Source organism: Siphateles boraxobius, unplaced genomic scaffold, assembly GCF_051911475.1.
Source record: "Siphateles boraxobius isolate OS27281-9 unplaced genomic scaffold, OSU_SipBor_1 204, whole genome shotgun sequence".
Classification (NCBI taxonomy): domain Eukaryota; kingdom Metazoa; phylum Chordata; class Actinopteri; order Cypriniformes; family Leuciscidae; genus Siphateles; species Siphateles boraxobius.
In genome coordinates, this window is record NW_027508816.1 from 3,015,199 (window position 1) to 3,137,186 (window position 121,988).

The window sequence follows — 121,988 nt, forward strand, 5'->3', positions numbered from 1 at the left end:
CTAAGTAGGGTATGTGCCATGTGCCTATACAGACCGGCGCGCTGCTCTGTATTCCCTATGTGTGCTTATGTACAAGTGATGGCCCGCGTGGCTGCCCACCTTATTTTTTCCACTTATGGGGTTCCCCTGAAAGCTCGGGTCTCATGTGGATGCTTGGCGCGCACGGCGTTGACAAAGTGTTCCCGTAGCGTAAGCTAAACTTACGCAATACGAGAGAACCTCTCGTAAGAGAACGATACTCGGTTACTAACGCAACCTCGGTTCTCTCTAGAGAGGGAACGAGTATTGCGTAACCGGCCGTGCTCGTGCCACGAGCGACTTCGCTTCAGTCGACGAAAAACCAGGGAAGTCAGCCTACAGCCCCTAGTGTCATACGCTAAGCCACGCCCATTCTGGCGGGCTGTGATGCTATGAAGGCGCGGGCGCCCTTCATTGGGCGTGATGTCACGCCGGGCGCACTGGTAGGCTGCAGCAGTTGCCCGCAGGGCAGCCAATGAGCACGCGAGATGGCCTGCTCTAGGTCTGCTAGCTGCTGCACTGCGTTGACAAGGAATACAAAATTAAGGATCATTTTTTGGCTTCAGTATCTCGAGAAGATGAATCTTTCCCGTAGCGTAAGCTAAACTTACGCAATACTCGTTCCCTCTCTAGAGAGAACCGAGGTTACGTTAGTAACCGAGTATCGTTATGTTTCAATGGTATTTCACAGTAAATTTGTTTTTTGAACCAATGATTGTGGTAAAGATGTGAATGCACAATGCAATGTTTTGAACATTAGACAGCCTGTGTTACAAGTGATAACCGTTTTGAGTTTTGTGTCTAGAGTTCTGAAAAATGACATCAAGGTTCTGAAAATAGTAGCAAAGTTATTGTAAAAAAACTGTATACTGGCGGGAAACCCCACCTACAACAACAAAAGCAAGAGAAAAGTAAACGGAAAATAGCTGTTTCCCATTATGTGTGTGTGTGTGTGTGTGTGTGTGTGTGTGAGAGTATCCATCCCTCCCCCTCCTCCCATGTACATAACCATGGTGCATCTGGACTTAGGACTGGTGAGTAATGAAAACTGAATAGTAATCTCTGGGCTGTTTCTTTTTCAACAAGTGGGGAAAGGTTAAATCTGTATGCATTTGTTCTGTCACACGGACAGGACGCTCTGAGACGACACTGTCACTCAATTAGATGAGCAGATGTGGGTGACATCTCTCAGAAGACCAGAGTTCAGGTTAGGAAGAACAGATCAACTCGAGGTTTATGTGACGTTTCCACAAGAATAATAACTTCAGCACTGAGAGAGTCAGTGTGTTTAGTGGAAGAAAAGCATCATCTGTGTTTGCTGCTGGTCAGTGTGATGGAAGAAACATGTCTGCTGCTTTAGAGAAATACTGCGGCTCAGTTTTCTGGGTGAGTCTCTAAATCTTCAGATTTCTAAGCTCTGAATAATAATACAGTCAGATTCCACAGCACAACAGGCTAAAGTCATGAGAAATTCAGAAAATAAGAGACAAAATTATATTTTATCCAACTCAGAGTCAAATTATGTTGCTGGGACGCATCAGAATAAGACCTTTGCGTTCTACACAAAATACAGCCCTAAATAGTACGAATTAAACCTTTTTAATATATGATTATTTTGTAAAATATTATTTTGTTTTCCATGACAGCTGACATTGGTTCTGAGCAGGATTATTATTGTTATCTAAAACTATTCAAAACATTTCAGTTCATTTCTTGAAATAAAGCTGAAATAAAATAAAATATAAACATTACTTGAAAAACGTATAAACTAAACGAAAATTAGAAATGTTGCCTTGGAAATAAACTGAAATACGTTGAAGTTGAAGCACTGAAATTATTAACTGGAAATAAATAAATAAATAAAAATAAAGTTGAAATAAAAATAAAAATAAATTAAACCTAAATAGCAATATTAAAAAAATACTAATAAATAATATAACTATATATAACTAATACATTGACAAAAGCACATAACAAAATGACTAAACTTTAAACTAGAATTAATGTGAAAATAAAAATATAAAATAAAAGCTAATTCTTTAGCCTATTAATAAAACGTAAATAAACACTGGTTCTGATCAGTATGTGGATTTGATGCAAGTTATTTCAAGAAAATGTAAAATGAATCCAGTCTTAGGCATAATTATTTTAAAAGTTAAATTAAAGTTGTTTCAATGAAAGTGATTTTATATTATTTTTAAATACAAATTTAATTGATTAATAGCTAGAATTACATTTCCATTTATTAATTTAGCAGACTCACTGCTTTATCCATAATCTTAAAAGATTTTGATATATATATAAAATCCAGGAGAAAAACAAAGAAAGAATCATGACGTAAATAAAGAATCAAATAATGGATAGTGTTAATCATGAAAGACAGACAGAGACAGTTATGGAGTTGTTAGTACATATATATATATACATATATATATATATATATATATATATATATATATATATATATATATATATGGTGCCATAGACAAAATTTGACATGCAATGCTCAGTATGTTCAGATGTTTACCCAGTATACTTAAAACATTAGTATACTTCATGTTCAAAAGATAAAGGTTAGAAAACCGTGGATGACAGACAAAATAAATAAACGTACGGTCTGAAGCCTAATATCCCAAGCTGCAGTTCATAGGTAAAAGGTAATTTATGAAAAAAAAAAAAAACATTCTATGTTAGATCATGACATTGCATGATAGTAATAAAAGCACCTGAGTCACACAGTGTTTTCTGAGTGTAACTACAATAACAGAAGAAACTCACTGCGGTTAAGTAGGCCGCGCGTTGAAAATACACAGTCGAGCCAGCCGTACTTACTTACGGTATGGGTGGTGGATTCTATTTTCTGCTATTTTGCATCTTATTAGGACACAAATAATACAATTCCCTTTCAAGGGAACTTCGAGCTGCGTCAAACGCTGCGGGAACGCCCCTGCGTTGTGCGTCATGAAGCACGTATGGAATCAGCCCAATGGAGAGATGAAACGTCATAGGCGGGTGACGTCATCGACCAGGAAACTATAAAGCACCCCAAAAACACAAGCGCATTAGCTTCTGTGCTTTCAGTCGCGCTACATGTGAATCTGTCCCTGTGTGATATTGTCTGTCTTACATACCCTGCACCACACAAACAATTTATCCCTATATATATATATATTGAGAGATTATGGCGGACGAACAGCAGTTTAGAAAGTGTGTTCCTCCCTGCTCGCGTTATTTAACGAGCGGGGATACACATGATCTTTGTGTTGTTTGTTTGGGAGTTCAGCATGCCCAGTTTGCTCTCGAGGGAGCAGACTGTGAGCATTGCGAGCGTTTGCCGTTAAGGACGCTCCGCTCCCGCCGATCGCTCTTTGAGGAGAGCGGTTCGGTGCGCGCTCCCCGCGGTTCGGGTCCCGCTTCTGCCGAGGCAGAGCGGCGGCGCTTATCGTGGGGATCGCAGATGGATCTCACAGCGGGGTTTGAGACGGGCTCTGCCTTATCTCTCCCTTCACCTGTGAGATCCAGTGCCTCAGTCCCGGGTTCGGAAGCACGCGCTGCGGTTTCTTCCGCTCGGGCTGAGGCACCAATGCTGCAGCTATCCAGTTCTGAGGAACTTGATGTTGTTAGTGTTTAGGGAGATGTGGAGGATTCGCCACCCCACACTCCTGAGAGTGATGAGCTTATGGAGGTGTTAACAAGAGCTGTTGAAAAACTTAATATTGAATGGCCAGTGACTAGACAGGAGTCTGTTTCTAAATCAAAGTTGGATGAGAGATTTTTGCCGTCACGTGTGCAGCCTCCACGCCGGTGCCTGCCGTTTTTCCATGATCTCCACACCGAGGTGTCGAAATCATGGAGAAAACCGGTGTCATATAGAGTGTTTAGTCCCCAGACTTCAACATACGCTAATATTATGGGAGCCAAGGCTCATGGTTATGGTGCTTTGCCTCGTGTGGAAGAGACGCTTGCGAGCCATCTCTCCCCCGAAGCAGCATCATCTTTTAAGGCACCGGCATTACCCACCAAGCCTTTAAGAAACACTTCGGCTTTGGTGGGTAAAGCATATTCGGCAGCAGGTCAGGCTGCGTCATGTCTGCATACTATGTCAATCTTGCAGGCATACCAGGCTGATCTGCTAAGGGACATGAGTGAGAGTGAGGAGGTCAGTACTGACGTAGTTCGCGAACTGCGTCAGGCTGCTGATTTATCCCTGCGTGCCACCAGAGAATCGGCCAAATTAATGGGTCGTTCTATGGCAGCTCTGGTGGCCGCAGAAAGACATTTGTGGTTAAATCAGACTAATATTAAAGAGAGAGAAAAAGCTTTTCTTTTAGATGCTCCTCTTTCTCCCATGGGGTTGTTTGGTGATGCTGTGAATTCAGTTATCGATAAATTCCAAGAAGAAAAGAAACAAACTGCAGCTTTTAAAAAGTTTCTTCCCCTTAAAGTTCATGTCCCTGGGGCTGCTGGGCGGGAGCAGCCCCGGCCGTCTTCGAGCTCATCACATAGAGCGCAGCAGAGGCAGAGTGTCGCGTCTCGTGCTCCCCCTGCTGGACAGTGGGCTCAGCCGCGACACTCTCAGCCGAAGCCTTCACCCAGTAGAACTGATCTGAGGACAGTTATATTGGCTAAGAAGGCTTCGGCTAAGAAGAAGTCCTGACGCCAAGCCGTTCAGGATGCTGAGGGTGGTCCCCACCGAGGCGGAAAGGTGTTCACCTCTTTTTACGGTGCCCATTCCTCCTCGGTGCCCTCAGGGGCTCGTTCTGCCAACCCCGCCTTTATGCCGGGGCACAGACGATCCCAGCGAGCGCTTTCCCGAGGGACGCTCGCTCCCTCTGAGGAGGGTCTCAGAGCGGTCAGACCAGTTGTTCCCTGCCGGTGCGCCGTTACAGGGCGCTGCGTCTGCTGCTCAAGTTACACCAGAGGCCAGTCTCGAGAGGCTGGTACCCTTAGTAGAATTTCTGGCAGAGTGGAAAAGCCTTCCAAAAATATCTCATTGGGTCCTGCAGACAGTAGAAAAGGGTTATGCTATCCAGTTCAGGTGTCGTCCACCAAAATTCAGAGGGGTTCTGCACACAGTGGTGGGCCCCGAGCAGGCTCTGGTATTGGAACAAGAGGTGAAAACGCTCCTTCAAAAAGAGGCTATAGAACGGGTTCCTCCTCCCAGTTTGGAGTCAGGTTATTACAGCCGATATTTCATCGTTCCAAAGAAGGATGGGGGGTTGCGTCCAATTTTAGACCTGCGCATATTGAATCGCTCGGTAGGGAAGCTAAAATTCAAGATGCTCACTATCAAGCAGATCGTGTCTCAAATCAGGTCCGAGGACTGGTTTGTCACGATAGATCTGAAGGACGCATACTTCCATGTGTCCATCCTTCCACAACACAGGAAGTTCCTGAGGTTCGCCTTCGGGGGCGAGGCGTACCAGTACAGGGTTCTTCCGTTTGGCCTAGCTTTATCTCCCCGCACTTTCACGAAATGCATGGATGCAGCACTAGTGCCTCTGAGGCTTCAGGGCATTCGTATTCTCAATTACATCGACGATTGGTTGATTTTAGCTCAGACCGAGCAGATGGCGGTTCGGCATCGAGATGTCGTCCTCGCTCATATCAGAAAGTTGGGGTTGAGGCTGAACGCAAAGAAAAGTGTATAATCTCCTTCTCAGAAGACCACTTTTCTGGGTGTCGTTTGGGATTCGGTATCGATGCGGGCGCGACTCTCTCCGACCCGCATCGCTTCGATTCTTTCAGCTGTGAAACAAGTGAAGCTAGGCCAGCTACTCACTGTCAAGCAGTTTCAGAGACTGTTGGGTCTGATGGCAGCAGCGTCCAACGTTATACCTTGCGGCCTGTTGTACATGAGACCGCTACAGTGGTGGCTCAGGACCAAGGGATTCTCCCCGAGGGGAAATCCGCTCCGCACGTTCAAAGTCACGCGGCGCTGCCTTCGTGCTCTGGTCATGTGGAGAGAAACTTGGTTCCTATCCAAAGGTCCTGTGCTGGGGGCTCTTTGTCGTCGCATAACGCTAACGACGGATGCTTCCCTCACAGGGTGGGGGGCGGTCATGAGTGGTCGCCCAGCCCAAGGTCTGTGGCAGGATCATCATCTTTCGTGGCACATAAATTGTCTAGAGATGTTGGCTGTGTTTCAGGCTCTGAAACACTTCCTAACAGACCTGAGAGGCCATCATGTGTTAGTTCAATCAGACAACACGTCGGTGGTCTCTTATATAAATCATCAGGGGGGCCTGCGGTCTCGCCGGCTTTACAAGTTGGCCCGTCAGATCCTCCTGTGGTCCCAAGGGAAGCTACTATCTCTGAGAGCAATGTATCTCCCTGGGTATTTGAATGTGGTAGCAGACTCCCTGTCGAGGCAGGGGCCGAGGCCAGGGGAATGGAGACTCCACCCCGAGGTGGTGGAGCTCCTTTGGTTGAGTTTCGGTCGCGCCGAGGTGGACCTATTCGCTTCCAAGGAGACCACTCATTGTCATCGGTGGTTCTCCATCACTCTTCCAGCCCCCCTGGGGTTGGATGCTATGGTGCAGCCGTGGCCGAGGTCACGTCTGTACGCCTTTCCCCCGATTGCTCTGTTACCAGGAGTTCTGGAGAGGGTCCGCCGGGACGGGGTCAGTCTACTACTAGTAGCCCCGTTCTGGCCGGCCCGAGTATGGTTTGCGGACCTGATTTCTCTCCTGGACGGTTCTCCTTTGGAGCTCCCGGTCAGGAGGGATCTACTCTCCCAGGCGGGGGGCACGATACTTCATCCCCCCCCAGAATTGTGGAAACTGTGGGCTTGGCCTCTGAGGGGGCCCAGCTCATAGACTCCGGTCTCTCAACCGAGGTTGTTGAGACCATTCTTAACTCCAGAGCTCCATCCACGAGGAAGCTTTATGCCTTGAAGTGGAAACTTTTCACTTCTTGGTGTGGAGAACACCTGCAGGACCCAGTTAACTGCCCAGTGGGTGCAGTGCTGGAATTCCTGCAGGAGCGCTTCTCCACAGGGTTATCCCCCTCCACACTAAAGGTGTATGTGGCGGCACTAGCTGCTTACCACGTCCCTTTCAGTGGAGTTTCTCTTGGGAGACACCCGCTTATAACTCGTTTCCTCCGTGGCACTTTGAGGCTGAGGCCAGAAATTCGTACCAGGGTGCCGACTTGGGATCTGGCCATTGTATTAGAAGGTCTTTCCCTAGCTCCTTTTGAACCTATCGAAGAAGTTCCCGAGAAGTTTCTCACTTTTAAGACTATCTTTTTGCTTGCTATCTCTTCACTAAAAAGAATCGGAGATTTGCAGGCTCTGTCGGTTTCACCCTCGTGCCTGGAATTTGCACCTGGCATGGTTAAAGCTTTTCTGCATCCTAGACCAGGTTACGTTCCTAAGGTTCCTACTAATATTGTTAGACCTACGGTTCTGCAGGCTTTCTGTCCTCCTCCATTTATGTCATCGGACCAGGAGAAACTTAATTCACTCTGCCCTGTTAGGGCATTAGACGCTTATGTCCACAGAGCTGCCCTGTCGAGGAAATCAGAACAACTTTTTGTATGTTTCGGGCCACCCAGGAAAGGGTGTCCGGCGTCTAAACAGAGAATGAGCAAGTGGGTGGTTGAGGCTATCTCACTTGCTTATGAGTCGGCTGGCCAGCCTTCACCTTTGGTTGTCCGAGCTCACTCTACCAGGAGTATGGCTGCTTCTAAAGCTCTTTTGTCGGGGGTTTCCCTGAGTGATGTTTGTGATGCGGCTGGATGGTCTTCACCGCATACTTTTATTAAGTTCTATGACCTAGACTTAAGCTCTACCCCTGGGGCACAGGTGCTCTCGTCCTCTGTGCGCTAGTCTCACATGACGGTCATTTGGTCCTATGGCGACGTGGGTATTCGCGTTCCCGCAGCGTTTGACGCAGCTCGAAGTTCCCTTGAAAGGGAACGTCTCGGTTACGTATGTAACCCTAGTTCCCTGATAGGGAACGAGACGCTGCGTCGCTCCGCCATACTCCCGGCACTCCCGTTAGCGCTTCCTTCAAGCCTATCAGAAGCTAATGCGCTTGTGTTTTTGGGGTGCTTTATAGTTTCCTGGTCGATGACGTCACCCGCCTATGACGTTTCATCTCTCCATTGGGCTGATTCCATACGTGCTTCATGACGCACAACGCAGGGGCGTTCCCGCAGCGTTTGACGCAGCGTCTCGTTCCCTATCAGGGAACTAGGGTTACATACGTAACCGAGACGTTTCATGATTTTTTTTAAAAACATGAGTTTCATTTTATTTTTTATATTATTTTAATGTTTTTAGGCCTATATATGATTTACATTATTTATTACATAATTTATTCATGTTCATATTAATGTTAATTGTCATACATCATTATTATGTTTTTACATTTTTATTGTTAATTTTAATGTTTTATATATATTATACATTAATTATTATACTTTATTTATTCATGTTAATGAAATGAAATATTAATGTTAATTATCAGACATTTATTTTGCATTTTTATTGTTGATTTTAATGTTTGTATATAAAGTATACATTAATTATTATACATCATATATTAATGTTTGTTAATTATATACTTAGATTTTTCATGTTAATGTAAATGGCAAATATGATACAACAGGCTTTTGTTGGCTTTTAATCTGTCAATTATAATTTAATTGGATATATGACTTATAAAAACCTGATCTATGAAATATACATTCATACCTAATGTATGAAATATGCTACTCAAACCCCCCCCCCCCCCCCCTATATTTTACAGTAAAATATATTTTACTGTATAGTTTTGGAGAAAATGAAAGGCAAACTCACCCCAAACGTGCATTTTAACACTTACACTATGTCCCATTTTCAAACACTCATAAAAGGTGTTCCTTCATAGGTTTGCTCATTCTTTCAATAAATTCCGGTTCTGAGTGACCCTGAATATTACTGTTATCAATTGTCATGTCATTTTACTGTATAGTTTTGGAGAAAAGTAAAGGCAAACTCACCCCAAACATCAAAGTGAATTCCAGCACTTGCACCATGTCCTATGTTCAAACACTCATAAAAAATGTTGTTTCATAGGTTTGCTCATTATTTCATTTGATTCCTGTTCAGAGTGACCCTGACTATAACTGTTATCATTTTCATATCATTTTACTGTATAGTTTTGAAGAAAAGTAAAGGTAAACTCACTCCAAACATCCAAGTGCATTCAACACCATGTCCCATTTCCAAACACTCATAAAAAGTGTTCCTTCATAGGTTTGCCCATTCTTTCAATTGATTCCTGTTCGGAGTGAACCTGGCTATTACTGCTATCATTTTCATGACATTTTACTGTATAGTTTTTGATAAAAGTAAAGGCAAACTCACCCCAAACGTGCCTTCTAGCACTTACACCATGTCGCAAATTCAAACACTCATAAAAAGTGTTCCTTAATAGGTTTGCTCATTATTTCAATAAATTCCCATTCAGAGTGACCCTGACTATTACTGTAGTTATTTTCAAGTCATTTTACTGTATAGTTTTGGAGAAAAGTAAAGGCAAACACTTTAAACATCAAAGTGCATTCTAGCACTTACACCATGTCCAATTTTCAAACACTCATAAAAAGTGTTCCTTCATAGGTTTGCTCATTCATTCAATATATTTCTGTTCAGAGTAACCCTGGCTATTACTGTATTTATTGTCATATCATTTTACTGTACAGTTTTGTAGAAAAGTAGAGGCAAACTCACCTTAAACATCAGTACATTCTAGTACTTACACTCTGTCCCATTTTAAAACACTCATAAAAAGTGTTCCTTCTTAGGTTTGCTCATTCTTTCATTTGATTCCTGTTCAGAGTGACCCTGACTATAACTGTTATCATTTTCATATCATTTTACTGTATAGTTTTGGAGAAAAGTAAAGGGAAACTCACCCCAAACATCCAAGTGCATTCAACACCATGTCCCATTTTCAAACACTCATAAAAAGTGTTCCTTCGTAGGTTTGCCCATTCTTTCATTTGGTTCCTGTACTGAGTGACCCTGGCTATTTCTGGTATTATTTTCAAACACTCATAAAAGTCTTTGTATTATAGGTTTGCTCCTTCTTTCAATTGATTTCTGTTCAGAGTGACCCTGGCTATTACTGTAATCATTTGGATGTCATTTTACTGTGTAGTTTTGGAGAAAAGTAAAGGCAAATTCACCCCAAGCACCAAAGTGCATTCTAGCACATACACCATGTCCTTTTTTTAAACACTTATAAAAATATTTCCATTATAGGTTTGCTCATTCTTTCAATTGATTCCTGTTCAGAGTGACCCTGGAGATTACTGTATTTATAATCAAGTCCTTTTACAATATCATTTTGGAGAAAATTAAAGGTAAACTTACCACAAACATCTAAGTGCATTCTAGTACTTAACACCATGTCCCATTCCAAACACTCATAAAAGGTTTTCCTTCATAGGTTTCCTCATTCTTTCAATATATTCCTGTTCAGAGTGACACTGACTATTACTGTATTCATTGTCAAGTCATTTTACTGTGTAGTTTTGGAGAAAATGAAAGGCAAACTCACCCCAAAGATCAGTGCATTCTAGCAATTACACCATGTTTAATGAAAGCTGCTGGAAGGCAATTGGAACGGCAGAACAAAAAATCGGACCTGACAGTACATAGGCTTCTCTACACCCAACAACAGTCTACTTACCATTCTGCTCTGAATACTGCATGTAAGAACTATTATTCAAGCATTATTGGAAATGCTGCAACAAATTCTAAATCTTTATTTAAGACTGTTGACAATCTTCTCAAACCAATTAAGGCCATTGTTCATTCCTCTGCCGACCAGTGTAATAAGTTTCTTCACTATTTCACTGGAAAGATTGAGGGCTTATACAGCTCTTTAATCTCTATCACCCTAGTTGAGCTAATTGATATTCAGCCTTTAAATCCTCCGACCACTACCTTCTCGAACTTTGATATGTTGGGAGTCTATTTTATTATATGTACAGTTAAGTTAGGGCTGGACGATTTTGGCTAAAATCATAATCGCGATTAATCGAGTTACCTCGATTACAATTATTGCACGATTATTTAAAATAATTTCTTTCTCAACCGTCACTGGCAAGGCTTATACTGTAAATATGTTCACGGTTATTTTTTTTAATGAATGAATGCATAATCCTATCTTTGTGATTCTAAAATAAGGAAACACACAGATAGCTTTTAATGCTTACTTATTAAATATTTCAAACAATTGAATCAAACAAAGCATACAATGCTTGAAATAAAAACGTCTTATAAAAAAGTAATTAAGTTTTAATGTAAAAAGAAAGTTTCCTAAAAATGTAGAAAATAGTTCTTTTTGTAAACAAAATAAATTATTGTAAATATTGCCATCTTAAAAGTAAAATATAACTTGTATAAAACTAAAAAAGACTAATCCTTTTCATATTGTGTAGCATTTGTAAATGCTTGTGTTATTGAAACCTGCTTTGTGGAGTGGAGGCACTTGTTGCTGGGCGTTTGTCAGTCTCTCTCTTTTTTCGCGTGTTTCTTTGGTACAAGAACAGGCTCCTGTTGCTGAGTTGACTCAGTGTTTGAGTTTCCTTTCATGCGTTCTACACAGAGATTCCGGAAAATACACAGATAAATAAGTGGCCCGGGATTTGACCTGGGTTCGTTTGACTTTGGTTCATTCACACTGCCAGTGATTTTCCGGAATCAACAGAGTGCGTTCACACAGACACACACAACCCGCAAAGACACGTGACATGTCCCAGCGGCGTCTATTGTTTGCTTATGAGCTGGGATTTCTCTCGAGAAACCACGCTTGTGCATTTTTTTTCTCTGATTCGATCATAAACGAGCGCATTACGAACCGTTTCATGCTGGCAAACGATCCCGGCTTAGCGCCATCATTACGACACGGAATTGATTACGGCTTTTGTTCACACAGCGCGCGTTCCGGCACTGAACACGGCAATGTTACTGTGTCCCCAACCTGGCATCAATCCCGGGTTGTGTTTGCGCTCACACAGAAGGTCTTTGTTCTGGCGATTTTCCGGGATCAACGCGCTGTGTGAAAGGGGCTCATGTTGCTTCAATGTCGCAGACTGGACGGGTCGGAGTTACGTGACTACACACGTGTCAATATGTTTTAAGGGGAAAGTACATTAACACACAGTGGGCGGAAATATTAATAGGATTTAAAAACCGAAATAACCGACATGCTAAAATTACGTTTCTGAATTTGAAACTGAAACTGATTTCGATTATTTTTCATTAATCATCCAGCCCTAAGTTAAGTCCATGAATTCAACAACCAGTATTTTAGATCCGGTTCCCTGCTCAGTTATTCTGAACTTATTCTGAATTGTAAATCGCTTTGGATAAAAGTGTCAGCTAAATGAATAAATGTAAATGCCCCTCATATGACTTCAATTGTGAATATATCATTGAGTTCTGGAATTATTCCTCCAGAATTAAAAACAGCTGCCATTACATCAGTCCCTAAGAAGCCTGTTTGTGATGTTCCTGATTTGTCCAATTACAGGCCTATTTCTAACCTTTCATTCTTGGCTAAAGTTCTGGAGCGTGTTGTGGATATTCAGTTAAATCATTACCTATCACTGAACAGTCTTTTTGAACCTTTTGAATCTGGGTTCAGAAAAGGCCATAGTACTGAGACAGCTCTAGTGAGGGTTGTAAATGATTTACGTATTGCAGAAGATTCAGGTGCATGCAGGATTTTGGTCTTATTAGACCTCAGTGCTGCTTTTGATACTATATGTCACTCTCTTCTGCTAGATAGGCTGGAAAATTGGCTGGGTGTTTCTGGAGCAGTATTCAGTTGGTTTCAGTCTTACTTAGCGAATCGGGCCTAGCTTGTAAGCTTGGGTAATTACAAATCTGACACCATTCCTGTTTGACAGGGAGTTCCTCAGGGTTCAGTGTTGGGTCCAATTTTATTTAACATTTACATGCTTCCACTTGGGCAGATCATAAGGAAATATGGTCTTGGGTATCACTGCTACGTGGATGATACGCAGATTTACATCACCTCTAGTCCTGACGTTCATTGCTCGGTAATAGCTTTGCGAAGTTGTCTAGCAGAGATCAGTTTATGGATGCAGATTAACTTCCTGAAACTGAATGGCTCCAAAACTGAATTGATGCAGATTGGTACAGTGGCGGCTACTCGTAAGGCAGAGCAGATTAGTTTGATTGTTGACTCTAGCATGGTAATTCCAACTTCACAGGTGCAGAATCTTGGTGTAATTTTTGATCCACAGCTAACATTTGAAGCACATGTAAAAAACATCTCAACGGCTTTTTACCATCTGAGAAACGTTGCCTTAGGCCTTTTCTCTCTTTTGCAGACACAGAAAGACTAGATAAGATTATTGTAATGCCTTGTTCTCTGGCCTTCCAGCTAAAACTCTGAGCAGGCTTCAGTATATTCAAAATTCTGCCGCCCGTGTGCTCACTCGTACTTCTCCTCGTGAACACATCACACCGGTGCTTTCACAGTTTCACTGGCTTCCCATAAATGCGAGAATTGATTTTAAAATTCTTATACTAACATACAAGGCACTACATATGACTGCAACAGGGTACCTTTGTGATCTCATCAGCCCTTATACTCCACCACGTTCTCTCCGTTCTTCTAATTCTCTCTTACAACATCAGCCTTGTATCGTTTATACACCCATATAAATATAACTAATTATTATTCATAACGGATTATGATCAATAACTAATAGTTTAATTATTTTCAGAATTTACTGTAGCAGAATCAATAGTATGATCATCAGTTCCTCCAATGAAAGGAAAGCATAAACACTTATTAATTCTAGGAAATATAATATCTTCCTGGCCAAGAAAGACTAATTCCCAGCTAACAGCTCAATAAGAAATAATTCAAGGGTAAAAGCATAGATAGCTTAGATCGCAGTTCAAGACAATAAATTCGTAAGCACATAACACAAGTAATGCTTCTCTTTTCAAATACAAACAATACTTTATTGATTATAAGACTAACACATAAAACTAATATTTAGCACACACACACACACACACACACACACACACACACACACACACACACACACACACACACACACACACACACACACACACACACACACACACACACACACATTCATACGAGTTGCAGAAAGAAAGAGAGTGAGGAAGAATGAGTTTTAGGAGTCAGATGGTGAGATCCCAAGTTTCTATATGCACTTAAAAGACATGACCTGAACGAACCATCAATCATCGATTTAACCCTTCTAGCGTTTCTTAGGCAGGTTATTCAATTTTATATTAAGCACCAGTTCAGTTAAGAGTCTGAAGGCTACTTGCTTGTCTTCGGCTTGATTTGGGGATTCCCTTTTGTCGGGAAAGGGGTTTCCCGGGTCCGTTGCTTGGCTGGCGGTCTCCTCGTGCCTGCTAGATCTTGGGCAGCCAATCACGCGGTGTGTTAGCGGATGGATGAAAGTCTTTGAAGTTGGTAGCGAGTTGCAGTCGAAACGTTTAAACGAAACTTTGCAGCAAAAATTAACTTAGAACCGAGACTTTTAACGGAAAAGAAAACAAAGGAAAATAAAGGAAAAGTGAGACGAGTTAGATGGCTTGGATGAAGCTGTTTTAAACCCTGATCTTGATTTGGGTCATTTGTCTCTATGCGTCTACATCTACATTTAGGAGGTGGCTCTATTTTCTTCTTATTGTAAATCATGCGTTATCTGTGATCTCCTTGCTCTCCAGCTCTAGCAGAGAGAACAAGAGGCCACAGTTTAGCCATTATTACTATTATAATAATGCAAAAAATTTTACCCAGATTTCAATGAAGCCAAGAAGAACATACGATCCCGCCGACAGGAAGCAGGACACACTTTCATTCACACACCTAATATTTATAACAATTATGAATTGTATGGCATCTAAGCATATTAGACAAACACATATATTGTAGAAACAACATAGAATTATGTAGTTGCATGATGTTTGATTATAAGTCGATCGAGAATTGTTCTGGGATGAGTTTTATGGATTTTGATATGTAAAGTGTGTTAGTGTGTAAAGTTTATGGGGTTTAAGCGATTCCACTCTGAGGTCAGGGATAGTTCCTGCTGAAGTCTGTTTTTTGTTCATTTCTCATGGGACCTTGGTCCTTAAGAAAGACGTAGTCTGTTAGTCGCAGGGGTCAGGTGACCTCTTGTTAGGGCCTCTTGTTTCACCATTTCTGAACAGATCTGTCTTGCCAAATTATAAAACATTGACAACGTTCTTCCTTTAGTTAAACAATAAAAAGTATTTTTGGTTACAGACCCTCTGGAGCATAGGGGTGATTTATGGCTTTGGGTTTGGTTGATTATGATCTGGAATGTGAAGCCTCTTTTGTGTGATTATGTATGAACAATCACCTAAAAGCTTCAATTGTGTTTGGTTCATTATCGTAGTCGCTACAGCCTTCATGTTAGCTTAAGACCATGGGGGAAAGAGCCTTTTCATACAAAGCCCCCAAGCTATGGAAAGTGCTTCCTCCTACCATCAGAAATGCACCAACACTGGGACACTTTAAAAAGCTGATTAAGACACATTTATTTAAAGGATTAGTTCACCTCAAAATGAAAATTTTCTAATAACTTACTCACCCCAATGTCATCCAAGATACTACGTCATCACGTTGAAAGGTCATGCTCGATGTCGCCGGCGGAAGTACCGCCCCACTGTTTACAAAGCGACCAATACAATTTGAACTATCCTCCTTCGCACGGTCAAGTGGGGCGGTACTTCCGCCGGCGCCGGCGACGTCGAGCATGACCTTTCAACGTGATGACGTAGTTCCCGGCGCGTTGCAGATCAGCTCAATCTGAACAATTTTATTTAAAAAGTATATATATATATATTTTTTTTTTCTTTTTTAAATGACCTATCGTTTCGCTAGATAAGACCCTCCTCAGCTGCGATTGTGCACAGTCCGTTAAAGCACTTCGAAGACCTTTGAAACTGCATTGATTTGGATTTCAAAATGTTGGTTGTCATTGAAGTCCATTATTCGAAGAAAAATCCAGAAATGTTTTCCTCAAAAAACATAATTTCTCTTCCACTGAGGAAAGAAACACATGGATAACTTGGATGGCATTGGGGTGAGTAAATTTTTAGGAAATTTTCATTTTGAGGTGAACTGATCCTTTAAGGCTGTTTTTCTTTAATTGTTGTATTGCCCCTGTTGTTTCTGTTTATTTTACTGTAGCGCTTTGGGTTTAAGAAAAGCGAATTACAAATAAAATGTATTATTATTATTATTATTATTATGTCCCATTTTTAAACACTCATAAATACGCTGGCTCTGAACAAAAACGCGTTGTGGAAACGCGTTGGAGGTAGGCTAGTGCTTTTTGCCCCTCTCTGCTATTATAGTTTTTCAAGATAACAGAACGACATGGAAGTCTCCATGTAAATAAAGATAAGAAATTCTTCGCTTAAGAGGATAAGTCAGATCATTGGCAGAGGTAATTGTACACAATTGAGGACATATTTATTAATAAAGACATGGATTTTAGATAATAAAATTCTTAAAATCTAGTGTACCTTTACTGCACTTTGATGATTGGGGTGAGTTTGCCTTTACTTTTCTCCAACACTATACAGTAAAATGACGTGACAATTAATACAGTAATAGGGTCACTCTGAACAGGACTTTATTGAAATAATGAGCAAACCTAGTAAGGAACACTTTTTATGAGTGTTTGAATATGCGACATGGTGTAATTGCTAGAATGCACTTTGATGTTTAAGGTGTTTGCCTTTCATTTTCTCCAAAACTATACAGCAGAAAAACTTGAAAATAACTACAGTAATAGTCAGTGTCACTCTGAATATGAATATATTAAAAGAATGAGCAAACATATGAAGGAACACTTTTTATGAGTGTTTGAAAATGAGACATGGTGTAAGTGATAGAATTCAGTTTGATGTTTGTGGTGAGTTTGTCTTTACTTTTCTCAAAAAATATACAGTAAAATGACATGACAATGATAACAGTAATAGTCAGGGTCACTCAGAACAGGAATATATTAAAATAATGAGCAAACCTATAATAGAAAGATTTGTATTAGTGTTTGAACACAGGACATGGTGTAAGTGATAGAATGTTTAAGGTGAGTTTGCCTTTACTTTTCTCCAAATTTAGTCAAATGACTTGAAAATAAATACAGTAATAGTCAGGTTCACTCCTATGAGTTTTTGAAAATGGGACATGATGTAAGTGCTAGAAGGTAAAGTAAAATGTCAAAACTGTGCCCTTACACGTGTGTGTGTGTGTGTGTGTGTGTGTGTGTGTGTGTGTGTGTGTGTGTGTGTGTGTGTGTGTGTGTGTGTGTGTGTGTGTATGTTTTGAGTATCATATTTCATACATTAGGTATGAATGTATATTTCATAGATCAGGTTTTTATAAGTCATATTTGCAATTAAATTATAATTGACAGATTAAAAGCCACCAAAAGCATGTTGTATCATATTTGTCATTTACATTAACATGAAACATGTAAGTAAATAATAAATAAACATTAATACATGATGTATAATAATGAATGTATACTTTATGTACAAACATTAAAATCAACAATACAAATGCAAAATACATGTATGATAATTAACATTAATATTTCATTGCATTAACATGAATAAATAAAGTATAATAATTAATGTATATATATATATATATATATATATATATATATATATATATATATATATATATATATATATATAACATTAAAATTATCAATAGAAATAATAATGATGTATGACAATTAACATTATTATGAACATGAATATATTGTCACTATCGCACTATCCGTGCGTGCGTGTTTGTGTGTGCGTGTGTGCGTGTTTGTCAGAATGCTTCGTACCTGCAGCGCGCGGACCCGGACCTGCCGGTGTGTGTGGAGAGGACGGTTCTGGTCTGGTTCCCCGTGCTCTTCCTCTGGCTCTGCGCTCCGTGGCACTTCACGAGTTTCTGCAAGAAATCTGCCAAAGCTCCGGCCTCAAGACTCTACATCTGCAAACAGGTGATATCATTCATTTCACAAGGTAACACTTTATTTTACTGTGTCGTTGTTACATTTTACATTGATTTACTTACCATAGTACCTAATAACAGTAAATTATGCATATTCACACGCTACTAACCCTCAACCAAACCCTAATCCTACCCAAACTATATAAGTACATGTAGATGTTTAATATTACTCAGTACTTAAATATGTAATTACACTGTAACAATGACACCTTAAAATAAAGTGTAACCCACAACAATCTTTTTAAAACACAGTCAAATAAATGCAACTGGAAACTTCTTACTTTAGTTACTCAGTTCTGAACAATATGGCTGGATTCAATTTCAGAATGATTTTGTTCCAGCTGGAACACTGACAGCCAATCACAGAATTTAAAGAGACAGCGCGCTTATAATAAAGAGAACAATATTTTGTGCTGCTGTTGATGCTAATTTAGTTATAGTTATAGTTATCATTCTTAATGTGAATAGGCGTTTACAGTATGTGTTCACTGGCGGGGAAATAATCAGAAGGGCAACATCCTAACATCCTTTCAAGTGCCAGGACATTACCGTAATCCTACTAATGTAAACACACAAAAATACAACAAATATTACTACAAAGGGCATTGTTATATGTTTAAGTGCATCTTTACAATCGTACTCGGTTACTAACGTAACCTCGGTTCTCTCTAGAGAGGGAACTAGTACTGCGTAATATCTTACGCTATGGGGAAAACCTCTTTTCCACGAGATATTGAAGCCAAAAATTATCCTTAATTTTGAATTAATGTAAAACGCTGTGCAGCAGCATGCAGACATAGGCAAGACGGCTTGCCCGCCTATTGGCTGCCCTGCGGCAGCAGCAGCCTATGGAGAGAGGCGCTGCGTGACACATATCCAATGGGGGCATTTCGCGCCCATTTCGTCACGTCCCGCCAGAAAGGGCGTGGTCTCGCCCTATAAACATAGCTCGATTAGGCTGGTACAACTGCTTTTCATCGCCGAAAGCGAACCAGAGCTGTGCATGCATGGCAAAATACGCAGTACTCGTTCCCTCTCTAGAGAGACCCGAGGTTACGTTAGTAACCGAGTACGTTCTCTTACGAGAGGATCTCTCGTACTGCGTAATATCTTGCGCTATGGGGAACACAATGCAAAACGCCGTGCGTACTGGGATCCGACAGCAAAGTCCCAAGGGCAGTAGCCCGGGGCCTATATAGTGCATAATCACCATAGACTCACAGAGAGTCGAGGAAGAGAGGCTGAAAGCATCATTCCCCATGAAATGGCATCCTACAGGAGCTAGTTATGTTAACAGTGTTTCACGCAGACAGGGTGAACGTGTTCAGCCTGAACTGGGTAATAGTACGGTTATTCAACACCCATGGAGCTGTTTTATCGCTCAGTGAGCGATGCACAAGCGAAATCAGCATCTGGGCCGGCACAGCGGGGCAGATAGCACTGAATTCTATACCAACAGAAGCTTGGCTTGTAAGGCGGGAACCTCTAGGTTGTAAAACCTTATAAATGTAGAGGGTGAGGCCCAGCCCGCGGCCGTACCGATATCGGTAACCCCACTATACCACGCCCAAGATGAGGCCACGCCTCTCATGGAGTGCACTCTGACACCCAAAGGACACTGCAGGCCCTTAGAAGTGTAAGCCAGTGCTATGGCGCCGATTATCCATCTGGATAGGCTCTGTTTTGATGCGGCCAGTCCCTTGGAGCGTCCGGCAACCAAAACGAAGAGCTGCTCAGTCCGTGTGAAGACCGACGAGCGGGACACATAAGCTCTCAGTGCCCTGACAGGGCAGAGGAGACTCGCATCCTTCTCATCACGAACCGGGAGGGCGCACAGGGAAATAACCTGGGCCCTGAACGGTGTGTTGAGGGATGTGGGCACGTACCCGTGCCTTGGTTTGAGTATGACTTTTGAGCCATTAGGCCCAAACTCCATGCATGACGCGCTTACCGAAAGCGCTTGTCCCCTACGCGCTTCACTGAAGCAAGAGCCATAAGGAATACTGTTTTAAGAGACAGATGTTTCATGTCTGACAAATGGATTGGCTCGAATGGACCACCTTTCATGGCTTCCAAAACCGTAGAAAGGTCCCACACAGGGACTGAGGGGGATCTGGGAGGATTCAGCCTCCGAGCTGAATTTAAGGACTATATTTAGGGACTATAATTCCGGGTGAGGATGCCAAATCGAGCCCTTTGCCTGAGAGAGGAGGTCTCTCCTCACCGGTATCGGTCACGGGGCAGTGCTGGTCCGCAGCATTAGGACTAGGAACCAATTCTGGTTTGTCCAGAGCGGAGCCACGAGTAGCACTGGGCATCCGTTTTCCCTGATTCGTTCCAGCACTTGAGGCTGGAGCGAGACGTAGGTATAAAAGCATAGAGGGGGCAGCGGTGCCATACGTGGGCCAGCGCATCCCTGCTCTTGGAGAAAAACTTCGGACAGTGAGCGCTTTCTTGGGACGCGAACAGGTCCACCTGCGCTCTGCCGAATGTCTCCCACAGCAGTTGAATCGTCTGCAGGTGCAGCGACCATTCCCCTGCTGGGACATTGTTTCTGGACAGACGGTCTGGTCCTAGATTCAGGCGACCAGGCACATGCACTGCTTTCAGTGAAAGCAGGTTGTGCTGAGCCAAGACCAGGAGGCGTTCCGTCAGCCTGTAAAGGTTTCGGGACCTGACGCCACCCTGGTGATTTATGTATGCCACCACTGACATGTTGTCCGATCGGACTAAGACGTGGCGGCCTTTTATCTGGGGACAAAAGCGCCATAGCGCGTTGTCGACTACCAGCATTTCTAGACAGTTTATGCATAGGAGCTTTTCCCGTTCTGACCACTGGCCGAAGAACGGCCTGCCCTCCAGCAGCGCTCCCCATCCCGAGGTGGAGGCGTCCGTGGACACCACCGTCACACTCAAGGGAGTCCCCAGACTCACGCCTGACTGATATCAGTCGGCTATTTTCCAAGATTCCAGAGCCGAAACGCATTTCATGTCGACCCTGAGGCGAAACAGACCAGAGGTCCATGCCCGGGGTGGAACTCGCACTTTCAGCCATAACTGCAGTGGGCGTATGTGAAGCAGGCCCAGCTGGAGTACTGAAGATGCCGAGGCCATGAGGCCCAGCATTTTCTGAAACCTTTTGAGCGGGACTATAGAGCCGCGGCGAAAGGATTTTGCGGCGCACTGAATGTCCAGTTCTCACTCTGGCGACAGACGTGCTGTCATAGACAGCGAGTCCCGCGCTGTTCCCAGAAAAGAGATTTTCTGGCTGGGAAACCGCGAACTCTTCGCCCAATTGACTGTGAGACCCAGATTCTCGAGATGCTCGAGTAATGTGGTTCTGTGTTCTAAGAGCTCTGAATGTGATCGAGCTAGAATCAGCCAATCGTCCAAGTAGTTCAAAACTCGCATGCCCTGAAGTCTCAGGGGTGCGAGGGCCGCGTCCATGCACTTCGTAAATGTATGGGGGGCTAGGGATAGGCCGAACGGTAGGACTGTGTATTGATATGCCTGGCCCTCGAAGGCGAATCTCAAGAATCGCCTGTGACGTGACGCTATTTGTATTTGGAAATAGGCGTTTTTCAGATCTATTGACATAAACCAGTCTCCCTGGCAGACTTGCGCGAGGATTTTCCTGGTTGTCAGCATTCTGAACTGGCGCTTCATAAGCACTCTGTTCAGCTGTCGCAGATCTAGAATGGGTCTGAGACCCCCGTCTTTTTTCGGTACCAAAAAATATCTGCTGTATAGCACCCCTTCGCTCTGAGCCTGAGATAAAGGTTCTATTGCCCCTTTGCTCAGCAATTTCGCTATTTCAGCTCGAAGTAGATGAGAAACTTTGTTGTTTACCGTGGTTTCGACTCGCGCCGTGTAACGGCAGGGACGTCGAGCGAACTATAGCAAATAGCCTCTTTTTATAGTGTTCAACACCCATTCTGACACCCCGGGAAGCTTTGCCCACGCATCTGCGTGAATAGCTAGGGGTAGAATGAAATCCGGGCTCTGGTCGCGGCATAGCGGCGGCTGCAGAGCTTCGGTGTGCTGATGTTTACTGTGTTTATAGTGTGCGAGGCGGGAGGCGCGCCGATCACGGCGGGCAGCCTGGTCGTGCTCGAATTCTCTATTACAGGTTGTGGAGAGAGAGCGAGCGGGACAAACCCCGTGGGGTTGAGCGTGACTGAAGGAATGTGGGTGCGGGACAGCGGGCACATTCACTGCACTGAGAACACCGTCAGCTTGTGCTGACCGAATGTGTGTTGGTTTCGTTTTTACAGAAAACGAGGGACCCGCATCGTGTAGTGTTGGTGGGCACTGTGTCGTGGGTGCATTCACTACATTTTTGCACAATCGACATGAGTCGATTTTATTTGTGCTAGCCCTGAACTATGGCAGGCTGTGTCTGTGTGTGGGAATGGGCACTAAGACGTGGGCATTCTTACAACACTCATAACACCATCGGCCGTGGCCGGAATACCAGAAAATAAACTCTTTTGGGATTTATCTGAGTCGCCGTAAAAATGGCATTTGTATGCAGGCAAGCGGGCTGTGGTGCCGGCTTGTTTACTGCGAAATACACTGGAACAGTCACATTGTTTGTAACTGAACGAGCGAGAAGATTTCGGCGGAGTCTGGCCGTGGCGAGACTTAAACACCGTGGGTCTTAGCTGACTGTATGTGTGTTAGTTTCGTTTTACAGAAAACGTGGCACATGCAGTGTGTAGTGTTTGTGGGCACTGGGTTGTGGGCACATTCACTACAATTAATGCACAATGACATGAGTCGATCTCATTTGTGCGAGCCCTGCACTGTGGCGGGCTGTGTTTGTGTGTAGAAATGAACACTGGGCTGTGGGCATTTTTATTACACTCATAACACCATCGGCTGTGGCCGGAATACCAGAAAATACACTGCTTATATGATTTTTCTGGGTCACCGTGGAAACGGCATTTTTGTGCAGGCAAGTGGGCCATGGTACCGGCTTGTTTACTGCAAAATACACTGGAACAGTTGCATTTTCTTGGAGCTGAACGAGCGAAAAGTTTCGGTGCAAGTCTGGCCGTGGCGAGACTAAATTTTATCTGCTGCGAGACCTGCGGATCGAACACAGGTCTCCCATGCGAAGGCTTTGGGTTTTGCCACTGAGCCACAGGGGCTCAGCTTAAAAGCTTAAAATAGCTCGAGCACATAAGAGAGCGTCATCACAGTTTGTGTGTTGCCGTTTGTTTGCAGGCGTGCGTGTTATACAACAGGCTCATTGCTGCAATATTGACATTTTCAGCTGCTCAAACTAAGAGGAGCTGAGAAATGTTTGAGAAATGGAGATTGGTCCGGCCTCGGCGGGACCAAAACGCACTCTTTCCTCATTTCGCCGGTGACGCATGTCAACGGGGGGCGGGGTAGCTTTCTTGTAACGGAAAGAAAGCTAGCCACGCAGCGGGTTTGATGCTGGCCCGTTTCCCTGACGACTCGCGGGCAGAGGGGGGGAGGTCCACAGAGCTCGCCCAGTCCTCACTATCCGACGCCAGGATAGAGCAGCTGGCCTTCTCTACAGATGCAGCTATCTCGTCGTCATTAACGGTGGAAGCGGCGGCGCGCGGCGGCCGTTGTCCGTCAGCGAGCGACTCGAGTGAAGCTGGTGAAGCTGGCGGGCGAACCGGCGAGCTATCACGGGCTGGAGAAGGCTCGGGGCTGTTTCGTCGACCTCAATGGCGGAAGCGGCGGCAGACGGGACTCAAGCGGTGAGGGACTCAAGCGATGCTGGCGGGCGAACCGGCGAGCTTTGGCGGGCAGGAGAAGGCTCGGGGCCGCGCTGGGCACGGCGCTTTTACGGCGCGGCGGTACAGCAGGCTGAAGTGCAGGCTCTGAGAATGATGCCAGGCGAGTACTCAGAGTCACCATCGGCAGTAGCTCACAGTGAGGGCATCCGCCGTCGACGAGAGAGAGAGCCACATGATCCTCACCCAGGCAGGAAACGCAGATGACATGGCGATCCTCTTCACTGAGTGTGGCTCGGCACGAGCCTCAGGATCTATGCATCTTGAAAAAGACGCAGCTCTTTTAGGAGAGGGAGAGAGATGGTGAAAAAATGTCGCCGCGGCGAACACACACACACACACACTTGCAGAAAAGGATATAACGCCGGAAAGCGTAGCAGGTACGGCGGCTAAAGGCGGCGATGCCAGTGACTTCAGACTCAAGGCTCGTCCCGCTGTGTGCTTTTCTCAGACGGCGTGGCTTCTCACTCCGGATCCAGCGATGCGGTGATGCTTCGCTGAAGAGATGAAAATCAGTTGTACCAGTCTAATCGAGCTATGTTTATAGGGCGAGACCACGCCCTTTCTGGCGGGACGTGACGAAATGGGCGCGAATGCCCCCATTGGATATGTGTCACGCAGAGCCTCTCTCGATAGGCTGCTGCTGTTGCCGCAGGGCAGCCAATAGGCGCGCAAGCCGTCTTGCCTATGTCTGCATGCTGCTGCACAGCGTTTTACATTAATTCAAAATTAAGGATAATTTTTGGCTTCAATATCTCGTGGAAAAGAGGTTCCCTTTCGTTGTCACTCCGAGTTACGTCGGATGACGACGAATGGGGTTTCGCTTAGAAAGCCTATCAACTTCGAGTATTACAAAACGAGCCAATGGCAAAGAAATGCCATGGGTCTGCGGAATTTGCATGGCGTAACTCCGCCCCACCTCGTGGGTATAAAAGGAGGAAGCCGGCAGCAAGCAGATATGTTTTCGCTTCGGAGCCAAGTGTATTCTTCTCTCCACAAGCCATCTCTGAATTGTCAGCTTTACAAACGAGTACCTCGAGTGTTGGTGTGACGGCGATCTACGGCGAGAGCGTGCTTCCTGCTGATCTGTTGCAGTGGTCTGCCAGTCGGTGCGTTTCTCCCCGGGTGCTTCAACACTTGAGTTTTCTCTCACTAAAAGAGCTTACACGTCTTTTTAAAGATGTCTCGCCCGTGTACTTCTGGTTGCGGCAGATTGGTATCGGACTCTGATGGGCACGAGCGTTGCATAGTATGTTTGGGCATTGATCATGCTAGAGCAGCGCTCGTGGATGACTCATGTTCTCTCTGTGGGAACATGACCATCGCGTCATTACGGTCGAGACTCGGTGAACTCGCAAGAGTGAGAGTCCCCTCATCCACCCCCCGTCCTGCGGCTGGTGGCCAGGGTGATCTGAGGGTTACGGTCTGGAACAAGGCGCCGACTATGTGTCCGCGACCCCAGCCCCCCTCTTCAATGACGGTGCCCGCTAGTGAACTGCTGATTCCCGCGGGTCTACCCTCTGGTGGCCCACGTGCTTCAGTTGAAGCTACAGAGGAAGATGCCATGTCTGTTGCAGCATCACTTGGCGGGTTTGACTCTTCTGGAAGTGAGGGCTCGTCACAGCTGCCACCTTCCGGTGTGCATACGGCTGTGCTCGAGTCTGATCCGGAGATGACGGCCATGCTTTCCCGGGCAGCCGCGAGCATCGGACTTGAGTGGAGGCCTCCACCCTGTCCTGAGCGCTCGCGGCTGGACGATTGGTTTTTGGGTAAGGCCGCCGACCCTCGTCCTCGGCAAACCCCAATACCTTTCTTCCCGGATGTGCATGATGAGATCTCGAAGTCCTGGAAGACCCCCCTGTCTTCTCGGGACCGCTCGTTGGTCTCATCCGCCTTTCCTCCCCTCGATGAGGCAGCTGCCCGTGGGTACACTGGGCTTCCCCCGGTTGAACGCTCTGTTGCCATGCTACTATGTCCTCAGAGTGCTTCTTCTCGGGGCGAGCCTAAGCACCCATCCAAAGCCTGTAGATTTTCGTCGACCCTGGTGGCGAAGTCTTACAGAGCGGCGGGACAGGCGGCTGCTTCACTGCATGCTATGGCCACTCTGCAGGTCTACCAGGCCCAGATGCTCAGAGACATGCACGAGGGTAGGACAAACCCAGGGCTCTTTGATGAGCTGCGCGCCGCGACCGACCTTGCTCTCCGGGCGACGAAGGTTACCGCGCGCTCCCTGGGTTTGGTGATGTCCACAGCTGTGGTCCAGGAGCGACATCTGTGGCTGAACCTGGCTGACATGCGGGACGCTGAGCGGACCCGTCTGCTTAACGCCCCCTTGTCCCAGGCCGGCCTCTTCGGCGGTGCAGTTGAAGACTTTGCCCAACAGTTTTCAACTGCCCAGAAACATTTGGCGAGCTTTGGCGGGCAGGAGAAGGCTCGGGGCCGCGCTGGGCACGGCGCTTTTACGGCGCGGCGGTACAGCAGGCTGAAGTGCAGGCTCTGAGAATGATGCCAGGCGAGTACTCAGAGTCACCATCGGCAGTAGCTCACAGTGAGGGCATCCGCCGTCGACGAGAGAGAGAGCCACATGATCCTCACCCAGGCAGGAAACGCAGATGACATGGCGATCCTCTTCACTGAGTGTGGCTCGGCACGAGCCTCAGGATCTATGCATCTTGAAAAAGACGCAGCTCTTTTAGGAGAGGGAGAGAGATGGTGAAAAAATGTCGCCGCGGCGAACACACACACACACACACTTGCAGAAAAGGATATAACGCCGGAAAGCGTAGCAGGTACGGCGGCTAAAGGCGGCGATGCCAGTGACTTCAGACTCAAGGCTCGTCCCGCTGTGTGCTTTTCTCAGACGGCGTGGCTTCTCACTCCGGATCCAGCGATGCGGTGATGCTTCGCTGAAGAGATGAAAATCAGTTGTACCAGTCTAATCGAGCTATGTTTATAGGGCGAGACCACGCCCTTTCTGGCGGGACGTGACGAAATGGGCGCGAATGCCCCCATTGGATATGTGTCACGCAGAGCCTCTCTCGATAGGCTGCTGCTGTTGCCGCAGGGCAGCCAATAGGCGCGCAAGCCGTCTTGCCTATGTCTGCATGCTGCTGCACAGCGTTTTACATTAATTCAAAATTAAGGATAATTTTTGGCTTCAATATCTCGTGGAAAAGAGGTTCCCTTTCGTTGTCACTCCGAGTTACGTCGGATGACGACGAATGGGGTTTCGCTTAGAAAGCCTATCAACTTCGAGTATTACAAAACGAGCCAATGGCAAAGAAATGCCATGGGTCTGCGGAATTTGCATGGCGTAACTCCGCCCCACCTCGTGGGTATAAAAGGAGGAAGCCGGCAGCAAGCAGATATGTTTTCGCTTCGGAGCCAAGTGTATTCTTCTCTCCACAAGCCATCTCTGAATTGTCAGCTTTACAAACGAGTACCTCGAGTGTTGGTGTGACGGCGATCTACGGCGAGAGCGTGCTTCCTGCTGATCTGTTGCAGTGGTCTGCCAGTCGGTGCGTTTCTCCCCGGGTGCTTCAACACTTGAGTTTTCTCTCACTAAAAGAGCTTACACGTCTTTTTAAAGATGTCTCGCCCGTGTACTTCTGGTTGCGGCAGATTGGTATCGGACTCTGATGGGCACGAGCGTTGCATAGTATGTTTGGGCATTGATCATGCTAGAGCAGCGCTCGTGGATGACTCATGTTCTCTCTGTGGGAACATGACCATCGCGTCATTACGGTCGAGACTCGGTGAACTCGCAAGAGTGAGAGTCCCCTCATCCACCCCCCGTCCTGCGGCTGGTGGCCAGGGTGATCTGAGGGTTACGGTCTGGAACAAGGCGCCGACTATGTGTCCGCGACCCCAGCCCCCCTCTTCAATGACGGTGCCCGCTAGTGAACTGCTGATTCCCGCGGGTCTACCCTCTGGTGGCCCACGTGCTTCAGTTGAAGCTACAGAGGAAGATGCCATGTCTGTTGCAGCATCACTTGGCGGGTTTGACTCTTCTGGAAGTGAGGGCTCGTCACAGCTGCCACCTTCCGGTGTGCATACGGCTGTGCTCGAGTCTGATCCGGAGATGACGGCCATGCTTTCCCGGGCAGCCGCGAGCATCGGACTTGAGTGGAGGCCTCCACCCTGTCCTGAGCGCTCGCGGCTGGACGATTGGTTTTTGGGTAAGGCCGCCGACCCTCGTCCTCGGCAAACCCCAATACCTTTCTTCCCGGATGTGCATGATGAGATCTCGAAGTCCTGGAAGACCCCCCTGTCTTCTCGGGACCGCTCGTTGGTCTCATCCGCCTTTCCTCCCCTCGATGAGGCAGCTGCCCGTGGGTACACTGGGCTTCCCCCGGTTGAACGCTCTGTTGCCATGCTACTATGTCCTCAGAGTGCTTCTTCTCGGGGCGAGCCTAAGCACCCATCCAAAGCCTGTAGATTTTCGTCGACCCTGGCGGCGAAGTCTTACAGAGCGGCGGGACAGGCGGCTGCTTCACTGCATGCTATGGCCACTCTGCAGGTCTACCAGGCCCAGATGCTCAGAGACATGCACGAGGGTAGGACAAACCCAGGGCTCTTTGATGAGCTGCGCGCCGCGACCGACCTTGCTCTCCGGGCGACGAAGGTTACCGCGCGCTCCCTGGGTTTGGTGATGTCCACAGCTGTGGTCCAGGAGCGACATCTGTGGCTGAACCTGGCTGACATGCGGGACGCTGAGCGGACCCGTCTGCTTAACGCCCCCTTGTCCCAGGCCGGCCTCTTCGGCGGTGCAGTTGAAGACTTTGCCCAACAGTTTTCAACTGCCCAGAAACAGACCGAGGCCATCAAACACATTCTGCCCCGCCGGCCCGCTGCTGCCTCCACCTTGCCGGCCGGGCAGACGCCTCGACCTGTTTCCCGCCGAGGGCGCCCTCCTGCGGCTCCCGCCCCTCCCGCCCGGACCACGCAGCAGCCTCCACCCAGGGCCGGTCACGGAGGAAGCCGTAAGAAGGCGCCACAGCCCTCTCCTGCCCCGCCCCCCGCTAAACGCCGGGCCAAGCGGCGCTCCTGAGACGGGCTGCTCAGGGATGATGATTGTTTCTCAGGAGGTGGTAGCAGGACCACTCCTTCCCCCGGTGGAGGGCCGGGAGAGAATCTTTTGTTCTCCACTCCCCGCTGCTCACCCACGGGTGGGCAGCACCCTAATGTGGTTAAAGACAGAAACAATCCCCTCTTCCCTGAGCTCACAGAGTTCTCGGGCGACACAGAGCGCCGCCCACAAGCCGTGCTCTCCTCGCCCCCCTCTGTCCCAGAGGCGGTTGACACGGCGTGCCGTCCACGGACCGCTTCGCCCCTGTCCCCCTCTGTCGCCAGACCCCTGGCAGAGCAGGCCCCCGCGGGACGACCAGCCTGGTCCTCCCCTGGCCCCCTCTGCCAGGGCGCGGTTGCTAACTGTGCCCCCTCTCCGGGCCGCTATGCCGTCCACATCTGGGCCAGTTACTCCGCTTCGCTGCCCCTCCGGGGGGACGCCTGTGGCTCGCATGATCCCGTTGGTTCAGTTCCTGGGAGCCTGGCTAGAGCTTCCCCGTCTGTCCCACTGGATCGCGCGTACCGTCAGGCTCGGCTATGCGATTCAGTTCGCACGGTCTCCTCCCCGCTTCAGGGGAGTCCGCTCCACTTTGGTCGGTGGCAATGCCCCTATCATGAGAGCAGAGATTGCCACCCTGCTGGCGAAGGGTGCAATCGAGACTGTCCCTCCAGCCGAGATGAGGTCCGGCTTCTACAGCCCCTACTTCATTGTCCCCAAGAAAACCGGTGGGTTACGGCCAATCCTGGACTTGCGCGTGCTGAACCGCTCCCTTCACCGGATGCCGTTCAAGATGCTCACCGCCAAACGCGTTTTCGAATGCATACGGCCCCAGGATTGGTTTGCAGCGATCGACCTGAAGGACGCCTACTTTCATGTCTCCATTCTTCCTCGACACAGACCGTTCCTCCGGTTTGCTTTCGAGGGGCAGGCATACCAGTACGCGGATCTCCCTTTCGGGCTAGCCCTGTCTCCTCGCATCTTCACGAAGGTCGTCGAGGCGGCCCTTGTTCCCCTTCGAGAGCAAGGGGTTCGCATCCTGAGTTATATCGACGACTGGCTGATCCTAGCTCACTCTCGAGATCAGGTTGGCGAACACAGGGACCTAGTGCTCCGGCACCTAGCCCGTCTGGGCCTTCGGGTCAACTGGGAGAAGAGCAAACTTTGCCCCGTGCAGAGGATCTCTTTTCTCGGTATGGACATCAACTCGGTCGCCATGTCCGCGCAGCTTACGAGCGAGCGCGCGCAGTCACTGCTGACTTGCCTAAGACAATTCGAGGGCAAGAGTGCGGTTCCACTGAAACTTTTTCAGAGGCTCCTGGGGCATATGGCATCTGCAGCCGCGGTCACGCCGCTCGCATTGCTTCATATGAGACCGCTTCAGCTTTGGCTTCGCGACCGAGTCCCGAGGTGGGCATGGCAACACGGCACGTTCCGAGTACCAGTTACTCCGACCTGCCGTCAGTTCTTCACGTGGACGAACCTCGATTTTCTCAGGGCCGGTGTCCCCCTGGCACGAGCTTCCCGGCATGTTGTTGTCTCAACAGATGCCTCCACCACGGGCTGGGGCGCCATGTGCAATGGACAGGCTGCTGCGGGCTCCTGGACAGGACCCCAGCGGCTGTGGCATGTCAATTGCCTCGAGTTGTTGGCAGTACGCCTTGCCCTGCACCGCTTCCGGGCGTTGCTCAGGGGTCAACACGTACTAGTCCGTTCAGACAATACCGCCACTGTAGCGTACATCAACCATCAAGGTGGTCTACGCTCCCGCCGTATGTCACAACTCGCTCGCCACCTCCTCCTATGGAGTCAGAAGCATCTGAGGTCGCTTCGAGCCATCTTCATTCCCGGAGCGCTGAACTGTGCAGCCGACGAGCTCTCACGGCTTCAGCCCCTCCCTGGAGAATGGCGACTCCATCCCCAGTCGGTTCAGCTGATTTGGGACCAGTTCGGGGACGCGCAGATAGATCTGTTTGCCTCTCACGACTCGACCCATTGCGCCCAGTTCTATTCCCTGACCGAGGGCACGCTCGGCACGGATGCTCTGGCGCACAGCTGGCCGCAGGGCCGCAAGTATGCGTTTCCCCCAGTGAGCCTTCTTGCGCACACTTTGCGCAAGGTCAGGGAGGACGAGGAGCAGGTCATTCTGGTTGCACCTTTCTGGCCCAACCGGACCTGGTTCCCCGAACTAGTACTCCTCGCGACAGCACCTCCCTGGCCGATCCCTCTGAGGAAGAACCTTCTTTCTCAGGGACGGGGCACCCTATGGCACCCTCGTCCCGATCTTTGGAACCTCCACGTGTGGCTCCTGGATGGGACGAGGCAGGTTTGAGTACCCTACCACCAGCGGTGGTGGCTACCATCACTTCCGCTAGAGCGTCGTCCACGAGACACGTCTATGCGTTGAAGTGGAACCTCTTCGTCAACTGGTGCTCTTCTCACCGAGAAGACCCCCGGAGATGCTCGATCAGTGTTTTGCTTTCCTTCCTTCAACAGGGGCTGGAGCGAAGGCTGTCTCCCTCCACCCTGAAGGTCTATGTTGCCGCCATTGCCGCACATCATGACCTCATCGAAGGTAAGTCGGTGGGGAAGCACGACCTGATCATCAGGTTCCTGAGAGGAGCGAGGAGACTAAATCCTCCTCGTCCTCCTCTCGTTCCCTCTTGGGACCTCTCAGTGGTTCTAACTGCCCTGAAGAGTGCTCCCTTTGAGCCCCTGCAATCAGTCGAGCTTAAGTTCCTGTCTATGAAGACAGCGCTCCTGGTTGCACTGGCCTCCATCAAGAGGGTTGGGGACCTGCACGCATTCTCCGTTGACGAAGCGTGCCTGGAATTTGGGCCGGCTTACTCTCACGTGATCCTGAGACCCCGGCCTGGATATGTGCCCAAGGTTCCTACCACTCCCTTTCGGGACCAGGTGGTGAACCTGCAAGCGCTGCCCTCGGAGGAGGCAGACCCAGCCTTGGCACTACTCTGTCCAGTACGCGCTCTCCGCGCCTATGTAGACAGAACGCAGTGTTTCAGGACCTCAGACCAGCTCTTTGTCTGTTATGGTGGGAAGCTGAAGGGAAAGGCTCTCTCCAAGCAAAGGTTGTCTCACTGGATAGTGGACACCATTGCTTTGGCTTACCAGCAGCAAGGTCGACCGTGCCCCCTTGGTGTGACTGCCCACTCCACCCGGAGTGTGGCGTCCTCTTGGGCTCTAGCGCATGGTGCCTCGCTAACAGACATCTGCAGAGCTGCAGGCTGGGCGACACCTAACACATTCGCCAGATTCTATAATCTCCGAGTGGAGCCTGTGTCCTCTCGTGTACTCGCTTCAACCAGCTAGTACCGGACCCGCTCAGGTGTCTTCGCTTGCTCGCCATTCCACTCCACGGACTGGATACGTGCGATATTTTCCTCAGATGAGCTTCTCCGAAAGCCCTGAGCTCCTCCAGCACTCCTGACGTCGGCGCCAGTGTCTATTGCCTGTGCGTCGGCTAGGTGCCTCCCGTGTGCATGGTCCCTCCTCTGAGCGACCCCCACATGTGTATTTCCACTGTAAGCCTCTCTGAGCGTGTGTCTTTCCCTTGGCAAGCCACCTTGCCACCGCTGGGGTTGAAATATTCCACCTGCGGCTGGACACCCCAGTGTTTTCCATATGCTTCCTTCGGGTCATATGTGTATTCTCTAAGTCCCCCCCCTCCGGGCTGGCATTAATTGCATACTTCCCCTAAGCTTGGGATATGCTTCCCAGTGTACCTTGGTATTCCTGTGTTATATGGAGTCCTTTGTCCAGGCTGACAGGGATCTCGATTTACGCAGGGCACTGGAAGACAGCTGAGAAGGTGGCGTGATTAGACTGGTAACCCCATTCGTCGTCATCCGACGTAACTCGGAGTGACAACGAAAGGGAACGTCTACGGTTACGTATGTAACCCTCGTTCCCTGAGTAGGGAACGGAGACGTTACGTCTGCCTGCCACTTTCCGCTGTACCGCGGGGATCGCCTGAGCTCAGTCTTGGCTCCTCAGCGAAGAAACATATCTGGTTGCTGCCGGCTTCCTCCTTTTATACCCACGAGGTGGGGCGGAGTTACGCCATGCAAATTCCGCAGACCCATGGCATTTCTTTGCCATTGGCTCGTTTTGTAATACTCGAAGTTGATAGGCTTTCTAAGCGAAACCCCATTCGTCGTCATCCGACGTAACGTCTCCGTTCCCTACTCAGGGAACGAGGGTTACATACGTAACCGTAGACGTTTTCCCCATAGCGTAAGATATTACGCAGTACGAGAGATACTCTCGTAAGAGAACCATTATCTTACATTCTTATCATAATTTAAACTCATATCTTTTATGACCTTTTAAAATAATAGTGAATCAGTTTATATATCAAGCTATAAAAACATTTGACATTCATGGACTATTACTCATTTATACTTATAAAATGATTTTTATTGTATTTTTTTGGTTTCCACGATGGAATGTCATTTCTGTGAGCTTTTGCGCACATTTTCGCATGCAGATCCTAGTTTTCCCGGTCGAATGTTTGGGATTGGCGCCCCTGGATGGCATGTGAATGAACGCCACGCTGTTCATCACATTGTTCACTCGAACTCATTTTTATTTTGGTCCATCAGATTGTGTGTGGGCTGCTGTTCCTGACAGCGGTAGCGGAGTTAGCGCTCACTCTGGGAGAGGATTATGGGCCGTCGAGTGAATACACCTTGCAGAAACACCCAGCAGTGTTATACATCAAACCTGTTCTCTTCGCAGTTTCATGGGTACGTTCATCAGTCCTGTGGGCAAGCAAAGACACACAGAGCTGAAGACACTGCATGAATGCTCAAATCAGGTTGTGTGTGTGTGTGTGTATTCAGATAGTGGTGATGTTGTGCCAGGAGTCGATGCGGCGAAGGGTGAAGTCTGTGGACTCCGGGAGCCTGTTCCTCTTCTGGATCCTGCAGGTGCTGTGTGCAGTTTTCCAGTTCCAGACGTTACTGAGGGAAGCACTGGCACAGGTACACAAAACACTCACAGAGAACCAAGATACAGTACAGGAGAATGCATGGCAAAATATCGCTACACTGTAGTCAAGTCACCTTCATTTATACAGTGCTTTTAACAATATGAGCTGTTTCAAAACAGTTTACAGTGGTAATAGGAAATTACAGTAACAGAGATTGTTTTGGCTTTACAGCAGATCTAGAATAAAGTTATTGTCCAGCTAAAGTTAGTTTTGATTGATTCCCTTCCGTTGCAAAGATCATTAGTTATTAACTTAGGGGCCGTTAACACGACACGAACAGAAAACTCAGTTCATTTACATAACAACAGTGTTTAGAGGCTCGAGAACGTAAACCTTGAAATAGGTTTTAAGGTGCATAATTTTTATAGGTGCATAACAATTAACTGTACACCCGAATAAGTTGGCAAAACTCAAATAACTTGATTATCAATTACATCAACTTTTTTTAAGTTAAGAAATTTAACGTTTAAGAATTTGCAGATTTTTATTTTGTAATCATATATTTTAATTGCTCTTAACTTGAAATATATGAGTAAGCTAATTCATACACAACTTAGAATTCTTTAATGTAATCTCAATTTAAATATTTTTAGTAGTAGAAACTAGCTTTAACCAGCTAATTCAAAAAATGCTACCTTGTAAATTTTGGACATAATGCTTTGATAGCATTAGCATAGTATAACACTCGATGAATGTGTACAGCAATATAAAACATTTAACATACACTGTTCTCAAACCGAGCTCACGCTCCGTCACATGATGGAAACCCCCCAAAAACCCAACATAACAGAAACTCTTCTAAACTAGTGTAACAAAACAATAAACGCTACTAAATCTCCCACTGAACATTAATCTGGCACACACAAAAAAACATTATATACGTAACACTTAATTTGAGCATTTACTCTTCCTTTTATATGTCATGGCAAAGCATGCTGGGAAATAGAAATCCCAGCCCAGTTTCAGCTAAATTTAAGTTTGTCTAAATTAAAAGAAATAAGTTCATAGAACTCAAAACAATGAAGCAATTCAACTTAATGAAAATGTGTCTGTTTTGTGAACTCAAAAGCAAAAAAGTTCTAATTCTAGTTAATTTGATGGCACTAATTTGACTCAAACTAATTAATTCTCTTTGAGCGTTAGGGTTTACAGTCCAGTTCCATTATGTTTTAAAACTACAGAGCTTTGATCGTTAAACTAAGCATTTAAATATCACCTTACTAAGACATTATTGGCATGATATTTATATGCATTTTATGCAAGTATTTGCTGTACTATTATAAAGATGGTAATATTGACAAATGCTGTAAAACATTGTTGGTCGTTAAAAGTGCATGGCACAGTGTGACTAAAGCATCAACGCATGTCAACAAACTGATCATTACTGTAAAGTCTTCCTGAAATGTTTTCCCTCAGGATGAAGTGCCGGATGTCCCACATTTTTCCCTGTTTTACATCAGTTATGGACTGCAGCTCATCGCTCTGGTTCTATCAGCCATCGCTGACCTTTCACCTGAAGTTAAAAAACTTTCACAAACGGTACAGAAACCATGCGAGAAATGACACTTGTGATGTCACTTGTAATAAACGTATATTTCACCAATGTACTTTCTCTAATTCTTCACAGAATCCCGAAGCAAAAGCAACGTTTCTCAGCAGGATCACCTTTAACTGGTTTAACAGGTGGATCTGAGTTTATTATGTTCCTTATCTTGCTTTTTTACTGATTAGACTGTCTGCCGATTTTGCAAGTCGCTGTTGTGTCTGTATGACACAAATTAGGTGTATATTATATATATATACACGCATACAGTTCCAACCAAAAATTATTCAGACACCATATATAATTTGTGATATGTTTTTACTAGTGAGTGCAGGACACTATAGTTAATTTATGCAAGTGAGGAGAGCAAGATGTGTGAATACATTTTGGTTTGACTGTATGTCTGGTGTGTTTTTCCTCAGCATGGTCATCAAAGGTTATAAGAGGCCTCTGGTTCAGGAAGACATGTGGGATCTGAAGGAGGAAGAGTCCACTCACTCCATCTGTCAGCAGTTTGAGGACGTTATGACGAAAGAGCTGAGAAAGGCTCGCAGCGTCTTACAGAAGAAACGAAACAAACGACTGGCTTGTGATGATGGTCAGAACGGCTTGGCCAAAGGAGTCAGTCACGATGTCCTAGTTATGGTAAGTTTTAGAAAAATTTGTGTTCAATGCTATTTGCTTTACTGCTAATTTTTAGTGTTGGTTTACTCTGCACAGACTCAAAAAACGTAAAACTTTAGACCAACTTAAAAAAAAACGATGCGGGCACAGTTGTCTCCCGCTCGTATAAACACCATCTTGACCACAGTAACGAGTTTCAAGCTAGGCCAGGCCATCAGTCAAACACTTTCAAAGGGTTCTGGGTCTCCTGGCAGCAGGGTCCTACATGATTCCTTTTGGCCTGCTGTACATGAGGGCCCTGCAGTGGTGGCTCAGGACCAGAGGGTTTTCCCCGAGGGGGAACCCATTTCGCACGATTAAAGTAACGCGCAGATGCCTCCGTTCTTTGGTCATGTGGAAGAAACCAGGGTTCCTGTCCCTAGTTCCTGTGTTGGGGCACCGTGTCAGAGGAAAATTTTGACCACGGATGCATCCCTCATAGGCTGGGATGCGGTCATGGAAGGCTGCTACACCAGGGGTCTTTGGAAGGACCATCATCTTTCATGGCACATCAATTGCCTGGAGATGCTGGCAGTATTTCTGACCCTCAGACATTTCCTTCCGGGCCTCAGAGGTCATCATGTTTTAGTACGAACAGACAATACGTTGGTGGTCTTATATATAAATCGACAGGGGGGCCTGAGAACGTGCCCTCTATGCAGACTGGCGCATCAGGTTCTTCTGTGGTCCCAGAGCAAACTTCTCTCAATCAGAGCGATGTTTATTCCCGGGGACAACAATGTGGGAGCAGACATCCTGTTGAGGCAGGGGATGAGGCCAAGGGAATGAAGACTCCACCCTGAGACGGTGGAGTTGATATGGAGGGAGTTTGGTCAGGCGGAAGTGGATCTGTTTCGCCTCTCACAAGAACACTCACTGTCCGCTCTGGTTCTCCCCAAGGTGCAGATATGGCCGAGGCTACGTCTGTACACATTTCCCCCGATCGCTCTGCTCCCAGGGGTTCTAGAGAGGGTCCGGCGTTACTGGATCAGCTTACTCCAAGTAGCCCGTACTGGCCGGCCCGAGTATGGTTTTCACCCCAAATATTTCACCCTCGGCTGGAGCTATGGAAGCTATCGGTCTGGCCCCTGAAGGGGACCAACTCGTAAATGCTGGTCTCTCAACTGAGGTTGTTGAGACCATCTTAAACTCTAGAGCCCTCTCCACGAGGAAACTGTATGCATTAAAATGGAATGTATTCAACTTATGTTGCAGAGAACATCAGTTGGACCCAGTTAACTGCCAGTGCTGGAGTTCCTCCAGAGTCGCTTCTCTGACGGGCTCTCCCCATCCACGCTTAGGGTCAATGTGGCGGCTATAGCTGCCTTCCACTCGCCTTTAAGGGTGGGCACCTTGGGGAGACACCCACTTATAGTACGTTTCTATGAGGAGCTAGGAAGAGCACATGGGACCTGGCAGTGGTTCTTGAGGGGTTATCCCTGGCACCCTTCGAACCTTTGGATAAGGTGTCTGAGATATTTGTGTCCTTAAAGGTAGCCTTCTTGCTCGCTATCACGTCCTTAAAAAGAGTCGGGGACCTGCAGGCTCTATCTGTTGTTCCTTGCCTCGAGTTCACTCCTGGCAGAGTAAGGGCCATTCTCCACCCTAGACCTGGCTATGTGCCTAAGGTGCCGACAAATGTGGCACGGTCTATAATTCCTGAGGCATTCCATCCTCCACCGCATGTGTCGGATGAGCAAACTAGACAACATTTATTGTGCCTGGTCCGAGCCCTGGAGGTCTATGTTAACAAAGAACCTCGGGCTGGCGGAAGTCGGACCAGCTACTTGTGTGTTTTGGGTCACCAAAGAAGGGTTCCCCTGCTTCAAAACAAACTATCAGCTGATGGATAGTAGTGACTATTTCTTCAGATTATGAGGCATGCAGCTTGCCTTCGCCACTTCTGATAAGAGCCCACTCGACAAGAGGAGTGGCTTCCTCTAAAGCCCTGGTAGTTTCCTTTCAAGAGGTCTGTGATGCCACAGGCTGGGCCTCCCCACACACCTTCATAAAGCAGTACTGTCTGGATCTGCCCTCTACACCGGGTTCACAAGTTCTCTTGTCTTGAGTGTGCCAGAGGGCTTCACACCAGGGCATATTCTTTCAGTGTGGCGCATTGGGTTTTTCATTCCCCCTCGAAAGGGAACATCTCTCAGGTTATGACTGTAACCCTCGTTCCCTGAGAACTGCGTCCCTCGGCCACACTTCTCACGCTCCTGAGAACAACTTGTTCGACCAATCAGAAGCTGATGCTGTTATGTTCTGACTAGTTCATACAGGACATACAGACGCGTCGATTCTTGACGCAGCGTCCCTGAGAAGGGAACGAGGGTTTCAGTCGTCACCCGAGACGTTTTTCTCACTGTATGGTTTTACATTTACATTTATTCATTTAGCTGACGCTTTTATCCAAAGCGAATTACAATTGCTATATTTCAGAGGTCGCACACCTCTGGAGCAACTAGGGGTTAAGTGTCTTGCTCAGGGACACATTGGTGTCTCACAGTGGATTCGAACCCGGGTCTCTCACACCAAAGGCATGTGTCTTATCCACAAAAGCAGCTACTATCATATAATTTTCAATTAGGAGATAAGATTTTGTTTAATTAATACAAATAAAGAGAAATTAAAATTACCTAAATGTTTGTTGTGATATCTTTTTAAAATATGCATCACATTTTCTGTTAAGTACTAACAACAAAAGAAATATGTATAAAATCCACAATAATTTCAGCAGAAAGTAAAACTGTGAAGAGAAAATACTATTTAATCGAAATTGGGTCTCATTTTTTTCTTTCTGTCATAGTAATTAATTGTTTGATTGATTAGTGTTTTGTGATTACCTGTTTTGTATTGAGTTGATTATCTTGTGTATTTAAGAGCTTAATTTCACTCTATTCATTGTTGTGTTGATTGTGGTTTACACACTGTTTTGTTCACCTTCATTCTCTTTCTAGCTTTTTATTTAGTTTCTTTTGTTTGATTTAATGAATGTACGCTGCAATTCGATGGGCTAATCCATCATAACTGTACCATAATCTGTCAAAACAAAGATAATCTAAAGACTAAGTGACAAACTCACAATATTTCTTATTAGGAGGAGACGGGAAAAAAGAAAGACAAAAAGAAAGCGAAGAAGGATTCTGAATCCGACTATCCTCAGTCCTGGCTGATTCCCACCATCGTTAAATCCTTCAAAGGTGTTCTTCTAGAGTCAGCGTTCTTCAGACTCATACAAGATCTGCTGGCGTTTGCTAGTCCACAACTTCTCAAGTGTGTGCTCTGAATTTCTCAATCTTTTCTTGTACCATAAGACTTTAGACTTGGACTTTATGGTCAGCAAACATGAAAAGTTCTCTCAAAGTTATGAACAAGCGTTTGTCACAGTGTGGTGCAGGCAGAAGAAGATGAGGAGTCCAAAGTTCCAATGCAAAGCGTTTACTTACTATAATGTACTTGAACTGATACAGTTTGGCAGAAGGTTCACACACACTAAATACAACAGAGAACGGACAAAGACTGTCAGAACAGAAAGGAACTAAATACATTGATTAACAGAACACAGGTGAAACCGATGATGATGATAATTAACTAAACACAGGTGATGCAGAATTAAATCACAATAACCAGGGAAACAGATGAGTGGTGGGAAAACAGAACAAAGGTGTGACAGCGTTCTTCCAGTAACATTAAGAGAACGTTCCTTTGAATTTTCTGGCCTTTAATAATGTTCTCGAAAACTTTGCACAAAACATTATTTATACATCGTTCAAACATTGTGTTTTTTCTTTCTGAAATGTTTAGTTGGGGGTTCGCCTTACATTTTTAAAAATGTAAGATTTAAAAGTGACATTCCAATAATGTTTGAAGAATGATTCAATGAAATATTGCTTAACATTCACCTAAGCAAGAAAAAACATTTAAAAAACTGGACGTTTTAAATGATCAGAGAACAAAGTTTTTATAACTTAATGGGAACATTAGCAAAACGTTCTTCGAACATATTTTTGTTAACTGGGCAGTTTTTACCAGTTATTAATTCTTTCTGAATCTGGTGGAGAAATATGATGTGTTTTGTCACAGGTTAATGATAGCCTTCGTTCAGGACAAATCGAGTCACGCGTGGAGCGGATACCTGTACGCAGTGCTGCCTCTGCTGGTGGCATTCTTACAGTCCGTTATTCTGCAACAGTATTTCCAGCGATGTTTTGTCCTGGGCATGAAAGTACGCACAGCCATCATGGCCGCCATTTATAAGAAGGTACACTGTTAGATCTGGATATATATCCAAGATGGCGCCGCGGATGGCTGCCTCGGTGTGGAGCTCTCCAGCTATTGTGTTGTTTTTGTTCGTTTGTTCTGCGTTTAGTCATTCTTTTCCTATCAGTTTCACCAAAGACGAACTACTGGACATTAGGAAAAACACACCAGAGACCTTTTCTACAGTTTTTGATTATTCGGACGTTTTGCTGGACATTCTCGTCGGAGGTGCAGCGTTGTTGTTCAAACGCGCGTTCAGACGCAAACGCGGGAAGCGAGCCGGCGCGCTGGTTAAACTCCGCGAGCGCGGCCTGCGCACTGCACTCCCCAGTATTCATCTCGCGAATCTCCGATCCCTTCCTAACAAAACGGATGAACTTCTTCTCCTCACCCACACTAACAAGGATTTTTTAAACTCTGCTGCTTTGTGCTTCACTGAAACCTGGCTGAGTGAAGCCATACCGGACAACGCAATACATCTGCCGGGTTTCCAGCTGTTCCGAGCGGATCGCATCGCGGAGCTAACGGGGAAAACGAGAGGTGGTGGATTGTGTTTCTACATTAACGAAAGTTGGTGTTCAGATGTAACAACACTGAAGAAGATGTGCTCTCCTAATTTAGAGGCACATTTCATAAACTGTAAACCCTTCTACTCGCCTCGGGAATTTTCCTCTTTCATTCTCGTGAATGTTTACATCCCTCCAGACGCGTGCGTGAGCGCGGCGCTACAACAGCTGGCTGAACAAATATCTGAAACGGAACAAAGGTACCCAGACTCTCTTTTAATCATTCTTGGGGATTTTAACAAAGCAAATCTTTCCCGTGAACTACCAAAATACAGACAGCACGTTACATGTCCCACCAGAGACAGTAATATACTGGACCACTGTTACACCACAATAAGAAATGCGTATCACTCCGTCCCACGGGCAGCTTTGGGGCTCTCTGATCACTGTTTGGTTCATCTCATACCGACCTACAGGCAGAAACTGAAATCAGCTAAACCTGGAATACGGACTGTAAAAAGATGGACTAATGAAGCAGAGCAGAATCTACAGGCCTGCTTTGATTGCACTGATTGGACTGTTTTTGAAGCTGCTACCAATGATCTGGATGAGCTCACAGATACTGTAACATCATATATAAGTTTCTGTGAGGATACATGCATTCCTACCAGGACATTCTTATCATTCACTAATGATAAACCATGGTTTACTGGGAAACTCAAACACCTTCGTCATGCCAAAGAGGATGCTTACAGAAGTGGGGATAAAATCTTGTATAACCAGGCCAGAAACAGATTGACAAAGGAGATCAGAGTTGCTAAAAGGAACTACTCTGATAAACTGAAAAAACAGTTTTCATCCAACGACCCATCATCAGTCTGGAATGGCCTGAGGAACATCACCAACTACAAGTCACCATCCCCTCGATCTGTGGACAATCAGCACCTGGCTGACGATTTAAATTCATTTTACTGCCGGTTTGAAAAGCCCTCATTAACACCACAAACCCGGTCTGATCTGCACTTCACACTTTCACCATCACCTCCTGCACTCCAATTATCACTCCCCCCTCCTGCCATTCAACCTGAGCTTAAGGTCTGTGTGGAGGACGTGAGCCGAGTCTTCAAAAAACAGAAGACTAGGAAAGCCTCAGGCCCAGACGGCATCTCATCTGCTTGTTTAAAAGCCTGCGCTGACCAACTGGCCCCGGTCTTCACGCAGATCTTCAACAGATCATTGGAGCAGTGTGAAGTTCCCTGCTGCTTCAAACGCTCCACTATCATTCCTGTCCCCAAAAAACCCAAAATCACTGGACTTAATGACTACAGACCTGTCGCTCTCACGTCTGTGGTCATGAAGTCGTTTGAAAGACTGGTGCTGGCCCACCTGAAGGACCTCACTGGACCCTTGCTGGATCCCTTTCAGTTTGCTTACAGAGCAAATAGGTCTGTGGATGATGCAGTCAACATGGGACTGCATTATATCCTGCAACATCTCGACAGACCAGGGACTTATGCAAGGATCCTCTTTGTGGACTTCAGTTCGGCCTTCAATACCATCATGCCTGGTCTTCTCACAGCCAAACTGACCCAGCTCTCCATACCATCCTCGATCTGTCAGTGGATCACCAGCTTCCTGACGGACCGGCAGCAGCGAGTGAGACTGGGGAAACACACATCCAAGACACTCACAATCAGCACCGGAGCCCCCCAAGGGTGCGTTCTCTCCCCACTGCTCTTCTCCCTGTACACTAATGACTGCACTTCTAAAGACCCCACTGTCAAGCTCCTGAAATTTGCAGACGACACCACTGTCATCGGTCTCATCCAAAACGGTGACGAGTCTGCTTACAGACTGGAGGTTGAACAGCTGGCTGCCTGGTGCAGTTATAACAACCTTGAGCTGAACACGCTCAAAACAGTGGAGATGATCGTGGACTTCAGGAGGAACAGCCCAGCACTCCCCCCACTCACCATCATGAACAGCACTGTGGAAGCAGTGGAGTCATTCAGGTTCCTGGGCACTATCATCTCTCAGGACCTGAAGTGGGACAATCACATTGACTCCACTGTGAAAAAGGCCCAGCAGAGACTGTACTTCCTTCGCCAGCTGAGGAAGTTCAACCTGCCACAGGATCTGCTGATTCAGTTCTACTCAGCCGTCATTGAGTCTGTCTTGTGCGCTTCCATCACTGTCTGGTTTGGTTCAGCTACCAAATCAGACATCAGGAGACTACAACGGACAGTCCGGACTGCGGAGAGGATCATTGGTGCCCCCCTGCCAAACCTCCAGGACCTGTTCTCTTCCAGAGTGAGGAAGAGAGCAGGTAAAATCATCACAGACTCCACTCACCCTGGACACCACCTGTTTGAACTGTTACCGTCAAGACGGAGACTCAGATCACTGGCCACAAGAACATCTCGGCACAGGAACAGTTTCTTCCCACAGGCCATTTCCCTCCTGAACAGTTAACACTCCTCCCAAGGCATATGCCTGTAAGTGCAATACTCCCACTGTTTAGTGCAATATCCTACAACTCAGGTGATACTTATATGTAGATTTATTTATTTATAATATTCAAAACACTGTAAATAGGTTCATAATCTGTAAATCTGAAAATGTCTATTCTGACTAAACCAAACTGTGATAGTTTTATTATCATATATTTATATTTATATTTTTATTTTTTTTATTCTTATAATTTGTAGTATTATGTTTCATGTTTCATGTTGTATTTGTATTTGTATAGTCCACTGGAAGCCTCAGTACCAAAACAAATTCCTTGTGTGTGCAAGCACACTTGGCAATAAAGCTCTTTCTGATTCTGATTCTGATTCTGTTTCGCACCAGTTTATAATCTTCTTTGCAATATTCTGTATTTGCGGTTTTAGATGTCTGCTGTCATTTTAAAGTGCCCCTATTGTGCTTTTTCTGATATTCTCTTTCATGTAGTGTTAATATAGCAGTTTTTGAGTGTAAAAGATCTCCAAAGTTAAAAAGTTAAAAGTGCAGATAAATGGAGTTTTTGTCTCTTAAAAGAAAAAAAGTGATTCTGAACTGAAACAAGTCGTCAGTAATACAGTCTCACTTCCGTAATATACTAATGTAGGTTTGTGTCACGGTGTTGTGCGGGTTGAAGAAGACTGCTGAGTCAAAAGGCTCCAATTTACACGATTTACTAATATAACTTCAGGCAGGTACAAACAGGGAGGATAACACTCACACACACTAAATACAACTAACAACGGACAAAGACTGACTAAACTGAACAAACTAAATACAGACACTGATGAACATAACCAGGTGATACAGATGAAGGTGATTAACAAGACAGGTGATGAAGATGAACTAATGATGATAGGCATGGTAACAGATGAGTGGCGGGAAAACAAAAGACATGTGACTAAGAATGAAAACAAGATCAAGACAGACACAAACGTGACATTACTTGGAGGCGGAGCTGATGACTCCAGGGAGCCGACTGACGGGGGTGGAGCAGGTGATCGAGGAGACCAGGGTGGAGCCGTAGAGCCGACGAGACAGGGCGATGTTGAAGGACTGGAGGGACATGGTGACACCGATTGCTCCAGCGACCGAGGCCTAGATTGGGATCCAGAAGACCGCGGCGGAGCCGGAGCGACCGAGGACCTAGGTGAAGCAGGAGCTCTGGGGTCGTGATGAGCTTTGGCTGAGCATTCTCTTGCTGGGCAGGCTCTGGCCTGGACGGCGCCAGCGGTGAACGCTCTGGGCTGGACGGGACCAGCGGTGAAGGCTCTGGGCTGCGGCGCCAGCGGTGAATGCTCTGGGCTGGACAGCGCCAGCGGTGAAGGCTCTGGGCTGGACGGCGCCAGCGGTGAAGGCTCTGGGCTGGACGGCGCCAGCGGTGAAGGCTCTGGGCTGGACGGCGCCAGCGGTGAAGGCTCTTGGCTGGACGGCGCCAGCGGTGAAGGCTCTGGGCTGGACGGCGCCAGCGGTGAAGGCTCTGGGCTGGACGGCGCCAGCGGTGAAGGCTCTGGGCTGGACGGCGCCAGCGGTGAAGGCTCTGGGCTGGACGGCGCCAGCGGTGAAGGCTCTGGGCTGGACGGCGCCAGCGGTGAAGGCTCTGGGCTGGACGGGACCAGCGGTGAAGGCTCTGGGCTGGACGGCGCCAGCGGTGAAGGCTCTGGGCTGGACGGCGCCAGCGGTGAAGGCTCTGGGCTGGACGGCGCCAGCGGTGAAGGCTCTGGGCTGGACGGCGCCAGCGGTGAAGGCTCTGGGCTGGACGGCGCCAGCGGTGAAGGCTCTGGGCTGGACGGTCTCGGCGGGACGAGACTCAGGCTTGGCAGGTTGTGTTCCGGATCGGGACTCGACACTCTCCAGACACCGGCCGATGGTCTCCCTCCAGTCTAGTCCGGTGGTGTCTGGGAGGTCGATGTGCTGGTTGAAAGTGGCCCCGATCCGGAACAACGTGCACAAGCTCACATTGTCCAGGTCGCTGACGATGGCAATACGGCAAAAGCCCACCACAAAAGAGAAAATTTTTTGGCTCTCCTGAGCCAGGACGATAAATTTAACCCTGTCGTCCATTTTAGGTCTGTTGTTCTGTCACGGTGTTGTGCGGGTTGAAGAAGACTGCTGAGTCAAAAGGCTCCAATTCACACGATTTACTAACATAATTTCAGGCAGGGTACAGGCAGGCAGGCAGGTTCAAACAGGCAGGATAACACTCATACACACTAAATACGACTAACAACGGACAAAGACTGACTAAACTGAACAAACTAAATACACACACTGATGAACATAACCAGGTGATACAGATGAAGGTGATTAACAAGACACAGGTGATGAAGATGAACTAATGACAGTAGGCATGGTAACAGATGAGTGGCGGGAAAACAAAAAGACATGTGACTAAGAATGAAAACAGAAGATTAAAACAGACGCAAACGTGACAGTTTGTAACTAATTTGCATAATGCCAGCTTCTGGTCCTGCCCCGCCCTCAAACACTGTAGACTGAGACTGGAAGAGTTTGGTTCGTGTTGTTCATGTCGAGAAGATGCTGTTTTCCACTTTGATGAGATTGATACGGTAAAACCCATGCCATCGTTACTGTTCAAATCACTGTGTGTCAAGAGCTGAGATTCAGATATGATAATGAATGTTTGCTTTTTGACCAATCACAGCAGGCTGAGCCATCTGACCAAATCACAGTAGAGCAGCTCTCAGAGAGGCGGGGCTTAGAGAGACTGAATCTTCAAACTAACCGTTTCAGACACTGAGAGAAAAGAGCCGATGCAAAATGGACATTATAAGAAAATTCAAGTGTTTTTGACATTAGATGAATGTAAACTTGTTGTATGAGACTCTGAAACAACATTAGAATAGCATACAAGGGGCATTTTAGCAGTCTAATCATTTAGTTGCATCATAACCAGTGGATGATTTTGTGATTTCTTCCAGGCATTAGTTGTGTCTAACGATTCTAGGAAAGAGTCGACCGCTGGAGAGATCGTGAACCTGATGTCAGCGGATGCTCAAAGGTTCAACAACGTCACCAACTTTATTCATTTGCTATGGTCGTGTCCACTGCAGATCGCTCTGTCTATAGCGTTCCTCTGGATCGAGCTGGGCCCGTCGGTGTTAGCGGGCCTGTTGGTGATGGTGCTGATGGTTCCCATTAACGGCTGGCTGGCCACCAAATCCAGGGCCTTCCAGGTGATCACGCTTCATAAACCATCACTCTTATGTTATGAAAGACAAAAGAAAACACAGTAACACTTTCTATGAAGCCCATGCTTATAAATAAATATAAATGGAGCTATAATTCATTATAATTAAGTATTACTATATTATAAATATATTTATAAAGACTCAATAAGACCTATACTGCATTATAAGAACAGTTATAGTTACATTTATATTATTTTTATAATTACTTTTAAGTCATACATTTGCTTTTTGCACATGCACATGCTCATAATCCATTATACACTGATTTATAAGTATTAATTAGTCAGTCGTACGGTTCCATGAATGTATTGTAAAGACGCAGCCTGCATTGCTATAATGTTATTATATTATAGTTAGTGACATTTATAGAAAGCATTCCCAAAAACACAATAGAAATATAATGTACTGTATCATTATCCACTAAGCGCAACATGCTTCTTTTCAGGTGGAAAACATGAAATTTAAAGACTCGCGCATGAAAATTGTGAATGACATATTGAATGGAATCAAAGTAAGTGGTTTCCTACACTCCTCTATCATACAGGACAAATGAAAATGTTTTTTTTATGTGTATTTTCTCATTTCTTTGTCATCTGTGTGGTAGATTCTCAAGTATTACGCCTGGGAATCATCTTTTGAGTCTCAGGTTCAGGCAATTCGAGAAAAGGAGCTGAAGGTGATGAGGAAATTTGCCTACCTCTCATCTGTCTCCACATTCATATTTTCATGTGCTCCTGCTATTGTGAGTATAATAATGTTTTATATACAGTATGATTTTCTATTGTAAGGCACCCCTCAGTTGGTAACACTTTATAATACTGTTCCTTCATTAATGAATAACTACACAGGAACAAATGAGTAACGCAATATTAACACTCTAGTAACTGCTACTAACTAAGAAACTCTGATTAATGAATTAGTAAGTAATAGCGTTCAGATGAATGTGGTAGTTCACTATTAGCTAATCAATAACTACTATTTGTCATACTTCACTGAAGACTAAGAATTACTATATATAGGTTCATAATTAATATTAATAATGCATAATGTATAATATAAGGTAATGGTAGCCCATTAGCCATTAGTAATGACTCCAATGTTACTTCATCTTTCTAAAGGAACTACTCATTATTTGGATCATTATTCTGAAGTGAAGATCATGGGAACACACTAGTAATGACTAAAGTGTTACTAAAACCATTGGAAGGAATTACTATTCAAAATCTTACAAAAATCTCAAAAGCTCACAATGACTTCAGTCAATATTAGTTAGTTATTAGTTATCATGTTTTTCACTTTAGATACTTATACAATTAGTAGTTCCTTTAGAAAGATGTAGTAACACTTGAGTCATAACTAGTGGGTTACCGTTACCTTTTATTATAAATTATGCATTATTCATGTTAATTATGAACCTGTATATAGTAGTTCCTTGGGAAGTATGAAAAACGTCTACGGTTACATATGTAACCCTCGTTCCCTGAGTAGGGAACGGAGACGTTACGTCGGATGACGACGAATGGGGTTTCGCTTAGAAAGCCTATCAACTTCGAGTATTACAAAACGAGCCAATGGCAAAGAAATGCCATGGGTCTGCGGAATTTGCATGGCGTAACTCCGCCCCACCTTGTGGGTATAAAAGGAGGAAGCCGGCAGCAAGCAGATAAGTTTCTTCGCTGAGGAGCCAAGACTGAGCTCAGGCGATCCCCGCGGTACAGCGGAAAGTGGCAGGCAGACGTAACGTCTCCGTTCCCTACTCAGGGAACGAGGGTTACATACGTAACCGTAGACGTTCCCTTTCGTTGTCACTCCGAGTTACGTCGGATGACGACGAATGGGGTTACCAGTCTAATCACGCCACCTTCTCAGCTGTCTTCCAGTGCCCTGCGTAAATCAAGATCCCTGTCAGCCTGGACAAAGGACTCCATTTATCACAGGAATACCAAGGTACACTGGGAAGCATATCCCAAGCTTAGGGGAAGTATGCAATTAATGCCAGCCCGGAGGGGGGGGGGACTTAGAGAATACACATATGACCCGAAGGAAGCATATGGAAAACACTGGGGTGTTCAGCCGCAGGTGGAATATTTCAACCCCAGGGGTGGCAAGGTGGCTTGCCAAGGGAAAGACACATGCTCAGAGAGGCTTACAGTGGAAATACACATGTGGGGGTCGCTCAGAGGAGGGACCATGCACACGGGAGGCACCTAGCCGACGCGCAGGCAATAGACACTGGCGCCGACGTCAGGAGTGCTGGAGGAGCTCAGGGATTTCGGGAAAGCTCACCTGAGGAAAATATCGCACGTATCCAGTCCGTGGAGTAGAATGGCGAGCAAGCGAAGACACCTGAGCGGGTCCGGTACTAGCTGGTTGAAGCGAGTACACGAGAGGACACAGGCTCCACTCGGAGATTATAGAATCTGGCGAATGTGTTAGGTGTCGCCCAGCCTGCAGCTCTGCAGATGTCTGTTAGCGAGGCGCCATGCGCTAGAGCCCAAGAGGACGCCACACTCCGGGTGGAGTGGGCAGTCACACCAAGGGGGCACGGTCGACCTTGCTGCTGGTATGCCAAAGCAATGGTGTCCACTATCCAGTGAGACAATCTTTGCTTGGAGAGAGCCTTTCCCTTCAGCTTCCCACCATAACAGACAAAGAGCTGGTCTGAGGTCCTGAAACACTGCGTTCTGTCTACATAGGCGCGGAGAGCGCGTACTGGACAGAGCAGTGCCAAGGCTGGGTCTGCCTCCTCCGAGGGCAGCGCTTGCAGGTTCACCACCTGGTCCCGAAAGGGAGTGGTAGGAACCTTGGGCACGTATCCAGGCCGGGGTCTCAGGATCACGTGAGAGGAAGCCGGCCCAAATTCCAGGCACGCTTCGTCAACGGAGAATGCGTGCAGGTCCCCAACCCTCTTGATGGAGGCCAGTGCAACCAGGAGCGCTGTCTTCATAGACAGGAACTTAAGCTCGACTGATTGCAGGGGCTCAAAGGGAGCACTCTTCAGGGCAGTTAGAACCACTGAGAGGTCCCAAGAGGGAACGAGAGGGCGAGGCGGATTTAGTCTCCTCGCTCCTCTCAGGAACCTGATGACCAGGTCGTGCTTCCCCACCGACTTACCTTCGATGAGGTCATGATGTGCGGCAATGGCGGCAACATAGACCTTCAGGGTGGAGGGAGACAGCCTTTGCTCCAACCCCTGTTGAAGGAAGGAAAGCACAACGCTGATCGAGCATCTCCGGGGGTCTTCTCGGTGAGAAGAGCACCAGTTGACGAAGAGGTTCCACTTCAACGTATAGACGTGTCTCGTGGACGACGCTCTAGCGGAAGTGATGGTAGCCACCACCGCTGGTGGTAGGGTACTCAAACCTGCCTCGTCCCATCCAGGAGCCACACGTGGAGGCTCCAAAGATCGGGACGAGGGTGCCATAGGGTGGCCCGTCCCTGAGAAAGAAGGTTCTTCCTCAGAGGGATCGGCCAGGGAGGTGCTGTCGCGAGGAGTACTATTTCGGGGAACCAGGTCCGGTTGGGCCAGTAAGGGGCAACCAGAATGACCTGCTCCTCGTCCTCCCTGACCTTGCGCAAGGTGTGCGCAAGAAGGCTCACTGGGGGAAACGCATACTTGCGGCCCTGCGGCCAGCTGTGCGCCAGAGCATCCGTGCCGAGCGTGCCTCTGTCAGGGAATAAAACTGGGCGCAATGAGTCGAGTCATGAGAGGCAAACAGATCTATCTGCGCGTCCCCGAACTGGTCCCAAATCAGCTGAACCGACTGGGGATGAAGTCGCCATTCTCCAGGGAGTGGCCGAAGCCGTGAGAGCTCGTCGGCTGCACAGTTCAGCGCTCCGGGAATGAAGATGGCTCGAAGCGACCTCAGATGCTTCTGACTCCATAAGAGGAGGTGGCGGGCGAGTTGCGACATACGGCGCGAGCGTACACCACCTTGATGGTTGATGTACGCTACTGTGGCGGTATTGTCTGATCGGACTAGTACGTGTTGACCCCAGACCAACGCCCGGAAGCGGTGCAGGGCAAGGCGTACTGCCAGCAACTCGAGGCAATAGACATGCCATACTGCTCAACACTACATGTGAGAATCACTGAGCTTCAGGAGCAACCTTGCTCAACACCTGGGTGTGATAAATCTCACAGAATTTTTCAGGAGCATTTCTGCTCAACATGAGAGTGTGACAGCATGTCCATTGCGCATGGCGCCCCAGCCCGTGGAGGCATCTGTTGAGACAACAACATGCCGGTAAGCTCGTTCCAGGGGCACTCGGGCCCGTAGAAAACTGAGGTTCGACCACGGGGTGAGTACTGACGGCAGGTCGGAGTAACTGGTACTCGGAGGGTGCCGTGTTGCCATGCCCACCTCGGGACTCGGTCGCGAAGCCAAAGCTGAAGCGGTCTCATATAAAGCAATCTGAGCGGCGTACCGCGGCTGCAGATGCCATATGCCCCAGGAGCCTCTGAAAAAACTTCAGTGGAACCGCACTCTTGCGCTTGATAGTCTCAGGCAAGTCAGCAATGGCTGAGTGGAGAAGGCGACCAAGTCCATACCGAGAAAAGAGATCCTCTGCACGGGTCAAAGTTTACTCCTTCCCCAGTTGACCCGAAGGCCCAGACGAGCTAGGTGCCGGAGCACTGGGTCCCTGTATTCGCAAACCTGGTCTCAGGAGTGAGCTTAAGACAGCCAGTCACCGATAGTTCAGGATGCGAACCCCGTGTTCCCATGGAGGAACAAGGGCTGCCTCAACAACCCCTGTGAAGGCGCGAGGAGACAGGGCTAGCCCGAATGGGAGAACAGCGTACTGATATGCGCGTGCCCTGACAGCAAACCGTAGGTATGGTCTGAGTCGAAGGAGAACAAAGACATAAAAGTAGGCGTCCTTCAGGTCGATCGCTGCAAACCAATCCTGTGGCCGCACACATCCAGAAATGCGTTTGGCCAGGAGCATCTTGAACGGCAGCCTGTGAAGGGAGCGGTTCAGATGCGTAGGTCCAGGATTGGCCGTGACCCACCAGACTTCTCCGGGACAATGAGGTAGGGGCTGTAAACCCGGACCTCATTTCGGCTGGAGGAACAGTCTCTATCGCACCCATCGCCAGTAGGGTAGCAACCTCCGCTCTCATGATAGGGGCATAGCCACCGACCAAAGTGGAGCAGACTCCCCTGAAGCGGGGAGGAGACCGTGCGAACTGAATCGCAAGCCGAGCCGATGGTTCGCGCGACCCAGCGGAACAGAAGGGAAGCTCTAGGCAGGCTCCCAACTGACCAGCGGCGTCAAGAACCACAGACGTCCCCCCGGTGGTGCAGCGAAGCGGAATGACCGGCCCAGACGTGGACGGCATAGCGGCCCGGTGTGGGGGCAAGGTCATAACCGCACCCTGACAGAGGAGCCCAGGGAAGGACCAGCGTTCCACGGGGGCCTGCTCTGTCAGGGGTCTGGCGACAGAGGGGGACAGGGGCGAAGCGGCCCGTGGACGGCACGCCGTGTCAACCGCCTCTGGAACAGAGGGGGACGAGGAGAGCACGGCTTGTGGGCGGCGCTCTGTGTCGTCCGAGAACTCTATATGCTCAGAGACGAGAGAGTCAGTTCTTTCTGAATAAGGATTCTTCGCCAGCCCTCCACCGGGGAAAGGAGTGGCCCTGCTACCAACTCCTGGAAGAACTGAGTCTCATCTCTGACCAGCCCATCTCAAAAGTGCCGCTAACCCGGCGTTTAGCGGGGGGCGGGGCTGGAGAAGGCTGTGGCGTCCCACCTACGGTCTTCCAGAGCCAGGCCCGGGTGAATGGGCGGGGTTGGAACCGTAGGAGGGTGCCTTCGGCGGTGGGCAGACTGAGGGATCTGAGCGGACGGCGGGGCCGTCGGGCAGAATAACCTCAATCTGCTCATGGGCGGTCTCCTGCATGTCCATGAGCATCTGGGTCAGGTAGACCAGCAGAACGGTCATGGGATGCAGTGAGGCGGCTGCCTGTCCTGTGGCACTATAGGATTTTGCCACAGATTAGTGTAGACGAAAAGAACTACAGGCTTAGGACGGGTGCTTAGGATTGCGCCGGGAAGCACTCTGAGGACACAGTAGCATGGCAACACAGCGTTCAACCGGGGGGACCCCAGTGTACCCATGGGCAGCGGCCCCTGAGGGGAGGAAAGGCGGATGGGACCAACGAGCGGACCCGTGGTCTCATCATGCACGTCCGGGAGGAAAGATTTTGGGGTTTGCCGTGGACGCGGGTCGGCGGCCTCACCCAAAAACCAATCGTCCCGGGAAAGCATGGCCGTCATCTCCGGATCAGACTCAGGCACAACCGTATGCACACCAGAGGGTGGCAGCTGTGACGAGTCATCATTTCCAGAAGAATCAAGCCCACCTAGTGATGCTGCTACAGACACAGCATCATCCTCTGTAGCTTCAAATGAAAACACACGGGCCACCCTTTTTTTTTTTAGGGTAGACTCGTGGAATCATCAGTTCGCTAGCGGGCACCGTCATTAAAGAGGGGGGCTGGGGTCGCGGACACAGAGTCGGCGCCTTGTTCCAGACCAACACCCTCAGGTCACCCTGGCCACCAGCCGAAGATCGGGGGGTGGATGAGGGGACTCTCACTCTTGCGAGTTCACCGAGTCTCGACCTATATATGACGCGATGATCACGTTCCCAGAGAGAACATGAGTCATCCACGAGCGCTGTTCAAGCATGATCAAAGCCCAACACACTAGACAGCGCTCGTGCCCATCAGAGTCCGATACCAGTCCGCTGCAACCAGAAATGCACGGGCGAGCCGTCTTTAAAAAGACGTGCCGCGTGCGAGCTCTTTTAAGAGAGGAGAAAAAAACTCTGCGATGTTGAAGCACACAGGGAGACACACACACACTGGCAGATCACTGCACAGATCAGCAGGCACTGTGAGCTCGCTGCAGATCGCCGTCACACCAACATCGGAGAGAGAAGCTCGTCTCGTAGAGCGAAGTCAGAGATGACTGTGGAGTGAAGAAATATTCTTGGCTCCGAAGCGAAAACATATCTGCTTGCTGCCGGCTTCCTCCTTTTATACCCACGAGGTGGGGCGGAGTTACGCCATGCAAATTCCGCAGACCCATGGCATTTCTTTGCCATTGACTCGTTTTGTAATACTCGAAGTTGATAGGCTTTCTAAGCGAAACCCCATTCGTCGTCATCCGACGTAACTCGGAGTGACAACGAAAGGGAACTAGTTTTTTTTTAGTTACCACATTTAACTTAGTGCTATTATTTACTAATTCATTAATCAGGGATTCTTGTTAGTTAATAGAAGTTACTAGAGTGTTAATATTGCGTTACTCATTTGTTCCTGTGTAGTTATTCATTAATGAAGGAACAGTATTATAAAGTGTTACCCCTCAGTCAACAGTGGATTGACAGCAAAGTTGAAAATCTATTGAAATCCTGAATGAATGAATGTCAGAAAGCAAGCACCCCCTGATAGACACTGAAGTCATGTGGGGTCATCTTCAGGTTTCTCTCGCGACCTTCGCTGTGTTCGTGTCTGTGAGTCCTGATAACATTTTGGATGCAGAGAAAGCTTTTACCTCGATCTCACTCTTAAACATACTGCGCTTCCCACTCTCCATGCTTCCACAGCTGATCTCCATCATGGTTCAGGTACTGCACACAATCAATGCGTTATTACACTGTAAAAAGTGATCAGTTGACTTAACTTAACTTAAAAAAAATTATTGTCAAGTTCACATTACTTATTTTTTTTCAATCAAGCATTAAGTTTATCTACTTAAAAAAAACGTAGCAAACACGTTGCCCTTAAAATTAAGTAAACTGAACACTTTTTACAGTGAAAAGCTGCTGCCTTAAATTTTTAAGTACAATCAACTTGAATGTTTAAGTCATTTCAACTTAAAATACATTAAACTGACTTGAAAAAGTTAAATCTTGTATAACATTTGATGAGTTAAAACTGTAAAAACATATGTTGTCATTATTTATTGATCATATAATTTTTATAGTGTATATATTTATATTGTTATCTATATGGAAGCATTGGTAACACTTTACAATAAGGTTAACAAAGATTAATAAATACAATAACAAATGTATTGCTCATTGTTAGTTTGTGTTAGCTAATGAACCTTATTGTAAAGTGTTACCGAAGCATTTTATTGCTACCTTTCAATAAGCTTTGTTTGCAGTTATAAACGTAATTTGACCTTGTTCGTAATCTATCTCTATACTTTTTCAGACCGCTGTATCTAAAAAAAGACTTGAGAAGTTTCTGAGTGGCAGTGATCTGGACATGACGGCAATAAAGCATGACGACAGCAACAGTGAGCCAAGAACTCTTTTCAGTATTCTTAGACAAACTGATTTCTGATGGTTTTAGAAAAGCTGACTAATTAATGCAGTAATAATGTGTTCTTGAGTAGTTCAAGTCCAAGATCCCCGCCAGCATATTACATTCTAAGAATGTTTTGCTAACGTTCACATGGTTATGAAAATGTTATTTCTTAATGTTCTCTAAAATGTTTTAAAAATGTTTTTTCTTAATTATGCCAAAGGTAAAGTCCCCTGTAGTCAATAATTTCATCCCTTAACACTGGTGGTCGATTGATATATCGCCACGGCCGTTATATCGGCCGATATTTGGCTTTTTTAAAATACTTTTATTTTGACGGCGCTGCAGCCTTTTATTTTGACGGGCGGCGCTGAGAACACCACACCTGAGAAGAGAACGGCAGCGCCTGAATCTGATCACACAGCGCTCACTCACATTCTCCTTCTCTCTGTCAGTCATATCTAATAGTTTGTTAGACAGAACCGGTGGCTACAGAACTGGTATTCAAAGAAAGTAAATGGTATGTGAAAAAGTAATCCGTTTGCTTTTATATTATTTGTAACCGAAAAGCCAAGCAATCAGGCTAAAATACTTTCTCATTTACCGTCAAAAATTCAGCAAATGCGCATCTACATCATTTAAACAAATCTCTAAATATCTAATAAACATATAATTTCACAAACTTTCCAGATTTAATCGAATCCAGCTGTGATATCTTGTGAAGTGTGCATTTGTAGCCTGCATAAATGTGTTCCTGCGAGTAACGGTCCGTGCGAAGTGAGTAAATGCGAACAGAAGATTATGACAACATTTTGACAACATTTTGGTGAAACCTCTCCATGTTTCAGATCATTTCCTCATTACTTTCAATCTACAACTCACTATCCACACTCCACCAACTCCCCTACCAGTTACCTTCAGACGAAACCTGCGCTCACTTTCTCCCTCCCATCTTTCCTCTGCTGTGTCATCTTCTCTTCCCTCACCCTCCCAATTCTCATCTCTAGATGTGAATACCGCAACGGATACTTTATGCTACACTTTAACTTCTTCTTTAGACACTATCTGCCCTCTCTCCTCCAGGCCAGCACGCGCTACCCCCTCTAACCCCTGGTTATCTGAGGTTCTTCGTGAACACCGGACTAAACTCAGGGCAATGGAGAGAAAATGGCGCAAATCAAAAGATACATCTGACCTGAGTATGTACCAATCTCTGCTCTCTTCCTTTTCTGCTGATGTTCACGCCGCAAAATCTTCATATTTCCACAACAAGATCAATACCGCCTCTAACACACGAACACTTTTCAAGACATTCAACTCTCTCCTCTGTCCACCTCCACCACCACCCTCCTCCTCGCTAACTGCTGATGATTTTGCTAACTTCTTCACTAACAAAACAACAACCATTAGCAGTCAGTTCTCTCCTCCACACACACAGGAACCTAGGCCAACCTCTCCCACAGCCAATAACCTTCTCTCCTCCTTCTCTCCACTAACCGAGGAAGAAGTATCTAAACTTCTCCTCTCCAGTCATCCTACCACCTGCCCTCTAGACCCCATCCCCTCACACCTTCTACAAGCCATCTCTCCCACACTTCTACCAGCACTCACACACATCATCAACTCATCCCTCCATACTGGCATTTTTCCTACAGCATTTAAGCAGGCTCAGGTAACTCCACTGCTTAAAAAACCAACATTAAACACATCACTTCTAGAGAATTACAGACCTGTCTCTCTCCTACCATTCATTGCAAAAACAATTGAACGAGTTGCTTTCAACCAAGTATCATCTTTCCTGTCTCTGAACAACCAGCTGGATGTTAACCAATCTGGCTTCAAGAAAGGGCATTCGACCGAGACCGCATTACTTTCAGTCACAGAAGCCCTGCGGATCGCTAAAGCTGCTTCCAAATCACCAGTTCTCATTCTCCTAGACCTGTCTGCTGCCTTCGACACTGTGAATCATCAGATCCTTCTGTCCACCCTCTCATCACTGGGCATCACTGGAACTTCCCTCCACTGGTTTGAGTCCTATCTCACAGGTAGGTCATTGAGGGTCGCATGGAGAGGCGAGATATCCAAAGCACATCGACTGACCACAGGGGTTCCCCAGGGGTCAGTCCTTGGACCCCTCCTCTTCTCCATTTACACCACATCACTGGGACCCATCATACAGGCACATGGTTTCTCTTACCACTGCTTTGCTGATGACACCCAGCTCTACCTCTCATTTCAACCAGACGATCCCACAGTAGCTGCACGTATCTCTAGCTGTCTGGCGGACATCTCGGCATGGATGAAGGAACATCACCTGCAGCTCAATCTGGCAAAGACTGAGCTTCTCGTCCTCCCTGCCAATCCGTCTCTACAGCACGACTTCACTATCCAGCTAGACTCATCCTCAATCACCCCATCAAGGTCAGTCAGAAATCTTGGAGTAATCTATGATGACCAGCTAACCTTCACACACCACATTTCAAAGACAGCTCGATCATGCAGGTTTGCAATGCACAACATCAGGAAGATCAGGCCTTTCCTAACTGAGCATGCAACACAACTTCTTGTCCAGGCCCTGGTTATTTCTAGGCTTGATTACTGCAATGCTCTTCTAGCTGGTCTTCCATCATGTGCAACTAAACCCTTACAAATGATCCAGAATGCTGCTGCTCGTCTTGTCTTCAACGAGCCCAAAAGAGCCCACGTCACTCCGCTGTTCATCTCCTTGCATTGGCTACCACTCGCTGCTCGAATCAAGTTGAAGGCGCTGACACTTGCTTACAGATTGTCCACCGGCTCAGCTCCCTCCTACTTTCACTCGCTCCTACGGGTCTACATCCCTACCAGAAGCCTACGATCGGCCAAGGAGCGACGGCTCGTGGTGCCATCACAGCGAGGCACTAAATCACTGTCCAGAAAATTCTCATTCACGGTGCCATGCTGGTAGAATGATCTCCCCACCCTCGTCCGGAATGCAGAATCCCTGACAGCATTCAAAAGACAACTGAAAACTCATCTCTTCCGTGAGCACTTAACATAGGAGAAAAAAAAGAAAAAAAAAACTTTTTCTTAAATCTTCGCTTGTCTGGTTTATGCTACTCTGAGCAATGTTTGAACTTGGTATTCTGAGCACTTCTTGCGTTGTTTTTGCATCTCCATGATGACTTGCTTGGTTTAATCCTCAAATGTAAGTCGCTTTGGATAAAAGCGTCTACTAAATGACTAAATGTAAATGTAAATGTAAGATCAGCTTCACAGGAGACGCGATCAAAAAACTTTAAATCCTTCATTTTAAAATATGCTGTGCTATATCCAGTTGCCCACTGTGTCATATTCATGTCGTTTTCACTGTGTGCTGTATGCAGAGGTGGGCACAAATACATCAAAAACTATTTTGTTACAAAATACAAATACTGGCTCATAAAATGTAACAAAATAATATACAAAATACTGATGTGAAAAATGTATTTAAATAAAATACAAGTAATTAGTATTTTGAAAATACAAAAATACTCCCACAATAATCTTAAGTCTTTTTTTTTATTACTGAAAGGTCAATAACACAAATGGTAGCAATAATACAAATATGAGAAATGTGTAAATTCAAAATGGCGAAGAAGCAAAATAAAAAAGTATGGGCATTTCACTAAATCTCTACAGGGCCTGAAATAGCTCCCTCTGACGTAAATGGCATGTATAGCTAAGTTCACATCAATGGTGTGGTAGGCTGCCCTTAATAGCAAAACGTGTTTGATTTAAGCTACGTAGCCATATTATCACCGTTACTCTACTCGTGCCTTAAAGGACAAGTTTCGGTATTTTACACTTAAAGTCCTGTTTTAAGATCGTTTCTGATGAAATAGAATGGTTAAGATTGAAATTTGGAAAATTACGGGTATTACGGAGTAATACCGTACCTCACAGAACATCCAATACAAGTCAATGGAGTTGGACAAAAACTATGATAAAACCTGTTGGAAAGCATCTTTTGCAGCGATTTTTGTGTAAAAATAACCGACCGAGAATTTTCGTCACAAAATCAAAATTCCATTTTAATCATAATATATATGATTAATCATATTAATCATAATATGTGTGGGTTTGTTTTACACACGAGACTCTAACTGCCCTGACCCCGTGTGCCTTTTCCATAGCTTAATCGCGCTGTGTGCGCAATTACTGAAAAACAATAGGATTGATGATTATTTTATACAAAATCAATATCAATATTTCTCATGTAATACGTTTAAAAACGTGTAAAAACTGCAGATGGTGAACGTTATATTGTGAACGCTTTACTTGGTTAGCATGGAGATTTCAGTGGAGTTACGACAGACGCGCTGTTTCATAATAGGTAGGGCCTATGATGTCCTTTTATGAATGACAACACAGTGCATTGGTCTCATAAGGCACAATTATTTTCTCTATAATGCCGTTCAGTTTGCAATATGTGTGTGTGTAGACTGTATATTTGTCACAAAACACTTTACCTTAATGCCATTTTTAAGAATTCAAAACTCATTCACTTCTTGGAGGGAGCCCGGTCTACAGGGTGTCACGTGATTTTCATGCATCTAACCTGGACATTGCCATTGCCAACATCAGACCGAAAATATGACAAAATCATTTACTATGGTGATTTTTCTTAAGTATTTAAGTATTTGAAATACTCCAAATAAACTCCCTCAAAATATTTTGTTACAAAATAGATTTTAATTTTTCCACACCTGCAAAATACAAATTACAAAATACACTAAAGTAATTAAATACGTATTTAAAATACATTTAATTGAAATACTGCCCATGTCTGGCTGTATGTAAAATTAGCGTTACCTTGTCAAAAGTCAAAGTAAAAAAATATGATTATCAGTGCGCATGAAATTACCAGGTTACTGAGTGCCCTGTTACAGTGTTTACTTCCTTTTTATTCACATATTCATATATTTTTAAACAATTACTTTATTTGTGAAAAATACTCTAGATGGCAACTTCTTGAATCTGCAATCCTATTAAAGTATAGGGCCTAACCATGTTTATTTTAAATATTTTTAAATATTTATTAAATTTATCTAATTTATTACGTATTGATTTATATAAATATATAGTGTGTATGTATGTATATATATATATATATTTATGTATATATATTATATGTGTGTGTGTGTGTGTATATATATATATATATATATATATATATATATGTATATGTTTGATATATAAATATAAATATTGGCTTTATATCGGCCATCGGCCACCGTGCTCGCTAAGATATCGGCATCGGCCATCAAAAAACCCATATCGGTCGACTACTACTTAAAACTCATCTTTAATTACCAAAATGACATATTTAAAAAATGTTTCCTTGAAAAAATGTCTTCATGACTTAAAATATCTTGATTGTAACTTGACACCCTTGCCTCATTTAGTATTAGCGGTCTATGAATATGCAAATGAGACCCGCCTCCACTCACTCACTCACTCAGCTCAGAGATCCACTCGTTGACGATCACACGTTGATCTGATTGGTTACAAGGTAGTTTGTGACGTCAGAAACACCAGCGATTTCAAACCGTGTTTTTGAGACTGTCTTTGGTTCACTACAGTTTTAAGGAGAAAATACTCAGCAATGCTGATGAATGTACACATGGTTTGTCTTAAAGGGTAACTAAACATTAAAACAACTTTTTTTAGTTAATGATCTGTAAGAATGGAGCTTCATAAATGCTGTTCATTGATTCCAGTACATTTTTTGATATTTGGGTGTAAAGTGTTTTAATTCTACAATATGGTGTAAGAACGTCTGAGTGCTGCCCTCTTCTGGTTGAACGGAGGCTACTGCGGATGAATTTTCCTATTGGAACTTGTTGTACCCTCTGACGTCAGAGTACCAGCTAACCACGCCCTTGCCTACAGAGAGATTTGTGAGCTTTAGTGGAACTAAAGCTGTGAGAATAAACACGAAACACATGTGATCGTTGTCATGCGCTGAATCCGGCCAATCGTGGAACAGTTGTGTCGTCATCAGAGCTCATGCAGCTGCGCTTGAGAATCTGCGCTGGCTGAGTCCTGCGGCTGCTCTCGAATCGCTCTCGCTCTACTTTAATGGCATACGTCACAGTCATGTCGCGTCGGCGCTGCATCAAGTCGGACAAAATTTCTAACCGGCATGCACTGCTTCAAGTCAGCCACCGATCGGTCTGCGCAGAGCTGCATGAATTCGAACAAGCCTACACTGTTACAGTATGGCCTTCCCAAAAAGGCACGTCCTCGTGCCCTATGACATCAATGAGGTGGGGGGCGGGCGCCCTGGCAGCTGAGGAGGGCGTGGTCAGGAGCAGGGGGCCAGGGCGGAGCAGGCTGTGAATGGAGGCCAGGGCGGAGAGGACCCTTCGGGCGGCCATGGTGGAGAAGACCGGGACCAGCGGTAAAGGCTCGGGGCTGGACGGGACCAGCGGTGAAGGCTCGGGGCTGGACGGGACCAGCGGTGAAGGCTCGGGGCTGGAGGGGACCAGCGGTGAAGGCTCTGGGCTGGACGGGACCAGCGGTGAAGGCTCTGGGCTGGTCGGGATCAGGGGTGAAGGCTTTGGGCTGGACGGGACCAGCGGTGAAGGCTCTGGGCTGAACGGGACAAGCGGTGAAGGCTCTGGGCTGGACGGGACCAGCGGTGAAGGCTCTGGGCTGGACGGGACCAGCGGTGAAGGCTCTGGGCTGGACAGGACCAGTGGTGAAGGCTCGGGGCTCGACGGGACCAGCGGTGAAGGTTCTGGGCTCGACGAGACCAGCGGTGAAGGCTCGGGGCTGGACGGGACCAGCAGTGAAGGCTCTGGGCTGGACGGGACCAGCGGTGAAGGCTCTGGGCTGGACGGGACCAGCGTTGAAGGCTCTGGGCTGGACGGGACCAGCGTTGAAGGCTCTGGGCTGGACGGGACCAGCGGTGAAGGCTCTGGGCTGGACGGGACCAGCGGTGAAGGCTCTGGGCGGTCTCGGAGGGACGAGGCCCTGGACTCTGGGCGGTCTCGGCGGAACGAGACTTTGGACGAAGAGGGGAGACCCGGACAGAACCGAGATCGGGGACTACCTCGACGGTGTAGGACGATCCACTCACCCACAGGATGTTGTCTATGTATTCCCTCAAGGAACACGTGGTGGCAGTAGGTGGGACTTGCCCAAAGAGTGGATCATCCAGACCAATCCAAAGGGAGTGCCTGAGGGCTCCTTCTTTCCAGGACACCTGGTGGGCGAGGTGGAGGAATTACTCAATATAGTCCTCAATCGGGCGGTGATTCTGGGTGAGGTTGAGGAGTAGGTCGATTGGATAAATCGTACGTTTATATGTTTACATGTATAGATAATGTTTTTGTGCTGATGTCATTAATAGAAGCTGCGGTGAGCATGACTGACGGCACGTTTGCCTGGGAAAGAGAAACAGAACCAGTGCTGAAACAGTGAGTTTTGCCCTTACACTCACTATATCTTTACACTATTACAGTATAAAACAGATGCTGCAATGATGATTCAATTGTGATTTAGGATTACTCTGGTGTGTGAGTGTATTTGCATGTGTGTGTGTGTGTGTGTGTGTGTGTGTGTGTGTGTTTGCATGTGTGTGTGTGTGTGTGTGTGTGTGTGTCTGTGTGTGTTTGCATGTGTGTGTGAGTGTGTGTGTTCTATCTAGCGGTTTTCACTCTGGATCTTAACGGATGTGTGTGTTGTTCAGTGTGTCTCTGGACATTGCCCCGGGTCGTCTGGTGGCAGTAGTGGGAGCTGTGGGATCGGGGAAGACTTCACTGATATTGGCTCTGCTAGGAGAACTGCACTGCCTCAAGGGACACATTAATATAAACGTAATCAAACGCATCTTATTATGAAAGATTACTGTAACTCTTCTCTGCCGACTGGACGTTAGTGGTGTGTGTGAGCACTGCTTCCCCACCGTCAGTCCTTGAGTCTTTACATATCAGAAAACTGAGACTGGCGAACATTTAGGGCCCTATCATACACCCGGTGCAATGCAGCGCCAGGTGCGATGCAAGTGTGTTTTGCTAGTTTCACTTTCAGCCCGACGCAGTTTTCATTTCGTTTAATTTATTAAGCCCAAAACTCACCCATTACTCATTGAGAGAATAGGGACAACCCTTTTAGAATGCGGTGCGTGCCGACCATTTTTCCTGTCGTTAAACTAGCAAAAGTGGATTCGGACCGTCCCAAGTGACCCACTTTAGACGCTGAACTTAGATCCTTCAAATAGGGCCCAATGTCACAGTTGGCATATTCAGTGGTGGATGTAGGCATGATTATAAGGTTATAAAAATAAAACCAGCAGGGAATGTTCTGTGTAGGTCTGTGAATGTTCTGGGAAGGTTAGCTTTTTTTACAATAAGAACCAAGAGAGAACGTTTCCCAGAATGTTCTTTTTTGGTTCCCCAAAAAATAACCAAACGGGAACCATATGGGAACATTGGGAGAACGTGTTTGCTGGGCTGCACCTGTTCCTGAAGATTGATTTATCTAAGTAGTCAAGTACAGCTATTATGATGAATGTCATTATTTGCATTGAACTTTATATAAGACTGTAGATTGACATAAAAGACTGCTTATGTTATTTACCAATTTTGAAGGTTGTCGTTCAATTCATGGTGATTTCAGGAGAAATCGCTCATTTATATGGAAAGCCAAATCAACAGAGACTGTCGTTTGGTTCACTACTGTTTTAAGGAGAAAATTGTCAGCAATGGTGTTGACTTGTTAATTTACACATGGTTTGTCTTAAAAGCATATTAAAAACACCACTTTAGCCGCGTTTCCACCGTGGTCTAATGTAGCATGAACATTAGGCAAATTAATACGCTAACGCGCACTACTTTACAGTTCCCGCTGGATTTCATCCTCTGAATTTAAGCTTAATAAAGCCTGAACCTTCTCGTCCATCGGCCGAATTTTTCAAACTCCATTGTTGATTCGAATAGCAAACAACTGTTATTGCATGAATCGCAACAGAGGGTGATTGAAATAAAATGCTGCGTGGAGTCAACCAATCAAAATGCAGCATGAACTCGACCAATCAGCATGTTCAGTTCCCAAGTCCCTTCTCTGAAAGTTCCTGAACTTTGATAAAGTACTACCTAAGCAGGGACTTTCTGAGATGGAAATATTTACCCGGAACTTCATTTAGATCCTGCGGTGGAAACACACCGAGTACCAGCCCAGAGTCCCTACTTCCTGTGGTGGAAACACACCAAGTACCAGCCCAAAGTCCTTACTTCCTGCCGTGGAAACACACCGAGTACCAGCCCAGAGTCCCTACTTCCTGTGGTGGAAACACACCGAGTACCAGCCCAAAGTCCTTACTTCCTGAGGTGGAAAAACACTGAGTACCAGCCCAAAGCCGCTACTTCCTGTGGTGGAAACACACCGAGTACCAGCCCAAAGTCCCTACTTCATGCGGGGGAAACACACAGAGTACCAGCCCAAAGTCCCTACTTCCTGCGGTGGAAGCTATAGACATATAAACAATATTAAAAGCTGGATTTTCACCACAGGGGGACTTTAAATGCAGTTACCAATAACACCACTCCAATACTTTACACCACTGGCTGTTGGTCCTGACAATGCAACGGCAATAGTGCATATTCACTGTATTTAGGCTTTCCACGGCTTATTCTCTCGCCCAGGAAGAGTTCACACATGTGCGGAACGGGAACAGGGGTGGGAAACATTGACATTGAACGTTTGATGTTTGATCTGCTGTGCCCCAGGGCATCAATCTGAGCGGCGGACAGAAACAGCGGTCGAGTTTGGCCCGGGCAGTTTACAGCTCCGCTGACGTGTTCCTTCTGGATGACCCGCTGTCTGCTGTCGACTCACATGTGGGAAAACATCTGTTTGAACAGGTCATCGGACCCGAAGGACTGCTCAGAAATAAGGTACCTGTAGGAGACTAATGTCAAAGTCAATACTCAAAAAAAAAAGCAAATCCAAGGCTGAAAAGTTTACAAATTATAGGCTAATTTCACGGTTTTATTTTCTGTCGGATTTTGTTTACGCTAGAACTTTAATTCTGAGAAAGTTATGAGCAAACGTTCTTCCAGTAACATTAAAGGATTAGTTCACTTCATAATTAATATTTCTTGATAATTTACTCTCCCCCACGTCATCCAAGATGTTTATGTCTTCCTTTCTTCAGTGGAAAGGAAATTAAGGTTTTTGAGGAAAACATTCCAGGATTTTCTCCATATAGTGACTTCAATGGAGTCCAATGGGTTGAAGGTCCAAATGTGAGTTTCAGTGCAGCTTCAAAGTCTCGACACGATCCGTTCGAGGAATAAGAGTCTTATCTAGACAAACCAGCGGACATTTAAAAAAAAAATGTAATATATACTTTTTATCCAAAAAGTATGAAAGAAAGACATGAACATCTTGGATGATGTGGGGTTGAGTAAATTATCAGGAAATTTCAGTTCTGAAGAGAACTAATCCTTTAATAGAACATCTGTTCAAAGTTATCTGGTCTTAAACATTAGCACAAAAAGTTATTCATAAATCATTCATGTAACGTTTTATTTCAGAAACATAAAAAAATAAAAATAATGTTACTACTTATTTCAGAACTTTCAGAGAACATTCAAAAGTAACATTCACAAAATGTTTGAAGAATGATGAAACGGAATGTTCCCTCAACGTTCATTTAACCAAGGAAAAACGTTTTTAAAACATTTTGAGTGTTCAGAGAACATTCCGAAATAACTTAATGGGAACGTTGACAAATAGCTGGGATACTCAGTATATTATTATACATGTCAAAAGCACATTTTCTGCTTGAATTAAATTTTTTCCCCTTCTCTTTCCTTGTAGACTCGTATCCTGGTGACACACGGGATTAGCTTCTTGCCGTATGTAGATGAGATTGTGGTGTTGGTGAATGGGGTTGTGTCCGAGGTGGGATCATACAACGCTCTTCGAGCCAGTAAAGGCGCTTTCAATGAATTCATGGAAACTTACGGCAAAGAGGACAGCAAAGCTACTGGCAATAAAGGTTTGTCTACCATCGAACATTTGCATATTCTGCTGAGCTTCAGATATTGTGCTAATTTCTAAAATATCCATCTTAACACATTCTGAAAGTTTTAGTACAGGAGTTGCAATGTCTACATGATTCATGCTTTATTTCTTGGTGCGAGTTGTCTTTCCTCAGTAACACTTTATTTCGATGGTCCACTTTAGACATTCTACTAGCTAGAAGTAACTTTGCAAATACATGTCAAGTTGACATGTAGTTGCAAAGTTACTCACAGTTAGTAGAATGTCCAAAGAATGACTAAAAACCCAGGGCTTCAATAGGCAAGAGTAAACGTGATAATAACACACAGGTGGAAGTAATCAGAACATTATGAGTCCAGGCAATGGGTTATGGCAAATGCAGTCCATGATGTGATTAAGCAGACGGAAGTAGCACCCTCTGGTGGAGATCATGGGCACTCCAGCTGGTGGTTGTGACAATTTTATTGATTTAGTTTTAATTATATATTTGTTTTTAATTCATTTTTAATTAGGCTACATTTTATGAATTAAACAATTAAACAAACACTCGTAAACATACTTTATCAGAGGAAAACTAAATTAAATAACCTGTTAAACATGATGGTATTATGCAATCATTTAAGACATTTCTCCTTACATGGAACCTTTTTGTCATAAAGTGTTCTTTAAAATTGAGTCAAGAACCCGAGGGTTCTATACAGTACCCCAGTGTAACTTTTTTTAAGAGTATATATAATTCTTTATCCAATGTGACGGGTTATCCAATTTGGGGCAGTCATGGCCTAATGGTAACAGAGTTGGACTGATAACCCAAAGGTTGCTGGTTCGATTCCAGTACCGGCAGGAATATGACTGAGGTGTCCTTGAGCAAGGCACCTAACCCCCAATCGCTCCCCGGGCGCCACTCAAGGCTGCCCGCTGCTCCGGGGGTGTGTATCCACGTTTGCAGTGTGTGTGTGTGTTCACTACTCACTACTCTGCTCCTAATGTGTGTGCAATTACTTGGATGGGCTAAATGCAGAGGTCAAATTCCAAGTATGGGGTACCACACTTGGCCGTCACTTTCACTTATGGACAGTATTAGCCAAACTGAAGACCACGTGTGGTCGTGTGTTGCATTATATTAAAGTTTAATGGGAGCAGATAAAGCAGTGTGGAAATTTTCTTCTCCATTTCTTCAATATTAGCCAAAAAGCATGCAGGGATCCACACTATGGAAATTCACTGGAAACAGAAGACCATTTGGACACACTTGGCAAACTCTTTTTAATATCCAATAAAATACACTAACATTCAAAAGTTTGGAAGAATTATGATTTTTTAAATGCTTTTGAAAGAAGTCTCTTCTGCTCACCAAGGCTGCATTTATTTGACAAAAAATACAGTAAACACAGTTATTCGTTTTTCTAATGTTTTCTATGTGAAAATCTGTGATCAATTTCCAGTGATCAAAACTGATGTTTTCAATGTTGAACACAGTTGTGCTGCTTCCTATTTTTGTGGAAACCATGACACATCTTATTTTTCAGGATTCTTTGATGAATAGAAAATTGAGAAGAAAATAATTTATTTGAAATTTAATCTTTTGTAACATTGTAAATTTCTTTACTGCCACTTTTTTTTACTGATCAATTTAATGCATCCTTGCAGAATAAAAGTATTAAATTCTTTAAAATATATATTTTTGAAAGGTTGTGTGTGTTCATAGATTTGGGATGCATGAACAATAAATAATCTCTAAAGCATTACTTAGAAACAAGTATACTTGAAATGCAGTACGTTTTTGCACTACTTGCATCAAAACACATGTGCACAAGTCTTTATGCACATAAACGATGCGATTGATTGTAATTGTGTGGTCAAACAGCAGCAGCTCAGGAGTCCGACTATGAAGAGATCGACACCCTGCCGGCGGGTTTAGAGCCTCAGGCCGACGGCTCTCCAGAGGACATCGTCTCAAACACAGTGAAGAGAGAAAACAGCCTGCGTCACTCTCAACGAAACGGAAGGTAAACCAAACACACCATCGAGAAACATGTTAGAACAACAAAAGATTGTATTCCAGACATGCACTATTTCACACAGATAAACTGAATGTTGCCTCACTTGAGCAAGTATAGTCGTTGCCAACGCACTAATGCACTCTATAGTCATCATGATCTTCACAAATTCAACTGAAATGCGATAACAGACTTCATTGCAAGAGTGCAGTTCCCTTACGAAGGGAACTCAACGATGCGTCCATCGACGCCATGGGAACGCCCCCAGCGTGACTGCGTCTGAAGCATCTATGTCAACTAGTCCAATGGAAAGAATGAGCGTCACGGGCGGGTGACGTCATGACCAGGATATGATAAAAGCACATCCGGTGCAAACCGGCATTAGCTTCTGTTGCCTCAGCAAGCGATCTGTGTTATACTGTCTCTGTCTATTTATTGTTGTCTGTTGCAATTTATTCGGAAACGTTATGGCGAAACAAGTGTACAAGCAGTGTGTTCCTCCCTGCCCGCGTTATTTAACGGGTGGGGACACACACGAGCTTTGTGTCATTTGTTTGGGAGTGGAGCATGCGGTCTCAGCCTTCGAGGGGGCTGAGTGTCAACACTGTGAAATGCTACCGCTCCGCATGCTCCGCTCTCGCCTGTCACTCTTTGATGAAAAGAGTGGGCAGGCTCGCGATCCTCAGGGATCAGGACCCGCGTCTGCCGAGGCGGCGCGGAGAATGCATTCCTGGGGATCGCAAAAGGATCTTTCGGAGGGGTTGGAGACGGGTCCGCGGGCCTTTTCTCCTTCCTTACCCGGAAGATCCAGCGCTCTCCCCCCGGTGTCGGAAGCACGCACTGCGGTTTCTTCCGCCCGGGGAGAGAGCCCTCCATTACTTCAATGCTCTTCCTCCGAGGAGGTCGATGTTATGAGTATGGAGAGTGAAAGCACACACATGGGGGAAAGAGATTCACAATTTATTTCCCCAGCATATGATGAGCTGGTGGATGTTATGTCACGGGCTGTAGAGAAATTAAATATTGAATGGCCATCTGAGAATAAAGGCGCTCGTCCTAAAAGTAAATTAGATGAGCGCTTTTTATCTTCCACGACATTATCTCCACCACGAGGGCTTCCCTTTTTTCCCGATCTTCATAATGAAATATCGAAATCGTGGAATAAACCTTACTCTTCACGACTTTTTAGCCCTCAAGTTAACACTTATTCGAGAATAAGAGGGCTAAAAGAGTATGGTTATGAGGCGATGCCCCAGGCGGAACAGAATTTAGCCAGCTATCTTTCGCCTGGTCCCGCATCGTCCCTGAAAGCCTCGGCTTTGCCCACTAGACCGCTTAAAGCCACCTCGGTTTTAGTGGGCAAAGCTTATACGGCAGCAGGTCAAGCTGGAGCATGTCTGCACACAATGGCAGTGCTTCAGGCTTATCAAGCTGACCTGCTGGGGGATCTGGATAGTAGTGAGGGAATTTCTCATGACGATATTCGAGAACTTCGTCGGGCTACCGATCTTTCTCTCAGGGCTACTAAGGAGACCGCCAGAGCAATTGGGCGGTCTATGGCAGCCTTGGTAGCTACTGAGAGACATTTATGGTTAAATCTGTCAGAGATTAAAGAAAAAGATCGAGCTTTTTTATTAGATGCTCCGCTTGAACCTTCTGGTCTCTTCGGCGACGCAGTCCACGCGGTCGTCGAGAGATTTCAGGAGTCTAAAAAACAAGCTGACGCTTTTAAAAAGTTTATCCCTCGCCGTGTCCAGCCCCCTGGGGCTGCTGGGCGTGAGCAGCCCCAGCCGTCGAGCTCATCATATCGTGTGCATCAGAAAGAGACTGTTGCATCTCGTGCACCTCCACGTAGAGACTGGAGACAGACGCAACCCTCTCAACCGAAGTCTTCTAAGTCGAAGCCGGATCTGAGGACCGTTCTTCAGGCGAAGAAGACTTCGGTTCAAAAAAAAAAAAAAGGTCCTGATGTTCACGCATCAGGCCTGTGGGGACAGCCCCGACCGAAGTGGAGCGGTGTACACCTCATTTTACGGTGCCCGTTCCATTTCGGGGTACTCACGAGACCGTTCTGCCAACCCTGCCACCCTCGGTGCTTCAGGGCGCAGCGGTCTCCAGCGAGTCGCTGATGCTATGCTGCGGCACAGCATCGGTTTCGCGCCCTCTGAGGGGGGCCTTAGAGCGGCCAGTTCAGGTAGTCCCTGCCATTATGTTTCAGGCTCCGGAATTGGCTGTCTCGATAACACCAGAGACCAGCCTCGAGAGGCTGGTTCCCTTAGTAAATTTTCTGGCAGCGTGGAAGCTTCTGCCGAATATTTCTCATTGGGTCCTGCAGATTGTAGAGAAAGGATACAGAATCCAGTTTGGTTCTCGTCCTCCTCGTTACAACGGGGTGCTGCCCACAGTGGTGCATCCCGAGCAGGCTCTGGTAATGGAGCAAGAGGTAAAGGCCCTGTTAGCAAAGGAAGCTATAGAACAGGTGTACTCACCCGACAGAGAGTCGGGTTTTTACAGCCGTTATTTCATTGTTCCAATAAAGGATGGGGGGTTGCGTCCCATTTTAGATCTTCGTCTGTTGAATCGTTCAGTACAGAAACTCAAGTTCAAGATGCTGACACTCAAACAGATCGCGACTCAAATCAGATCCGAGGACTGGTTTGTCACGATAGATCTGAAGGACGCCTACTTCCATATCTCCATCCTCCCTCAGCACAGGAAGTTCCTAAGGTTTTCTTTCGGGGGCAAAGAATACCAATATCGGGTTCTTCCTTTCGGTCTAGCTTTATCACCCCGCACGTTCACGAAATGCGTGGATGCAGCTCTAGCCCCTCTCAGGCTTCAGGGCATACGTATTCTGAACTACATCGACGACTGGCTGGTTCTGGCGGAATCAGAGCAGTCGGCGGTTCGGCACCGAGGTGTCGTTCTCGCTCATATGCAGATGTTGGGGTTGAGGCTCAACGCCAAGAAGAGTGTTCTTTCTCCAGTACAGAGAACCACTTTCCTTGGTGTGGTATGGGATTCAGTGACGATGCGGGCCACTCTATCGCCCGTTCGTGTAGCTGCTATCCTGACAGCCACCAAAGAGCTAAAGCTAGGCCAGTCACGCACTGTGAAACAGTTCGAGAGACTGTTGGGTCTCTTGGCGGCAGCGTCCAACGTGATTCCTTTTGGCCTGCTGTACATGAGACCTTTACAGTGGTGGCTAAGGACCAGAGGGTTCTCCCCGAGGGGAAACCCACTTCGTATGATCAAGGTCACGCGGCGGTGCCTTCGTGCCTTAATTATATGGAGGAAACATTGGTTCTTAACCCAGGGTCCGGTATTGGGAGCTCTTTGCCATCGTGTTACGATCTCGACAGATGCTTCCCTCACCGGCTGGGGAGCAGTAATGGAAGGCCGCTCGGTTCAGGGTCTGTGGAAAAGTCATCATCTTTCGTGGCACATCAATTGCCTGGAGATGATGGCTGTCTTCAATGCGTTGAGACAGTTTCTCCCAGACCTGAGGGGCCATCATGTGCTTGTACGAACAGACAACACATCAGTGGTCTCTTATCTGAACCGTCAGGGGGGTCTGCGGTCGCGTCCGCTCTGCAAACTGGCGCACCAGATCCTCCTGTGGTCTCTGGGGAAGGTACTCTCCCTGAGGGCAGTGTATATTCCTGGGGACCAGAATGTGGGGGCAGACATCCTGTCGAGGCAGGAGCTGAGGCCAGGGGATTGGAGACTCCACCCCGAGGCGGTGGAGAAAATTTGGGAGTTTTACGGCCAAGCAGAGGTGGATCTGTTTGCGTCTCAGCACACAACGCACTGTCCACTTTGGTTCTCCCTTACTCACCCAGCCCCCCTGGGGCTGGATGCTATGGTGCAGACGTGGCCGAGGCTACGTCTGTACGCATTTCCCCCTGTTGCTCTGCTCCCAGGAGTTCTGGAACGAGTCCGCCAGTACGGAATAAGCCTACTGCTTGTAGCACCACGCTGGCCGAGTCGGATCTGGTTTGCGGACCTGATCCATCTCTTAGACGGTCCTCCCTTGGAGATCCCGATCAGGAGAGACCTTCTGTCTCAGGCCGGGGGCACAATATTTCACCCTCGGCCAGAGATTTGGAACCTGTGGGTTTGGCCTCTGAGGGGGCCCAACTCATAGGGAGTGGTCTCTCAGCTGAGGCTGCTGAGACCATCCTAAGCTCCAGAGCTCCAGCTACTAGGAAACTATATGCGCTGAAATGGAAAGTTTTTTCTGTATGGTGTCACCGACATCATTGGGATCCGGTTAACTGTTCTGTGAACACAGTACTCGAGTTCTTGCAGGAGCGCTTTACGTCAGGTTTATGTCCTTCCACACTTAAGGTTTACGTGGCGGCCATTGCGGCTTACCACGCCCTGGTTGGGGGTACATCGTTGGGTCGAGACCCCCTGATTACACGTTTCCTTCGTGGCACACTGAGGCTGAGGCCTGCAACTCGCACTAGGGTGCCAGCTTGGGATTTGGCATTAGTACTAGAAGGCCTGTCTAGGGCTCCATTCGAGCCCTTAGATTCGGTTTCAGAGAAATTTCTTACCCTTAAGACTATCTTTCTGCTAGCTATTTCGTCCCTTAAGAGAGTTGGAGACCTTCAGGCCCTTTCGGTTTCCCCCACTTGCCTTGAGTTTGCACCGGGGATGGTCAAGGCATTCTTATATCCAAAACAGGGATACGTCCCTAAGGTGCCGACCTTGATTCCGAGGCCTATCGTGCTGCAGGCTTTCTGTCCTCCTCCTTTTACATCTGCGGACCAGGAAAGGCTGAACCTCTTGTGTCCAGTGCGAGCACTGGATACTTATGTTCATCGGACATCTTCTATGAGGAAGTCCGACCAGTTATTTATTTGCTTTGGATCACCTAAGAAGGGTCTTCCTGCTTCTAAACAGACGGTTAGCAAGTGGATAGTCGAGGCTATTTCACTTGCATACGAGTACTCTGACCATCCGTGTCCCTTGGTGGTCAGAGCTCACTCAACGAGGGGTATGGCGGCCTCTAAAGCCTTGTTATTTGGGGTTTCCCTCCAAGACGTTTGTGATGCGGCAGGCTGGTCCTCACCGCTCACATTCGTTAGGTTTTACAGTTTGGACCTGGATGCTGCCCCAGGTTCTCAGGTGCTTAGTGCTTAGTTACAACAGACTGACACTCAGGTACTTGGAATTCTGGCGCTTTGGGTATTCTCGTTCCCATGGCGTCGATGGACGCATCGTTGAGTTCCCTTCGTAAGGGAACGTCTCAGGTTACTATTGTAACCATAGTTCCCTGAGAACAGGGAACGAGACGATGCGTCACCCTGCCATACTTCCTGCATCCCTGTGATCGGCTTGCTTCGGCAATTTTCGAAGCTAATGCCGGTTTGCACCGGATGTGCTTTTATCATATCCTGGTCATGACGTCACCCGCCCGTGACGCTCATTCTTTCCATTGGACTAGTTGACATAGATGCTTCAGACGCAGTCACGCTGGGGGCGTTCCCATGGCGTCGATGGACGCATCGTCTCGTTCCCTGTTCTCAGGGAACTATGGTTACAATAGTAACCTGAGACGTTTTGTGTTCACCAAGATTTATATTCATATTTTTTGTCTTCAGTGTGAAAGTAAGGAAGAACAGTTCTCTTCGAAGTAAAAAAGACTCCGGCGATAAGAAAGGACAACGACTGATTGAGAAGGAGACAATGGAGACTGGAAGGGTACATAATAGGAACTAAAAGCTATTTTGACTCTCAATGTTTTGTCATCTGTTTTCCCCTCAGTAATTGTGCAAATTATTTTTTGATCCATGTACAGGTGAAGTTCTCAGTGTATCTTCAGTATCTGAGGGCGATGGGATGGTGTTACGTCACCTGGAGTTTCCTCATCTACTTCATCCAGAATGTGGCCATCATTGGTCAAAATCTGTGGCTCAGTGACTGGACTTATGATGCCGAAGATTATTTCAACACAACCTACCCGAATCATATTAGAGACACGAGAATAGGTGTCTTTGGAGCCCTTGGAATTGCACAAGGTATGAGCAGAGTACTTTTACAAACAGAATGAAATCGAGGACATTATATTCTTGTGATTTAAAGAGGCTAGTTCATTATTTTGGGTGTACTAGAATAGGTTAACATGCTTTTGTACAAAATACACATAATTAGTGGTGCTTGCCAAAAGCAAGGCATCACTATTGTTCCCTTTCGTTGTCACTCCGAGTTACGTCGGATGACGACGAATGGGGTTTCGCTTAGAAAGCCTATCAACTTCGAGTATTACAAAACGAGCCAATGGCAAAGAAATGCCATGGGTCTGCGGAATTTGCATGGCGTAACTCCGCCCCACCTCGTGGGTATAAAAGGAGGAAGCCGGCAGCAAGCAGATATGTTTTCGCTTCGGAGCCAAGTGTATTCTTCTCTCCACAAGCCATCTCTGAATTGTCAGCTTTACAAACGAGTACCTCGAGTGTTGGTGTGACGGCGATCTACGGCGAGAGCGTGCTTCCTGCTGATCTGTTGCAGTGGTCTGCCAGTCGGTGCGTTTCTCCCCGGGTGCTTCAACACTTGAGTTTTCTCTCACTAAAAGAGCTTACACGTGGCACGTCTTTTTAAAGATGTCTCGCCCGTGTACTTCTGGTTGCGGCAGATTGGTATCGGACTCTGATGGGCACGAGCGTTGCATAGTATGTTTGGGCATTGATCATGCTAGAGCAGCGCTCGTGGATGACTCATGTTCTCTCTGTGGGAACATGACCATCGCGTCATTACGGTCGAGACTCCGTGAACTCGCAAGAGTGAGAGTCCCCTCATCCACCCCCCGTCCTGCGGCTGGTGGCCAGGGTGATCTGAGGGTTACGGTCTGGAACAAGGCGCCGACTATGTGTCCGCGACCCCAGCCCCCCTCTTCAATGACGGTGCCCGCTAGTGAACTGCTGATTCCCGCGGGTCTACCCTCTGGTGGCCCGCGTGCTTCAGTTGAAGCTACAGAGGAAGATGCCATGTCTGTTGCAGCATCACTAGGCGGGTTTGACTCTTCTGGAAGTGAGGGCTCGTCACAGCTGCCACCTTCCGGTGTGCATACGGCTGTGCTCGAGTCTGATCCGGAGATGACGGCCATGCTTTCCCGGGCAGCCGCGAGCATCGGACTTGAGTGGAGGCCTCCACCCTGTCCTGAGCGCTCGCGGCTGGACGATTGGTTTTTGGGTAAGGCCGCCGACCCTCGTCCTCGGCAAACCCCAATACCTTTCTTCCCGGATGTGCATGATGAGATCTCGAAGTCCTGGAAGACCCCCCTGTCTTCTCGGGACCGCTCGCTGGTCTCATCCGCCTTTCCTCCCCTCGATGAGGCAGCTGCCCGTGGGTACACTGGGCTTCCCCCGGTTGAACGCTCTGTTGCCATGCAACTATGTCCTCAGAGTGCTTCTTCTCGGGGCGAGCCTAAGCACCCATCCAAAGCCTGTAGATTTTCGTCGACCCTGGTGGCGAAGTCTTACAGAGCGGCGGGACAGGCGGCTGCTTCACTGCATGCTATGGCCACTCTGCAGGTCTACCAGGCCCAGATGCTCAGAGACATGCACGAGGGTAGGACAAACCCAGGGCTCTTTGATGAGCTGCGCGCCGCGACCGACCTTGCTCTCCGGGCGACGAAGGTTACCGCGCGCACCCTGGGTTTGGTGATGTCCACAGCTGTGGTCCAGGAGCGACATCTGTGGCTGAACCTGGCTGACATGCGGGACGCTGAGCGGACCCGTCTGCTTAACGCCCCCTTGTCCCAGGCCGGCCTCTTCGGCGGTGCAGTTGAAGACTTTGCCCAACAGTTTTCAACTGCCCAGAAACAGACCGAGGCCATCAGACACATTCTGCCCCGCCGGCCCGCTGCTGCCTCCAGCTTGCCGGCCGGGCAGACGCCTCGACCTGTTTCCCGCCGAGGGCGCCCTCCTGCGGCTCCCGCCCCTCCCGCCCGGACCACGCAGCAGCCTCCACCCAGGGCCGGTCGCCGAGGAAGCCGTAAGAAGGCCCCACAGCCCTCTCCTGCCCCGCCCCCCGCTAAACGCCGGGCCAAGCGGCGCTCCTGAGATGGGCTGCTCAGGGATGATGATTGTTTCACAGGAGGTGGTAGCAGGACCACTCCTTCCCCCGGTGGAGGGCCGGGGGAGAATCTTTTGTTCTCCACTCCCCGCTGCTCACCCACGGGTGGGCAGCACCCTAATGTGGTTAAAGTCAGAAACAATCCCCTCTTCCCTGAGCTCACAGAGTTCTCGGGCGACACAGAGCGCCGCCCACAAGCCGTGCTCTCCTCGCCCCCCTCTGTCCCAGAGGCGGTTGACACGGCGTGCCGTCCACGGACCGCTTCGCCCCTGTCCCCCTCTGTCGCCAGACCCCTGGCAGAGCAGGCCCCCGCGGGACGACCAGCCTGGTCCTCCCCTGGCCCCCTCTGCCAGGGCGCGGTTGCTAACTGTGCCCCCTCTCCGGGCCGCTATGCCGTCCACATCTGGGCCAGTTACTCCGCTTCGCTGCCCCTCCGGGGGGACGCCTGTGGCTCGCATGATCCCGTTGGTTCAGTTCCTGGGAGCCTGGCTAGAGCTTCCCCGTCTGTCCCACTGGATCGCGCGTACCGTCAGGCTCGGCTATGCGATTCAGTTCGCACGGTCTCCTCCCCGCTTCAGGGGAGTCCGCTCCACTTTGGTCGGTGGCAATGCCCCTATCATGAGAGCAGAGATCGCCACCCTGCTGGCGAAGGGTGCGATCGAGACCGTCCCTCCGGCCGAGATGAGGACCGGCTTCTACAGCCCGTACTTCATGGTCCCCAAGAAAACCGGTGGGTTACGGCCAATCCTGGACTTGCTCGTGCTGAACCGCTCCCTTCACAGGATGCCGTTCAAGATGCTCACCGCCAAACGCGTTTTCGAATGCATACGGCCCCAGGATTGGTTTGCAGCGATCGACCTGAAGGACGCCTACTTTCATGTCTCCATTCTTCCTCGACACAGACCGTTCCTCCGGTTTGCTTTCGAGGGGCAGGCATACCAGTACGCGGTTCTCCCTTTCGGGCTAGCCCTGTCTCCTCGCATCTTCACGAAGGTCGTCGAGGCGGCCCTTGTTCCCCTTCGAGAGCAAGGGGTTCGCATCCTGAGTTATATCGACGACTGGCTGATCCTAGCTCACTCTCGAGATCAGGTTTGCGAACACAGGGACCTAGTGCTTCGGCACCTAGCCCGTCTGGGCCTTCGGGTCAACTGGGAGAAGAGCAAACTTTGCCCCGTGCAGAGGATCTCTTTTCTCGGTATGGACATCGACTCGGTCGCCATGTCCGCGCAGCTTACGAGCGAGCGCGCGCAGTCACTGCTGACTTGCCTAAGACAATTCGAGGGCAAGAGTGCGGTTCCACTGAAACTTTTTCAGAGGCTCCTGGGGCATATGGCATCTGCAGCCGCGGTCACGCCGCTCGGATTGCTTCATATGAGACCGCTTCAGCTTTGGCTTCGCGACCGAGTCCCGAGGTGGGCATGGCAACACGGCACGTTCCGAGTACCAGTTACTCCGACCTGCCGTCAGTTCTTCACCCCGTGGACGAACCTCGTTTTTCTCAGGGCCGGTGTCCCCCTGGCTCGAGCTTCCCGGCATGTTGTTGTCTCAACAGATGCCTCCACCACGGGCTGGGGCGCCATGTGCAATGGACATGCTGCTGCGGGCTCCTGGACAGGACCCCAGCGGCTATGGCATGTCAATTGCCTCGAGTTGTTGGCAGTACGCCTTGCCCTGCACCGCTTCCGAGCGTTGCTCAGGGGTCAACACGTACTAGTCCGCTCAGACAATACCGCCACTGTAGCGTACATCAACCATCAAGGTGGTCTACGCTCCCGCCGTATGTCACAACTCGCTCGCCACCTCCTCCTATGGAGTCAGAAGCATCTGAGGTCGCTTCGAGCCATCTTCATTCCCGGAGCGCTGAACTGTGCAGCCGACGAGCTCTCACGGCTTCAGCCCCTCCCTGGAGAATGGCGACTCCATCCCCAGTCGGTTCAGCTGATTTGGGACCAGTTCGGGGACGCGCAGATAGATCTGTTTGCCTCTCACGACTCGACCCATTGCGCCCAGTTCTATTCCCTGACCGAGGGCACGCTCGGCACGGATGCTCTGGCGCACAGCTGGCCGCAGGGCCGCAAGTATGCGTTTCCCCCAGTGAGCCTTCTTGCGCACACTTTGCGCAAGGTCAGGGAGGACGAGGAGCAGGTCATTCTGGTTGCCCCTTACTGGCCCAACCGGACCTGGTTCCCCGAACTAGTACTCCTCGCGACAGCACCTCCCTGGCCGATCCCTCTGAGGAAGAACCTTCTTTCTCAGGGACGGGGCACCCTATGGCACCCTCGTCCCGATCTTTGGAACCTCCACGTGTGGCTCCTGGATGGGACGAGGCAGGTTTGAGTTCCCTACCACCAGCGGTGGTGGCTACCCTCACTTCCGCTAGAGCGTCATCCACGAGACACGTCTATGCGTTGAAGTGGAACCTCTTCGTCAACTGGTGCTCTTCTCACCGAGAAGACCCCCGGAGATGCTCGATCAGTGTTTTGCTTTCCTTCCTTCAACAGGGTCTGGAGCGAAGGCTGTCTCCCTCCACCCTGAAGGTCTATGTTGCCGCCATTGCCGCACATCATGACCTCATCGAAGGTAAGTCGGTGGGGAAGCACGACCTGATCATCAGGTTCCTGAGAGGAGCGAGGAGACTAAATCCTCCTCGTCCTCCTCTCGTTCCCTCTTGGGACCTCTCAGTGGTTCTAACTGCCCTGAAGAGTGCTCCCTTTGAGCCCCTGCAATCAGTCGAGCTTAAGTTCCTGTCTATGAAGACAGCGCTCCTGGTTGCACTGGCCTCCATCAAGAGGGTTGGGGACCTGCACGCATTCTCCGTTGACGAAGCGTGCCTGGAATTTGGGCCGGCTTCCTCTCACGTGATCCTGAGACCCCGGCCTGGATATGTGCCCAAGGTTCCTACCACTCCCTTTCGGGACCAGGTGGTGAACCTGCAAGCGCTGCCCTCGGAGGAGGCAGACCCAGCCTTGGCACTGCTCTGTCCAGTACGCGCTCTCCGCGCCTATGTAGACAGAACGCAGTGTTTCAGGACCTCAGACCAGCTCTTTGTCTGTTATGGTGGGAAGCTGAAGGGAAAGGCTCTCTCCAAGCAAAGGTTGTCTCACTGGATAGTGGACACCATTGCTTTGGCTTACCAGCAGCAAGGTCGACCGTGCCCCCTTGGTGTGACTGCCCACTCCACCCGGAGTGTGGCGTCCTCTTGGGCTCTAGCGCATGGCGCCTCGCTAACAGACATCTGCAGAGCTGCAGGCTGGGCGACACCTAACACATTCGCCAGATTCTATAATCTCCGAGTGGAGCCTGTGTCCTCTCGTGTACTCGCTTCAACCAGCTAGTACCGGACCCGCTCAGGTGTCTTCGCTTGCTCGCCATTCCACTCATCGGACTGGATACGTGCGATATTTTCCTCAGGTGAGCTTCTCCGAAAGCCCTGAGCTCCTCCAGCACTCCTGACGTCGGCGCCAGTGTCTATTGCCTGTGCGTCGGCTAGGTGCCTCTCGGTGCATGGTCCCTCCTCTGAGCGACCCCCACATGTGTATTTCCACTGTAAGCCTCTCTGAGCGTGTGTCTTTCCCTTGGCAAGCCACCTTGCCACCCCTGGGGTTGAAATATTCCACCTGCGGCTGGACACCCCAGTGTTTTCCATATGCTTCCTTCGGGTCATATGTGTATTCTCTAAGTCCCCCCCCTCCGGGCTGGCATTAATTGCATACTTCCCCTAAGCTTGGGATATGCTTCCCAGTGTACCTTGGTATTCCTGTGTTATATGGAGTCCTTTGTCCAGGCTGACAGGGATCTCGATTTACGCAGGGCACTGGAAGACAGCTGAGAAGGTGGCGTGATTAGACTGGTAACCCCATTCGTTGTCATCCGACGTAACTCGGAGTGACAACGAAAGGGAACGTCTACGGTTACGTATGTAACCCTCGTTCCCTGAGTAGGGAACGGAGACGTTACGTCTGCCTGCCACTTTCCGCTGTACCGCGGGGATCGCCTGAGCTCAGTCTTGGCTCCTCAGCGAAGAAACATATCTGCTTGCTGCCGGCTTCCTCCTTTTATACCCACGAGGTGGGGCGGAGTTACGCCATGCAAATTCCGCAGACCCATGGCATTTCTTTGCCATTGGCTCGTTTTGTAATACTCGAAGTTGATAGGCTTTCTAAGCGAAACCCCATTCGTCGTCATCCGACGTAACGTCTCCGTTCCCTACTCAGGGAACGAGGGTTACATACGTAACCGTAGACGTTCTCTTTTATACTTATTAGTGTTGCTTGCAAAAGCAAGGCATCACTATTGCTATTGTGCATACTTATTAAGTTGGCTTGTGAAATCCTATTTAAACTTATTAGTGGTGCTTGCCAAAGGCAAGGCATCACTATTGTTATTGCTCATACTAATTAGTGGGTGCTTGCCAAAGGCAAGGCACTCCCTATTGTTATTCGTCATACTTATTATTAGTGGGTGCTTACCAAAGGCAAGGCACTCACTATTGTTATTGCTTAAACTTTTTCCAATTTTTAACAAAAACGGGCCCAAAAAAACGCATAGAAGTAACATTGAGAAAAAGTTTGAAGCCTCATAGCTCAGATTGAGGATTTTGCAGAAACGTGTAATTTACCACATTTGAAGAGGCTGACAGGCTCTTTATGAGCATACCTCACAATGGGGTAAAAGTTGCACCCCTAGCGGGCAGGAGCTGCCCAATGTTTTCCCATAGACATTTTTTCTAGTAACACTAACTATTCCGGACAAAAGTTTGGCGTGCTGCTACTCCCGCAGCTTTTGTCACAGACCCATGAGTGATGCATCAAATCGTGCGGATTATTAAAGGAGAACTCCGGCGCAAAATGAACCTGGGGTGTAATAACACACTGGTACCGAGTCGACTGTTCTCTGGGATTCGTTTTCATGATAATCGAGTGTAAAGAGTTTTATCTCTAAAAACTGTTTAGCTTATAACGCTAGTATATGTTCGCTAGTTAATACCACTAACAAGGCTCAAAATAGCCCCCACACTAACACGGTAGCATAATGAGGGTCTCTACATACAAACCGAAGCACTGAGAACTTTGTAAGTGTACAGACAGTTTAATAATAATATACTTTATAAAGACAGTACCATCGCGGAGCCATCTTTGGAAAACAGTCGCGACCAGTCGAACCACGAACGCCGTGCTACGAGCTGAACTGTGACTTGGAATCTCACAGTTCAGCTCACTTAGCACGGCGTTAGTGGTTCGACTGATCGAAGCTGTTTCCCAAAGATGGCTCCGCGATGGTACTGTCTTTATAAAGTATATTATTATTAAACTGTCTGTACACTTACAAAGTTATCAGTGCTTCGGTTTGTATGTAGAGACCCTCATTAAGCTACCATGTTAGTGTGGGGCTATTTTGAGCCTTGTTAATCATGTTAGCATAATGCTGGCAACAGGTTAATCATGTTGCGTCATATTAGCAAAATGCTAGCAACATGGTAATCATGTTAGCATGATTCTAACGACATGCTAATCATGTTAGCATCATGTTAGCAACATGCTAATCATGCTAGCATGATGCTGGCAACAGGTTAATCATGCTAACGTCATATTAGCAAAATGTTACCATCTTGTTAAATCTAGCTATACACACCCTAGCAAACGGGTGGTGAGTTTTGCCACTGCAAACATCACTTCACATTTTCTTCTGGAAATGTACATTCTAGTTAGTGGGTGCTTGCCAAAGGCAAGGCACTCACTATTGTTATTCATCATACTTTGTTGGAGCCATATTTAGAATTTTTTGCACTAACAGAAATATAAATTAGTAAAGATTAAAGGTGCAGTGTGTGATTTTTAGCGACATCTAGCGGTTCGGCTGCGAGTTGCACTAAGGGATCAGCCCACTGCTCACCCCTCCCTTTCGAAGAAGCTACGGTGGCTAAAGTTGGACAAACATATCGTCATCTGAGACAGCAGAGAATAGCCAGAGTAAGCCAAGAGTGTGTAACATTGTCACTGTTTCTGTACCACAGTCCATTATAAACCACATCATGGATAAAGTTTACAAAGCCATAGTCAGGTGAGGATCAAGGGTCTTAATATATAATATAATAATAGTAATCAGCTGATTGTCTCACAAACGTAACCAGCACATTTCCCCCCACATAGCAAACCCATTATACAGCGAGGGAGAAGAACCACATGAAACTATGCAACTATATATTTTTTCTAACAGGGTAGTAAAATTTTAGCTGGCTAAATATGAGCTGTTACTGTGGCTGAGCTGGTTAAAGCGTAAAGCCTTGTTTAAACTCGACGCGTCCGCATGAACCCAAAGGTGCGCGCGGCAAAAATGGCATGATTGTAACAGCGCGCGCCTCCGCATCCCCTAGACACCATTTACTACACACAATAGGCTTTTTTTCTCTGATTTTGAAAACTCTTCACGATCGACTTAAAATGCTTCCAAGATCGACTTGTCGACCGCGATCGACGGGTTGGTGATTCCTGTAACGTTACTGTTTTACGGTCAATGACAAGAGTACTTATCAGCTGTCTCACAAACCTAACCAGCACATTTATCCCCACATAGCAAAGCCATAACACAGCGAGGGAGAAGAACTAAGTTACATGAAACAATCCAACTACATATTTTACACCACTGACAAGGGAAAAGTCACTACTCACGGTGTTTATGGCTATAGCTTCTAGCTTTCTGCTGTTTCTCTTTCAAGGTAGTGACGAAACGCGCTCTGTAGCGCTGTGTGTTCGCTGTCGGCTACGGTAGAAACATGACGTCACAATATGTCGACCTTCATAGAAGGGAGTGCCTGCGGTTATGTAGATATAAATGTCTCATTCTAAGGTAATAAAAACATTATGGTTTATTAAGTAAGTTCTTTATACACCACTGAAAACATAGTTATGGATGTCATATTGCATTTCTGTTAATATATACTCAAAATTTTTACACATTGCACCTTTAAATTTGATTTATTTATTATGTATTACAAAATATTATGCTTTAAATGTACAAGGGAATTTTATGTTTTATGTTTAATACTTGTACTAACCTGGTCAAGTACATTTATTGACTCCACCCCCTTTTGATGCGTCACTACGATGTGTGAGTGCAGGTGTTCATAATGAAATAGGATTGTTTGGCACAGACAGATTAGAGTATGGAGAGCAACAGTTTCTTCAATCGCATGAAACATATTTTAAGAGATACCGCTGTTCACACTGATCTGAAGTGAAGTGTTTTCTTGGATGTTTATTTTGTATCTTGTTTGGAAAGTAAACCAGAGATTGCGATCAATAAATACGTCTTTTTGTTGTTACGACCGCTTCTCCGTGCGTGCTTAATGGACATGTAGATAAGATACTCCTCATCTAACCTCAAGAGGCTAAAGAATTAAGACCTAATATACAGGTCCTTCTCAAAAAATTAGCATATTGTGATGAAGTTCATTATTTTCCATAATGTAATGATACAAATTAAACTTTAATATATTTTAGATTCATTGCACACCAACTAAAATATTTCAGGTCTTTTATTGTTTTAATACTGATGATTGTCACAGTGGAACACAGTGGACCAACACCAGCAGCTGACATGGCACCACAGTCAGTGATGGTCTGGGGTGCCATGTCAGCTGCTGGTGTTGGTCCACTGTGTTTTATCAAGGGCAGGGTCATAGCAGCTAGCAATCAGGAGATTTTGGAGCACTTCATGCTTCCATCTGCTGAAAAGCTTTATGGAGATGAAGATTTCATTTTTCAGCACGACCTGGCAACTGCTCACAGTGCCAAAACCACTGGTAAATGGTTTACTGACCATGGTATTACTGTGCTCAATTGGCCTGCCAACTCTCCTGACCTGGAGAGGCACCCCAGACCATCACTGACTGTGGGTACTCCAGTGCTGCTTATCTGTAGCCCAGGTCAGGCGCTTCTGCCGCTGTTTCTGGTTCAAAAGTGGCTTGACCTGGGGAATGCGGCACCTGTAGCCCATTTCCTGCACACGCCTGTACACGGTGGCTCTGGATGTTTCTACTCCAGACTCAGTCCACTGCTTCCGCAGGTCCCCCAAGGTCTGGAATCGGTCCTTCTCCACAATCTTCCTCAGGGTCCGGTCACCTCTTCTCGTTGTGCAGCGTTTTTTGCCACACTTTTTCCTTCCCACAGACTTCCCACTGAGGTGCCTTGATACAGCACTCTGGGAACAGCCTATTTGTTCAGAAATTTCTTTCTGTGTCTTACCCTCTTGCTTGAGGGTGTCAATGATGGCCTTCTGGACAGCAGTCAGGTCGGCAGTCTTACCCATGATTGCGGTTTTGAGTAATGAAACAGGCTGGGAGTTTTTAAAAGCCTCAGGAATCTTTTGCAGGTGTTTAGAGTTAATTAGTTGATTCAGATGATTAGGTTAATAGCTCTTTTAGAGAACCTTTTCATGATATGCTAATTTTTTGAGATAGGAATTTTGGCTTTTCATGAGCTGTATGCCAAAATCATCAGTATTAAAACAATAAAAGACCTGAAATATTTCAGTTGGTGTGCAATGAATCTAAAATGTATGAAAGTTTAATTTTTATCATTACATTATGGAAAATAATGAACTTTATCACAATATGCTATTTTTTTGAGAAGGACCTGTATTAGCCTCTACAATTATTGTAGAAACTAGCACTTAAGTTCGACAATGAACTTTCTTCTCAAAGGATTGGAAACTCTGCTGTTCAAGGCCAGGAAAAGGGCGCAATTCTATGAATGAACAAAGCATCAGCTGTGAGTACGAGAAATGCAAACAATACAACTGATCATTGAATGCCACATTGAAAGAATGCTTGGATAAGCATACACAAACAGAGTTTGGAAATGTGTGTTTAAACTAAAGAAAACTACGAGTTAATTGTGGCTTGTATAAAATGACGGACGAAGAGATTCATACGGCCGCGGCGGGCTGAAAGGCTTTTAAATTCACGTATCACAACGCGTAGAGGTAAATTGGGAGTATGCACAAGAAAAATGAACAAAATTAAAGCGCTACATGATAAAGGTGGGAGTGTTGAACAAGTGGATGATTGCGTGGCGTATTGTTTTTTATTCATGACTGCAAAAATGTGCATAATGCAGTACAAGACATTTTAGTAGAGGAAGAGAGGAAAAATGATCATGCAAACTGGTTTGAACCTAAAATTATGGATTTTGATTACTTTATTAACCTGTTAAGCTGCAACCCCACTTTTGAAAAATCCCCAGAAATGGCATACCCAAACTAAAACAGATACAGTTCATGAACCCTTTGTACTAAAAGCAGAAGTATGATCTCATTTGAAAGCTGACACCTGGCAGTTTATTGTAAATGTAGAATTAATTATTGTCATAATGAAAAAAAGGTTATAAATAGCTTCAAAGTTTTGTAAAGTTATTAGAAATGTATTTTTTATGAAACATCTTCATGAAAATAAAATTGAAGTTGGCATTGTATCAATCTGTGAATGCACTGCAGCTAAAGCCACATGTCTGACCATGTTATATTTAAAATTGAAGATGACAAGTCTAAAACTCTGTATTTAGTAAAAAAAAATTCAAGATCATGTTATATGACTTTATTTTGATTAGACTCTAAAATGCAAACAGATTTTTATTGTCATGTTCTAAGCATCTATTCAGTCTATTGTCTCTATTGTTTTGTGGTGCAAACGAGCCCCATTCAGTCTCAGTCTCCCCTGCACACATTCACAGCTCTCCGGCCTGGTTATGGCTCTAAATATGTTTTTCTTTCGTCTTCATTATAATTACTAACGACTGGCTATTCACACTGTTTCAATCACTAATTTTTTTTTCAAAGTTCTCACTTCACATTTGAAACTGTATCAAATGACCTTCTTGAAAAAACGTCTCGGTTACGTATGTAACCCTAGTTCCCTGATAGGGAACGAGACGCTGCGTCAAACGCTGCGGGAACGCCCCTGCGTTGTGCGTCATGAAGCACGTATGGAATCAGCCCAATGGAGAGATGAAACGTCATAGGCGGGTGACGTCATCGACCAGGAAACTATAAAGCACCCCAAAAACACAAGCGCATTAGCTTCTGATAGGCTTGAAGGAAGCGCTAACGGGAGTGCCGGGAGTATGGCGGAGCGACGCAGCGTCTCGTTCCCTATCAGGGAACTAGGGTTACATACGTAACCGAGACGTTCCCTTTCAAGGGAACTTCGAGCTGCGTCAAACGCTGCGGGAACGCGAATACCCACGTCGCCATAGGACCAAATGACCGTCATGTGAGACTAGCGCACAGAGGACGAGAGCACCTGTGCCCCAGGGGTAGACCTTAAGTCTAGGTCATAGAACTTAATAAAAGTATGCGGTGAAGACCATCCAGCCGCATCACAAACATCACTCAGGGAAACCCCCGACAAAAGAGCTTTAGAAGCAGCCATACTCCTGGTAGAGTGAGCTCGGACAACCAAAGGTGAAGGCTGGCCAGCCGACTCATAAGCAAGTGAGATAGCCTCAACCACCCACTTGCTCATTCTCTGTTTAGACGCCGGACACCCTTTCCTGGGTGGCCCGAAACATACAAAAAGTTGTTCTGATTTCCTCCACAGGGCAGCTCTGTGGACATAAGCGTCTAATGCCCTAACAGGGCAGAGTGAATTAAGTTTCTCCTGGTCCGATGACATAAATGGAGGAGGACAGAAAGCCTGCAGAACCGTAGGTCTAACAATATTAGTAGGAACCTTAGGAACGTAACCTGGTCTAGGATGCAGAAAAGCTTTAACCATGCCAGGTGCAAATTCCAGGCACGAGGGTGAAACCGACAGAGCCTGCAAATCTCCGATTCTTTTTAGTGAAGAGATAGCAAGCAAAAAGATAGTCTTAAAAGTGAGAAACTTCTCGGGAACTTCTTCGATAGGTTCAAAAGGAGCTAGGGAAAGACCTTCTAATACAATGGCCAGATCCCAAGTCGGCACCCTCGTACGAACTGCTGGCCTCAGCCTCAAAGTGCCACGGAGGAAACGAGTTATAAGCGGGTGTCTCCCAAGAGAAACTCCACTGAAAGGGACGTGGTAAGCAGCTAGTGCCGCCACATACACCTTTAGTGTGGAGGGGGATAACCCTGTGGAGAAGCGCTCCTGCAGGAATTCCAGCACTGCACCCACTGGGCAGTTAACTGGGTCCTACAGGTGTTCTCCACACCAAGAAGTGAAAAGTTTCCACTTCAAGGCATAAAGCTTCCTCGTGGATGGAGCTCTGGAGTTAAGAATGGTCTCAACAACCTCGGTTGAGAGACCGGAGTCTATGAGCTGGGCCCCCTCAGAGGCCAAGCCCACAGTTTCCACAATTCTGGGCGGGGGTGAAGTATCGTGCCCCCCGCCTGGGAGAGTAGATCCCTCCTGACCGGGAGCTCCAAAGGAGAACCGTCCAGGAGAGAAATCAGGTCCGCAAACCATACTCGGGCCGGCCAGAACGGGGCTACTAGTAGTAGACTGACCCCGTCCCGGCGGACCCTCTCCAGAACTCCTGGTAACAGAGCAATCGGGGGAAAGGCGTACAGACGTGACCTCGGCCACGGCTGCACCATAGCATCCAACCCCAGGGGGGCTGGAAGAGTGATGGAGAACCACCGATGACAATGAGTGGTCTCCTTGGAAGCGAATAGGTCCACCTCGGCGCGACCGAAACTCAACCAAAGGAGCTCCACCACCTCGGGGTGGAGTCTCCATTCCCCTGGCCTCGGCCCCTGCCTCGACAGGGAGTCTGCTACCACATTCAAATACCCAGGGAGATACATTGCTCTCAGAGATAGTAGCTTCCCTTGGGACCACAGGAGGATCTGACGGGCCAACTTGTAAAGCCGGCGAGACCGCAGGCCCCCCTGATGATTTATATAAGAGACCACCGACGTGTTGTCTGATTGAACTAACACATGATGGCCTCTCAGGTCTGTTAGGAAGTGTTTCAGAGCCTGAAACACAGCCAACATCTCTAGACAATTTATGTGCCACGAAAGATGATGATCCTGTCACAGACCTTGGGCTGGGCGACCACTCATGACCGCCCCCCACCCTGTGAGGGAAGCATCCGTCGTTAGCGTTATGCGACGACAAAGAGCCCCCAGCACAGGACCTTTGGATAGGAACCAAGTTTCTCTCCACATGACCAGAGCACGAAGGCAGCGCCGCGTGACTTTGAACGTGCGGAGCGGATTTCCCCTCGGGGAGAATCCCTTGGTCCTGAGCCACCACTGTAGCGGTCTCATGTACAACAGGCCGCAAGGTATAACGTTGGACGCTGCTGCCATCAGACCCAACAGTCTCTGAAACTGCTTGACAGTGAGTAGCTGGCCTAGCTTCACTTGTTTCACAGCTGAGAGAATCGAAGCGATGCGGGTCGGAGAGAGTCGCGCCCGCATCGATACCGAATCCCAAACGACACCCAGAAAAGTGGTCTTCTGGGAAGGAGATAATACACTTTTCTTTGCGTTCAGCCTCAACCCCAACTTTCTGATATGAGCGAGGACGACATCTCGATGCCGAACCGCCATCTGCTCGGTCTGAGCTAAAATCAACCAATCGTCGATGTAATTGAGAATACGAATGCCCTGAAGCCTCAGAGGCACTAGTGCTGCATCCATGCATTTCGTGAAAGTGCGGGGAGATAAAGCTAGGCCAAACGGAAGAACCCTGTACTGGTACGCCTCGCCCCCGAAGGCGAACCTCAGGAACTTCCTGTGTTGTGGAAGGATGGACACATGGAAGTATGCGTCCTTCAGATCTATCGTGACAAACCAGTCCTCGGACCTGATTTGAGACACGATCTGCTTGATAGTGAGCGTCTTGAATTTTAGCTTCCCTACCGAGCGATTCAATATGCGCAGGTCTAAAATTGGACGCAACCCCCCATCCTTCTTTGGAACGATGAAATATCGGCTGTAATAACCTGACTCCAAACTGGGAGGAGGAACCCGTTCTATAGCCTCTTTTTGAAGGAGCGTTTTCACCTCTTGTTCCAATACCAGAGCCTGCTCGGGGCCCACTACTGTGTGCAGAACCCCTCTGAATTTTGGTGGACGACACCTGAACTGGATAGCATAACCCTTTTCTACTGTCTGCAGGACCCAATGAGATATTTTTGGAAGGCTTTTCCACTCTGCCAGAAATTCTACTAAGGGTACCAGCCTCTCGAGACTGGCCTCTGGTGTAACTTGAGCAGCAGACGCAGCGCCCTGTAACGGCGCACCGGCAGGGAACAACTGGTCTGACCGCTCTGAGACCCTCCTCAGAGGGAGCGAGCGTCCCTCGGGAAAGCGCTCGCTGGGATCGTCTGTGCCCCGGCATAAAGGCGGGGTTGGCAGAACGAGCCCCTGAGGGCACCGAGGAGGAATGGGCACCGTAAAAAGAGGTGAACACCTTTCCGCCTCGGTGGGGACCACCCTCAGCATCCTGAACGGCTTGGCGTCAGGACTTCTTCTTAGCCGAAGCCTTCTTAGCCAATATAACTGTCCTCAGATCAGTTCTACTGGGAGAAGGCTTCGGCTGAGAGTGTCGCGGCTGAGCCCACTGTCCAGCAGGGGGAGCACGAGACGCGACACTCTGCCTCTGCTGCGCTCTATGTGATGAGCTCGAAGACGGCCGGGGCTGCTCCCGCCCAGCAGCCCCAGGGACATGAACTTTAAGGGGAAGAAACTTTTTAAAAGCTGCAGTTTGTTTCTTTTCTTCTTGGAATTTATCGATAACTGAATTCACAGCATCACCAAACAACCCCATGGGAGAAAGAGGAGCATCTAAAAGAAAAGCTTTTTCTCTCTCTTTAATATTAGTCTGATTTAACCACAAATGTCTTTCTGCGGCCACCAGAGCTGCCATAGAACGACCCATTAACTTGGCCGATTCTCTGGTGGCACGCAGGGATAAATCAGCAGCCTGACGCAGTTCGCGAACTACGTCAGTACTGACCTCCTCACTCTCACTCATGTCCCTTAGCAGATCAGCCTGGTATGCCTGCAAGATTGACATAGTATGCAGACATGACGCAGCCTGACCTGCTGCCGAATATGCTTTACCCACCAAAGCCGAAGTGTTTCTTAAAGGCTTGGTGGGTAATGCCGGTGCCTTAAAAGATGATGCTGCTTCGGGGGAGAGATGGCTCGCAAGCGTCTCTTCCACACGAGGCAAAGCACCATAACCATGAGCCTTGGCTCCCATAATATTAGCGTATGTTGAAGTCTGGGGACTAAACACTCTATATGACACCGGTTTTCTCCATGATTTCGACACCTCGGTGTGGAGATCATGGAAAAACGGCAGGCACCGGCGTGGAGGCTGCACACGTGACGGCAAAAATCTCTCATCCAACTTTGATTTAGAAACAGACTCCTGTCTAGTCACTGGCCATTCAATATTAAGTTTTTCAACAGCTCTTGTTAACACCTCCATAAGCTCATCACTCTCAGGAGTGTGGGGTGGCGAATCCTCCACATCTCCCTCAACACTAACAACATCAAGTTCCTCAGAACTGGATAGCTGCAGCATTGGTGCCTCAGCCCGAGCGGAAGAAACCGCAGCGCGTGCTTCCGAACCCGGGACTGAGGCACTGGATCTCACAGGTGAAGGGAGAGATAAGGCAGAGCCCGTCTCAAACCCCGCTGTGAGATCCATCTGCGATCCCCACGATAAGCGCCGCCGCTCTGCCTCGGCAGAAGCGGGACCCGAACCGCGGGGAGCGCGCACCGAACCGCTCTCCTCAAAGAGCGATCGGCGGGAGCGGAGCGTCCTTAACGGCAAACGCTCGCAATGCTCACAGTCTGCTCCCTCGAGAGCAAACTGGGCATGCTGAACTCCCAAACAAACAACACAAAGATCATGTGTATCCCCGCTCGTTAAATAACGCGAGCAGGGAGGAACACACTTTCTAAACTGCTGTTCGTCCGCCATAATCTCTCAATATATATATATATAGGGATAAATTGTTTGTGTGGTGCAGGGTATGTAAGACAGACAATATCACACAGGGACAGATTCACATGTAGCGCGACTGAAAGCACAGAAGCTAATGCGCTTGTGTTTTTGGGGTGCTTTATAGTTTCCTGGTCGATGACGTCACCCGCCTATGACGTTTCATCTCTCCATTGGGCTGATTCCATACGTGCTTCATGACGCACAACGCAGGGGCGTTCCCGCAGCGTTTGACGCAGCTCGAAGTTCCCTTGAAAGGGAAAGAAACATTTCAGTAAGCATTCCTTACTGGGGGCCGGGCCGATATTTCCCGCCACTATGCTTGGGTCGGATCGGGCCCTTGATCAAGCACGTCACGCGTCACACGCAGCGTCTCCTCCACTCGCACGCTGTGCTGTATTGTGTAGCTTAAGTGCAACATGGAGCTTGAAGAAGTAAAGAAAAAAATTAAAACAGGAGAATTAACTTTGAGCTAGTATGAAGGAAAGTCGGAGGTATGGAAATATTTTAAACTCGGGGGCAGTGACATGTTTTGGCTTTGTTGAGTGCAAGTGCGGCGCGCTGCTAGAGAGTCTGTACATGTTGTAGCCATTAAATAAGCGCATTTAGTTTCATATTTATTAAAATATTATAATGTTATTTTTTTCTATCTATGTTGATTATGAAAGTGAACAGAGTAGATAGGAGGATGCGCAATATCAGGAGACATGGAGTGGTTCAGGCATGATTTTGACCACTTCATTATGTTTTGTTTTGTAGAAAGCCTTTCTTTAAAGTGAATTTTGTTTTGTATAAATTGTATCTTAATTTTAATAAAATTTTCCATCAACCAATTGCCTGGATTTAATAAATAAGAAGCAAATATAGCAGACAATATAATCATGACATGGAGGCGCCGGCTATATATGTGACCCGTCACAGAAACCAGGGACACAAGTCGGCAGCACAACTTTCGAGCAAAATGAGAAAGAAGAGTTTTTTTTCAAAATTGGTGATTTTCAATTTTTTGGAGAATCTGTTAATTGAAATCACGAAGAAGCCTCTCCATGTTTGAGATAGCAGTATTGGTATATTTAAAAGCTTACATTTTGAGGTTGAAATCGGCTTGTTTTCGGAGATTCTAGCATGCAGTAGGGGCGTGGCGTGTCATTGTCTGTGTGTATTTCCATACTGAATAACCCGGCGCTTTTGCCCCCGCCCTCCAAGTCAACCACATGGCTACTTATTATGCTGTGCTCTGGCCAGCTCTCTCTGATATCAAAATTCAATGAAGATGGATGCCGCAAAGATTGTCGCAGACGAGATGAACCGTCTGGCAGTTACACCGAAAATGTTTTCGCCGCACTTCGTGGGCTCGGGAAACTGAACCGGAGGTATGGGCGCAGCGCGCTCGCCCTCAGTGCTTCAATACGGCGGCTCGGCTCGCTGACAGCGGTGGCTGGCTGTTTCATATGTGACGGAGAATCGAAATAGAGGATGCAGTTAAGACCTTTGCTGCTGCGATGAAGGCCTGCCGTGCGTGTTTCTGAAATGTAAGTTAAGCTTCATTTGCTCTTTAGTCGTTATTTAAGATGCTGAACCTGCTGATGATATAATGTGCTTGCGGACATTTCATTTGTGTGTGTATACGCACATAAGAAAGTGGTGTAAAGAGATTTGCAACAGTAATTTGAGGAGGTGAAATGTGATTATTTGGAAAATTGCAGAAATGACTGCTTAAAGAAAAATGCCAGCAGGCATTTGCCTCCTACATAAACTTTAATATTGTTGACATTTTGGGCACACGAGCGTTGCGTACTATTTGCGCTATAGATATGTAGGCCTATGGCTTATTGGTCTTTGTTTGTTGTTGTTGGTTTTGCGTTATATGTATATGGCATATTGGTCTTTGTGTGTTGTTGCTGGTTTTGCGTTATACTGTATGTATATGGCATATTGGCCTTTGTGTGTTGTTGCTGGTTTTGCGTTATATGCAGGCTATATGGCATATTGGTCTTTGTGTGTTGTTGCTGGTTTTGCGTTATATGTATATGGCATATTGGTCTTTATGTGTTGTTGCTGGTTTCGCGTTATATGCAGGCTATATGGCATTATTGGTCTTTGTGTGTTGTTGCTGGTACGTTGCAAATAGAGGGGCAGCACAATTGTTTTTCGCCTAGTGCGGCAGAAGTGCACTCATTCGAAGTGTAAAAAAAGCTGTAAAGCACATGGAGGAGCTTTACAGGGGGTATGGCTTATCTAAATGAGATGTAAATGAGCCCTATTGTCACCCCCAGCAGCAGAGACAGGTGAGAACTGCACAATCTTTAGCTCGTTTTCTCCTCTTTGAGCTTTTTTAAGTGCCTACTTTAAAATGGCCACAACTTCTCCAAATATTATCAGATTTCCACATGTTACACATCGTCGGAAAGCTTGGATATTACACTCTCAGAATCTATGAATAACTCAAAATGCCCCAGAACCGACTTGTGTCCCTAGTTTCCGTGACTGGTCACATATATATATATATATATATATATATATATATATATATATATATATATATATATATATATACTATTAATAAATTATATAAATACTATTAATAAATTATATAAATACTATTAATAAATGTGCAAAAATTGGCCACTTAATCTTTAATATTCAATTATTTTTGCGCAGCTCCCCACTGTCAATGGTCTAGCACCCATTCAGCACCTGCGTTAAAAAATGATCTGTCGTCGCCCCTGGTTATAACGGCCCACGTATTAAAAATGGTTGGGTTTAAATCGGGCTCTGGCTCATAATTATAGTTAATGTGTCGGGTCGGGCCGGGCCGGATTCGGACACAACGTGCACGTGCACGGGCTCGGGTCGGGTCGGGCTTGATTTTTTGGGCCCGATCTAGGCTCTAATTGCAATCATGTTTATTGTTTTCGAAACATCTTTATCTGCATGTTACAGCGATCTCTAGAAGCTTTGTTTATGTCAAAGACTCACATATATCCAAACTGATCCTGCGTGATATACATCAAAAAGTTGGACACTCAGGAAGAAATCACATGCTTTCAAGACAGGGTCAGAGGCTCTGGGTACCATCGCCAAACTCATCTGCAAGAAAGATAATAAAGTCTTGTGTCTTTTGCAGACGAATGCAAGCTAAAGTTGGAGAACAAAAGATGACCTACCTGATGAACGTGTCACTCCTGATCTTCCACCTTTCTCACATGTGGGTATTTACTACTTTGGACCAATTGAAGTCAAACGAGGTCGTTCTCATGTAAAAAGATGGGGCGGTGATATTTAACTGCCTGGCGAGCCGAGCAATACACCTCGAAGTGGCAAGCACACTAGACACGAACTCTTACATCAATGCTATTCGACGGTTTTTATAATTTCGATAATTTGTACGAAGTTCGCCCCAGGGGCTAAAAACGGCCCAAAAAAACAGAGACTTAACATTGTGAAAAACTTTGACGAGTCATAGTTCAGAGCTCAAATTTCGCAGAAACGTGTGATTTGCCACATTTGAAGAGGCTGACAGGCTCTGTAAGAACATACCTCACAATGGGGTTGCACCCCCATAAAAGTTGCACCCCTGGGGGGCAGGAGCTGCCCAAAGTTACCCCATTGACCTACTATTTTGTAATGACCATAGCTCTGGATCACAGTGTCATAGAGACAAGGGGCGGGCCAATTTTACTCAGATGACCAATCAGTCTCTCAGGATCATTGTGAAGCTATTAAGCCACGCCCTAGCAACCATTTTGAGCACCTTAGCTACAAATCCCATAGACTTGAGTTGAAAGAGATCAAAAGGATATCTCCGGATAGAAGTGTCATAGAAACACAAGGGTGGTCTCGTTTGACTGGGGGCAGCAAACAGCTAATCATGAATCACCTCAACTCTTCCTAGCCCCTCCCTAGCAACCATTGTTGAGCACCTTAGCAACTAAAATCTATAGAGGGATATCTTCCATTCTGAATGTCACAGAGGCATGGTAGTTGGTTTATATCAATCATACTAACAAGCAGCCTCTGGACTTATATGACTGGCAGCTGCCAAGCCACTCCCTAACAACCAAACAGAGTACCCTAGCAACCATTTTGTAAGACCTATATCTCTGCATCAGAACATCATATAGAGATGGGGTTAACCCAAGTTTTACTCTGGGCAGCAAACAGCCAATTATGAGTCATGTCAACACTTCATAGCCCCTCCCTAGCAATCATTGTTGAGCACCTTAGCAACCAAAATCCAAAGAGGGATATCTTCCATTCTAAATGTCACAGAGGCAGGGGAGTTGGTTTATATCATTCACACTGACAATCAGCCTTTGGAGTTTCATGATTGACAGCTGCCACGCCACTCCTTGGCAACCAAACGGAGTACCCTAGCAACCATTTTTGCAAGAGCCATATCTCTGAATTAGAACCTTGTATAGAGGTGGGGGATGGCTCTTTTGACTCATGTTAGCAAACAGGACTTCCAACATGCTACAAATGCTAGCTGTGAATATCTACATGCTAAAAGTGATTAAGTAAGTGTTAAATCATGCCAAGAAAATGCTAAGAACTCCATTAGTAACCATATGTAACAACTAGCAACCACCCAGAATACCCTAGCAACCACACAGAATACCCTAGAAACCGCCTAGCAACCACCCAGAACACCCTAGCAACGCCCTAGCAACCACCCAGAATACCCTAGCAACCGCCTAACAACCACCCAGAACACCCTAGCAACTACCTAGCAACGCCCTATCAACCACCCAGAATATCCTAGCAACCACCCAGAACACTTTAGCAACTGCCTAGCAACTCCCTAGAAACCACCCAGAATACCCTAGCAACCGCCTAGTAACCACCCAGAACACCCTCGCAACCCCCTAGCAACCCCCTAACAACCCCCCAAAATACCATAGCAACCCCTAGCAACACCATAGCAGCCACCCAGAACACCCTAGCAACTCCTAGCAACACCATAGCAACCACCCAGAACACCCTAGCAACCATACATATCATAATATCATGCCAAGAAAATGCTAAGAACTCCAATAGTAACCATCTGTGACAACTACCAACCACCTAGTAACACCATAGCAACCAACCAGAATACCATAGCAACCGCCTAGAACACCCTAGCAACCACCCAAAATACCCTAGCAACTGCCTAGCAACACCATAGCAACCGCACTGAACACCCTAACAACTGCGTAGCAACCACCCAGAATACCCTAGCAACCACCTAGCAATGTCATAGCAACCACCCAAAATACTCTAGCAACACCACAGTAACCACCCAGAACACCCTAGCAATCGCCTAGCAACACCATAGCAACCACCCAGAAAACCCTAGCAACCACCTACCAACCACCTGAACACATGAATAAGTCAAGTCAAGTCACCTTTATTTATATAGCGCTTTTACAATACAAATTGTTTCAAAGCAGCTTTACAGAGATAACAGGAAAGTAAAGTTGTAATAGTATTGTTAAATTCAAAATTAGATGTTAAATGATAAATGTCAAATGTCCCCAACTAAGCAAGCCAAAAGCCAATAGTGAATGAAGGCGAAAAAAAAAGGCAGTGAAAATTAATTCCATGTTTCCTAATGATATCTCCTAAGGGTAGCATGTACAGAGTGAACAGCAGCGCTCCTAGTACTGAGGCTTGTGGTACGCCATACTGAACTTTTGACCAATAAGACATCTCTTCATTTACTGCTACAAACTGATAACGGTCAGATAATTATGTGGCAAGGAACCAAAACTCCATCAGGTGACAGAATGGAGAAAAAAACCTTGGGAGAACCCAGGCTCAGTCGGGGGCCCAGTCCTCCTTTGGCCAACAAACGAACAGTGTGTGATTATGATTTAAGCGGCATAATAGGTCAGAAGTCAGATTGGATCAGAACTCTCACAATATTTATCCAGTTCATCAGGTTAGGGGTCGGAGTCATCATGCCGGTATGGAGATGAGTTTGTTGAGGTGTCCATGAGGCCTTCACAGTGTTGATGAGGCTGGCACTTCAGGGATGCGTTGTCATCGTGTCCATGTGATGGTCCTTCATCAGATCTGGATATGGCCTGGATCCGGCAGACTGCGGTAAACCTCGGGATAAACAAAGAGACTAATATTAGCGTAGACGTCATCCTTCTTATGATGTACAAAGTACATCCGGATTTATGGGAAGTGTTCCCGGTTCCGGCTGATCTAAACTATGCAGCCTAACATTGAATTATAGCAACCTATAATGTGTTATGTGTATGCTAAGCCAAATAGATGTGTTTTTAGTCTAGATTTGAACTGACAGACTGTGTCTGCTTCCCGGACAATGTTAGGAAGATTGTTCCAAAGTTTTGGTGCTAAATAGGAAAAGGATCTACCGCCAGCAGTTGATTTAGATATTCTAGGTATTATCAACTGGCCAGAATTTTGAGATCGCAATAGACTTGAAGGACTATAATGGGTTAAGAGCTCGCTCAAGTACTGCGGAGCTAAACCATTTAGTGCTTTGTAAGTAATCAGCAATATTTTATAATGTATACAATGTTTAATAGGGAGCCAATGCAGTGTTGACAGAACCGGGCTAATATGGTCATACTTCCTGGTTCTGGTAAGAACTCTAGCGGCTGCGTTTTGGACCAGCTGTAGTTTGTTTATTAAGCGTGCAGGGCAACCACCCAGTAGAGCATTACAATAATCTAGCCTTGAGGACATGAACGCATGTGACTTTCAAATGAGAGATTGGTATCAAAGAGCACACCCAGGTTCCTAACTGACGACGAAGACTTGACAGAGCAGCCATCAAGTGTTAAACAGTATTCTAGGTTATTACGTGTGGAAGTTTTTTGTCCAATAATTAGAATCTGTTTTTTCAGAATTTAGTAGAAGGAAATTACTAGTCATCCAATTTTTTATATCAGCAATGCATTCCGTAAATTTTTTGAATTGCTAAGTTTCTTTAGGTTTTGAGGAAATATAGAGCTGAGTATCATCAGCATAACAGTGAAAATTAATTCCTTGTTTCCTAATGATATCTCCTAAGGGTAGCATGTACAGAGTGAACAGCAGCGCTCCTAGTACTGAGGCTTGTGGTACGCCATACTGAACTTTTGACCGATAAGCCATCTCTTCATTTACTGCTACAAACTGATAACGGTCAGATAAGTATGATTTAAACCATGCTAGTGCAATTCCATAAGCCATATCTCAGCACCAAAACATCATACAGACATGTTTTTTGGTTCGTATGCAATTATGTACCACACTCTAGCAACCGAGTGGCGCGTTTTGCCACTGCAAGCACCACTTCACATTTTCTTCAGGAAATGTACATTCTAGTTGGTTTACATACTGTACATTATTGGAGACCTCTATTCACAGTTTCTCTGAAACGAGCTGACTTCTACAATGCCCCGCCTCCTGAAATGCTCAGAGTGCTCTGATTGGCCAGCTGACCTAGTGCGTTGTGATTGGCCTGGATCAGTGTTCTCTGGTTCTCTGTTTGACAGAATAAATCCCTTTGTGCAAGACTATGAGCTTTGCAACTTTGCATGGCGCTGTGGCCAGGAACCACAATAGTCATATCCACGTGATCAGCCTCAATGGCCAAACACACATCATTAGTTTGATCTAAATCAGATAAAGAACTTAGAAAATATGAGACTTTTCCTGTTTACATTTTGAAAAAAATGTTTGAGATATCAAAAATCTGTTCGCAATTAGCATCTCCAATGTCTGTGGGAATCGCATGAATCCCCCGGAACGAAAAAATTCACATTAAATCCAAAACGCCTGACTTCCTGTTGCTCGGAGCGAATGATTGTAGTTTAAAAAGTTGTCTGGCTCGATGAGAACAATTTGTGTACAGGGTTTGGTGGCTGTCACGGATGGAACAGGAGTCAGACTGGTGGTAAGTGATTAGGTTTTATTTCACAGGTTTTGCAGAAGCAGACAGAGATATGGTGAGTATGGAGAAAGATGATACTTTGAATAGTAACTTAGCTGAGGAATTAACAAGTGTCTCTTTTGCAGATGCAGGCGAAGGGTCCCAGGAACGGATGCAGATGAAAGGCAGAAGACTGAAGATGATGGTTGAAGGCAAGGCTTGTATAATGTCCAAACGGAAGGCGGGTAAGTAGCGGGTAAGTATAGCAGGAGAGTCTGTGGGTCATGTGTAGACGAGACCAGACGATGAGTGAGTGAAAGGGAGCTGAATATAAAGGGAGGGTTAATGATGAAGTGCAGGTGATGGTGATCAGTACTCAGGGGATAGTGAACGAGAGGGAGGAGTGAGTGAATGAGTGGGAGGAGTGAATGGAGCTGGTGGAATCCTGACAGTACCCCCCTCCGCCGAGGCGGCTCTTGACGACTGAGAAGAGGGATGAGGGCGGCGACGAGGTCTACCCCGGGGCCTGGGAGCTGGACGATCAGGATGATCGGAATGAAACTGAGTGAGTAAGGCTGGATCCAGGATGTCCTCGCGAGGAAGCCACGACCGTTCCTCCGGGCCGTAGTCCTCCCAGTCCACCAGGTACTCCAGCCTGGGACCTGGACACCGCGAGTGCATGATGGTACGGACCTGGTAGATGGGCTCTTCTACGATGGGAACCGGAGGAGGAGGTACGTCTGCTGGAACGGCTTCTGTGGAGGGAGGAGTGACAGGATCAGTGAAGGGTTTTAATAGGGAAACACGAAAAGAAGGTGATATCTGGTACTGTGGAGGAAGGTTGAGTCTGTATGTGACATCGTTCAGTTGCCTCTGTATGGTGAATAGGACCGATGTATCGAGGACTCAGCTTACGGCAAGGCAGGCGGAGGCGAATGTCCCGAGTCGATAGCCACACCTTCTGTCCTGGCTGATACTGAGGAGTTTCCAAGCGCCGACGATCAGCTTGGTCCTTAAGCCTCCGCACTGCCTGCTGGAGATGAACGTGAGCCGAGTCCCATACCCTCTCGCTCTGATGGAACCAGTAATCGACAGCTGGAACCTGGGAGGGCTCACCCGACCAAGGGAAGAGAGGAGGTTGATAGCCCAGGACACACTGAAAGGGGGTGAGTCCAGTGGTTGACTGCCGAAGGGAGTTCTGGGCGTATTCCGCCCAGGGAAGGAACTGGCTCCAGCTGTCCTGGTACTGGTGGCAGTAGGTCCTCAGGTAACGTCCGATCTCCTGGATCTTCCGCTCAGTCTGGCCGTTAGTCTGAGGGTGGTATCCAGAAGACAAGCTGACCGTAACCCCGAGGAGTTTGAAGAATGCTTGCCACACTCTAGAAATGAACTGCGGACCTCTGTCCGAGACGATGTCTTCGGGAATTCCGAAGTTCCGAAATACGTGATTGAAGAGGGCCTCAGCGGCCTCGAATGCAGTAGGAAGTCCTGGCAGGGGAATTAGCTTGCAGGCTTTAGAAAAGCGATCCTCAACTACGAATAACACATGTTTGGTCGTCGGATCGGGGCAGGTCAGTCATGAAGTCCACTCCAATATGGGACCATGGACGCTGGGGAATAGGCAGTGGCACGAGCTTGCCCTCCGGGAGTTTTCTGGGGGTGTTGGTAACGGCACAGACTGAGCAACCCTTGACGTACCTAGACACATCCTGGGTGATGGACGGCCACCAGTACCGGTTACTGAGAAGCGAGAGGGTACGCCTGCTACCTGGATGTCCAGAGCCCGGAGTGATGTGAGCGAGTCCAGAAGAGCGGAACGAAGGTGGCGAGGAACGTAGACGCGCCCTTCTGGACCTCCAGGTGGAGCGGGGTGGAGACGGTTCTCTTCGGCTAACTGCTCGTTGATATCCCAGACGATTGGGCTGACGAATACGGCTGGAGGAAGAATGGGTTCCGGTGCGGTATCTTCACAGGGAGGACTATGGATTCAGGAAAGAGCAACAGCTTTGCAATTCTTGTTGCCTGGACGGTAAGAGACGAGGAAATCAAAGCGAGTGAAGAAGAGGGCCCATCGAGCTTGGCGCCGATTCAGTCTCTTTGCATCTCTGAGGTATTCCAAGTTGCGATGATCTGTGATGACGTGAAACTGATGATTTGCTCCCTCCAGCCAGTGCCTCCACTCCTCCAAACCCAACTTGATGGCGAGCAGCTCACGATTGCCGATATCCTAATTCTGTTCCGCCGGGGACAGCTTCTTTGAGAAGAAGGCACATGGATGGAGTCTGGGAGGATCACCCTGCCGCTGTGAGCGTACCGCTCCAACCCCGGTTTAGGAGGCGTCCACCTCGACGACAAAGGGAATCTCGGGATCCGGATGAACCAGGATTGGAGCGGTTTGAAAGGCTTCTTTGAGGTGCTGAACGGCGAGAATGGCTTCTGGGGACAAGGACAGAGACTTGGGCCGGCCCTGGAGTGAAGAAGTGAGGGGAGCACTGAAGTGAATGTAGTTCGTGATGAATCTCCGGTAGAAGTTAGCGAATCCTAGAAACCACTGCAGATCCTTCACCGTCGTAGGAATGGGCCAGTTCTGGATAGTTTCCACCTTCCTCTGGTCCATCCGCACTCCGAACTGGTCGATGACATAGCCCAGGAACTGGACTGAGGCGGTGTGAAACTCGCACTTCTCCAGCTTGAGGTACAGTTGGTGGGCTCTTAGTTTCTTCAGGACCAGAGAGACGGGATGTTGATGTTCTGATAGAGAAGATGAGTAGATGAGAATATCGTCTATGTCGACGACCACGAACCTGTTGAGATACTCTCTGAAGACCTCGTTCATGTATCCCTGGAAGACGGCTGGGGCGTTAGACAGTCCGAAGGGTATAACCCGGTATTCATAATGACCGGAGTGGCTGTCTTCCACTCATCGCCTCGACGAATTCGGATCAGGTTGTATGCACTGCCTAAATCGAGTTTAGAGAAGATGCGGGCTCCACGCAGCTGCTCCAGAGCTGCTGGGACCAGAGGAAGGGGATAGCTGAACTTAACAGTTTGAGAGTTGAGGTGACGGTAATCTATGCACGGCCTCAAGCCTCTGTCCTTTTTGGCCACGAAGAAGAAGCTGGAAGCGGCAGGGGACGTGGATGGTCGAATGTATTCCTGCTTGAGGGCTTCCTCCACATACTCCTCCATGGCCTTCTGCTCCGGGATGGACAGAGGGTAGACACGACCTTTAGACAGAGTGGCTCCAGGTAGCAGGTCGATAGCGCAGTCCCATGGCCGATGAGGTGGTAGTTTAGTTGCCAGTTGTTTGCTGAACACATCCTGGAACGCCCTGTACTCTGCGGGGATCTCCACCTGGTGTTGGATCTCTGGACTCTTAATAGACTTGGAACAAACGGGAAACTCGGGGCTTCCCTCTGAAGATGAAGAACTCTGATGAAATCTTATTACAGTCGATATGCAAGAAGGGACGCAGTTCTCACCCCAACGAAGGACCTCCCCGGACGTCCAGTCGATGGTGGGTTGGTGTTGGACCATCCAAGGGTGTCCCAGGATGAGCTCAGCAGTGGACTCCTCCAGCACCATGAAGGAGATCTCCTCCGTGTGAAGGCAGCCAATGCAGAGCTTCAGTGTGGGAGTGACATAGCGAATTCAACCTCGACCCAGTGGTTTACCTTGAATGGTTTGAACTCGAAGATCTTGGAGGTTTCGTAGTTTACGGATGTTCAGTTTCTTGAGGAGTTGCGTGGATATGAAGTTCCCCGCGGAACCAGAGTCGAGGAGGGCTTGTGCTGAGACACATACATGAGAGGTTAATAGGTGGACAGTAGTGCGATTCAGAGGTGCTATCTTGGGAAGAATTTGAATAGTGCTTACCGCTGGGCGTTGAGGTCGAACAGGGCAGGTGCTGATGAGATGTTTATCACCCCCACAGTACAAGCAGAGGTGATGTTGAATGCGACGCTGCCGCTCAGAAGACTAAAGATGAGTGGAGTCTACTTGTATAGGCTCGGGTGCTGGAGGAGCGCATGATGGAGCCGGGGACGGAGGACATACAGCGGAAGCAGGGTTATTGCAGGCAGACAAATGTTGGGACACCCGAATGGTTCTCTGAATGAGACTTTCTATTCCCATGGAATTTTCAAACACCACGATCAGCTGACGGATGTCGGGATTGAGACCATGACGGAAAGCTGTTATCAGAGCGGTTTCATTCCAGCCGCTCGATGCCGCCAATGTACGAAACTGGAGTGCATAACTGGTTACTTAGGACGCTCCTTGACAGAGATTGAACAGCTGATCGTGCACGGAGAGATCGGATGCTGTCTGACCAAACACTTCCTTGAAATGCTGCACAAAGTTCGATAGAGATTTCACTAAGGAGAATTAGAATTCCACAAAGACTGAGCCCATTGGAGCGCTCGACCGGATAACAGGGAGATAATAAAGGCCACACGGGCTGAATCGTTCCGAAACTGGTGAGCTTGCATCTGGAAGTAAAGGGAGGTTTGAAGGAGAAAACCGCTGCAGTCCTCCGCCTCTCCGGTGAATGTCGCTGGTCAGGCCATGGGACTCGCAGAGGCAGCTGACGAAGTAGCGGATGTTTGCGGAAGTAAGTGTTGGCGTGCCGAGTGGATGATATCTTCGGAGACGGCTGGTTGATCGGTAGGTGGTGAAGAAAGGAGCGTTTGATGAACTGCCTGGACGAGTTCAGCAAACGGATCGCGAGATGGATTCTCCACGGGCTCCACTGAATTCTGCATGTTTGGTCTGGTCTTCTGTCACGGATGGAACAGGAGTAAGACTGGTGGTAAGTAATTAGGTTTTATTTCACAGGTTTTGCAGAAGCAGACAGAGATTTGGTGAGTATGGAGACAGATGATACTTTGAATGGTAACTTAGATGAGGAATTAACAAGTGTCTCTTTTACAGATGCAGGCGAAGGGTCCCAGGAACGGATGCAGATGAAAGGCAGAAGACTGAAGATGATGGTTGAAGGCAAGGCTTGTATAATGTCCAAACGGAAGGCGGGTAAGTAGCGGGTAAGTATAGCAGGAGAGTCTGTGGGTCATGTGTAGATGAGACCAGACGATGAGTGAGTGAAAGGGAGCTGAATATAAAGGGAGGTGTAATGATGAAGTGCAGGTGATGGTGATCAGTACTCAGGGGATAGTGAATGAGAGGGAGGAGTGAGTGAATGAGTGGAAGGAGTGAATGGAGCTGGTGGAATCCTGACAGTGGCTGTAGGTAAAACTAACCACAGCACTTTTGTCATGGTGGCGCTACAGAATACCCCTCCACCTGCCCCCCCCCCCAGTCCCCCCCCCCCCCCCCAGTCCCCCCCCCAATTGGAAAGAGAACTGGCAAATGAACAGCTTGTGAGTGAATGGATATTATGCAGTATGATGTTGTGGGAAGTTAATTGAGGATGGTGAATGAAGTGAAGTAAAAAACATATGTTCTATGAATTGTTTGCGTTATTTTTTAATGTTCTCTGAATGTTCTAAATGTCTAAATTTTTACAAGTTTAAAAATGGTTTATTTCCTTAACTATGTGAGTGTTAAGTGAACATTCCATTTCATAATTTTTCAGACATTATGTGAACTTTACATTTGCATGTTCTCTGAAACAATTAGTAACATTAAAAAAGAGTCTCGTTAACATTACTAGAAGATTTGTTCATAAATTTGGGAGAATGTGCCACAATGTTCCTGTTATCTTGGTCTGAGTCTCTCGGCTGAAGGAAAACTGCTTGGAGAGATGGACAGTCTATCACAGGGATATCATTTGGTCATGAATTTTATAGTAAGAATAAAAGTTACCCAAATTTAGTTTACATCAATTACATACTTGTTGTAGATTATATACTTGTTAGTCATGATGATCTACATATTAAATTATCAAAAGCATAATAATAAAATTGTGGGTCATAGCCATGGTGTAGAACATGATAAGTGAAGGTAAGTCATATTGGCATCATCATCAAAGCTATTCTCAGTTGAGATCACAGAGAGTGGTTTGATGTAGGAAAATAGGTCTTGTGAAATTTGGAGACTTTTAGCTCTTAGTTATGACATGGAGAGTTTAAGTCTTTTGTTTCACAGAGAAAAAAAGTGGTGGAAGAAGTACATGAATGATCCTTTATGACTTTATGACCTTATGTTTTTCTCTGCCAGGATTTCTGGTGTTTTTAGGCACTATACTCCTAGTTGATGGATCCATTTGTGCGTCCAGGACTCTACACACAAATCTGCTGTCTAATATTCTGAAAGTACCCATGGTGTTCTTTGATACCACACCTTCAGGACGAGTAGTCAATCATTTTACTAAGGTATATACAGGCCCACTTTTAATACTGAACACAATTTTGTTGATATTTGCTATAAAGCCAAAACAAAGATCTACAAATTACATTGAGTTTTATAATTAGTGGGTGTGTACACTCTTAAAAATAAGGGTTCCAAAAGGGTTTAAACAGTGATGCCAAAGAAGCATTTTTGGTTCCACAAAGAACCTTTTAGTGATCAGTTCTTAAAGGGGTCATGAACTGGATTATTTTATTATTTTATCATGTTTCCTGGGGTGCCCTTATAATGTTAGGGACCGTTCGGTATTTATGGAAAGGGCCACCGGAGGAAAATAGGGGAGGGTCATGTCTTTTTATTCTTTGTTGAGGGGACCAACTTTTTTTAGTCTAGGGGGAGGGTCACCCAACTTTTTTATTCATGAAAACAGCAAAATTTCAAAGTGGCTTGCTTGGTGAATATTTTTTCCATGTAGCTATATGTAGCTCTCTCAATCTCGGTCCCCCATCGCTATCAGATGGGTCTGACCCAACAAAAATCCTGTTTGGCGCTGTCTGAGAGTGTGCGCACACTTCAGTATGCGCTCAGAAAAAGTGCATCATGTACAGAACACCAATGAAATGTTTACCCGGCATAGCTTTAAAGCACGAGCAAATAATGAACTTTTGTGATTGCGAATAAGTGCATTGTCCTGTGAGTTTAACTCTACCGCGGCATTAACATGTGATATGAATGTACGTTCAGTGTATTGGGACTGAGGCGCCAGAACTGCAGCTGATAGAATGTGCGCTGTACGATACTACCATATTTTAGTTTCCATTCTTATTGTTTCCACAACAATGTTAGTGAGTAAATCTACTGAAATTGCCACCATAACAGTGGAGTGTGATGTGTTAGACGTAGGGCTACCACATTTTTAAACTACTATTAAAATTATTTTAAGTTAACATAATAAAATACGCAGACCTACACCAAAAAAATAGTTGAGGATAAATTCTTTAAAATTGGGCAATTCCAGCAATATGGACGTGACATTTGCATTCAAAACTTGAAATATAAATTATCAGAAAATGCATTTAATACTGAGTCTGTTTGTATATCCATACCCCCTTAATGAAGGCGTCAAGACATTAGAAAAATATCAGTTTACACATGTGTTTTATATTTAATATGAGCGAAATACACATGTGATGTGACGCAACAAATCTTAAACTTTTAGGTGGCAAAATATTTTTTAATAATTCTACGAATTAGGCTACTGTCAGGGTTACATCATCCAGATCACCATCTCCGCCCACTCGTTCCCTTTCACCCAACCAGACTTTTCCCCGTTCATTATCCCCTGAGTACTAATCACCGTCACCCTGTGTCCCATCAACCATATGGACTATAAAACACTCACCTTCACTGCAGTCACTTGTCTGGTCTCGTCATTCCATGGCTCACAGACTTCCCGATCACTTACCTTCTACTTACCGTCGCTTCACTCATCTTGGATCAACCCATCCGTACCAGCCATCGCCACGCCACCTGCAAGAGAGGGAAAGAAAGAGAGAGACTTAAAACCACAGCTAAGCTTCATTGAACTTTCTATGTTACTTCTTCTCACCTGTTATCTCCGACCGCAATCCTTCTGCAAAATAAACACTGATAACTTACCATCTTGTCTGATTCCTCTGTGATCCGTGACAGAAGACCAGACCACAGAAAGGAGTAATTATGCAGAATCAGTCGGATTTAGAAGAGGATTCCTCAGCGGCTAATCCTCCGGTCGCCGCGGCACTCTTTCCACCACCTCCACTTCCGCAACCTCCCGCTGCTTCGTTCACTGCCTCTGCGAGTCCCATGGCCCGGCCAGCGCCCTACTCTGGTGAGGCGGAGAACTGCAGTGGGTTTCTTCTCCAGGTATCCTTGTATATCTCACAATCGTATCCTATTCTTCACACGCTTCAACTTTGTGGTGTCATATCGTCCCGGGAGTAAGAATTGCAAAGCTGATGCACTTTCACGACTCCATCACACCTCTGTTGAAGATCTTCATCCCGAACCTATCCTCCCTCCAGCCGTAATCCTCAGTCCAATCGTCTGGGAGGTTGACCAACAGATCGCCCAGAAACTGACACGTCAACCCGCTCCGCCGGGAGGTCCAGAAGGGCGTATTTTCGTACCTCCACATCTACGTACTCCCCTTCTGGACTCCGCTCACTCCCTTCCGGGCTCTGGACATCCGGGTAGCAAGCGTACCCTCTCGCTCCTCAGTCAACGGTACTGGTGGCCGTCCATCTCCAGAGATGTCTCCAGGTTCATCCGCGGTTGTTCAGTCTGTGCCATCACCAACACCCCGAGGAGAGTCCCAGAAGGCAAGCTCATGCCGTTACCTCTTCCCAGGCGACCATGGTCACACATTGGTGTCGATTTCATGACTGATCTACCCAATTCAGAAGGCTTTACCTGCGTATTCGTTGTTGTGGACAGGTTCTCTAAAGGTTGTAAGCTGATTCCCTTACCTGGTCTTCCCACTGCGTTACAAGCAGCTGAAGCTCTATTCCACAACGTCTTTAGGAACTTCGGCCTCCCAGAGGATATCGTCTCGGATCGGGGACCTCAGTTCATCTCAAGAGTATGGCAAGCCTTCTTCAAACTCCTCGGGGTCACCATCAGCCTTTCCTCAGGCTACCATCCGCAGACTAACGGCCAGACTGAGCGGAAGATTCAGGAGATTGGACGTTACCTGCGGACGTACTGCCATCAGTACCAGGACAGCTGGAACCGTTACCTCCCATGGGCTGAGTATGCCCAAAACTCTCTGCGGCAGAACACCACCGGGCTCACCCCCTTCCAGTGTATCCTTGGTTACCAGCCTCCACTCTTTCCTTGGTCGGGTGAGCCCTCGGAGGTTCCAGCTGTCGACTTCTGGTTCCATCAGAGCGAGGGGGTATGGGACTCAGCTCATGTGCATCTACAGCAGGCAGTACGGAGACACAAGGAACAAGCGGACCGTCACCGACTCGACACCCCTCAGTATCAGCCAGGTCAAAAGGTGTGGTTGTCGACTCGAGACATCCGTCTCCGTCTACCTTGCCGTAAGTTGAGTCCTCGATTCATCGGACCATTCACCATCCAGAGGCAGTTGAACGAAGTGACCTACAGGCTCAATCTTCCCCCTCATTTCAGGATTGCTCCTTCATTCCATGTTTCCTTACTTAAACCCTTCACTGACCCTGTCACCCCTGTTCCCTCAGATAACCTTCCCACTGACGTACCTCCTCCCGTTCCCGTTGAAGAGGAGCCCATTTATCGAGTCCGCTCTATCATGGATTCTCGGCGGCGAGGTCCTCGGCTGGAGTACCTGGTGGACTGGGAGGACTACGGACCAGAGGAACGTTCCTGGGTCCTGCGAGATGACATCTTGGATCCAACGCTACTCACCCAGTTCCACAGTGATCATCCGGATCGTCCGGCTCCCAGGGGTCGTGGTCGACCTCGCCGCCGGCAGCGCCCGTCTCAGGCGTCAAGAGCCGCCTCGGGAGGGGGGGGTACTGTCAGGGTTACATCATCCAGATCACCATCTCCGCCCACTCGTTCCCTTTCACCCAACCAGACTTTTCCCCGTTCATTATCCCCTGAGTACTAATCACCGTCACCTGTGTCCCATCAACCATATGGACTATAAAACACTCACCTTCACTGCAGTCACTTGTCTGGTCTCGTCATTCCATGGCTCACAGACTTCCCGATCACTTACCTTCTACTTACCGTCGCTTCACTCATCTTGGATCAACCCATCCGTACCAGCCATCGCCACGCCACCTGCAAGAGAGGGAAAGAAAGAGAGAGACTTAAAACCACAGCTAAGCTTCATTGAACTTTCTATGTTACTTCTTCTCACCTGTTATCTCCGACCGCAATCCTTCTGCAAAATAAACACTGATAACTTACCATCTTGTCTGATTCCTCTGTGATCCGTGACAGCTACACTGCGTAAAACAAAAGTAGGCTAATAACCGGATGAAGAAGGGTCGGCCTCCACAGAACTTAAATATTATTTTTTATTTAATTTTTCTTGTTCGCGGACGTGACAGTTCTCCGTTACTGACATGACCGCTCTGAAAGCGACTTCAGAAAGCACAAAGCCTTTCTTTAAAGTAAATTTCGTTTTTTATTAATTGTATCTTAATTTTAATTAATGTTTCATCAACCAGTTGCCTGGATTTAATAAATAAGAAGTAAATATGGTAGAAAATAGATCATCATGACACGGAGTCGCCGGCACGTGAACTGGACTCTCGTCTCATAAATGAACTGAAACTCAGCGTCTTGCCTCACAGACTTGAGAAATATATAGAAAGCTTGATGTCTACTTTTAAACAGAACATTTAAAAACGAAAAACGGACTGCTCTCTGCTTATTTAATCCGTATGAAATCTGCATTTCTCTCTGGTGCGTTACTGAAGATCGCAAGTCAGCATCGTCAACTTCATCTTGAAGCCGACACACTGACACATAAAAAACTTGTTTATTAATAAACAATTAAAATCTCTCCTTGCTATATTTGACATATTCATAATCATTACTTTTTCCGGTTCTTTGTGGCAGCTTTAAGATACTTTATTGGGAGCGCCACCCTTGTTACATGAACACGTCACCACTGCATCAGCACCGAAAACATGATTTTTTTTTATTTTATCTAAAATAAAAAAAATTATGATACGAATCGAATTGCAGGTTTGGTCTATGTTACAGCCTAGTAAGATGAGAAAGCAGGAGTTTAGTCGTTTGTCATGGTTGTAAAAAAAAACAATGGCTATCTGAACATCTTTGCCAAGCGCAAAGATTCATGCCTTTTTCCAGGGGAGGGTCATGCCTTTTTTTGGAGGGTCATAGAAAAATTTCCAATTACTGGCGAAGGGAGGGTCAAGTCTTTTTTGACTACAGATCTCAAAACTCCTCCGGTGGCCCCTTAAATAAATAACGAACAGTCCCTTAGTATGGCTTTTACATCAAAAATGGTCATAATTTAGAAATAAAAAGCATTTTTCCAAGCCTGATATTAGCCTCTGATTTGAACGCTCTGTTTGAAGGGGCATGTCTGTGTGAGTCTTCAGTGTAAACGCCCACTGCTGTGATTGGCTGTGAGACTTCAGTGTAAACGCCCACTGCTGTGATTGGCTGTGAGACTTCAGTGTAAACGCCCACTGCTGTGATTGGCTGTGAGACTTCAGTGTAAACACCTACTGCTGTGATTGGCTGTGAGACTTCAGTGTAAACGCCCACTGCTGTGATTGGCTGTAAGACTTCAGTGTAAACGCCCACTGCTGTGATTGGCTGTGAGACTTCAGTGTAAACGTCCACTGCTGTGATTGGCTGAGAGACTTCAGTGTAAACGCCAACTGCTGTGATTGGCTGTGATTGGGTGAGAGACTTCAGTGTAAACGCCCACTGCTCTGATTGGCTGTGAGACTTCAGTGTAAACCCCCACTGCTCTGAATGGCTGTGAGACTTCATTGTAAACCCCCACTGCTGTGATTTGCTGTGAGACTTCAGTGTAAACGCCCACTGCTGTGATTGGCTGTGAGACTTCAGTGTAAACGCCCACTGCTGTGATTGGCTGTGAGACTTCAGTATAAACACTCACTGCTGTGATTGGCTCTGAGACTTCAGTGTAAATGACTGGTCTCCCAGTCTGGTGGGAGTCTAATATGTAGTCATAGGAGTACAGAGACAGAGCGCAACGCATCATAATCTGTAGGCCACGCCCACCGGGGGGAGAAGCAATCCTACCGTCTCCACTGACTTTGCATTGCGTGAGGCTGCCTCCTTGTCATGACATAACAAAAGACAGAAAAATGCCTAAAAGCTGCTGTGACAAGGTGTACAGGAAACAAGCTAAAAAACCCAGAAATACATTTTTATAAGCTTCCAAACCGTAAAAGCCAGCCTTTAAGGAGATAAAAGTGGATACAGGCAATAAGACGTGAAGCATCAGCAGAACGAATAGGTAAATTGCGGGAGCTGAAACTCTATGGCTACGTGTGCACAATATATCTCCTCTCAGATTCACATAGGGTGGTGAAATAAGCAATCGACATGGTTAAAATTATGATTTTTTTAATTTTATTTTTTACAATATCATGTCACGTTCCAGTGGGCGTAGTTCTCAGAGTACTTCGAGAACTAGTTGCGCTCTGTCTCAATTGATCCACTTTTATGTCCTGAAACAAACCGTTTTTTGGGGACGACAGCTTAGTCTGGGTTAGTCACACAGCAGCTTTTAAATAAATATACGCTCTGTCTCTATTCTTTGCCGAAGTATTTGTTTTGCCGCAACAAATCAATCACTCCTTTACGACTGGCTGCCTGCACATTCATTCATTGAGCTCGCGGCTGCTGCAACTTGCGCTCTGTTCACGCCTCAACCTCTACGGACAGTTTTTAATTTTTTAGCAGACAATAAAGGGGCCTACTCAAGATTTTGCTTTAGTATAATTTTCGGGACAATCAGGGCCGGATTCGGGATTCGGGATAATAGCTTAGATTTCGGGACTGTCCCGAATTTTTCGGGACTTCTGGTCACCCTACCTATTATTGATTATGCTGACTTTGTCTATATGAGTACAACAGAATTACACCTTAAATCCTTAAATGTTGTTTACAACAGTCTCTGTCGATTTGTGTTGAGATGTCGTTTCTAACTCATCATTGTCATATGTACCAACAATTGAATCTCTTATCACCAAAGGCCAGACGACAGCTACATTGGTTCCAGTTTATTTTTAAATGTTTCTTTTTTAATTATCCTCTTTATTTGAAGCAACATTTAGTTATATATAGGTCAACTTATGGTCTGAGACACCTTGATCATCTCTTTTTTGCTGTCGCAAATATATCTAAAGAAATCGGAAGACGTGCTTTCGAATTTAAAGCCCCCTCTGATTGGAACAGCTTACCTTGTTCCTTAAGGTCCCTCTCTTCCTTTCCACTCTTTAAGTCAGCCCTATTAACTTACTTGTAATTCTGTGATCAATGTAAATGTTTCCCTGGTGTTTGACCTGTGTGTATGCATGTGTATATAGGTATGTATTTTTGTATTTGTAGTAGGTTATATTTTTGCTTGTTTTGGTGGCCTCGTCAAAAATGGTTCTCCTGTAATATTATCTTAATATCATCTTAATCTCATACTACATTGTTTATGTGAATACCCTTTAAACAGAGGTGGGACAGGCTGGGGTGGGTGGTTGTGAGGAAGAGCTTAAGTATGTATTGTGTAAGTTTTTGGTGTTATCTTGAGGACCTCCTCGAAAACGAGATGTTTCATCTCAAGGGGTTATCCTCCAATAAAATGAATGTGAAAATAAAATGAATGTGAAAAAGATCATGGAAAATTTTAATTCTCAGTTCATGAAAGAACCATTATTTCTTAGTGCGAAGAACATATGAATAATTGAAAGAACCTTTTGTACAATGGATTCTCTGGGTGTTAAATGTTCTTCATGGAACCATCAATGACAATAAAAAAAAAAAACTCAAGATTTAGGACAGTATAAGTTGGAAATTTCATTTTCTATGCTCATAAAGTATTTTACAGATTCATATAAACTCAACAATCTAATTGGAATGTAAACGCATCCCAAGACTAAGAAAATTACAAAATATAATAAAAAACCCAAATATATAAAAATAGACTTTTTTCCCCCCTATGATTGCTGTTCTTTGCCTGTTCTTAAACTGAAATATTGTTTTTTTCAATTTGGCTTATATTTAGGATATCTTTACTGTGGATGAGTTGATCCCGATGTCCTTCAGATCCTGGATTCTCTGTCTTCTCGGAGTTCTAGGGACCTTGTTTGTCATCTGTCTGGCTACTCCAATCTTCACTGCAGTTGTTGTACCAATGGCTGTTATCTACTACTTTGTGCTGGTAAGACAGCTAACAGTAATGCTAAAACAAATAAACTGTATTCTGTGGGCACTGGGTTTTTAAAAACTTGGCAACATAGTTTGAAGTTTATTGTTAAGAGGAAAACCCCTTGAGATGTGACATCTCGTTTTCGAGGGGACCTCAAGAAAAACATACTTCAAATACTTCACATTCTTCACATACATACATACATACATACATACATGCATACATGCATACATGCATACATACATACATACATACATGCATACATGCATACATGCATACTAACAAAACAAAGACAAAAGCTCTCCATCACACCAAAACCACCCATATCTTCCCCAATCCAACCATTAGATATTAGGCAATAAACAGTTAAGGTCATTCATATAGACAATTGAGAAAAAGAAGAAAAAAAAAATATATATATCAAGCATGAAGAAAACAGTTGAAGCTTGTATGCAAATAATTAAGAAGAGACATCTTAAACTGGTGAAAAAAGGAGATCGATCTAAAAGACTTAGGTTAACCATTCCAATCAGAAGGGGCTTTAAATTGAAAGGCTCTCCTCCCACTTTCTTTGGATATATTTGGTACGGAAAAGAAAAGATGGTCAGTGTCTCTTAGGCTGTAGGATGTTTGATATGGAATCAAGTATTGTTTCAGATAGGATGGATAGTTTGAGAAAATGCATTTGTGAACAAACTGCAACCAGTGATACTGTCGTCTAGCATTTAGTGAAAGAAGGTTCAATGACTGATACATTTGACAGTGATGAGTGTTTTTCTCACATAAGTAAAATAATAAAAAAATTGTCTAAACCCGCTTCCTGTATTTCAGAGGTTCTATGTTGCTACATCCAGGCAACTCAGACGACTGGATTCTGTGTCTCGATCTCCCATTTACTCTCACTTTGGAGAAACGGTATCAGGCCTCTCTGTGATAAGGGCGTATGGGCATCAGCAGCGTTTCCTAAAGCAAAATGAGGACACCATTGATCAGAATCTCAAAAGCGTCTATCCTTGGATTGTTTCTAATAGGTCAGAATTGGTAGTATATACTGAGCTTTTCGTCAAGAGATAAATCTGTGTTTGCTCCTTAAGCATCTAATGTTGCTTGTTGGATTTCAGGTGGTTGGCCATGCGGTTGGAGTCTCTGGGGAATCTGGTGGTGTTTTTCTCAGCGTTGTTTGCTGTAATCTCTCGAGACTCTTTGAATAGTGGATTGGTTGGACTGTCCATCTCATACGCCTTAAATGTAATTTTTTCCCTTGATTTTGAGTTGCTTGTGAGTCAAACAACATTGCCATTAAGTAACACTGCTTCTTATTAGGTGACGCAAACTTTGAACTGGCTTGTGAGAATTACATCAGAATTGGAGACCAACATCGTCGCTGTGGAAAGAGTGAGCGAATACACAGAGATCAAAAATGAGGTAGAGAATTAAATCATTTTCATGTGTCAGTTTCTGAACTAATGTACTAATAATTTAATCTCCCAAACATTATGAACTATAAACGAGCCAAAAACTACATACAACTACAATATTTGTGTCTCCAGGCTCCGTGGATCACCAGTAATCGTCCTCCTGACGACTGGCCCTCCGCCGGGAATATTCGCTTTGAAAACTACAAAGTTCGATATCGGCCTGAATTGGAGCTCATTCTCCATGGAATCACATGTGACATTGAAACCACAGAGAAGGTGAGGCACATCAGATTCTTAATATTTTTTATATTGAAAATGCCAATGTGGAGTGATAAATGGTATTATACACTGATCATTATTATACAAGACTTAAAGGGCTCTAGTTCTGTATCTACCTTGGTTGTGTTTGACACCGTTGGGTTTTTTGGAAGAAGCGATGACTCAAATGCATCATGAGTGGACACTCCCCCTACTGCTGATTGGCTCTCCTCCCCATCATGAGTGGACACTCCCCCTACTGCTGATTGGCTCACTCTCTCTCCTCCCCATCATGAGTGGACACTCCCCCTACTAGTGATTGGCTCACTCTCTCTCCTCCCCATCATGAGTGGACACTCCCTCTACAGCTGATTGGCTCTCCTTCCTATCATGACTGGACACTCCCCCTACTGCTGATTGGCTCTCTCTTCTCCCCATCATGAGTGGACACTACCCCTACTGCTGATTGGCTCTCTCTCCTCCCCATCATGAGTGGGCACTCCCCCTACAGCTGATTGGCTCACTCTCTCTCCTCCCCATCATGAGTGGGCACTCCCCCTACTGCTGATTGGCTCTCTCTCCTCCCCATCATGAGTGGACACTCCCCCTACTGCTAACTGGCTCTCTTCCCCATCATGAGTGGACACTCCCCCTACTGCTGATTGGCTCTCCTCCCAATTATGAGTAGACACTCCCCCTTAGTGCTGATTGGCTCTCCTCCCCATCATGAGTGGACACTCCCCCTACTGCTGATTGGCTCACTCTCTCATCCCCATCATGAGTGGGCACTCCCCCTACTGCTGATTGGCTATCTCTCCTCCCCATCATAAGTGGGCACTCCCCCTACTGCTGATTGGCTCACTCTCTCTCCTCCCCATCATGAGTGGACACTCCCCCTACTCCTGATTGGCTACCTCTCCTCCCCATCATGTGTGGGCACTCCCCCTACTCCTGATTGGTTCACTTTCTCCTCCTTCATCATGAGTAGACATGCCCCCTACTGCTGATTGGTTCACTATCTCTCTCCCAGTTTTTGAAAATGGTCTCTGTGTAAACAACAAAAACGAAAATCTCTGAAGACGATGACGTCATGCACAGTGTATTACATGTTCAGTCTATAGTGTTTCATCGCCATCTACTGGCCTGGCAGCAGAATACAGCCATTTTATTGGATCCGAGTGAATGGGAATCGTTTTGACAATGGTATCGTCTGTACGCGAAAAACTCAAAGAAAAAACTTCTCCATTTTAAGCATATCGTTGTTGTGTAAACATACCCTGAGTTTCAGAATAGGTCAAACAAATGCAACTCAGTTTGTCATCTCTAGAATTTATCTGCAGTGAACAGTTGCACATTAAACAATTTAACACATGATGGAACACAATTAGAGGGATAGTTCACCCAAAAAATAAATTTCTGTCATAATTTACTCACCCTCAAGTTGTTCCAAACCTATATGATATTCTTTCTTCTGTTAAACACAAAAGAAGATATTTCAAAGAATGTTGGTAACCATAGTATTTTTTTCCTGTTTCCCTACTTTTCCCAGATTGGGATTGTTGGTCGAACTGGTGCGGGCAAATCTAGTCTGACGAACTGTTTGTTTCGCATTATTGAAGCTAGTGAAGGTCGAATCATCATCGACGGTATTGACATCTCCACCCTAGAGCTTCATGACCTCAGGAGTAGACTTACCATCATTCCACAGGTGCGTTGAGTACACAACATGTTTGTGAATGAGGGTATCGAAATACATTCAAGATATTTTAAGGCATGAAGATTTTTTTTCCAAGGAAAAAAAAAGGTATTTTTGGTGATTAAGGATGAGTTTAAAGGGATAAAATTATTGACTACAGGGGGACTTTAATGGAAATTCTGAAGCATGAAACAAATATTGTGGGACATCATGACACGTGATAGACATTTTAAAGAAAAGGTCATTTTTATATTTCAGCATAAACTGGTAGTAAACAATCTAGCTAACATTTATAATTAATTTACAGCTGAAATATTGAAGGGAGATGTAACAATCAAAGTATCTATCATAATGTACTTTATTAGCATTACAATAATATAAGCATTGCTGTTGTTCATAACGTTTACAGGCACACCTTTTGTTTCAATCGGAATTAAATCATTCCGATTGGTGAATCCAAACGTAATGTTGACGTGAATGCTAAATAAAGCGATCGGATTGACATGTGTATTTATATGTGACAGACATGCTAAGCATCATGAACAAATACATTTATTGGAAAGCAGCATCTGAGATTGTCCCGCAATGCTAATAAACGAACGCTTTATTCTAGCACCCAGTTCTCTTCTCCGGAACTCTGCGGATGAACCTGGACCCTTTCCTGATGTTTAGTGATGAGGAAATATGGAACGTTCTGGAGTTGGCTCATCTGAAAGATTATGTGCAGGGTTTGCCGACAGGACTTACGCACGAGGTCGCGGAGGGGGGAGAGAACTTAAGGTTCGTGAGCTGTATAAACAGGAACATGTTCATATGCATTAAACACATGTGCTTTGAATGTACATAATTCAAATTGTGGTGATTAATCGTAATACTGATACTTTTCAGTTTGTTTAGATTTTAGGAGTTATAGCACAATAATAACGAGAGTTAGCTACAGCTAATCTTCTCATAGTGTATCTTCTTTGGTCAGGCCATTTGATAGATTTAATAGACATTTAATAGACACTTTTTTGTGCGTAATGTTGCTGTTTGAGCATGAAAAAGGGAGTTCTTCTCTATATCAGTGTCAGTGTTTCTAAATTCCCTGAAACGCCTCCATTGTAGTCTTGAGTTTCTTCCGGGAACGAACACGTCACAATATTCCTCATTTAAATAATTCATACGCAGAATAAAGGGGCGGGGCCTGGTTAAGTTAGTTAGTAGTGTGTTAAACTGGCGGTTATGGTAAGAGGCGGGACATTTTCCAAAAACACTCGAAGCACTCGACCAATCACAGCACACTGATCCAGTCGACCAATCAGAGCACAGTATGCTTTTCAGAAGGAGAGGTTTCATAGAGACAGGAAGTAAACAGAGCGTTACTGACAGACTGGGAAGAGAGGAGCCGCAACAATGGAGAATATGAGGAAAATAATCAACATTCAAGCAGGAAAACATGTAAGTCTAGTTTCTGATCTTGACATGTTTATGTGTTTCCACTAGTCTTGGTCAGAGACAGCTGCTGTGTTTAGCCCGAGCCTTGCTCAGGAAATCCCGTATCCTCATCCTGGATGAAGCCACAGCAGCCGTGGATCTGGAGACGGACGATCTCATCCAGAGCACCATCCGCAGGGAGTTTTCCCACTGTACTGTGCTCACCATCGCACACCGGCTCAACACCATTCTGGACAGTTCACGGTGAGCCAAGTCCATTTTATTTAGATTGAGTCATTGAATCATTCATTCAAGAGATTCGTTCAAAAACACAGATTCATTTGATAATATGAGAAAAAACACTTCAGCAAAACAAGGTCAGCTCAACGTGTCTGAATAAGTTTTGGTCCCACAAGTTTTTTTTCTGTATAATATCTCACGGTTTACATTATTTTGCTCTCCTCACTTACATTAATGAACTACAATGTCCTGCACACACTAGTAAAAAAAATTACAAATTAAATCTGGTGTCTGAATAATTTTTGGTTTCATTGTATATGATATAAATGGATTATATCTGCATATTTTAAAATGAACTCAAACGCATGTAAAAACGAAGGTAAAGCCGCATATTCTTCTGCTGTCCGTGATCTGAGCTCTCCTCTGGTCTGTGTTTTAGGGTGATGGTCCTGGATTCTGGGAAGATCGTGGAGTTTGATTCGCCCAGTACTTTGCTTCACAAACAGGGACATTTCTATTCAATGGCGAAGGATGCTGGAATCTGAACAAGCGTGTTCTGATGTTCAACGTCTGTATTTCTCTTCCAGGACCAGGAGGACCAGACCTCTGAAAATGTTAAAGATTTATATACTGTTTGTGTGTTATCCTGTTGTTGTTTTTTTGCTGATGTGTTGTTTGACATGTGTTTGTGTTGTGGCAATAAAGTTTATTAGATTTTGCATTTTGTGTACGCCTGTGTATTTATATAAAGCCCATGTCAGTTTTGCTCTTTTCAAAGAGAAGAATAAAAAGAGAGTGCATGTATCAGATTAGGAGCTGTGTATATAAATGCTTTTAAGGGTTCCCATCATGGGATCATTTTATGGATGAAGTTTTAATTCATTTTTATGATATGATATATGAATGTTGTAGCAATGTTCAGACTCAGGGTGAAGGAAGGAGATGGGGTCGGCTTGTGGAGACTGCGGGTCTTTATTGACAAAACAAAAATAAACAATTAACTCAGTGATGCGCCCACTGCGCTGTGTGATGGTCCTCAATCCGCTGCTCTCAGCTGTCACTCAATTAATTCGTTCCTCGCGCTCTGCGCTCTCTGCATTATCTTTCCACTTTCACTTTCTCACTGCTTACAGCTGACATTTTGATCACCCGCAGATCTCCACTGGTCTCTCTCTCACTGGTTCCCGCTTCCCAGTGGTTTTTATGCTTCCCCACAGCAATCACTGCAAAGAGATCAGGTGTTCTCATTTTGCACTTGACCTACTTACGTGCCGCTCGCCCCCCAGCTCTCTCTCCTGTCACAGACATTGCTGAACCACGCCCCCCTCACCACAGTTATGAATTAAGCATTTTATTTTTTTATGTATAGAATGTTTTTGGCATAAAAGGTTCTTTAAACTTGAGTCAAGAACCCTTATAACCACATTTAACCTTTATTCCAATAGTGTTTGTGTGAAGTTACAGTGGAATGATTGAGGATGTTTCTTTCTCCATTCTTTCTCTCGGTCTCCTCTCCACCAGTAAGCTGGTGTGTGGTGGGCGTTCTGGTGCAATATGGCTGCCGTTGCATCAGCCAGGTGGATGCTGCACATTGGTGGTTGAGGAGATTTCCATCACAAACACACACACACACACACACACACACACACACACACACACACACACACACACACACACACACACACTCTTACACCCTCTCTCTCGCTCTCTCTCTCTCGCTCTCTCTCTGTTGACTTCTAATTGACTTTGACATTATTTTCATTCAGGAGTTTAAAAAGAATAGTAAAACATTCACTCACATTTAAAGATACACAGATATCATTAAAACCCTTTTCATTTTCAGATGAAATAACGAATTAATACATATGAGAAATGTATTGCATTTAAACAAAAATCCCCTTGCCATGATGAGAAAAGACAGTAACACGCAGAGACCTTCGGTGCTGATCGGATGCCGGACTTTGGGCCGATCAAGCTCGACTTACAATTTCATAACTTATAATTTCCCTTTATGAGCAAGAGTATATGTAGTTCTCCATTGCTGTTATTGTTGTCATGACGCGTTGCTAGGACAACGGAGGTAGTCCTACTCTGGCTCTACAGTCTGTGGGAAATCGAGCTGGTTCTTAGATAATTGGCGAATAGAACCAGCACCAAACTGGCATAAGCACCAGCCCAGAACCAGCACCTGGTTAACATCGGTGGAAAAGAGATATACGAGAACCAACTTGAAAGTGGAGGAATGTAGTGCACTGGCTTACCTGGGCAGAACCTAGGGGCCTCCCATTCACTGAAGTAACAGTCGGAGGATCATGGAGAGCGATGGGGTGAATCTTTAACTGTGAGGCCAGTGTACAGTCCATGAAATTCCAAGCAGCAGCATAGTCTATGAAAGCCATGAGCTCATGAAGTTCATTGCCCCAGAAGAGTTTGACATCAATGGAAAGACCCGAAGCTGCTGGTCGGGGGTAAGTGATTACTCTCTTCCCAGGCCCCCTCTTCTTGGGCGAGAGCTGTCTTTTCCCACCAGTTGGCTCGGAAGTGACCTGACTCACCGCAATACAGGCAGCACTTATCTCTCATCCGTCTCTCCCTCTCCGCCTGTGACAACCGAGTTGTCCCCAGCTGCATTGGCTCCTCAGAATACCCGATCAGTGAGGAAGGCTCCATAGAACCAGTGGTGTTGAACTCGGGCAGTCGAGTCTCACAGCGATCCCGGATGCGGTTGTCCAGTCTGATGGCAACATCGATCAGAGACTCAGAGACAAATCAGGGGCTGGGTCTCTATCTGCCAACTCATCCTTTAATTCATGTGATGGGCACGATGGAATGCAGCTTTGAGGGCACGCTGATCCCACTCACTCTCTGCAGCTAGGGTGCGGAACTCGACAGCAAATTCTGCAACACTGCGTCTTCCTTGTGTGAGTTGAAGCAGTCGATGATCAACCTCTGCTCCACTTACAGGGTAGGTGAGAAATGAGGAATACTTTCCTCATCTCTGATATCAAAAGGTCGCTGCTGGTCGTGAGAGGAGACTGCCGCTCCCAGAGAGCTGTAGCCCAATCTAACGCCATTCCAGTTAGGCTGGAATTTGAAAGCAAGAGAACACTGTGTTATAAATCCTCAACACGTACACGTCTCTGGGTTCCCATTATACCTCTCAGGGGCTGGAAGTCTAGGCTCGAGTAGGAGACCTGCTGGTGGACCTGGCTGAGGGGTACCTTGAGACTGGGCTGGTAGGACTGGAGAGGCTTGAGATGTAGATTAATGCTAGTTAATGGCCGAAGCTTGGCTAGAGAGCTCAGAGAGGATACGTTCCCCGTTGGAGTGAGGAGAATGTTCTTCTACTAGGTCTACTTCCATGGTTCAGTCTTGCTGTCACAATTGGCTGACATAAAGTGTCGAAGGTGGGTCTAGAACCCGGGTCTACCGGTCAGAGAAAGCTATTTTTCTACCTCTGGTCTACTGGGGAAGACAGTTTGTAGAAGACCCATGTGCACAAGCAAAAGCAAACTAGGAGGCTCAGATAACTCAAAAGCAGGCAGTCTTTACTTGATCTCAGTTCTCAAATACAAACAAAAGAGCAGTCATCGCTTTACAAAACAAAACATAAAGTAAGCCCAAAGGCAACAGAGAAACAGCACTTAACTCTTCTAGAACTTCGGAAATCCATAGATGGTAGGCTCAAGACTGAACACAGCTCAACTGAAAACTGCCAACTTAAATAGGGCAAAATACATACAAATCACAGCGGGTGGTGCCGCCTAGTGGCTGGGAGAGTAATTTCAGGAAGGAGCAGACAGCTCTCCCTAAATGGCTTGGAGTGTCATTGCAAGAGGGATCAGACAGTGCTCGCTAGT

At 46.4% G+C, this 121,988-nt stretch overlaps 1 protein-coding gene across 1 annotated transcript; it reads left to right on the top strand.

The window, feature by feature from the left end:
• Nucleotides 1-1,294: 1,294 nt before the first annotated feature.
• LOC143745436 (ATP-binding cassette sub-family C member 2-like) lies at nt 1,295-118,847 on the top strand. The gene is made up of 31 exons (XM_077237532.1): nt 1,295-1,404; nt 17,908-18,078; nt 33,551-33,694; nt 33,791-33,931; nt 35,356-35,478; nt 35,567-35,622; nt 35,905-36,127; nt 39,243-39,418; nt 40,229-40,406; nt 46,356-46,610; nt 47,071-47,136; nt 47,230-47,367; nt 54,118-54,264; nt 54,857-54,941; nt 62,328-62,394; nt 62,667-62,793; nt 64,705-64,872; nt 65,801-65,981; nt 67,854-67,995; nt 73,599-73,698; nt 73,796-74,015; nt 105,066-105,220; nt 112,957-113,112; nt 113,932-114,131; nt 114,222-114,348; nt 114,424-114,525; nt 114,651-114,794; nt 116,326-116,484; nt 117,086-117,252; nt 117,958-118,152; nt 118,568-118,847. The coding sequence occupies exons 1-31, from the start codon at nt 1,363-1,365 to the stop codon at nt 118,671-118,673; spliced, it is 4,461 nt and encodes a 1,486-aa protein (XP_077093647.1). The 5' UTR covers nt 1,295-1,362; the 3' UTR covers nt 118,674-118,847.
• Nucleotides 118,848-121,988: the final 3,141 nt, after the last annotated feature.

Excerpts from the sequence above, each read along its gene's own strand:
- LOC143745436 (XM_077237532.1), top strand. The coding sequence starts at position 1,363 with ATGTCTGCTGCTTTAGAGAAATACTGCGGCTCAGTTTTCTGG. Across the intron at positions 113,113-113,931 it reads TTATCTACTACTTTGTGCTG|AGGTTCTATGTTGCTACATC; the intron begins GTAAGACAGCTA and ends CCTGTATTTCAG. Across the intron at positions 114,795-116,325 it reads ACATTGAAACCACAGAGAAG|ATTGGGATTGTTGGTCGAAC; the intron begins GTGAGGCACATC and ends TACTTTTCCCAG.